Source organism: Parasteatoda tepidariorum, chromosome 12 (assembly GCF_982258835.1).
Source record: "Parasteatoda tepidariorum strain Cologne lab strain chromosome 12, Ptep-v5.0, whole genome shotgun sequence".
Classification (NCBI taxonomy): Eukaryota; Metazoa; Arthropoda; class Arachnida; order Araneae; family Theridiidae; genus Parasteatoda; species Parasteatoda tepidariorum.
The window spans coordinates 37756097-37900275 of NC_141766.1; the positions used below are offsets into that span (position 1 = coordinate 37756097).

At 30.1% G+C, this 144179-nt stretch overlaps 2 protein-coding genes across 2 annotated transcripts; both read left to right on the forward strand.

Moving 5' to 3' along the window:
- The first annotated feature begins 4899 nt into the window (after window positions 1-4899).
- LOC107448352 (neuroligin-4, X-linked) lies at window positions 4900-97779 on the forward strand. Its single transcript, XM_043049834.3, has 9 exons — window positions 4900-5667; window positions 77131-77280; window positions 78924-79109; window positions 80271-81084; window positions 82950-83056; window positions 85432-85919; window positions 89505-89886; window positions 92950-93175; window positions 97541-97779. The coding sequence occupies exons 1-7, from the start codon at window positions 5202-5204 to the stop codon at window positions 89703-89705; spliced, it is 2412 nt and encodes an 803-aa protein (XP_042905768.3). The 5' UTR covers window positions 4900-5201; the 3' UTR covers window positions 89706-89886; window positions 92950-93175; window positions 97541-97779.
- Window positions 97780-138565: 40786 nt separating this feature from the next.
- LOC147801034 (uncharacterized) lies at window positions 138566-139066 on the forward strand. Its single transcript, XM_087155727.1, has one exon. The coding sequence runs from the start codon at window positions 138566-138568 to the stop codon at window positions 139064-139066; it is 501 nt and encodes a 166-aa protein (XP_087011853.1).
- The last annotated feature ends 5113 nt before the right edge of the window (window positions 139067-144179 follow it).

The window sequence follows — 144179 nt, forward strand, 5'->3', positions numbered from 1 at the left end:
AAGTCTATTTGACCAGGTAATCCAAAATACTGCTAGATGACTTCCTATTGTTTGACAGTAAGCTATTGTTACCAATCAATCTAAAAAAAAAACTTTCAAATTCTTATTTTTAATCAATATATATGAAATGTTCCTTCACTGGGTAGTGTTCCTTCACTGGTTGGTTTACCCTATATATGTTTTAAATAAATATAAAATATTTTTTTAATATTTTGAATTATTTAAAAAATAATTTTCATTTACTTATATTATTTAATTATTTATAACTTTCGAATTGTTCAGGACGCTAAATAAATTTCGTTATATTTTATAAAAAATATATTTGTTACAAATAAGTCACATTTTTTTAACTTTTTTACTCAACTTTAATTTTTTTAAATATTAAATTTAACAATACCTGTCAAATTATCGTTTTTATTTTGAGTTTAAAATAATAAGTAAGTGGCGGCTTTGTTTATTCTTAAATGATAAAAAAAATGAAAATCTTATAACCACTAACTACCAAAATACGTCAACAAGTATAGTGCTGTTGTTATGCAAATATGCCGTATTTAAGCAATGTTACAAATAATACTTCGATGAACATGAATTAGAGGCTAATTACTGAGATTCCTTCAAAAAATTCCTTTTTTTAAAAATTTATTCTCAGCACAATAAATGAAATTATTTTCATATAATTGACAATATATTTAAAGAAGTTATGAAATGCGATTTTGGGAAATTAAGCGTATGCATCGTCGAAAGAAATAAAAAAGGAGTTCATGAATATTTTTCTAAGATAAGAACTGATATAACTAGTAAGCTATTTAGTTCAAAACACTTTGAGAATATCTCAAAGAAATAAAAATTTTATGAACTTTTGTCTTTTAGTGAGAAAGACATTATATCTTTAAAGTGTTTTTTAAAATTCCTGCGGGAGTTTCTATCTTTATACCACAAAACAATATCAGGGTTTGTTTAGTGGAATAAATAAAAGCAGTGTTTATAACATATATAATTTTAAATTTAAAACTGTGATATGATATCGCTGATGCAATGTTTAAAGATTTTTCCGTCATTTTGTTTTTGTAAAAACTTCATTTCTTATGCTAAATATAATTCTCACAAAAATGAATAAATAAAATTCTATTTCATTATGAAAAGAAAGACTGCATGATCGTAAAATATTTTCTTATCGATGTTTCTAGAGGTTTAAAAAGAAATAAAACTTTATTGCGCATACTTAAAAAGAATGTGCTTTCTTGAAAGATATTTTTTCATATTGATTCTCACAGCTCTTTTTTTTCTTCGGCAGGCTCTCTAGATTATTTCTCCTTATTTCTTTTTTCTTATGCTTAGTCCTTGAACTGTCCAACCAAAAAAATGTATTAAATAAAATAACTAGTTCAATATTTACATGTTATTAAAGGCAATAGTATTAGCGGTTCACATAATATATTTGTCTAATTAACGTTTTTATCTCTAGTTATGCAATCTTGAGATATTGCATATAATAACTCTATTAAAAAGGAAATAAATACGGAACTAAGTTTTTGCAAGAGTTCCAATTTGCAAAAAAGAATAGATTAAGACTATAATGTAATTGAAGGCACTACATTTTTCCTAGCTTTTAAAATTTCTATAATTGCATAGATTTAATTTTCTCATCGTATTTATAAAAAAAGCAAATATAAATATTTTATTCTTTTATTAACATTCGATGTTATGGATAACTTTTGAATTCAACACAAATGTATAACTCATTAATTCCCTGTTGCGATTATTAGAATATCGAAATCTATTTTTAACTAATTTAGCTGTTTTATTTTTCTAACCATAAAAATGTTTCAGTCATAGGGTTATATTAATTTCTCAGGTTGTTTTTGGTGATTAAGCTTTAGCCAAATTATTTAAAATGTAAACTTAATCACGAGGGGTTGGCTTTGTTTTGGGTTGTCTTAGCTATCGATTTCTCAGGAACTATTCAGCCGATTTCGCTCGCATTTAATATTTTACCATGTAAAATTAGACACTTGAGAATGATGTAAAAAATTGTATACCTTATAATTCAAAAGTTTTTTGACTAGGGCTAACTAAAATAGTAAATATTTACTAAAACTTATTTTTTGCATGGATATATCTTTGAATAAACGAATTTTATACCTGTGTGCAAAAATTTTTCAATTATCTTAAAAAGTTCTTGAGATATGGCGAAATACACAGAAAATAATATTAACATTAGGAGATGAGCTCAAAACTTCGGATCGCTCTGGAGACCAAACTATGCAGACTATATTTCCCAGTTTGCTGCTAGCCCCTATATTTTGGGGTCAAAAATCCGAATCTGTCTAAAAAATTATGTTCATTTAAAGAAAGTATGTTTTTGTGTCTGATTTCGTAACTTAAAATATCGTCTGCACCATCGAATTAGCATATTTGAGGCCACCCCCTCAAACCATTAAGATGGAGTAGTAGAGCGTGAAGATCCGGTCATTAGATTAAAAGTTATTCAGGGTGAACCGTTTTTCATTTTGCGCACTGTACAACAGAGCATCGCCACTACAACGATAAATCTTCTTCCATAAGAAAAAACTGAACCTAATCAGGGTTCCCAGGTCGCGAATTTTTTTATTTTTTATGTGGTAGCAAAAGTGAGATATATCTATATGTTTTAAGCTACCAATAAATTTTTTTATTTAAAGGAAATACGTATAAGCTCAAAAAATACCTCGGAAATAATTCTCCCAGCCTTAACCCCTTGGGGACGGGTGATTCAGAAAAGCATTTGTACAAAATCAGAATCAAGTTGCAATTAAATAAAAAGCGGTAACTTAAATGTAGTCGTTACTAATTTGACAGACTTACTTTGCTTTTATTTTAATTATTGTTAGTTTGATCATATATATAATCAATGTTTATTCAAAGTATAACTAAATAGTTTTATTTCGAACAAAGTAATGGTGAATTAAATAAATCGAAAAATTATAACTCCGCCCACAAATAAACTGCTAAAGAAATACTTTGATTACCAGTTTTATCTTCTTACCCTGATTGATACGGTTTTTTGCTGTCACGTATTTGTGACAGTCGGCGCGAAAGGGTTAAAGACGTAGATGAGGAGCCTCACCATCAAGCCTGCTACATCTTTCATGATGCCTTTCATTATTTTATCGCATTTCAGGTTCTTTTCTGAACAGCCAATACAACTTGCCTATGTATGTCCCTTTGGGATATTTCATGATGAATGGGATAAGGGCCATTTAGGCCTCAGATGCCCAGTTCCAAAACAACGAACGAACGAATCGGGAATAATTCATAGTTTACAAATGAAAGCTAAATATAAGCATTTTTCAGAAGTCTCGAGAAATTTTAGCTACCACTCTTTCATTTTTTGCAGTTTGTGGGAAACCTGCTAATGTTATTATAGACATAAACCAGACTTCAACATTATAACTGTACCTGAACTGATTTAGTTTAGAAACCATACATAATAATAGATTTGGATTTTTCTAAACATAAAAGTTTCAAATTTACTTCATTTTTTTTCGTTTTCGAGCAATTTTTATCATACTTTCTTACAAAATACGTCTCTTTTCAAATTATGGATATTTTGTACTCCTTAAAACTGATAGAGATTTAAACAACTGATTATCAAAATGCTTTAGTTGTATGCGTGTACCCTCTAACTACTATGGAATTTCCGTAATTTAGGAAAATATGTTTATTAGATAGATTGGATAGTTAGACAGATGTTTAGACAGTTAGTAAAAGATAGTTAGATAGCTTATTAAAATTTATGCATCAATTTTTCCCAAGATAACTCTAAATTCAATTTAATTTCTTCACCATATTTGAAGTATTTATACTTCAAATCAAAATATTACTAATAGCTACTCAATAAAAGATATTTTACATTTTAATAGTTTAATTTATAATATGATAGCTTCAATTAAAGCTTGAAAGTTAATTTTTCCTAACATATCTTTAAAATCAATTTATTCTCTTCGTAATGTTTGAAGCAATTATACTTCGAATCAAAATACCACTAATAACTAGCCCACAAAAATTTTTCGTCATTTTTATCCTTATTTTTATAGGGAGATTGCGTATATAAAGATTTACATTAGTTTCCCTAAGATATCTTTAAAATATATTTATTTTCTTTACCATTTTTGAAGTATTTATACTTTAGATAAAAATATCACAAATAACTGGCCCACAAAAGATCTCTATTTTTATCACTTAAATTACAGTAATATTTCCGATAGATGAATTTTGCTTTGTTTTGGCCTAAGATAACTTTAAAATCAATTTATTCTTTTCAACATATTTCAAGTATTTAAACTTTAAATCAAAATATTACAAATAAATAGCACATACAAGTTTTTTATTTTTATCCTTCAATTACGATAATAATGCTTATATTAAAATTATACATTTACTTGCTCTAAGATATCCTTAAAATTTATTTATTTTCTATTTTTATATATTTGAAGTATTTATACTTTAAATCAAAATATCCCAAATAACTAGCTCGCATAAGAAATTTTATATTTTTATCATTTCAATTATAGTAATATTGCTTTCATAAAAATTATACACTTATTTTCCCTAATATATCTTTAAAATTTATTTATTTTCTTCACCATATTTGAAGTATTCATACTTCAAATCAAAATATCACAAATGACTAGTCCACAAAAGATCTTCTTTATACTTGACAAAACGTGAAATTGAGCCATTTAGAGGTTTAGTAGCTAATTGACTCATAAATTTATCCCGCGAAAATTACCATTTAGAAACTAAGTATCCTATCTATGGTTGTAAGGGCGCAATGAAGTCCTTCCATGCTTTGAATAAACTAGCCAATGGGCACGGCCATTGCACATGCGCACATTTATTGGAGGGCGCTCCGATTTCATTCTATCTCAAAATCCTGTCGAAGAGAAGTACTTGCGAAATTCTCTTTTTGAATAGCTCATCTTCTTCTCAAGGAGTAACAGTGCTTTCGCTAAATCGGTTACGGTTTCAGTAGTGATTTTAATAGTTTGTCAAACCGTTTTGTTAAATAAAACTGTATTTTTTTTTATCTAGTATGATATTTTAAAGGACAAAACGAATATTGACGACGTTTTTCTTATTTTTCTATTGACATAAAGGATTTTAAATACTTTTTAAAGTTTAAATTTTTTTTCTAAAATCTAAGTTGTTTTTTCACAATTATGTCAGCAATTAAATTTTTATATAAGATCGTAGTTCTTTTGAGTTTTAGTCTCATTTTTGAGACAGAAACTTTTCAGTATATCGGACTAGATCATTTAAACTCAGCTGGAAAACCTTTAACAAAGACAGTTAATACAAAGTATGGAGAACTTCGTGGATTTATGACAAGTTTGCCAAACGAGACATTATCACCAGTTGAAGTATACTTAGGTGTGCCGTACGCTAGTCCACCTATATCAGCATTAAGGTTTATGCCTCCTGTAACACCCCCTAGCTGGAGGGGTGTTATTAATTGTGCTCATTTTAAACCTGTTTGTCCTCAAAAATTACCAGAAATTAAAAATGAAACTGAAGCTCTGAAAACAATGACAATTAACAGATTGGGATATTTGAAGAAGTTATTGCCGTTTCTGGAGAACCAAAGCGAGGATTGCTTGCATTTGAATATCTACGCTCCTGTCAGAGGTAAGATTGTAACTAATTAAAAATTAAAAACTACTAATAAAATATTCCAATTTGAAAAATTTAAAAGTAGTCAATCTAAGTTCATTGGTTTTATGTCAAAATATTAACAGGTATTTTGAAAAATAGCATATTTTATATATTTATCCAATTCCAGATTTTATTGAAAATATAAGTATATATATAAAGTGAAATATAAATATACATAAATAATAATATTTAAAGTGGTAGAAAATTCATACTTCTTCTATTTTAGTTACTTTTCATAATTAAAAACTTTACTTGAGCTAACTTTGTTCAAAACTACACATTAAACCTGCCAATTCTTAAGCTGGTCAAAAATGATTTCTTCTAGTGGTAGAGATGCCAACTTGCTCCGGACAGCAAATACATAATTTAAAGTGGTAGTTTATCAATTGTTATTCTTGGTTTAATAAATTCAATTTAGTAGATTTTTATCCACCACTCTTTCTAAATAATTCGTAGACTTATATAATATTCCAAGCTTTACAGTACTTAAGTCCTGCTATACATTTTAAAAAGCAAGCAAAAATAGTCAATTATTTGCAAAATTTACGTTGTAGATATTTACCGTTTTTTTAATTATTTTGGCGTGTCCGGAGCAGTTGGCATCTCTGTAGTGGTTTAAAAAAAGCCAATTAGAAGGATAATGAAACTAGTATTTCATTGAAATATGGCTATTGTTTGATCACTTTATCCGATAGGCAGCATGTCTACCATATATATGTTTAAATTATTTAAGTTTTATGGTAATATAAATAACTTTAAATAAAAATGATAACTTTAAATAATAAAAGTAAAGTGTGAATTTATAAATTTTGCCATCCCATAAGATATAAAAATTAAATCTTCAAAAATATTCTGGAAAAGTTAGCAAGTATGATAGATGAATAAATTAAATATATATGTTCATGCAATTAAGCTTGCTGTGGGAGATTTTTTCAAAAATGTATATAGAGGTGTGAAAAATTGTACTTCTTAAAATTATTTTATTTAATAATTATGATTCGTAATAATGTTGACTATCATTACATATAAAGTGGTTGTAAAAAGATCTAAGATCTGATAATCATGTAATAAAAATTTTAAATGCAAAATTAAACAAATATTTATTTAAGGTAATTTAGTAACCATTTATATATTATAGGGTAACAATTCATATATAGGGAGCTATAACTACCAAGTTGGCAAGTATGTGAATATGATCTTGTGTTTAAGTTATGCCTCGATAAGTTATGGTTAAGCTATCTTGTGTTAAGTTATGGTAGATATAGTTGTTATTTTATTGTCATTTCTTGACTCTTTGGGAAATAAGAAACTAAACGTGGGGACTAAAAATTTCAAAATTTTATTGAAAGAAATTAAAATTATTTACTTCTTCCTAGCAAACTTTTTTTCAGTTTACTATTGAAAGTCAATGCATGTAATGTTTTTGCTTCAAATATGAATAATTTGAAATGTAATTCATAGTGTTGATTAAGATCGAAGTATAAAATAAATTATAAATAAAAATGAATTAAGTCTCAAACACTGCTTGCAATTTTAGTAGCCAGGAGCATCTCTTCTTATAAGAAGAAAAATGCTTTAAATTCTGTAATACCTTCTAAATATAAAATTGGACTGAAATATTTTAATCAATTGAGCTCAAAAGTTTTGAAGATTCTGCTTGATATGTTTAAATATATTTACGAACCTTTGACAGAGCGACATTGAGTTTTTTAAAAAAATAATTTTTTTTTAGTTATTTTACATTCATGCTTGTAAAAACTTTTATAACTTTATAAGCGTAAAGGTCTATCTTCTCGTGATTTTAAATTTATCATTTTTAAGGTCAAGTCGACCTTTTATAATGATAGATTCTCGTTCGATATTTTCTTTACTCTTCGTGATAGTCAACAGTGTATTATCGAAATGTATATCTTTTTTTACCAACGCGCATCTTCGGTATATCTTTTTTCTTACAAATATGCATACTCGATATATCTTTTTTCTTACCACTATGCATACTCGGTATATCTTTTCTCGTACCACTATGCAAATTCAGTATATCCTTTTCCATAAAAGAAGGCATTCCATCGGTATATCTTTTTTTTACCAACATACATACTCGGTATCTTTCTTCTGGCCAACATGGCCTACTCGGTATAGCATTTTTCTTGGCACGATGAATATTCGGTATATTTTAAAAATAAATAATCGACAGAGACGTTTTAAAGCCCACCCAACTTTAGATCAATCAGTACCAGCTTGTCTGGGTAGAAAATTCAGCCTGCTATGTAATACTGACTGTATCGCAGCAATAATGTCGTTGGTCTCGAAATCGTGGTGCTTTAAGCTTCATGACTCCCTGGCCTACGGCGGCATGCGGCTTAACCGTTTTGCTTTATCATAAGTTTAGGAGTTAAAGCATATATTAATAACAAGATTTAAAGGGGTAATGAAGTAGCAATTCAGCTGGCAAATATTCTTAAAATTTTACCAGGACTTAACTTTATTTAAGCATGGGATTATAACTTAGATGATAAACTTATGATAGAAAATGTTAGTAAGATGATAAAATAGCTTAGATGATAAAAAATGGTAAAAAATGTTAATTGATTTTGACAGTAATTATAGTTGGATTTCACTCTGTATTTATTGTTACACTTACATATCTAGACTTCTGTGCTTAATAGAAAGAATGGTCTATATATCCTTGTCAAGCAAAACAATTCGAGAGTAAAAGTTAGAGAAGGATATAACATATAGAGAAGGATAACCTCCGGGCAACAAATCTTTAACCCTTTCGCGCCGACTGTCACAAATACGTGAAAAGCTTAAAACCGTATCAATCAGGGAAAGAAGATAAAACTGGTAATCAAAATAATTCTTTAGCGGTTTATTTGTGGGCGGGGAAATAATAGTTTGCTTTATTTAATTCACTACTACTTAGTTCGAATTAAAAATTGTATAGTTACACTTTTAACACACATGGATTAGATGTGTTGGATTTAAAGTGAAAGTAAATATAAATCTGTCAAATTAGCTAAGCCTTTTCTTTCCTGATACTGTTTCCTTACGAATGCATTTATGACTCGCCTGTCCCGAAAGGGTTAAAGGAAACCATTTGGAAAGGAAGATGCCACTTCACTTTCATAAATGCATGTAGTTCTTTTTATATTTTTGATTTATTTATAAGAAATGGTGCAGGGTATCCTTTTACAATGAATTTTTCGATTCAGAAAATCAAATATATACCGTTAAACTAAGTTAATCAGCATTCTGGGAAAACTAAAAAAAACTAGCAGCAAATTCTCTTAAAAAATTCGAGAACTCACTAATTTATCCATTCAATTACTAACAAAAAATAGTTTATTAGAGAATCTCTTGCAAGGGTTTCTATTCTCAGAATATTTAATTGAAAATGTAAGGCAACGTGATAAGAATATCGTTTTAAAGATTTTACTAACAGTTTAATACTTTTTCTCACGCGTTATTCAGCATATTTAAGCGCAGTAGTAAATCTAGTTAGTAGCTAAATTAATAAAATATTTTTCTTTACAAATGTCTTACCCCATACCTGCCAACTTTCACTCTTTCCGAGAATGGATTTTCAGAGTGGTTGTAAAACAATAAACGAAAAACAATCTGACTCAAAAATATATTTATATTTTGATCCCGTTGAAATTCGCTTGCACTGGGATTATTATGCTTTCATATATTTATTTATATGTAGTGGTGGTCAAACTCATTTATAATTATAATTCAAAAAGTTAATTGGAATAACCAGAGTATTGCTACCACTTTAAATATGAAAATAAAATCTTCCGGAAAATCCGGAATAGTTGGCATGTGTGTTACCCCATTTCCAAAAAGGAGCTGGAGTACTACAAAATGGGATACCGGCAAGTAAAATGTGGAAGCATCGGCAATTTTTATTATTAAAAGCATGTATACATATATATACATATATATACGTATTTAAACCAAATAGCTTATATTCAGTCAATGGCAAATGATGAATTTGCTTTGAATATGAATAATTTGAAATGTGAGTCATAGTGGTAGTTACGATTGGTCTATCAGTTTCATAGCTGCCAACTTGTACAGCGGTTGTGAGAAAATTATCTTAGTGGTAACAACATAAAAGCGTTTTAACGTAACTGGAGGTAAATTCTCTTAAGAAAAGTTTGAGAGTTGACTAAGTTACCTATTCAATTACTAACGAAAAGTAGTTTTTTAGAGAATCTCTTGCAAGGGTTTCTGTTCTCAGAATATTTAATTGGAAATGTTAAGCAATTTAATATGGATATAGCATAATCCTTGCGCAAGTGAATTTCAACGGGATCAAAATATAAATATATTTTTTAGTCAGATTGTTTTTCGTTTATTGTTTTACAACCACTCTGAAAATCCATTCTCGGAAAAAGTGAAATTTGGCAGGTATGCGTATATAAAGCAAAAAGCTATAAATTATTCAATGGCTAATGATCTGCTTTGAATATGAATAATTTGAAATGTGAGTCATAGTGGTCGTTACGATTTGTCTACCAGTTTCATAGCTGCCAACTTGTACAGCGGTTGAGAGAAAATTATCTTAGTGGTAGCTGCATAAAAGCGCTTTAACGTAATAAATCTTCAATTTAGAGTTTCTAAAAAGAAAAATGCTCAACCTACCACAACAAATCAATAATTATAAATAAGTGGATAGGATATAATTGTTAGTTTACAGCAGAGATGCCAACTTGCTCCGGGCAGCAAATAAAAATTTTAAAGTGGTAGTTTATCAATTGTGATTCTTCGTTTAATAAATTCAATTTAGTAGATTTTTATCCACCGTTATTTCTAAATAATTCGTAGTCTTATATTTTTCACCACTTTAAAGAAGTTATGTCATGCTATACCTTTTAAAAAGGAAGCAAAAACAGTCAAATCTTTGCAAAATTTAGTTTGTAGTTATTTACCGTTTTTTTTATAATTATTTTGGCGTGTTCGGAGCAGTTGGCATCTCTGTTACAGGGATTCCAACTGATGTGCTTTCCTCAAAAGTTTTAATAAATTGGTATCGAATTATATAGCAAAACTTTTATGATAAGGATAATTACTCCCAATCTTTAAAAGTTACACCACGAGACAACTGCAATAATGTTGCATTTCATATGATACTTCAAATTTTCGACTTCGTAGTGGTTAAATGAAAAATGAAATGATACTTCAAATGAAAACTACCAAACTAAAAATAATTTTAATTTCGTTACCACTGGAAAAAAGTTTTTTTACTAAGCGGGGCGAGTTGGCATCTCTGAGTTTATTTAGGTCTTAAATGTTTAATTAGTTACATTTTTGGAAAATATTTCCAGATTTAATTGTTGTTTTACTACCACATTGTAAAATCTGTGGGGGAAGGTGTTATCGACAATGTCAACCTTCAGCTATGAAAAGGTACCCCGACATAAAGTCCAGATAACATGTCTTCTATACTAGTGAATTGTAGTTGTAATTTTGTAGTGGTAGATACGCTGCAGTACTCCTCCACCAGTATTATATCTGTGATAGAATTCGATGAATGGATACCACTAGTTGAATCATTGCTGTTTTTGTGTGAAGCCGGCAGAGCTGTATTAAGATCACCGTACTTTTTAAGTGCTGAATGTGAGAGGTGCATTAACTTCACGGTCATAGTCGCTCCTGTGTTGCCTTTAGCATTCGAGTGTATGCGCAGAGATGCCAACTGCTCCGGACAAGCCAAAATAATTTAAAAAACGGAAAATAACTACAAAGTAAATTTTGCAAATATTTGACTATTTTTGCATGCTTTTTAAAAGGTATAGCATGACATAAGTACTATAAAGTGGTGAATGATACAAGTGTACAAATTATTTAGAAATAGTAGTGGATAAAAATCTACTAAATTGAATTTATTAAACCAGTTATCACAATTGATAAACTACCACTTTAAAGTACATATTTCCTGTCCGGAACAAGTTGGTATCTCTGTATGCGTTGTACGTTGTGTGTGATTGAAACTGAGCAGCAACTTCGCTAAGAGGTGGATGATGTTGCAGTCACAAGTAGCAAGTCAACTGTTCAATCTGGACCATCCAACGAAGTAGGCGTATTCAGATCGAAGTGGACGTTACTGCCCAGGTAGGCGTGTTCACATCAAGACCGAAGGTAACCAATGTGGCGGAAGGTGTTATCGACAATGTCAACCGCATCTATGAAAAGGTACCCCGACATACCCCGATGTTCTTGTTGTTTGGTCGGGGTGCCCGAGGCCGGAACTGCCCCTTACCCCTTCATCGTGAGATGGAATCCTTGAGATGTTTCCTTGAGGTCCTCTTTATCTAAAATTGAATATAGAGTCGAGTTAACATGCCTTATATACTAGTGAATTGTAGTTGTAATTTTGTAGTTGTAGATAAGCTACAAATCTTTTTTAGCGACCGTACTAGATAACAGGTATGCGTTTCATATCTCTCGAAAAATTTTCATGGCCACATGACCATATTATATCAGTTACATATTGAGCACATAAGCGCCAGCCTTCCCTACTTATTTTTTAAAACTGAAAATTGCTTAATTTACTGCATTAAAATTCAAAGAATAACTTAGTGCTGCTTCTAGTATGCTCTCTGACTTTGTTGCCTATTTATAACTTTACAAATAGTGGTAACACATTAACACCTAAATTATAGCATAATCTTTTTCATAGAGATTCCAAGTATTGCGGATTCTTCGCAGTTTCGGAAAATATTGTTCCTATTGTTAGCAAAGTTAACGTTTTTATGTTTATTACGTATTATTTATATAATTTAGAATTAAAAGAACTATATCTATCACTAAAGATAAGTAATTTAAACAGATGCACACAAGGTCCTAAGTTCTCCTAATTTTTAATAAAAAAAATGCTGTTTCCAAAATAGTTGCCTTAGTTCACTACACTGAAAAAAAATACTTTGCTACAGGCTTCCGTAATTAGATAGTCTCTGTTTTCATACAGTTTAAACATACCAGTTTTTTTTTTATTTAAGCTTCTATAAGTTATGCCAGATCTGCAAACGATACCTTCTTCCCTCTGGTCTTGCTAGTTCGTATAAAACAGTATGGTCGAAAAGAATGTGCTGTGGATATAGTTAAATTAGGATTCTGTTAACCCATACTTGCCAACTCTTCCGGATTTTCCGGAAGATTTTATTTTCATATTTAAAGTGGTAGCAATACTCATGTTATTCCAATTAACTTTATGAATTGTTATGACAATTATAAATGAGTTTGACCACCACTACATATAAATAATTATAAAAAATATCTAAAAGCATACTAATCCTTGCGCAAGCGAATTTCATCGGGATCAAAATATAAATATATTTTTGAGTCAGATTGTTTTTCGTTAATTGTATTACAACCACTCAGAAAATCCATTCTCGGAAAGAGTGAAAGTTGGCAGGTATGTTAACCCCATTAGAGCCAACTTTCCCGTTTTGGGAAATGATCTTTTTTTTTCTCCAAAATAAAGACCTTAAATGATAAAATAACTTTATATTTTCCACATTTCTATTAATAATATGAATACACAATACCAAGTTGCGCAGCTTTGTCGAAATATATTTTACAGTAGTAATGAAATAAGTTAGTTTTAGTTTAGTAGACTGTATGCATAGAAATTTTTCCACTACAACATATGAAAAATTCAAAGTATTGTAAGAAATGCAACTAGTATGTTATATCTTAATATGTTATGCAGATCAGGGGTGAAAGCGAGACGGAAAAGAGGAAAGGCTGGTAGTAAAACCATTTCAGTTATAGCTAGTTTTGGGGAGGAGTTTACTTATTCTTTTTTTTAATTTTTCAACAATATATACTTTATGTTGGAAAAGAAGCAGTTTTATATATATGCCAGAATTATAAAAGAAATCTTGATAGTTACAGATATTTAATTTTTTTCGAAAAAAATGCTGGAATGAAATGTTTTACGTACCAGGTTTTTCTCTTTTCCGTCTTGCTATATAAGGGCTTTCACCCATGATGCAGATTGGTACATGTTAAATATATATATCTATATGTTATTCAAATTAATATATTATATGTTAAAATTTTATACGACATGCAATTTAATGCAACATCTCATGGTGACTCTTTTAAAAAGTCTGCTACTACCAATTTATTTAGACTTTTGCAGTTGTTTACAAGCTGGCATACTGGAATATATATATTTTTTTATAGTTTGCAATGATATGATTCAAAAACTTAAAAAAACTAAAGTTGTAGTTTTTAAGAACTAAAGTCATAGGTAGCACTGCAACTTACATACTTTATTTAACCACAAATATTTTACCTCTTTATTTATTAACCGGTTAACGCCCAGCGTCATATATATAGGACAGTTTCCTTTTTCAAAGACATTCATTGTAGTGGGAAACTTTTTTCACCATTTTTATTTATCTGGGTGAATTGAAAGATTCTTAGATACACAATGATTTAGTTATTTCTGATTAGATCTAGAATTATAAGGAGCAAGTACTTTATTTGTGGGCTGAGTTATAATTGTTTGATTTATTTAATTCACCATTACTTTGTTCAAAATAAAACTATTTAGTTATACTTTGATCTAACATTGATTAAATATATGATTAAACTAACAATAATTAAAGTAAAAGCAAAGTAAGCTGTCAAATTAGCAACGACTCCATTTAAGTTACCGTTTTTTATTTAATTACGTCCTGATTCTGATTTTGTACGAATGCTTTTCTGAATCACCCGTCCCCAAGGAGTTAAGGCAAAAGGGGTGCTATTGCTCTTATTTTCTAGTGGAGCCATCTATGAGCAAGAATTCGACTTCTGCCACACTCATACGTCATACCCGTTTATAGGGCGGACCCATTCATACATCCATTCATTCGTCTACAAATCGTAATTTTTACTGGAAAAAATATCCACTTGGTATTAATAAGTATTCCTCTAACGTTTGAGTTTTGTGCTAGATGCATTTACCAGTAGTAGCGAACTGTAGCCTAAATTTTTAAAGCAATTGGAGTGTGTAGAAATATTTTATATAGACTTCAGGGCATGACTATTCCTTTGCTCCGAGACTTCAACTATTTGAGGTTGTTGCGTATTCAGACCTGTGAACTTTTACCCTTTCGGAGGACGTATTTCCCAAGTGGTAGTAAAAGATGCAGTGGTAGTTGAAATGCAATTTTAGATAAAATTAACTTTGACAATTGCTATGGCTTACACTCATTTTCGTTTATTTAACTTACTTTTATATATAAGCTTGATTTGTTTGCATTTAGTGTTAGTCTAAATCATCTTAAATTATAAATTTATAAATCCAAGAATAAAAAAGAAATGTATAAGATTCATTACTACTTTAAATATAAAAATGAATTCTATAGACAATCCATAGTTGTTCGCAACTGTGCGATTTCTTTAGTGGTAGTGAACTGGAGTAGAATGTTTGAAAATAAATGGAAATTTTTTAATTAGCATACATCTAAATTATTTTCTCAAACATAGTATAGCATATTCTCCATTGATTATGGAATTTCCGTAGTTTTAGGAAAATAAAATTTCTAGTAGTTGTAAATGTAATGTATTACTTTAATAAACTAAAGTTGGAGTAATTATCCCCACCACTATATAAAAATAATTTAATCAGGTGCTTGAAAGGTTAATTTTAAGGTATTAAATTCTGATTGCTTTTAAACTTATATTTCATTCATTTTACTACCAGTGGAAATATTGTAGCGTACAAACTTGAAATAATGGATGGATTTTTTGCATATTTTTCTCAGTCTACTGTTGAAAGTGAAAGCAACAAATCTTTGTTGCTTTAATTATGAATAATTTCAAATGTAAGACATAGAGATTACAAATAAATAAAAATAAGTACAGTTCTTATATCCTTTTACATTTTTAGTCGCCTGTTGCATCCTTGTATGATGTCAAATTTAAATTTTGTTAGAACAGAATTTTAGTAAAATGCTATGATTTTTAAGATTTAATTTATAAATTATCTAGTAAAAATTCTGAATTTTTGTGTATTACCCATCTGGTAACAATGCTAAGAAACATTTCAATTTTGAAGAATCACTTTTAAAAATGTGCCATACTCTTACGCTACCTTATACTCTCCATTTAATCACCCATAGCCATTCAGAGTTCCCAAGTGTCTTGTAAATTTTAAAAAAGTGGTAACGGAAATTAAACAGACGTCGATAATTTAAATTTTGTACAACTACCACTGAAAAAATTTCCCAACGAAAGTATACATGCAAGAAGATTCCACTTTCCAAACCACTTAACGAGGAAGTGGTACATTAAAATAAGAAATATCTTCTAGCATTAAACTAAATTTTCTACCCCTACTAAAATTTTTCAAGGTCCGCGGGGAATCCTCGCTATTATACTTAGTGTTTTTTGCTATGCATAGATGCCAACTGCTCCGGACAAGCCAAAACAATTAACCCTTTCGCGCCGACTGTCACAAATACTTGCCAACATGAAACCGTATCAATCAGGGCAAAAAGATAAAACTGGTAACCAAAGTAGTTCTTTAGTAGTTTATTTGTGGGCGGGGTAATGATAGTTTGCTTTATTTAATACACCACTATTTAGTTCGGATTAAAAATTGTATAGTTACACTTTTATCACACATTGATTGGATGTGTTGGATTTAAAGAGAAAGCAAAAATAAATCTGTCAAATTAGCTATGCCGAAATTTAAGCTACCGCTTTTTATTTTTTACCATCCTAAAACTTATTCCTTACGAATACATTTATGACTCGCCAGTCCCGAAAGGGTTAAAAAACGGTAAATAACTACAACAGAGATGCAAACTGCTCCGGACACGCTAAAATAATTGAAAAAAACGGTAAATAACTACATAGAAAATTTTGCAAATATTTGACTATGTTTGCTTGTTTTTCAAAAAGTATAGCATGACATAAGTACTACAAAGTGGTGAATAATATAAGCCTAACGAATTATTTAGAAATAGTGGTGGATAAACATCTTCTAAATTGAATTTATTAAATCACGAATCACAATTGATAAACTACCTCTTTGAAATGTAATTTGCTGTCCAGAGCAAGTTGGCATCTCTGCTACAAGCTAAAGTTTGACATAAATACTATAAAGCTGTGAATTATATAAGTCATCGAATTATTTAGAAATAGTGGTGGATAAAAATCTACTAAATTGAATTTATTAAACCGAGAATCACAACTGTTAAACCACCACTTTGTTTATTAATATGCTGTAATTTATTTATTTGCTGCCCGGAGCAAGCTGGCATCTCTGGCTATTTGAAAATCACTAAAATAATGTGGTCAAAATCGTAGAAATTTGTTTAACTTTGCAAACACTATAAACCATTATTACAAAGTAGGCATGCTTTTATATTTTATTTTTATAATTATTATTCATTGACTTTTATCGTCTAAATATTCTTGAACCACTTTCTTAACAAATACGTAAAAATTTTTTTTGACAAATTAGTACTTAATATAGTAAAAAAAGAGATAAACTATGTTAAAATGTTTTTTTTTCTTGTGATTGATCATGATGTATCGATAACATAAACCAAGATATAATTAAAATCAATTGAGCACAATAATAGCATACCTGCCAACTTTTACGCATTTGGCGTAAAATTTTATTTTTACATTTAAAGTGGTAGTAAATATATACTATTTTTTCTTTTATAAACTTAATTTTTAAATGATTTTGATCACCACTATTTTTAAAAAACTTACGTATATATATTATTATGCGTTTCTTTCAACTATTTAAGCTCAAGTTTTTTCTATTACAACGTATTTCGTTGCTTAAAATTGAAATTTTTATTCCGTTAGAATACCACTGGGAAAAATCATAATTGAAGGAATTAAAAGTTGGCAGGTATGTACTAGCATGATAAGTTAAACTTTTAAGTGATATTTTATCTGCTTTAACATATTTTACCTTCATAAATTTCGTATATTTTTTTTCTGAAAATATAATTTTGCTTTTATTTATTTATTAACTGGCATTTTTCATTTCAGACAATTTTCATAAAATATTAAGCATTATTCTTACATAAAACACTTTAATATTTTTCCCTTTGGAAATTAAGCAAATGATTTGAAATCAAAACACCCTTCCTGAACCCTTTCTAAAAAATATTTCTATTTAATTTAGATTTTACATATTAAATAAATTTTTAACGCAGAGTGCAATTTATTTTAATTAACTTTCGACACATGTTTATTTATTTATAGTTTGGGAGGATGAAAAAATGCGGCAAGGAAAAAACTCATTTGAATTCGAAAGTCAGAAAAGCTCATAACTGTTTTTAATTAGAGAAAAAACCATGTTTTTCCTGATATGAAGTATAAAAATCGAATAGCGCTTGATTCTGTGGCAAAAATTAAGTTTTAAAAGTTTATGTGTCTTGGAACTCATTAAAAAACTTGTATTAGTACCTGAACCTCGAAATATTACAAATCTGACACAATGTTCTGTAGTTTATCGTTAGTCATAAAAATTCTTTCGTATATAAGGAATGGTACATTGCGGAATTAGAGTCATAAAACTTGCTGCTCCAGAGTAATAACCAGTTGAGTTATTATAAGAGCTCCTGTAATAAGCACAGGTGTATACTATCTCTCTAACACAATCCAAACAACGTATTATTATGAAACATCATAAACTTAAGATAAACGCAATTTTGAAATTAACCACCGATTTCTGTCGTTATAATTCCACAAATCAGCATATAATACGCAGCAGAGCATAATGTTCGATTTCTTTTATTGAGAAATATTTTTACGTTGTGGTTTAATGATTGAGTACATGTTTTTTTTTCTTTTTTTTTTGACGAAGGAAAGCATGCGGTTGAAAGCCGGTACTGACACAGGGATGACAAACTGTTCCTGACTGCGGATAAATATTTTCTAGTGGTAGTACTTAAATGTAATAATCTTGGTTTAGTAAGTTCGATTTTTAGGGATTTTATTCACCACTATTTCTGAATAATTTAAAATAATAAAACGAATGGTACATTGCAAAGATGCCAACTTGCTCCGGACATCAACTATATATTTTAAAGTGGTAGTTTATCAATTGTGATTCTTGGTTTAATAAATTCAATTTAGCAGATTTTTATCCACCACTATTTCTAAATAATTCGCAGGCTTATATAATTCACCACTTTTTAGTACCTTTGTCATGCTATATCTTTTAAAAAGCAAGTAGACATAGTCAAATATTTGCAAAATTTACCTAGTAGTTATTTACCGTTTTTCTTAATTATTTTGGCGTGTCCGGAGCAGTTGGCAACTCTGACATTGCCATAACTGCCAACTCTTCCGGATTTTCCGGAAGATTTTATTTTCATATTTAAAGTGGTAGCAATACTCAGGTTATTCCAATTAACTTTTTGAATTATAATGATAGTTATTAATGAGTCTGACCACCACTACAAATAAATAATTACAATAAATATATAAAAGCATAAGAATCCTTGCGCAAGCAAATTTCAACGGGATTAAAATATAAATATATTTTTGAATCTGATTGATTTTCGTTTATTGCTTTACAACTACTCTGAAGATCCATTCTCGAAAGGAGTGAAAGTTGGTAGGTATGCATTGCAATTCAGAGTTATATCATCAATTATGTCTTTCATTTTTCAGAAATCAATTATGATACTTATCAAATTAAGTTTAATCTTTATTCTTAATTTAAGTCTACAATCAATATTTCTAATGTTATGTAAAAACGTCAATTTGTCATATTGAGTTTTTTCATTGTTTTATTATTTCACAAGTAAACGGCTTGATTTTTTATGGCTACTACAATGTTTGCGAAATCAATGTAGTTTACCTTACTGTACATAATTTAATGATGGATGGAATAGGGGGCGCTTCGCGGCCCATGTGCCCAGTTTATTTAAATGAAGAAGATTTAGAGTTATAGGGCCGTAAGGCCTCAGACGCCCACTTCCACTACAACGAGCGAACTAAATTAGAGTTATAAAACTTGCTGTGCCGAAGTAATAACCGGTTGAATTATTATAAGAGCTCCCGTAATATACACAGGTGTATAGTATTTCTTTAACACAATTCAAATAACGTGTCATAATGAAACGTCATAAACTTGAGATAAATGCAATGTTGTAATTATCCAGTGTTTTCTATCTCTTTAATACTTCCAATTAGGTTATAATGCAAAGTCGAGCATTCTGTTCGATTTCTTTTATTATGAAATATTTAAATTATTATATTAGAAGTGGTAAGCAGAGATCTAAATTATTTTCTTAAATATACACACGAAGGTTTTGAATTCAGAGATGTCAACTTGCTCCGCTTTGAAAATAATATTTTTCTAGTGGTGACGAAATGTAAGTAATTTTCAGTTTTGCATTTTAAATAATATTTCAACCACTACATATTGAATATTTAAAGTATCATATGAAATGCTACTTTATTGCAATAATCTGGTGGTGACTATTTTAAGAAATGGGCGTAATTATCCTTACTTTGCAAGTTTTACTATTTAATTCGCTACCAATTTATTAAAACATTCGCAGAAAGTGGAGCAATTGGCAACCCTGTGAATTAGTATACAGAGATGCCAACTGTTCCGGACACGCCAAAATAATAAAAAAGACGGTAAATAAGTACGAAGTAAATTTTGCAAATATATGACAATTTTTGCTTGTTTTTTTAAAGGTATAACATAAGTACTTACTTTATTTAAACAAAACTGGGTGCCTAGGCCACGCAGCGGTCCCTACCCTATTCATCATGAAAATTATATACAGTGAATAAAACACTTTGAACTATGTAACAATGTGGTATGACATAAGTACTGTAAAGTGATGAATTATATAAGCCTACGAATTATTTAGAAACAGTGGTGAATAAAAATCTACTAAATTGAATTTATTAAACCAAAAATTCTAATTAATAAATTACGACTTTAAAATATATATTTGCTGTCCGGAGCAAGCTGGCATCTCTGAGCATATCATATCCTTCATTATCTACGGAATTTCCGTAGTTTCAAGAAATATTTTTTCTAGTAATTGTAAATACAATGTATTTATATTTTAAGAGATAATATTTGGACGGAATTTCCACAGTTTCAGAAAATATTTTTTTGTGTATAAACTGTTTGTACCCGAGGAATTCTTCCTTTAAAATGAAATTTATAATAAATGAAAATAAACAATGAAGAGAGGAAATCATTGTCCTTATTTATTTTTGTTCAAAAAACCACTTGAAAAATTTTTTTTAAATCAGAGGCAATTCATTCTTCTTATTCAGAAATAAATGCTGAGATCAATACTAGTTAACCTAATTCTTAAGACTTATCTTTTCTTTGTATTGTTCCTTTAACTATTACATCGGCGTTTAATTAAATCTTTTGAGATTCTTACATGATAGCAAAATAAAATATGTTCAAAGTTATCATTAATAGAAATAGTAACCAAATTTAAATACTTACTTTTTTAATATCTTTATAATATCTAGTTAATCATTTATTTGATGTTCTTGAATATTCATTTCAATTTATTGTAAGATTGAATGGTCCTATATATTTACTTCCAATTATTTTATCGATATAATAGTTGCTTGAATGACGTAATCAAATACTTAAAATATTATCAAACATATTATAATACAAGTAAGTTCAATAAATTTTATTTAGATAACAATAGAAAACCTTATTTTTGTCTTCTGTTGCATGCGAGTTTTGACATTGCGTCCTACATCAGAAAGCCTCTACACGGTTTTTTATAAGAAGTCCGCGCAGACTATTTAAAAAGTGAACCAGTTGTGCGCATGAATCCAAATTCTTTTTTGAAAGTAATTGAGAGAAATTTATCACATATATTTGAGAATTGAATCCGTGGTAGTGGTTGACAAGTAAATAAGACAAATCTATCATATTCCAAAATTAAAAAAATGTTTAGACACATATTTGCTACCACTATCTTATTTTTACTAAATTTTACATAAATACTTCGTTCGTAAACTTGTTTACCTTCTTAGTGGTCTGATCCGACTACCTGTAAAAATCCGTGTGGAGGCTTTCAGTTATAGGAGGCGTTGTTTTTGAACTGATGTTATATTTTTGAATCGTCAATTTTAAAGCTGCAATCGGTTTCTCTGTTCAAGCTACTAGTTTATGCAATTAAATAATATATTCCTAACCAAACTTTTCTTAAATTAACTCCAGAGAATGCTAAGTTTCCCCACTTCTCTGCTACGTTGGGAGTGGTAGGAAGTTGGCAATGATACATTTCAGTAAATTATGCAATACGTAAAGGTCATGTATTTAGCTTTTTTGTCTTAAGTTTTATTTTTAAAGTGCTATAAGCTCTTATACGTTCTTTTTAAACTTGTACATTAAAACAATATATGAAAAAAAAATTAAAATATCCTTTTGAAAGTATTTGTAGCTTTCCGAACAAAACTTATTTCACACTTGAAATCCCCACACCAAAATAAGGCAAAAACAAGTACTTACATAAATACAACAAAAAATTTGTTGTCTTAAATTCGAATAGCATTGTGGAATTTTTTTTTTCCTGTTGCAAGAGATTTTAGGATGGATTTATATATTTCCACTTAGCTGATTTCAAATCTACAATCGGTATATCGGTCTATTTTTTATAAAATTCAATAATATATTCTTAACCAGGTTTTTTTTAAAACTCACTAAAGTGAATACTTAATTTCCCCACTTTTCTGCTACGTAGGGAGTGGTATAAAGAATTGACAATACATTTTAGTTCATGAATATCATCGTATGCTTTTGATCTTAAGTATTATTTTCAAATGAGTAGACGTATATGAAGCAGTGCGTTCTTTTTAAACTTGTACAGTTAGACAACAAGTAAACTAAAAATAATATTTAAAAAAAATGATTAGCTTTCCAAACAAAACTTATTTAAGATTTGAAATTCCTTCATCTAAATTAGGTATGTATAAATGCAGCAAAAAATTGTTCCCCAGAGTAATTTTTGAAATATGCACATGGATCAGCCAACTTGTTTATGTTGTAAATAAATTTCTTCGAGTAGACTGAAATGTATGTTATTATATTGATTCTTGGTTAAGTAAATTTGATTTAACGGAATTTTTCCTTCGAAATATATAAATTATTCAATAATATTTATAAAATTCCACGTTGTTATAAAATTTTAAAGCGTTTTTAGAATAACTGTATTATGCTGAATGTTCTCCACTACAGGGATGCTAACTGCTCCACTTTCTGGAATAGTTTTAGTAAAGTGGTATATTTTATATAGTAAAATTCGTTAAAGAAGGATAGTTACGCCTACTTTTTAATGGAGTAAATAGTAGATTAATGTTTTAACGTTGCATTTTATATGATACTTAAAATGTTTGATAGTTAGTGGTGAAAAAATTACTTAAAATGAAAAATACTAAACTAAAAGAAACTTAAATTTCGCTGCCATTAGAAAATACTATTTCACAAAGGAGAGCAAGTTGCCATCTCTTCAACTATTTTATAAAATATTATACAGTAATTGGGATATTTGGTCCCTGTAGATCGAGAATTCAATCCGACAATAAATGACGTAGGTCTCGTGTGCGTAGTACTGGGTTGGTGTGCGTAGTAAGTAGTTGCAATACTGGGCGGACAACTTTTTCGCTTTTTTGCAAAATATGTTATAAAGAGGAGGACAATTAAAAACTAAATGTTTCAAAATTTTGTGTACTTCTGGAAACGCTTTAAAAGCCTCATCAAGAGGGAGCATGAACAAAGTGAAGAGTCATATGAAGTTTTAAATCATTATCATGCAGTGGTGTAACTTCTACTCACATTTACAAAACTAATTACATTCACTAAAATTCCTCAACGAATCTGCTAAACTAACTACTTTTTAACAAATGAGTAGCAGACAGCCATGCCTCGTTTCCTTAAAATATAATTTCCTAACTGTGCGCTTTACATGTTCGTCTGCTAAAACATCTCCTCCTACATCAGAAGGCCTCCACACGGTTATCTAGTAGTAGTAAAAATACGAAATTTAGTAAAAATACGATAGTGGTAGCAAATATATATCTGAAAATTTGTTAATTTTTTGAAAATGATTGGTTTGTCTCATTTAATTGTCTACAGCTACCGATTCAATTCTCAAATATATATGATATATTTCTCTCAATTACTTTTAAGAAAGAATTTGGATTCATGCGAACAATCGGTTCACTTTTTAAATAGTTTGAGCAGACTACTTATAAAAAGCAGTGTGGAGGCTTTCTGATGTAGAATGTGCATCCTGAAATGACCAATGGTTAAACAATTAAAGAAAAAAGAAGCAATAATAATATACCGTTGTCTAACGTACTTAGTTGGCGGGTGACGAACTTTTCTCAAGACTACTTATAATTTTATGAAGTTAACATCAACTTTAATTTAATCAATTAAATTTTGAAGTTTTCGCACCAAAACAACTTTTTAGCTGATAACTGTGCTACTTAGTATGTATGTTTTTCGAAGTTCAGCTACCACTTTAGAATAATTTCCAGGCCGTGCTGCGTCAAAATATATCAAGTCGGCAGTAGTCGTTGGGTAGATGTTGTCAAACTTGCTTGGAAAACTATATGTATATGTGTGTGTGGGTGTGCGTCTGCTATATTAAAAGTAACATCTAAGAGAAAAACAAAATAATACATGATCTTAAAGCAACGCCTCGCAAAATGAAATTAATTATTATATTTTTCCTACCTCTCCCTACGTAGCAGAGAAGTAGGGGCACTTAGTATTCACTTGAGTGAATTGTAATCAATCCTGGTTAGAAATATACTAATTTAATGCATAAAAAATGCAACTTTTATAAAGAAACTGACTACAATTTATAAATCAGAGACATGGAAATTGTATCTAAAATCCGGTCCAAAATCTCATGCAGAAAACGAAAGTTAATCTCTTGTGTTATTTAAATAGATGATAAAGGAGATTAGCAAAAACAAGCACGTTGCAAAAAATATTTATTCATATTGAAAAGCTGAAAAAATATTTTTTTGAGGTATCATAGTTTAAAAGACACAACTTGGGCCATTAAATAAATAATTTTCTTTGAATATTTTTTAAAGCTTAAATAAATGTTATGGTTCATATGAAACTTATTTTAATAGTAAAAATAGAATAAAAGTAGCGCCAACAACATGATGGAAAAGAAAATATTTTTGAAACAGTTCCAAAATCTTTCTAAACAAAATTTATTCATTTGATAAATGAGAACTTTTTATGTCATACAAATAAGCATCTGTTTTTCCTTTAAGCTTTTTTTCCCCTTTTTATTACTAAAACTTCCATTACACGCAAGATCCTCATGGCATACTAATGCAAAACGATCATAAAACATAAAAACTGAAACTTAATTAGTAATTTAATGTTGTAATCAATTTAGTGTATAAAATTACTCAAATATAATTTTAATAATTCTTTTCACTGGAAGTTTAATATATCATTCATAAAAATGAAACTTGATAGCGATATTTCTTCTTGCAACTCCTAACATCAGTTGGAAATATTTTTCTCGTTTTTCCATGCTCAAATAAAAGACGGAATGATTCTGTTTTATTTTTTTCAACTTTCGAGGTTCTCATAAAAAGAAATGTTGCCAGATCACATGAAGTAAAATAAAAAGAAATTACTTTTGTCTAAAAGATTTTTTTTCTGAAACTAAATAAAAACTAAAAAGCTTTCTAAGAATTCTTGAAGCACAAAGGTACCATCGATATTTCATGTCTGTCAACCTTACAATCTAGATGATGGCTCATGGAATGTTTAGGTTTAAGTAGCAAAAGGAAAAATTATGTTTTTCCCAAATAACTTATCTTGATAGTTTATTTTTTCATCAATTGTTTAAGTTTGTGTTGTTTAAGGCAATCTTTTCCAATTTTGTTAGTAAAAATTATTAGGCAAGCCCAATTCAATAATAAAGAAGAGCAATAAAAGGAAAAGTCCATTATAGTAACGGCATTAGTTAATATTATTGTGTACGTTTTATTATCAATTTAGTTTTAATAAAATAATGTGACATTAAAAAGAAATGCATGATTCTATATAGAAATTAGATTCAGGATAATAAATGAAGGACTGAGTAGATGAAACAGGTAAGTGACATTTTCAGACCGGTTTCAATCAGGATAAGAAGAAAATGGAGTATCTTAACTATTTTATTACATAATTTATTACATATTTAGAAGGCGAGGGTATTCTTCGCCTTATTTTATTTATAGCTACATATTTTGAAATAAAAATCAAGTAAATATACTTAAAAATTATAATTAGCTTGTCAGTTTCATTAAAATTAAAGTGAAATCAAAAGCAATTCTATTACAATAATTTTACTCATATTGATACTACCATTTAATGTCATGTTCCCTGATTAATTAATATACCTGAAAATTTCGCTTTCTTGCTTCCTCCACTAACGTTTTCAAAAGTTATAAAATTCTTCAAAGGGATGGAGTCATCGTATTAGAAAATTTGGAAAGTTTTACGGAGATAATATGTTTCGTCGAAAACACTTACGTCATAGATACACTCATAAATCACAAATAATCAAACAAATTAACAGCATGCTAAATAGATTCTTAACCCTTTCGCGCCGACTGTCACAAATACGTGACAGCAAAAAACCGTATCAATCAGGGTAAGAAGATAAAACTGGTAATCAAAGTATTTCTTTAGCAGTTTATTTGTGGGCGGAGTTATAATTTTTTGATTTATTTAATTCACCATTACTTTGTTCAAAATAAAACTATTTAGTTATACTTTGAATTAACATTGATTATATATATGATTAAACTAACAATAATTAAAATAAAAGCAAAGTAAGTCTGTCAAATTAGTAACGATTACATTTAAGTTACCGTTTTTTATTTAATTGCAACTTGATTCTGATTTTGTACGAATGCTTTTCTGAATCACCCGTCCCCAAGGGGTTAATGAAATAAAGATTTTGTAATCAGGAAACATTGAAAAACAAGGTGTATTTATCTAAACTATTAAACCTGAAGCTGGTTGCTCCTTGAATTAAAATTTTGATATTAGCAAACAATGAGTATTTACTTTAACTAACAGCACAAAATGTCGATTGATTCTGGAATTATTATTTTGAAGTTAACAAAGGTTGAAAAACAGTGGACATTAATCTGTAACAAGAACGGTAAATGAATTTGATTCTCTAATAACAAAATTCGTCAATTAGTCACTGAAATGTAAAATTTGGAAAGTATCCCGTGAATAATAAAATAATAATAATATCATAAAAAAATGCAGAATAGATACACGCATAAATCACGAATTTTAAAACATATCTAAGCTAGCACAATAAAATTTAAATTGCTGCTAAAATATACATTTTGAAATTAGCAAACATTGAAAAACAATGGGCGTTTCTCTAGACTGTTAAACCAATAGCGTACCACGTTGGTTGTTTCTTGAATTATAATTTTGATATTTGCGAATAATGGTTATGTATCTAGGCATGTTGAACGCGAATGAGAAAAAAAATCATCTATTGCTGCACAGTGTTGGAATCTTGGGCATAAATTCAATTTTGACAAAAAACTAAAACTTTTTCTACCTAGTCATATCAGCTCATCTTGACGCCTTGGAATCTTGTTTTATTCATATGAATGCTGATTCAATTATTAACAGCCTTAGTTTACCACCTCTCCATAACGCCTGGAAATTTATTTTACCTTGATGTGTCCCTCTCACCCACTGTTTTTTATTTTCTTTTGTTCTGTTTTGTAATTTTTTTCTAGTCGGGCCATTGCAGTTTCTCTAGTTTTTTCTAGTTTCTTCATTTTTTCCATTTATTGTTGCTAACTTAAAATTTTATTTTCTAAATGGTTATTTATCTTAACTATTAGCTAAAATGTCGCTTGATTCTGGAATTATTATATCGAAATTAACCAAATTTGAAAAATAATGGACATTAAACTATAATAACAACGGTAAGTATAGTTTGATTCTGGAAAAAAAATATTTAAAAAAATTGCAATAAAAGTTAAAATGCAACTAACTCATTCTAATAGCAAGTCTTTCCATTGCTAAATGCATGAGATTTCCACAGATGTTCAACGAAAAATGATTTGAGGTCAGTCAGAAAGAGTAATTTCTTCATCAATCCAGTTTTAAGAAAAATTTTGACTGGGTACAATGATTAGATACTCAGTCGAGTGGAATAAGAATTAGTAAAGTAGATTTGATCCTAGAAAACAATGGGTACTTATTTTAAGTAACAGAATCGTGAAATGTCGATTCATTCTTGAATAACTATTTTGAAATTAAAGAAGTTAGATGGACATTAATCTGTAATAACAGCGGTAACTGTAATTTGATTTTAAAATAAAAAAAAATATTTAAAAAAAATTAAAAAAAAAATTAAAAAACAAATTCTCAATAAAGGTAAAAGTGGAGCTAACTTCTTCTAGTAGCAAGTCTTTCCATTGCCAAATACATGAGATTTTCACAGATGTTCAACGAAAAATGATTTGAGGTCAGTCAGAAAGAGTAATTTCTTCATCAATCCAGTTTTAAGAAAAATTTTGACTGGGTACAATGATTAGATACTCAGTCGAGTGGAATAAGAATTAGTAAAGTAGATTTGATCCTAGAAAACAATGGGTACTTATTTTAAGTAACAGAATCGTGAAATGTCGATTCATTCTTGAATAACTATTTTGAAATTAAAGAAGTTAGATGGACATTAATCTGTAATAACAGCGGTAACTGTAATTTGATTTTAAAATAAAAAAAAATATTTAAAAAAAATTAAAAAACAAATTAAAAAACAAATTCTCAATAAAGGTAAAAGTGGAGCTAACTTCTTCTAGTAGCAAGTCTTTCCATTGCCAAATACATGAGATTTTCACAGATGTTCAACGAAAAATGATTTGAGGTCAGTAAAAAGGAGTATTTTCTCAATCAATCCAGTTTTAAGAAAAATTTTGACTGGGTACAATAATTAGATACTCAGTCGAGTTGAATAAGAATTAGTAAAATAGATTTGATCTTAGAAAACAATGGGTATTTATTTTAACTAACAGAATCGTGAGATGTCGATTCATTCTGGAATAACTATTTTGAAATTAAAAACGTTAGAAACAATGAACATTAATGTATAATAACAGTGGTAATTGTAATTTGATTCTAGAATTAAAAAAATATTTAAAAACATGCAAAAAAAATTTAAAAAAAAAGCAAATTCACAATAAAGGTAAAAGTGGAGCTAACTTCTTCTAGTAGCAAGTCTTTCCATTGCTAAATACATGAGATTTTCAACATCACAGATGTTCAACGAAACATGATTTGATGTCAGTCAAAGAGAGTAATTTCTCCATCAATCCAGTTTTAAGAGAAATTTCGACTGAGTACAATGATTAGATACTCAGTCGAGTGGAATAAGAAATGGGTTGAATGAATTCTTCCATGAAATGGAAATGTTTGAAGGGAAAAGGGGATTACTAGGAAACTCAAGTTGAAAGAATTTTTGAGTTTAGTGTTGAGGAAATCTAAGCTTCCAAAGGTAGGCAAATGCGATGGATTTTATTCCTCTTAGAAAGTGAACGTTTTACGTACAATGCTTTTGAACATCTGAACATAAAAATGCAAGAAATGTTACTAACAACAATACTTTTAGTAAATTTTCTATTTTTTAACAGTTACATATTTTTTCTTGTAATATATTTAGAAGGAGTATCTTTTATAAAAATATCTTTAATTGGAAAAGAGGTCACACGCATTTTTTAAACACAGATCCGTTCGGTTTTATTTTCCCCGACATTTCTAAAAATACTACAAATAACTATTAATATGGACTTCCATTCATTTAGAAGAAATAAATTATCCGAATAATTATCTATAACTTAGTTTTCATTAATAGTAATTTTCTTTCATTTTATATTTATTATTGAACAACTGTCCCAATTTTAAGTCAACTCCGTAGCCTTGTAATTTTAAGCCCAATTCAGAAGACAGGAGAGCTCCTTGTTCAAGTATTGAGAGAAATTTGAGGAGAACTTTTGATGGACCTGACCTGCATTTGCCTTACATGGAGATGAAAACCTTCTACGGTTAGGTGGACGGCAAAGGGATTCAAATCCTTGATCCATCTATCACTGAGGATATTTTATGCCAGCACTGTGGTCGGTGTGGATTTCGTTTTTAACAGCCATCGCTGAGATTCGAACTCGGGTTGCCTCATTAGGAGGCAATAGCTCTATCATCTAAGCCAGCACCTTCTATAACTGAAAACCTCCACACGGCCTCTTCTAGTCAATCCGATCAAACCACTGTGAAGGTAAACCAGCCTAAGAAAGAGCCATTTAATGGAAAATCTATTGTCGCAATGAAAAGTGGTCGCACTAATATACGTCTAAAAATTTGTTTAATTTACGGATATGATTGGTTTGACTTTTTTACTTGTCAACCACTGCAGATTCAATTCTCAAAAATTTCTCTCAATGACTTTTAAAATGGAATTTGTGTTCATGCCCAAAACTGGTTCACTTTTCAAATAGTCTACGCAGACTACTGCTAAAAAACCATGTGGAGGCTTTCTGATGTCGGAGGTTATGTCAAAGCACCGAAACTTAAAGAATTTTTGAAGGTTTTGAGAACACTTTAAAACGCTCATGATAAAATCACTTTAATAAAGTGGTGTTAAGCTTGAATTTTTAAATTATTTCTAATAAGTGGTGAACAAAATAACTTCATATCTACTTTATTCAAACAAAAATCATATACTGAAACAGAAATTGCACTTGGTTTCAATGAATTGGCTTGAGTCTCTGCACTTGGTTTCAATGAAATGAAGAATTTTCATTATGAGGACAGAAAGTGATTTTATCAATGGTTTCAATAAAATGAAGAATTTTCATCATGAGGACAGACATTTATTATTATTATACATGATACACATTATTACACATGACTGACCTTGATTATTATTATACATTATTATAAATTTCATGAGTTGGACAAAAATATGGAAATAATTGAATACTCGCTCTATGTAAACAATCTTCCTTCAAGCAGCAAATGTTTTTGGTAGATATCAATTGGCACAACTGTTGGCATAATTTGAAAGATCCTAATAGGAGCTTTTAGAATTAGTAATTGTGTAGACTAATTGTGTCATTTATACAGATACAAAATTTTAATAAACCAAAAAGACGAGTGGAAATTAATACCTTCTTTTTAGCTTTAATTCCAGCAATTTTGAAATCTTTCTATAGGATTACAATATTTACTGTAAAATTTTGAAAAAAGAAACTGTTAAATTCTTATGCTCATTTCAACCGATGCAAATTTTGCATAGCAAAAGAGGCACCATTTTTAAAAATTTCAAGCATATACTTTCGAATTGTGCCAAGAATTTTGCCAGTCAAATCTGTTTCCATATTTTTGTCCAATCCCTGTGTATTTACTTTGGATTTATTAAAATGTTCCTATTATTTGAATCATAATGAATTGTAATTTTTTCAGCTTAATATTACTACCACTATTTAAATTTTTTTAAGATGCTATGAACCATCACTTCCTACATCAGAAAGCCTTCACACGTCTTTTAATAAGTAGTCTAAGCAGACCATTTAAAAAAAGAACTGATTGTCGGCATCAAACGAAACTCAATTTTAAAAGTAATTGAGAGAAATTTATCGTATATGTTTGAAAGACAAACTAATCATGTTCATAAATTAAGCAAATTATTAGACATATATTTGCAACCACTTTATTATTTTTACTAAATTTTCTTTTAAATGGCTCTTGCGTAGACTGGTTTACCTTCATAGTGGTCTGATCTGACAACCTATTAGAAACCGTGTGGAGGCTTTCAGTTATAGGAGGCGTTGCATGAGCCTTATCAATAGGTAGTTGTATCACCCCTAATAAATGTTTTCCAATTTTTCCTGTTTGAATTTAACGGTAAAAATACAAAATTTTAGGATTAAAATTTTAAGCGAAAAACATAACTACACTTATTAAATTTTTAAATAAAAATGTCGTAATTTCTAATTTAAAATTTTGCATACACATCAATCGTGTTTTTTTTTAAATAGTTTCTTTTTTGTTTAACTTTTTAACTATTTCAAGAAATTTGATAAAGAAGTGAAAGGTTTTTTAAAACTAATATCGGATAGCATAGCTTAAAGTTTAGTAATATGATTGATTTCACTTTTCTTGGTTGAGATTTAAAATAGTAAAGAAATAAATTTGATCTTGGCGTGCATAATAAGCGCAAACAGAACTTAAAATAATTTATGACAGTGAACGAATGGGAAATATAAATAGAAAAAGCATTTATAAAAAGTATGAAGCTATTTTAATGTTTTGAAATTGTAACTTTCTTCGCTTGCGATTTGACAGTAAGTTATTCTCAAAATTCCGTGATTCGAATACTAATAAGAATATAGATTTATTTTGACGGAAAAAGTAAAGTATTTCTTACTTTTGCTTTATGCCTCTGCATAAATCTTAAATGCAAAATTTGGCTCTCTTCAATTCTAAAAAAAGGAAATAGATTGATATACATTATTATTAAAAACAGAAATAAAATGTACTAAAAATAGCCCAAAAACTAAATAAAAAATATGAAAATACTTTTCAAATTGCGAAAGAACCATATATATTATATCTAGATACCAGATATATTTTTTTCGTTATAATAAAAGCTAAAAAAATTAAACCATTTTACGAACAAAATATTTTTGACATTTTTAATAATTGAAGAACTTAATGGATGGAATAAGTAAGGACATTTTTAGCAGTATTTATTTATCAGGGAAAATGGCATGAAGCGGTAGCATCAGTATAGGTATTGTTAATGTAAAAGAATTGTTTTTGTTTTTACTGTAATCAAATAAAAGCTAAAAATTAATATAAAAAATTGCTATTGGAGACTTTAATAATTGAAAATCTTAGTGCATAAAGCAAGTGAGGACATTTTTAGCAGTATTTATTTATCAGGGAAAATGACATGAAGCGGTAGCATCAGTATAGGCATTTTTTATGTAAAATAATTGTTTTTACTATAATCAAATAAAAGCTAAAATTTAATATGAAATAAAATGTTATTGGAGACTTCAATAATTGAAGACCTTAGTGCATAAAGCAAGTAAGTTATTGATAAGGGAAAATTACTTGAAGTGGTCACATCAATATGGGTATGATTAGTGTAAAAGAGTTGGTTGCATGATTTTTATTTCAAATTTGGTGTTGGTAAATAAAATAAGGCGAAAAATTATTACTTCGCCAACTAATAAACTGTATTAAAATATTACGGATAATTTTTTTTCTTTGTACTTTGATTAAATCTATTCTTAAAATGTCACTTACCTATTTCATTGTACATATCTCTTCAATTATATAAGAATTTGCGAAAAAAATTTAATATTTCGATTTCCAAGATTTTTTTGTTTTTATTTAGTAGCCATTTATTAATTTCAAAACATTCATTGTTTTCATTTTCAGTTTTAATAATTTTACTTTCCTTAAGTACATAGAATTATTAACTCTTGTCTTAATACAATCGTTCAGACAATCATACCATCGTATTTTTATTTATCAAAATAAGCATATACGAGGAAATTTTTCTTTTTAATTTATATTTTTTAAAAGCAATTATTGTCCTAATTACGTACGAAATATTATTGCTTAGGTTGCTCGAATATTTCGAGTTCAATGTTGTTCTAATGGAATTGCTAATCGGTTGCTAATATTTGTATAGGAATTCTCTGATTGATTTATCTAAGATCTGCATAATATATTATTAGTGTTTTTCGGGATTTGGATTACATACTGAAAAAGTATTTTTTTTTTAATTTTTATGACAAATTTCTCATACAATTTCACAAAAAAAGAGCCATGTTAATTTTTCATATTGCAAGTTTATTTTCTATTTTGTCTGAATGTAAATTTATAGTTTTACATACATATAAATGGGGTCACTGATATTCAATCGAGTATTCAATCGATAGAATTTCAAAAAAATATTGGTTAAGAATATATTAAATTACATAAAAACTGTAACTTTCACAAAAAAATTGAGTGCATATTTAAAATCAGTAACTCGATAAATATCTAATATCAGCTAAAAAAATTCTTACAACAGGAAAAAAAAAATGATTCTTTAAATCAAGTCTAGAAAATTGAAATCAGAAAAGTATATTTTTTGTAGTATTTAATTCGCATACAACAGGAATTTTGTTTTTAAATCAAATTAATAAATATAACAAGAAAATTGGAAAATACGAAACGTTCATTTTTTTACTTTCAATCAAAGTTGTTTATTAAAAAATATTTTATGAATTTCGTTCACATAATCATTAATATTTTTACCTATCAGGTTCGGTTTAAATTTAGAATTTGTAATAAAATTTTGAATTAAAATTTTTCAATTTCATGATATGAAATAAAACAAAAATAAAAGAAAATTTCATCGTTGCCATTTTAAAACATATAAGAATTGCTTTTTTCAGTTGAGAATAGGGTTTAAGAAATTTAATCAAAAATAAATTTAATTTAGTGAAATTTCTATATTTTTAAGTTTTTTTCTCATTTTAATAATTTATTCTCGTCTTATTAAACGATTTTAATAAAAGCAAATTTATTTTCTCTAAAAATTGAATCTAAATTCATTTTGTAGAATATATTTTTACACCTTTCTTACATAAAAGTTCAAAATATTTACATCAAAATAACTTCTATGAAATAATATAATTCAATTGTAATAATAATGCATCGCATTTGTTCCTCTTTTAAATACAGAAAAATACATTTCCGTAGAACTTATCAAACACGTTTTTAAATAAAAATACGTTTTGATAATTTAATCTACACTGATAAATGCATTCATTAGATAACAGGGTTAATAAATTGAAACTAGAAATTTAAAAGGTACACAATCTTTACAACGTAAAAGAAATTTGCCTGGAAATGGGTTTTTTCTTGTTTTACACAACGTTAAGTTTATGAATGAGATAAAATTTCTATCTAGATATAATTTTTTGTTTTAGTATTATTTAACCATCAAGAGATCTCTGCTGTGACGTGTGAATCATGTGGTACGGGTAGAGTTTATTTCGGATTTTGGGGGGAAAGAAGGTTAAACAGTAAGAGAAATGGGAGGTGAGAGAGAAGCGAATTATTATCATCTTATTCAAAATATCACAAAAATTCATATGCATAAAGCGTGCAAATAAGCAATAAATTTGAGACTAAAATAAGATGTGATAAAATGATATTTTTCCTAGAATTACACTTCTTTTATTTCTTCTTCTGTGTGTCGAAAGTAGCAAACAAAAATAGCACACAGAATAAGTGTGGAAATGCAGCATAAACGCAATAATATTTCTTTTTCTTTCCTTTATTTACCTTTTACATAGCTTGATGATGAAACTGTAGTAAATTGCCCCATAGAGATACGCCTTGAAAAGAACTCTCCTGAGAAATATAAGAACTGGCTTCCTTTCTTTCTTTGTATCTATTTTTTGACAAAAGAAGCAGTTAGAAAATGTTCGTTATGGAACTATTCTATTGTACTCTATCTATTGAGTAGGAATATGAGACAATAAAGAAGTTAATTTCAAAGACTTTTCAGGAACATAAGGTATTTTAGGAATTATTGAGTATTTGTGAACTGTATTTAATTTATCTTACGATGAGACAAAAAACATCGAAGTGGTTATTCTTCGTATTTATTGTTGTTGTTTATAATGCAACTTGCCAATCCAGCAAACCTGCTTGGTGAGATCAAAAGTATTTAACCCCTTGGCGACGGGTGATTCAGAAAAGCATTCGTACAAAATCAGAATCAAGTTGCAATTAAATAAAAAACGGTAACTTAAATGTAGTTGTTACTAATTTTACAGACTTACTTTGCTTTTATTTTAATTATTGTTAGTTTAATTATATATATAATCAATGATAATTCAAAGTATAACTAAATAGTTTTATTTTGAACAAAGTAATGGTGAATTAAATAAATCAAAAAATTATAACTCCGCCCACAAATAAACTGCTAAAGAAATACTTTGATTACCAGTTTTATCTTCTTACCCTGATTGATACGGTTTTTTGCTGTCACGTATTTGTGACAGTCGGCGCGAAAGGGTTAAGGCAGAGGATGGGTCTCTTGTTTTCCAGTGGCTCCATCTATGGCCAAAAATACAACTTCAGCCCCCCACACGTCACAATCCGTTGATAACCAGGATCCATTTATTCATCCACAGATCGTAATTTTAACCTGGACCAAAGAATGATCCAATTCAGTACACCCAGATTTATGATTTGTTATCATAACATAGAAGGCAGATTTAGCGTGCACCAGTCACCATTTATTACACGGATAGTCTTCGGCCTGCGGGGATTGAACTCACGACCTCTTGGACATGGGTCCATTGTATTTAGTAATAATATATAAGATAGTCGTTCAACAATAATATAGTATTAATATTAATAACATAATTCCACTCTGAAATACATAAATAGTGAAATAGTGATTATTTTACATTAATAATGGTAGTTAATCATAGAAAATATACACTTTGTTTAAAGAAAAATGTTCTACGTTTTTTTTTTCCTACCTTTTCATGTTTTTCACTGCAAAGTACTGCATTTTAACCTCTTTTTCAAACAAAGTGTAGACTTCTTTCATTGCAGCATGTCCAGTCAGACTACACTAATTTGAGAAATTTAGCAAGTTTTGGCAACCACTATTCCTTAAACTATATCGAATTCGAGTATATTTCTTTGCACAGAATTCGTGATTTTTTTATAGCTACCCCAATGTTGCTAAATTCAAAATTTTTTACCTCAATGTATTTAATTTCATGATGTATGGAAGCAGGGATGCCAACTGCCCGCTCTCTGGAAAAGTTTTAATAAAGTGGTAGCGAATTAAATAGTATAACTTGTAAAATAAGCGTAGTTGCGCCTACTTTAAAAATCAGTAGCCAAATAATTAATGCTTTCAGGTAGCATGTTACATGATTCTTATAATTTTTGATGTTTAGTGGTGGAAAAATTAATTAAAATTAAAAATACTAAACTAAAAATAATTTAAATTTCCATACAGCTAGAAAATACTATTTTGCAAAGCGGAGCAAGTTGGCATCTCTGTGGAAGTCATAGCAGCAATTACAATTGAATAAACAAAGAGATAATAAGCAAAAAGTGACTTGAGTTTCTGTCACTTTTTACATAAATAAGCATCCTGTAATGCTAAGATCATTCAGTTGTTTTAAACCCATATTCCTTGCCTAGGAGGCGTATATAAACCCTCTTTGCATAGTTGCAAATAGTGCCTTTATGAAAAAGTGATAAGATACTTATACTCAAATTATTTGTATACTTAGTTTAAAAGTTTGCAATCATATAATTTCATTTTAAAACATAATATTTATCACACTAACATAATATGGTGAACTTAAATATTTTATTTCACCGAAATAATTGAGGCGTTAAACATTATTTTTACCAATCTTCACTGGTTTGAAAAAAAGAGTTGGTCTCGTCTCCCAAATTGTATTCACGGTGTGTAATCAGTTTTGAATGGGTTAAAAGAAATCAAAAATGAAGTGCTGAGAAAAAAACTTTGCTGCCACTATAAAATAATCTCCTCGAAAAGCGTACTGACACTCGAAAAGTGATAACTTTTATTCTTACAAATCAATTTCTACCTACCAGGAGAAATTTTTATTAATTTGTATTATAAGCGTGTCTGTGTGTACTGTGTTGAGGTACGCTCACATACCTGCCAACTTTTACGCATTTGGCATAAAAATGTATTTCTGTATCTAAAGTGGTTGTAAAATGTGGGCTTCCTATAAATTTCTTGCATTTATAAACTTAATTTATACTTTTATTGATTCCCACTATTTTTTAAAAAATTTAGCATATATATTAATATGCAACACTGACATGATACTCTGTTATAGCTTATTCAAAACACAACGAATGTTTCTGCCTAAAATTGCAATTTAAATTCCATTTTACTACCACTTGGAAAAATCATTCTCGAAAGGAGTAAAAGTTGGCAGGTATGCGCTCAAAATTTTCGATAATCGATTTTTGTGAAATCTACCGCACAAGGTAGATAACGTTCATAAATAGAGAGTAAATTACTGGGTGGCAACTTTCACGAAATTTTTTTTAAAACTTAGACGAACTAGAATTATTTTAGACGAACGTTTTATGGGTTGGTAGTAAGTTCAACTTGATTTAACACGTTCACGCGGGGGTGACCCACCGGTGGGTCACGCTAGATTTTCTCGTTTTGGCGGCGCACCGGAGTAAAAACTGGTAACAAATAAATTTCATTTTTTAGTTTTTTTTCCGGGAATAATAGAAATCCATAACTACCAATTGTTTTTACTGAATGCAATTTTTATATTGAATTGCTTCTTTGCCGTGATAAATTTCTTTACAGTGAATTGTTATTGTTGAGAATAGATTAACTCCTCCCGAATATTATCTAATATTGAAATACTTCTTCTACCAGTATTTTCTCTTCTACCAGTATTTTCTCTTTTCCCGTACCAGTATTTTCACTTTTCCCGGCGTGAACGTGTTAATTTTAGGTATTAACCATTTACCTGCCGTTACCGTTGTCCATGAGGAAAAAGTGCCTCTACAGGGATGCCATAGGTGACTATAATTGTTAAAAGTGGTAGATACTCAATTTTTGCTTATTTATTATATCGTTAATTATTCAATAGTAATTAATTCTACATGTATTTACATTTCAAATTATTCATATTTAAAACAAAACATTCTTTCCATTCACTTTCAATAGCAAACTGAAAAAAAAATATATGCTAGAAAAAGGTTTTAATTTTTATATCTTTTAATAAAATTTTGAATTTCATTAGTGATTACCTTTTCCATTTACAGCCGCTCGTGGTAAAAATACTTTACGAAAAACGTATTAGATGGTTCGAATTTAATTTAAATGGACATTTTATACATCAGTCTGATAATTTTCTTAGAAAGACTATTGTTTGCTTTTATAACCAGATATATGCCACTAGATATATATTTTTATATAGCTAATAAAGTTAATTAAATTAAAATATTCAGTTTCTCGAATTGCAAGTGCGAAGAATCAAATATTTATTTTGTCAGTCTTGTCAACATTTAAAAAAAGGGACATGTTCTAAAAGTGGAGCATTGGCCTCTAAACCAGGCCCCAGATCAGCGCCTCCTATAGCTGAAAACCTCCACACAGCTTTGTGTAGGTAGTCCGATCACTATGAAGGTAAACTAGTTACTCATACTCATATGTGATGGTTATCTTAGTTTCAGCCCCGCTAGGGGCTCTAACTAATTCATCTGAGTGGGAATAAATAATATATCGACGAACCGCAAATGAATGGTGAAAGTTGGGGTTCAGTAACATTTACTGAGTGAAAATTAAAATAAAGTAGCTGGATTAAACAAACAAATTTAAGAGAGAGAAGAGATTTTTCTGGCAGACTGCCTCGCCTCCCCCGAGGTATTACCCTCGAGCTTCTCAGGTGCACAGTTAAATGCGCAAAAATATATATACAGGCATTTACAATTATTTACAAAATTTACGGGACAAAACTTCATCAGATAGGAAAAAGGCGGTTGTCGGGCTATATTTTATATTGTCTTTGATGAGCTCAAAGTCAAAGTTTTTAAAGTAGTTGCACGTATCACAAGAGAGTGCATCTCCATACCTGCCAACTCTTCCGGTTCTTCCGGAAGATTTTAATTTTGTATTTAAAGTGGAACCGAAACTCATGTCATGTCATTAAAAGTTTTGAATTATAATAATAATTATAAATGAGTTTGACCACCACTACGTTTAAATAATTGCAACAAATATATAAAAGCATACTAATCTAAACGAAAGCGAAATTTAATCTAGTCAAAATATAAATACATTTTTGAGTAAAGTTGTTTTTCGGTAATTGTTTTACTACCACTAGAAAAATTCATTCTCAGAAAGAGTGAAAGTTGGCAGGTATGCATCTCTGAAGAAACTTGCACATAGTTCAGCTATATGCTCATCTATTTTGTTGGTTTTAAAATCTCTTAAGGTAAACTAGTTTACGAAAGAAGCCTTTAATAGAAAATCTAGTATAAATAATATAGTGGCAGTGAGTATATGTCTAAAAAGTTGTTTAATTTTTTAATGTGATTGGTTTGTCTTATTTACTTGTCAACAACTACAGATTCAATTCTCAAATATACTCGTATATGATAAATTTCTCGCAATCACTTTCAAAAAAGAATTTGGTTTCATGCTCTCAACTGGTTCACTTTTTAAATCGTCTGCGCAGACAACTCATTAAAAACCGTGTGGAGGCTTTCTGATGTAGGAGGTATAGTTCGTTCACCAGGAGTTGGCACTTGGCTCCGCCTTCATCACATGCTATCCGATGATACTATATCGCTATTTTTGGGAGAAGGATGTGAACAAGGCTGTTATTTGGCGATCGTATGACAAAATTATTTATTTCGCAATCTTCATGTGCATATTTTGAACATTTGCATTTTATTTCATAAACTTGTTGATATTTCTCTCTTTTTATTGAATAATTTGTTCTTCTTGAGATATTTTGCTGGGAAGAAGTTTTTAAATATAAATTAGGAAGAATAACGAAAGGTATAATGGCTGATGATAAAGCGAAGTAAGTGACTGAAAAAGAATATACTGTTCGTATTTGGCCATCACCTTCTACATTAGAAAACCTCCACACGGTTTCTTATAAGTAGTCAGCGCAGACTATTTAAAAAGTGAACAGTTTGAGTGCATGAAATCAAATTCTATTTTAAAAGTGACTGAGAGGAATTTGTCATATATATTTGAGAATTGAATCTGTGGTGGTAGACAAACTAATCATATTCAAAAATTAAAAAAATTTTTAGACATATATTTGCTACCACTCTTTTATTTTTACTAGATTTTCTATTAAAGGGCTCTTTTGTAAACTGGTTTGCCTTCATAGTGGTTTGATTGGACTGCCTATAAAAAACCGTGAGGAGGCTTTGCGCGCTTCAGAGGTTATCTCGATTTCAAGCGGGGAAATGTTTTTCCCCTTACTACCCCGCTCTGAAATGAACCCTGCGTCCGAGGAGGTGGAGTCAAGTGCCAACTCCTGGTGAACGAACTATAATGCCCTAGCTCTCTTATTTACTACTGTTGCAATCTTAACAGACAAATTTAATTAATTCTACACTAGTTTAATCAAATGTCGGTACACATTATTTTATTTTAATTTATAATACTGCAAGTCATTGGCTCTGCAGTTGATCTTTTATCATAAATAGTAGACCGAGGCATCCTGTAGTGCTATGGTAGAATGGTAGAAATCACATATATCGCGGTGCACTGCCACGAAGCGGCATTAGCCGATTCATCTGTAGTAATAAATCGATGATGAGGAGTAGTGAGGAGGAATGGAGATGAGAATCCTGTAGGGCTGAAATCATTCAATTGTTTTTAAGCCATTCCTCGCCGATAAAGGGTAAATTAAACCCTCTTTGCATAGATATAAATAGTGCCTTTATGAAAAAATGATAAGATACTTTCACTGAAATTAATTGTATCCTTAGTTTTAAAGTTTGCAATCATATAATTTCATTTTAACACGTTGAGTGCCATGGGAGTTACCGGTGACCGACCCTGAGTTTATTCCTAGCGCCACGGAGGTCACCGGTGACAGGTGAAGCCAAGATCATTAGAAACACATAAACAGGGTAAAATTTTAATTTTTTTATATTATTATCGTTACTAACATGGTTTGAAGAAATTAATGCAATATAGAACACACAAAAATAGTTTTATTTACATGCACAGAGAGGCCAACTTGTTCCGGAAAGCGAATAAATATTTTCAAATGGTAGTTTATTAATTGTGATTCTTGGTTTAATAAATTCAATTTAGTAGATTTTTGTCCACCACTATTTCTAAACAATTCGTGGGCTAATATAATTCACCACTCTTTTCAGATTTAAGAAATTCAGATTTTCTTAAAAAGTCTTTTCAGAGACTTTTTAAGAAACTAGCGAAATCTGTCTGATAATTGCAAATTTATTTTGTAGTTTATTACCATTTGGCCAGATGGGCAAGGCATGTTAAATTATCTTGGCATTCAACGCGTTGAAATATAATATTTATCGCACGCTAACATGATATAGTGGTCTTAAATTTTTTATCTCATTAAAATAATTAAGGCATTAAACATTATTTTTACCACTCTTCTCTGGTTTGAAAAGAAGAGTTGGTCTCGTCTCCCAAATTGCATTATTGGTGTGTAACCAGTTTCGAATGGGTCAATAAATCAAAACTGAAGTGCTAAGAGAAAAAAATTTGCTGCCACTATAAAATAATCTCTCCAAAAAACAAAAAGCAATAACTTTTATTTATGCAAATCAATCAATATCTACCAGGAGAAATGTTTATTAATTTGTATTATAAGCCTGTCTGTATGTAATGTTTGTTTTCCGTAAGAACTCCTGCTTTTGTGAAATCTACCGCACTTGGTAGATAAAATTCATAATTAATAGACAGTTTATTACTGGTGGTCACTATCAAGAAAATGTTTTAAAACTTAGACGAACTAGAATTATTTTTGACGAACGTTTTATGGGTTGCTGGGAAATTCAACTTGAATTAATTTTAGGAATTAACCGTTTTCCTGCCGTTACCGTTGTCCATATCGAAAAATGTGCCTCTAAAGAGATGCCATAGGTGACTATAAATTTTAAAAGTGGTAGAAACTCAATGCTTGCTCATTTATTATATTGTTAATTATTCAACATGGATTTACTTTTAAAATTATTCATATTTCAAACAAAACATTCTTTCCATTCACTTTCAGGGGCAAACTGAAAAGAAAAAAAAGCAAATATGCTAGAAAAAGGTGCTAATTTTTATATTTTTCAATAAAATCTTGAATTTTATAAGTGATTACCTTTTGCATTTAGAGCTGATCGCGGTAACCCTACTTTACGAAAAACGTAGTAGTAGGGTCACTTTTAATTTAAATGGACATTTTATACAGCTAGTTGATAATTCTCTTAAAAAGACTATTGTTTGCTTTTAGAACCAGATATATGTCCCAAGATATGAAATTATAAAATGTATGGTTTCTATATATTTCTTGCATATATAAACTTAATTTATAATCTTTTTGACCACCACTATTTTTAAGAAAATTAAGCATATATATTAATATGTAAGATTTTTACGGTAGTCCGCATTAGTTCATTTAAAATAACTCCTATGTACTGTCTAAAATTGAAATTTACATTCCATATAACTACCACAGGGGAAAATTATCCTTAAAAGGATTAAAAGTTGGCAGGTATGATGTTCTAAAAGTGGAACATCGGCCTCTAAACCAGGCACCTGGTCAACGCCTCCTGTGTCTGAAAGCCTCCACACAGTTTTGTGTAGGTAGTCCGATCAGACCACTATGAAGGTAAACAAGTTTACGAAAGAAGCATTTAATAGGAAATCTAGTAAAAATAACATAGTGGTAGCGAATGAATATAATGGGTAAAAATTTAATTTTTGAATATGCTTGGTTTGCGTTTTTTACTTGTCAACCACTACAGATTCAATTCTCAAATATATCTCAATCACTTATAAAAAAGAGTTTGGTTTCATGTGCACAACGGGTTCACTTTTTAAATAGTCTGCGCAGACTACTTATTAAGAACTGTGTGGAGGCTTTCTGATGTAGGAGGTAATGTCCTAGTTCACTTATTTACTACTGATGCAATCTTAACAGAAGAATTTAATTAATTCCACACTAGTTTAATCAAATGTCGGTACGAATTATTTTATTTTAATTTATAATGCTGCAAGTGATTGGCGCTGCAGTTGATCTTTTAACTCCGAATTATTTTATTGGCGCAGCAATCGCGCAAATATTTCAACTTCATTCTACCTCGTGTTAATTTATCTCCTTTTAAATTTTCTCTATTTTTCTTGCCCCTTTCAAAATTTATGATGAAAAGTACAGCATGGTTAATCAATTTAAGAAGAAAAGGTTTTTATTCCTTTGGTTCCTATAAAACTTGAGCAATCACATGACGCTAAACATAGCCTCTAAACTGGTTATGTTTGTCAGTTTTACACATATACTGCAACTTACAATTATACTTTGGTAGATAAGAATTAGCATTAAAAATATTTCAGAACCACCCTTTAAGTTTTCCCAGTTCTGTTTACAATATATTGATTTCACTGTTTTCTCACTGGCCTCACACTTTGTACTTGTACAGGGATGTCAAAGGCGGTTTTTATTTGTTTATTGTTTATTTATTATCTCGTTAAATTTTCAAACGTAATTACCACTATGACTTACATTTTAAATTATTCATATTTAAATTTAAAACATTCTGCTTTCATTAGTAAACTGAAAAAATTATGCCAGAAAAATCAGATAATTTTATTCTCTTTTGATAAAATTTTGAATTTTATTATTTACCATTGCAACCCTGAAATAGAAAAAGTGCATTTTTGAAAAACAATAACACGCTTTTGATTAAAATGAAGAAATATTTTTTATATACCCTAAAACTTTGTTAGAAAGATAAAAACTTTAAGTTTTAGTAAAAGAAAAACATGGAATTTAATATTAAGTATAGTAGCGTAACCAATCTTTATAATTTGCTAAAATATACGTGTTCCAGAAGCGGAACATCAGCGTTGAAGCAGTCAACACAAAGAGTTTTATCCAGAAAAGAGAAAAACTGGTTGCAGAACGATTTCATTTTTGCCTTTCTAGGAAGGGGACCAATATTTGTGACTGTAATAAATAATTGATTTGATTTTTATGCATGGTGGTAGTTTTTTTTATAAAGTTATGCTTTGAAAGGAAGTACATATGCGAATCACCTCTTTTAGGAACTTAGACGCGCCATATATTTAAGCAGCATATACAAAAAGCAGTTTTAAAATATGCTGCGATCGATTTATTACAGAAACAGATAATGCATTGCTAACTATTACGTCATATACACTGAAGAGCCAAAAAAACTGGTATACCTGCCTAATATAGTGTTCGGACCCCGTGCGCACGCAGAAGTGCCGAAACACGACGTGGCATAGATTCAATCAATATGTGAAGTAGTGCTGGATATTATTGATACCATGAATCCTTCAGGGCTGTCCATAAACCAGTGGGAGTAAGAGCGGGTGGGGATATCTTCTGAACTTCACGTTGTAAGGCATCCCAAATATGTTCAATAATGTTCATGTCTGGGGATTTTGGTGGATTTCCGATACTCACGGTATACTCGTGAAATGGTCGTACGTGAAAATCCAAATTTCATTGCTATCTCGGAGATGCTATGTTCCATCTCCCGCACGCCGACTATAACACCGCGTTCAAACTCACTTAAATCTGTATAATCTGGCATTGTAGCAGCAGTAACCGATCTAAGAACTGCGTCTTGTTTTGTCGGTCGGACGGGGTGCCCGAGGCCGGAACGGCACTTTACCCCTTCATCGTGAGATGGGATCCTTGAGGTGTTTCCTAGAGTTCCAAGAACTGCGCTAGACACTCGTTGTCTTATCTACGCGTTGCCGATCGCAGCGCTGTACTTTGATCGCTGTATTTGCATACTCATGCCTGCACCAGTTTTTTTTTTGGCTCTTCAGTGTAAGTGAAACCAATTTTAGTAAAGGCACCAAGTTAGATTTTACAAGGTGTCAGCTTAAAAGTTTCCCGCTTATCAAATAGCAGTTTCAAATTGGCTTTTCTCTTTTTTTCATGCACACGAGTCACGGAGTGTGCACATCATGTCGCTAAAATGATTTTCTTATTTGGGATTTATATAACATTTCCTTTAGAGATTTCGCAGATTGTTATAAATAAAATGCAATTGAGGATAATCCAAAGAACATATAAGTAATTTAATTTAGCATTATAAAACACGGGTCGACAAACTAACCCACATTACACTTTTTACTCCATACTTGGATTCTCGATTTTTGTCACTTGCACTTCAAATGACGCACTTTCTATTTTAGTTTTTCCTACCGATTTATAAACCGAAAGAAAATAACGTTCTTACTTACAGAGCATATAACGCCAACTCAAAATATACTTTAGCTTTATTAACACGTTGAATGCCATGGGGGTCACTGGTAACCGGCGAAGTCAAGATAAATTGAAACATATAATTTGAGTAAATTTCTAAATTTTTTACATTATTATCGTTACTGAAATATTTTGTAGAAATTAATGCAATATAGAACACACAAAAATAGTCTTATTTATATACATAGAGATGCCAACTTGCTCTGGACAACAAATAAATATTTTCGAGTGGTAGTTTATTAATGCGTGATTTTTAGTTCATTATCCCTTTTGAAGGCCGTGGTAAGTATACTTACCACCACGTTTTACCACTTTTAATTTAGGTTTCCATTTTTCAATAACTTCAGCTTTCTTGAAGTGAGTTTGAATAAAATTTGTAACCATTTGTCACTTTTAAAAAACGTATAAAAGTTATAAAATACATAATTCCTTTTGAAGTTTATAGCATTTAAGGAATTTATTTTAAAAATAAAGAAAAATATAAGTCAGTGAGTTCCTAAAAGGTCATGTTAAATATATTTACCACCAAAAAAATGGCATTTTTATAAACTAATTGGAGTTTTTCTTTTAATATATATTATTGTTCTAAAAACAATTTCAATTCCAAAAATACTTTAAGTTACCTTACTAGAAATAAAGGGCCCATTAAGGGGTTAAATTCAATTTATTAAGTTTTTCTCCATCACAACTGCTAAATAATTCGAAGGCTTATATAATTCGGCAATTTGTTACCGATCAGTTGTGCTCAAAATCGTGCACATTTTAGTATGCAGTTATTTACCGTTTTTAAAACTAATATGGCCCTTACGGAGCAGTTAGCATCTTTGTATATATGCAGAAATGCCAACGTGGTCCGGACAAGGAATAAATATTTTCGAGTGGTAGTTTATTACTGTGGGATTCTTGGTTTAATTAATTAAATTTATTAGATTTTTATCGATCACCATTTCTAACTAATCCGTAGGCTTAGAGATTCACCACTTTATAATAATATAGTTATGTCATGTTAAACATTTTAAAAAGTTTGCCGAATCAGTCTAATATTTGCAAATTTCAGTTTCCACTTATTTACTGTTTTTTAAATTATTTTGACGTGTCCGGAGCAGTTGCAGGGATGCCAACTGCTCCGCTCTCTGAAAACGTTTTAATAAAGTTGTAGCGAATTAAGTAGTATAACTTGCAAAATAAGTCTACTTTAAAAAACAGTAACCAAATAATTAATTCATACCCTCCAACTGCTACGGAATTTCCGTAGTTTCAGAAATCTTCTTTTCAGACGGTAGCAAAATTAATGTCTTAATATTTAAAAAAAATTAATTTTAGCGTAACTTGTCCACTATTACTTATAAAAGTGCAGGCCATATGGCTAGATTCTTAAGTTCTGATAAAAGTTTTATGAGAGATCCATTTGCTTCAAAAATTTCTACTTTGGTTCGCTACCACTAGAAAGAATAATTTTCAAAATCCTCATAAGTTGGAGGGTATGTTAATTCTTTAAGGTTGCATCTTATAATTTTTTCATATTTAGTCGTGGAAAAATTACTTAAAATTGAAAATACTGAACCAAAAATAACTTTAATTTCGCGATCGCTAGAAAATACTATTTTGCAAAGCAGAGCAAGTTGGCATCTCTGTATATGTGTGTGTTTGTAATTAAAATCATTCTTAATTAAATTCCTAAATCTGAGAATAAAATAAAATAGCAAAATTTTCACTATCACCTTTAATGTACATTTTTCCCAAGAAAAACCTGAAAGCAGATGCTGAAAGATATAGTTGTGTTTTGAAACATTTATTGTAAGTCATGCCAGTCGCACATGTTTCGTGTTAATTAGTGCAAATCAATTACGTACACATGTCAACAAATTCATAAATTTTATTTATTATTTGCATATTTCTCAGAAATAAAATATTTAATACTTAAAATGCATTTATTTTAAAACCACTCTATTTTGATATCCGTTTTGTTTAAATCATCTAGATTTGTTATCTAAAATGCAGAAACCAGCTATACTAATAAATTGTGCTTACATTTTCTATCCTTCTATTATTCCTATGCAATCAAGTGGATTGATCCGAAATTGCTGCACACAACATATCTATTATCAATTTCAACCTAAACTCTGGAAGTGGTAAACGATATGAAGGCTCTGAAGCAAATATATTATTCCCCGAAGACGAATTACCTATCGATAAACACAATACAGTAACCCTAACATTTGTGTAGTGTTATTATGCAAGTAATCTAAAACTAGATTCAATCTTAAAACGTTTTTGCGATGTTTAAAATTTTTAATCTACTTTTGAAAACGATTGCACGTTAAGAATCGTACGTAGGTCAGACAATTAAAGATGAAAAAAATACATTATTTAAAGTTTCGTACTATTATTTGTTTAGTCATAAATATTGTGGTTCAAATTTCGCTGTAATAAACACTCTGGTGTTCAATATTAAGAAAATTTTAAGATTACGTTAAAAATTTCTAGAACAACCGAACAGAATTAAACGAAATTAAGTTTGAACCTAATAATAACAAAGTAATCATTCGATTGTTACCGTAATCTACCGTTCAATTACCGTAATCATTGTTACCGTAATCTCGCATGATGGTAGATTAGAGTCATAAGATTTGAATGGGTATATAACAGGAATTAAATAATCAAACAAATCGTAATTAAATAGCCGAAGGGTCATGGTTTCTTTTAAGTCTATTTTAAGTTAATTCCTGTACTCCAAGCATCCTAAAAATTCTTTACTATTGTTTGTACTCCTATTATTTACAAAATCATAGCAGTATTTGTGCAAGGTTACAACAGTTGATAAACTAATGAGTTTGAAAGTTTTACATTTTACCCCATCTTAAAAACGATATATCATATTGTTTTACGCAAAGTATTTTAATGAAATAACACTTCAATAATTATTTTACTGCCACTAGAAAAAACCTTTTTAGAAGCGCTCAAAAATTTGCAGATAAACATAGTCATGATTATAAAATTATATATATTAAAACAAGAATCAAGTTTAAATGTATAAATGTGGTTACCATATTAATTGCAGTCCTGCCAATTTTTACTCTGTCCGAGAAAGTACTTCATAAATGGTAGTGAAAGACTAAGTGAAATGTAATTGCAGATAAATCAACTTTTTTGGAATTGATTATCACTTTAAATCGAAAAATAAATAATAAGGGCAATCCGTAATTGTTGGTAGCTATTTAATTGTAAAAGTAAAATCTTTAAGTAAGTCTGGAAGATTTGGCTGGAATGCATAGTGGACTAATAAGTGGAATTCGTTAAGCCCACTCTCCGGACTAAACTCTCGAGGCCATATTTCCACATTGCGGCTACTTCCTATATTTTGGGGATCAAAAATACAAATCAGTTGAAAAAAGTTATTCAGAAACAGTGCATTTTATTCAGAGAAAGTACATTTTTGTGTCTGATATTGTAACTTGGAATATCGTCAGCTCTAATTAGCAGCAAGTTTAAGGTCACTCTCTCGAACCCTTAAGATTGAGTCCTAGAACGTGAAGATCCGATCATTAGATCAAAAGTTATTCGAAGTGGTCAAATAATTTTTGTATTATGTGTAAATATTTTTTTAAAAAATTGATTATTGAAGAATATAATGCAAATAATACCTATTTAAAGTTAAAAGAAGATAAAAAAGTTATTGAAAAAAGAATTATTGCATTTAGTAAAAAATTAAAATTTAAATTAAATAGGATTACATTTCCATATTTATTTCCAATAGTTAAATTTCATAAAAATCCAATTAAATTTAGGTTTATAGCATGTGGTACTAATAGTTATAATTCTGTTATTAGTAAAAGGTTTTTTTGTTTTTTAAAAATTATTTTGCTTAAAATTAAAAAGGAGAAAAATATTATTATTGAAAGTAATGTTGAAGTTTTGGATTTTATTAAAAGTAATGATATTTCCAGCATTAACACTTTTGATTTTGAAAATTTGTATACCAGCATACCACATGAAAAAATTATTGAGATTTGTGAAGGTATTTATGACAAGTATTTATTTGATGAAAAAATTGATAGGTTTAACTGGTTAGATTTATGCAAGTTTAATCTTTTTGAGAATGTTCTTTTTAATGGTTTAGATTTTTATAAACAAATTATTGGAATTCCACAAGGTAATTCCTTTTCTGGGGCTTTTGCCAACATTTTTTTGCACTTTTTTGAGGCTAAATTTCTTGAACATAAAGTACTTAATGCTTTCCGATATATTGATGATTTGATTTTGTTTAATTGTGACGATTTTAATTTTATTTATACAATTTATCCTGGTGATTTGGTCCTGAAAAAAACTAATGAAAATTGCTTTAATATTGAATATTTAGATTTTAAAATTGATATTGTTAACAATTTTATTAAAATTGGTGTGTTTGATAAAAGAAAAGCCTTTAATTTTAATGTTATTTTTTTCTGCAACTTTAAAACTAATTTGTGTAGTAAAATATTCAAAAATCTTGTTTTTTCGCAATTAGTTAGGATCAAGAAAATTTGTAATAATGTTGAAAGTTTTCGAGAAGCTGTGGATAATTTTTTAAATAATTTGAGTAAAAATGATTTTCCTTTTAATTTTTGTAATGTTAATTTTTTAATTAAAAAAATGATTGATGGTTTTTAGGTTTTTTTATATTTTTTCTTTTAACAGGGCGCAATTCTAGTCTTAACTGAGCAGCCCCAGTTAAGCATTCTATTAATTTATCTACGTATCTCCTTCTCCTGACCTTTTCATATCATTTTTAAACTTTTACTGCGCATTATTATAGGGGGCGTTGTTTTTCAGTTTTTAGTGTTTTCTTTTCCTCCGCTTTTGAAGTTGATTCTTGACCTGTGACTGTGAGTTTTTAATTTTCTGATGATTTTTATTGATTTTCTTTTCGTAATTTGTTTATTCTTTTGAATGTATCTTGTTTTTCCTGGACCTCTATACAAAACCATCGGGGTACTGAGGGAGATATTTTAAGCTTTTGCTTCTCCCTCAAATAGAAATGGTTTTGTTTTTAATGGCTACCGGGGCCGGTACCCCCTGAAGACGTCGGCTTCGGTGGTCGTATTTTTGTTTTATTTCATTTGTTTTGTATTGATACTTTTTTCTGAAATTTCTGCTGCTTTTTAGTGCGTTTTTTTCAAAGAAGTTTTTTCCTTTTGATCTTAATTATTTGTGTTTTCTTTCAGTATCGAAGTGGTCCGTTTATTTTCTTTTATCACATGTATTACCATTTTTTTAACTACCAGGGTTTTCTTAGATAGTTCACATTTCCTACCCGCCATGACTCACAAAGATCTGTAGAAAAATATTAAAGCGGTAGCAAGCTAATTATCAAACGGAGGGGAAAACTTTCTAATTTTGCGACCATTTCAATTTTACTAATTTGAATTGTATATCGGACCTCCAAGTATGAAATAGATTTATAAATTATTGTTGTTTGATGTCAAATGTTTCTAAAGAGAAGAAAACTATTTTGAAATTAAAATTTTGTAATTCATTTATAAAGTTTCGGTAAAGCTTTGGAAGCGCTAGACTGAGCATTAACAAGATAGGAAATTCGAATTAATGGCTCGTCATTCGTCATTTATCTTTGCGCTTAAAATAACCTAACTTAGAACAAAAATTTAAAAACAGCTCATTTATCTGCATAACTGAATCTTTTCTGCATAAATATCAATAGAGTTAGATTAAAAACTTCTAATTATGGATATCCTTGCATATATTCTGCGTTTTGTTTAAAAAAGATAATCCTTTATAACTACAATAAATGTTTTGAACAAAAGAGCTTACAGTGGCAATATTCAAATTACTAGATGCCTTTGAGTTAACCTCGTGCTATTGAAAACGCTGGAGGAAATGCTTAATATGAAAAGGACACTAGAGACAAATGCACTAGAGGAAATGTTAACGAATATTAAAAGAAAAAAAAGAGAGATACAATCACTTGCTGGATATTGATTTTCATAATTACTTAAGGCTCTTTGTACTTCGAAGGCTCTGCCAACATATTAAATTACTCTTCTAAGAGAATGATATACTATGTTTATAACAACTGTTGCTCGTATATAGCGCTTATATAAAGCTTATATAGTGACTGCTTGGCTTAAGCTCTGTTATCTTTAGTTCGTCTTATTTTTTGTTCATCTTGTCCACCTAGCATCTTCAATGTTGTATAGAAAATGGTACAAAATGTAAAACAAAGAAAAGCCATCACAGTTTTAAAGAAAGAAAGTGTTTTTTACAAAATTTTTATAATATTTAAAAAGTTACTACAATGCTGCAATATGTGGGCAAATCAATGCTAAGTTATGTTATTATTCAGATTTTTTTTTATCTAGTTAGATATGTGTCATTAATTTGTCTATTCTTACAATTCCTCAATTTTTCAATTATTTATTTCGTTTGTTTTAAAGTCCAGACATGTATCTTTACATGATAGTGATTACAATTTTTTAAGTTTAAAGATTCTCTTGACTTAAGATTTGAGATTTAAAGATTCTCTTGACCTTAACCTTTTGACACAAATAGGACACGAGTTTCCTTTTTTAAATTTTTTTTCTGACACTCTAATAAACTTAATTGTTATTAGCTTAATAGTTATTACCTTAATAGTTATTAAAAAATCTTTTATATAATGGGAATTATATTTGTACTAAAATATGAAATCCTGACAAATATAACTAATTTGAATTTTTTTCATTCATATTCAAAAATGTATAAATAATTGATTTTTTTTTAAATTAAGGAACTTGCAAATATGAATAACTCTTTCTCTTTGATCTACATGACTGCAAATAAAAGCAAATTTAAGAAATTATTGTTTGAGCCGAGGTTAGAACGTTTTACCTTTAACACAGAGAAACACACCGACATTTCATGCTGTATTTCATAACCATAAATTATTAAAATGCTAAATTATATAACTTATTTTGACCCAAACTAATATAAAACAATAAAAAAAGACAAAAAATATGTATTTAATAGAATTTCTGCTTCAAAGGGTTAAACGCAACATTTAACGAAAGATAAAATTATAACATTTGATTTAGTAAAATCAGAAAGTCAAGATTAAGTAACTCTACATCATACTAAACAATATATATATAACTTTAAGGAATAACTCAGTTGTTCTTTACTTAACCTTATCTTTATAAGGAGCTTATAATGCTTATGATAAGAGCATTTCTTATATTTTCGCTCTTTTTATTCTTCGTTATTCATCTCTATCAAGGACTTCATCAAATATTTTACACCTCCAATCTCTCGACACTGAGAATTTACGACTAAAGATTAAGTATCTCTTGCAAGATTCCTCAGATTCATTGTGCTCTTAACACAGACAGGAATTCTTTCCAAGAACAATTTTGTCTTTTATAGGTGCAGAGAGCACATTATTCCAGGCTGAAGAAAAAGAATTTTTATGGAATATAAGATACCACACTTGTTTATCTTACCTAAATATATCATTTAAATTGATAAAACTGTATGAAACAATATTTAGGAATAAAAACTTCAGTTCTTGTCTGCTTGCTAGAACTTATTTTTTATAAGTAATGCTACTTTATTTCCACCTTACTAGCGTACACAGTTAAAAACTTGTAGGAAATACTGTTAAATTACAATATATTTCACTATTATTTTACCATAATCAAACAAAATAGTCAAATAACCATACATGAGACATGGTGGCTCAGAAGATAGAGCGTTCGCCATCCAATGAGGCGAACCGGGTTCGAATCCCAACAATGGCTGGTCGATGTGAATTCTACATCCAGCTTGCACCCGCCACAGTGCTGAAGTGAAATATCCTCAGTGGTAGACGGATCACGGATTTGAGTCCCCTTGCGGTCAGGCTCACCGTGGGAGGCTCTCGTGGTCTTCCTTTCCGTGTAACGCAAATGCGGATTAGTTCCCACAAAAAGTCTTCTACGAAGGCAAATTTCTCCCAATACCTGATCCAGGAGTTCCCTTGTCTTCCGGATTGTGTTCAAAATTACATGTCTACGTAGTTGAAGATTAGTAGTCGTAAACCCAAAAATTTGGTCGGCTGTTCAACGACGGTTATAAAATAAAATAAAATAACCATACATAAGATGGTATTCAAACTATTAACTGTGAGAAAAACCGTTTATTACTGCTTTCAGAGGGCTAATCTGTCAAACTCTTGACCAATAGTAAGGGAGTTCGAGACCCAACGTTGAAATCACGATATTTTCTCTATTTCCTTCAACACATGAAGAGTTTTCAGTGTCCCACACTCTTCATTTTGTGACCCTGGACTATTATAATAGGATATTATCATTCACACAGAGATGCAACACCATAAAGCTGATAACACGAAAAAGTCTAGTATTTCCATGCTAGTTGTCAATGGTTGAAAAAGATACCGTATAGTTTTGTATTCATTGTTTTCAACCATACTATTTGTAAACAATTTAAAACCATAAAGTTAAAAAATAATCTTTACCTTAAACTTTATGGTTAATTGGATGGACCGACTGCTGCCGGTTATTTTACCGTAATTTTAGAATAAAAATTCAGACAGTGTACAGTTTGTAACTGATTTCTACAATACAAGGAGTAGAACTGAAATGTATAGTGCTTAAAAAAATAAATAGCCTAAACTGAATAACTTTTGATCTAATGATCTGACCATTCTTCACGGCTCAATCTTAACAGTTCGAGAGGCTGACTTCTAATTAATTTGTGCAGACGATATTTTAAATTATGAAATCAGACACAAAAACTTACTTTCATAGATACTTTTTCTTGACGAATTTGGATTTTTGGACTAGAGAATTCAGGGGGTAGCCTCTCTCTGGGGTTTATGGTGGCTCAGTAGAGGGATCCAGAATTTTGACCTCTTAATGTTAATTTTACTTTTTTGCTTATTTCGCCATATCTTGTTAAGCGAACTGAAAAAATTTTCCATACATTTATAAAACTCATTAATCTAAAGATAATTTTTAATAAATATTTATTATTTTCTATTGCTTTATATAATACAAAAAAATTCAAACTGTAATGTATGTATTTTTTTTTCCTTTGCATTATTTTAAGGATTTTAACTTTACATGGCAAAATACAAATTTGAGCAAAATCGGTCAAATAATTCATGAGAAACCAAAAGTTCTCGAACGAATTATTAATTCAATCGGATTGGACATAAAATATCGCCTGCAGTATTTAATAAGCATATTTGAGATCACCCCTTGAAATGTTAAGATTCAATCCTAGAACGAAAATAGTTACTCAAGGTGGCTCATTCATTTTTTTCCCCACTGTACTTCAAGTGCTTTTTTTGTAACTGTTTTAGTTTGCGCAAACTACTGAACTGCTATAAGAGTATGGTAATAATTTCTTTCCGTTCGTGTGAATTATTAAAATCAATTTATTCTTCAAATCCAAATAAAATATTGGATTAAATTTTCCTCATTTCAACTCTTTATGCCTTTATCACAATTTTAATTTTCAAAAGAGCCTTCAGGAAATTTCAACAATCTTCACGAAATTACACTGGACAAACTGCATCGATTTCTAGAAGAATATGTCACATTCATTTATAAAACTCAAGTTTTCACTAACCTATTCCAAGCGCTCTTTTGTTTATTTATTTATTTACTCAATATATAAATGTATTTACTCGTCTATTATTTCACCTTAAATCTAAGAAATAGGCAAATAATTTAGTTATTTATCTCTTTACCATTCTCTTAGTGATGCGCAATTTTTCCCGCAGCTATTTCCGAGAAACCATTTCCTTTCAGGCTTTGATACTTTAATCAGCGGCGTTAAATATTTGATTTAGTTGTTTGATTTAAATCCCTTATTGGATATATAAATTTATATCTGGCATTATGCTTTGTGAAATGGGCTTTTGTTTACGTGAGTTATCTGTTTGAAGTATGAATTCTTAAACTTTACTTTTCAAAGCGTGCGTAAAAAAAGATTGAAAAATATTGAATAAATTATTACTGAAGAAAATTTTCATTATTTATAAGCAATCCTGCTGCTGCGCTTTTTATAAAAACATTTTCTTATATTAGACAGATAAACTATAAATTATGCTAATTTGTTTAGCTCTAAGATCTGAATGAAAAATTAAAAGCATATGAAAGCATACCAGGATTTTTTTAAGTAATTGCGACATTGAAAAGATATAAATGTCTTTAGTTACTTGCATCAACCATTTTTTTTCTCAAAATAAGGGAAATATTTATTTCGATGTAAACGTAAGGGTAGGTACCTTAGTTACGTCACACTAGATCTGCACAATGGGCTATTGGCGACTGTATGGGAAACATCCCTGAGGATAATCCGGAGACATGTCATCGCAATTTTTATCCTCCGCTGAGGGTACGTGCTAAGACAAATATTTTTCATAAGCTTTGAGAAAAAATAGCGCATATTTTTCAATTTTCTCTGGCTGTAGCAAGCCTGTATACTTAATTATACCTCTACAAAAGCATCTATAAAATGTACGCTAATAGCTTTGCGAATATCTAAGAAATTATATTAACTTATACGCATTAACTTATACTATTATATTATTATAACTTATACTACCCGCATTAACTTGTATTAAGATCTACGCTACTAACCGAAAAAGAAGAAAAATCATATAAAAGCAAGCCCCTATTAAAATATACAATATTGCCTTTCAAATTGCTACTCTAATATCTAAATGATTATTAAATTTTCATAGTTAATTATATTTCGATGTACAATTATCTTCTGTTCATGAAAATACGAAAAATCCCATCTACGAATAATTTCCTACTTAACATTTCCAAATTATTTTATTATCACCACTTCACAACTGTAGAAAAATATGAAGAAGCAAGCATGTGATTAGAAATAACCAAATAAAATCTAGTTGGCGAGAAGTTTCAACATAGTTGCCTCCTACCACAAAGACACACATTGCATGGCGGAAAATATACAAAGCGTGCTTAGAATATGAAAAGAGATAAGTTGGTTTAATTAAAAGGTTGTTTCCTAACAGCATTTGGCACTTTGTTGGTTACAAGAAAAGAGTTATTCAACTAACGAGATGAATGGAAGTGTGTGGTTTAGACTAAGAGGAAGAGAACTTTAGTCAGAAAGTTTTAATCAGTTTGGTATGCTGGAGTCGTAGTCTTATGCAATTTGCTAAAAGTCTTTAGCCTTTATAATTTACTTGCAACTTCTCGAATAATCATCAAACTGGAGACAGGGTTGACATAAGCCTTCGAAAAGGAATAATTATATCGAGATTCATTAATAGTAAAGAACTAAAAATGTGAATCTGGCGATCGTCTGCCTTCATTCAATTAAATCTTCTCTGATAATAGTTGTTCCATTCGTGAATACCAAATACTCTAGTAATAATAATAGAAATGTTCAAGTGGATGTTAAAATTTCAGTTTTCTGATTAAGTAAAGTGAATAGTTTCTTATTTAAACTATCATTTTAATCATTTTAATGTGAGATAGTTATGCTAATTGAAATTGAAATTTAAATTATACATTTCTTAGAGATATAGTTCTTGAAATAACTATTATTGTATGCGTCTCCCTTTCTCCCAGACATTCTATTATATTTTTTTTTACTTCCCTCAGAGGCTGATAAAAAAAAGGAAATATTAGTTGCAGGTTTTTGTAATTCTAAAAAAAAAGAAGAAAAGAGCCTTATTTTTCTTTTCCTACAATCAGATTTCAGTTTTGCACTTAATTCGTAGCAAGGAAAGAATATTTCAAGTGACAATATGAATAGAACTAAATGGCATACCCTGAAAGGAAGAGTCTGTAAATTTGACAAGAGAGAACATTCGGCAAACATCTGAAATTTCCAGAAAATTGTCATAGACATGAGCTGCAAATAGTCGCACTTTGTAGTACGTAAAAAAAAAAAAGTTTCAGTTGTGCAAATTAAAAGAAGAAAATAGAGTTCCGGGAATTTTATCCTATACTCAAACCAAAAAGCTGCCTCTTTAAAGAGGGATGATTGCGTGGCCATCCATCATGGTGCCTTTCCAAACCGTCAAACCTCCACTTCCATAACTGTTAATTTCATGAACTTTCAAGCTCTGTTAGTGTACCCGTGGGTCATAATTTTACGCAGGGAAGTCCAAGGACCTACGACCTAGCATCCGATATTAAGAAAAATCGTATTTTGTGACTGAGGCGAAGCGAGAATTTGGACAAACTTCATTTTAAGTAGCCGCACACCTCTCCAGTTTTTTTTTTTTAAAGTGTTGTGACGCATGGGAATGGTGTCTTGGAGAGAGCCCTATGCATGATTCTTCAGTGCTTTTTTCGCACGCTGTAGTACGTAAAAAAGAAATCAGTTTCAGTTGTACTGATATAAAAGAGGAATACAGGGTTCCGGGATCTCTATCCCACACTCAGACCAAAAAGCTGCCTCTTTCAAGAGAGTTGATTGCGTGGCCATCCATCATGGTGCCTTTCCAAACCGTTAAACCTCCACTTCCATAATTGTTAATTTTTTAGTTCTGTTATTGTAACCTTCCGTTATTCAAAAATTTGTATTTTGTGACAAAGGCAGAATAAGAATCCGGACGAACTTCATAGACGAAGTAACCTCATACCTCTTTTTTTATTTATTTTTCATTTTTTATTTTTTTTAAGTGATGCGACGCATGGAAATGATGTCGTAGAGTCCTATGCATGACTTTTAAGTGCGCTGCTCGATCCTGTTTCAATTTTAATAGATGATAATAAGAGGCTACAAGTTGTTCATTTTGCCAATATGCATCTTCAGTATTATTTATTTATTTTTAAAGTAAAGACATTTAAATGAAGAAGGATTAGCAAGCCAAATCTTCAGGCCTTAATTCTGCAGAGCGCGTGTAGGATACAACAGTAACTAGCAATCATATTCCCAGCAATTCCCAGCAATCATATGAAAATAGTATTGCCGAACAAATGGGACTAATTACCAAAGAATAATTTAAACAGCCTAAAATCTCTAATGAAATTTTAGTATAAGACATGTACAGTGCACTATGACTCAATCTCAACGATTTAACCCAGGGGTGTCAAACTCAAAAGCTAACTTGGGCCAAATAAACAATGCTTAACTTTAGGTGGGCCTCAAAAAAAAAAAATTCAATGTTCATAGAAACAAATATTTTTATTTTGAATAGTACATTGTAATAAACATATAAAAAGTTAAATTATTGTCTGATACTTGACATTTCTTCTCTGCTACTATCTCTCCGATGTCGGAAGAAATTTTATTGGCCGAGACTACTTTCAAAATTGACCCAACGTGAGCGTTATTAATACGGTTTCGGACAGGAGATTTATTTCCATTCATAACAGAAAATAATTGCTCCCACTGATAAGTACTTCCAAACAAGGAAATAATTTCATATGCGAATTTTCGAGCATTTTCAAACCTTGCCGGTAAATATTTGTAAAATTTAGGCACACTCACTTCAATGAATTTTGCCTTCAAATTTGAGTCGCACTGAATCTCAATCACTTCCATTTGCATATAACTGGGTAGTGAGTCTATATTTATTGAGAAAATCGAATAAAATAAACAAAATTTGACTTCCAAAGAATTAAAATCTTTAAACCTTGTTTCAAATTCTGTTCTAAGATTTGAAATTTTTTCTGCGTATTTTTGATACGATACAGTATCCCTGGAAGGGCAGGTACCGCAAGCCAATCAGAATGTTACATTTTCGCGTGTACAATTTAAAATGATCCAAATAGTTTACAAATAAAGTATATTAAATTTTTATATGCTAGTTTCCTTTCTAATTCACATTTTTATTTTATTTTTACTTTGTGTTGGATATATTGACTGGGCCGCATAAATGTTCATCTCGGGCCGCGAGTTTGACTCCCCGGATTTAACCCCTTCAGGGCCACTGGGTTAAAGTCAGTCCCACTTATTTTTGACAACCACTTTAGATTTTGAAAAATGTTCAGACAAAGTAAATTGCTTCATTACGGATATGCATACGTTGGCTGCACTTCTCTTGACTTGTCACGGTAAAACATTTTAATTAGAATTATCTGACTTGTAGATAATTGAAAAGAGTACATCAAATATGCTAAATAATTTGTGAGGACTATAATTTAAGTTACGAAATAAGACAAAAGAACAAAATTTCTCTGTATAGGCATAATTGTTTTTCGACAGATTTGGATTCTTGATTCTCAAACCATGGGGGAAGGGCTGCCAGAATCCAGAAATATGGTGCTCATAATTTGGTCAAAAAACATTCAAAAAACTCCTTCATTGCGACAGACGAGATAACTCGTCTTATAAATATTCGTTGTACTCTATTTTTGCATTAGGGAATATGGTTATTAATGGAAATTGATTATTAGTTTTTAAAGTGAAATAAACAAGTTTTAAAGTAAAATAAACAAGTTTTAAAGTAAAATAAACAAGTTTTAGAGTAAAATAAACAAGTTTTAAAGTAAATTAAACAAGTTTTGTAAAGTAAATTTAACAAGATCGGATCACTAGATTAAGAGTTATTTAAGGTGCCCGTTTCTTTTCTTCTCTCACATTGTATCTCACTTAAGGTATCCGACTAGTTTCAAAAACTTTTTTTTTAATACCAATATAAAATTTTGAAGAACTAGTCAATTTGTTTTATTAAGCGTAAAAAATTTACAAAACTAGCAAAAAAAGTTTTATTGTTTCACTTTTTAAATGGCCATTTTTAGTTACAAAATAAGGTATTTTCTCTTTTGCATATCCACCAAGCACTGTAAAAAAATTCGACAGCCCGAAACAAGAATTCCTTTTAAGAATTTTATTTATAAGACTACCAACTAGGTTTTGAATCATTATCTTAAAAGCATGTGCGCAAGCTACTGATTAAAGGAATCAGCGTAGTTAAAAAAAAAAAAAGCAAATTTTTAAAACTTTCCGCACTTCTTTTTGCGAAAAAGAAAACATAAAAAAATGAAATTCCACTTCCTTCTCTAAGTCTGTAGTTCAAAACATGTCTGCTATTATTATAAATGCTCATGAAAAAATTTAAGCAAATACATAACTCATCTTCGCCATAGCTTAAAACATATAAGATGTTTAGCTGACTTTATAAATGTATGTTTAAACTATTTAAATATAGAAATATATAAAAGTACACTAAATCACATTTGTTAAAACAGGAATAAAGCAAAAATTAAAAAATTTTGCTTCCAAATTAAATGCAAAAATAAAATCTTCCGGAAAATCTGGAAGAGTTGACAAGTATGACATGCACAAGAAAATACAGTAATCTACTTTGCTTCGCTCTTGTATAAGTTTATTTCTAATTTTCAGAAATTGCCAGGTAAATATTTTTCAAATTAATAATGAAGATTTGATTTAATATTTTCATGAAAAAAGTTTTTATTTGTGTTGATTCTTTTTTCGTAGCTGGAAAACTTTAATTTTCTGTTTGTTTCATTAAATGAAGCAATAAAAATAAAGTTTATATTTAATGCAAGTTTTATTTTTTTTCCTAACTACATCTCTGATTATGCTTTCTAGAACAAATCGCATTACGTGATCTTAAATACACTACTGGCTTAAAGTTCGTAACATTTTCTTCATTTTAGTGTTTCTAACTTTCTTTTAGTCATCCATCAATCTTAAATAGAAAAAAAAGTTTCCCTTAACTCCGGAATGAAACGATGTTTCGCTAGAAGCGTATGTGTTGGAGTAATTTTTCGACTCAGGATCATTAGTGCCGCATTACGGGAGTGGGTAATCATGTCGTTTGTCTTTTTTTATAATCACAGATAATGGATAACCTTTAGTAAAGGATAAGATGGCCCGGAAGCAGGTGATATCCAATGAAATATTTCCAGTAAATTACAGTTTTGGTCACTTTAAGGAAGCTATTGCCAAGAAAATTGTTACGTTGTAAAATCTAAAGCAAAAAATATTGTTCTACTTTCTAAAAACTATCGTTTGGTAATTACGGAGCGTGTTGGAGTATAGCACTTAAATTAGCGGAAATTTCAATGTGGTGTCAACTTGAAGTATGTTATCCTGAAAATTAATCTGCATTAAAATTTATTTTACTATATATTTTTCACCTTGACGTTAAGCATGATTTTATTTATTGCTTTATCAAAGTTGCAGCTCATACGGGAATGCAATTTTTTCATTTTCTTTATATTCACAGATTATGGATAACCTTTTGTAAAAAAAAAATATGGTCTAAAAGCTTACATAGTATAAGTGATGTAATATTTGCAGTAAATTACAGTTTTGGTCAATTTAAGGCAGCTATTGCCAAGAAAATTGTTACGTTGTAAAATCTACAACAAAATATATTGTTCTACTTTCTAAAAACTATTGTTTGTTAATTGCGGAGCTCGTTGGTCTTTTTTTATAATCACAGATAATGGATAACCTTTAGTAAAGGATGAAATGGCCCAGAAGCAGGTGATATCCAATGAAATATTTCCAGTAAATTGCAGTTTTGGTCACTTTAAGGAAGCTATTGCCAAGAAAATTGTCTCGTTGTAAAATCTGCAACAAAATACATTGTTCTACTTTCTAAAAACTATTGTTTGTTAATTACGGACCGCGTTGGAGAATGCAATTCAAATTTGCGGAAATTTCAACGTGGTGTCAAGTTGAACTATGTTATCATGAAATTTAATTCGTATTCAAATTTATTATTCTATAACATTGTTCAATTTGAAGTTAAATATGATTCAATTTAATGTCTTAAAAATGCGGTGCATAAGGGAATGTTATTTGTTCTTTTTTGTATAATCAGACGCAATGAGAAATGCTTATTAGAGAAAAAGATGGCTAAAAACAGATACAATATTTTCAGTAATTGCTGTTTCGTTACTTTAATAAGGCTATAAGAAATTCGGTAGATTGTGAAATCTGAAACAAAAATATTATTTCAATTTCCAAGAATAAACTGTACACTTTTGGAAATTTCAGAGCTCATTGAGCTATCATACAAGTATAAATTTGATATATATTTAATTTGGCGCAAAGTTAAACAATATAATCATTAAAAAGAAATTATTGATCATGAATAAATGATAGCTTTGCTATGAACCATAGTTAAACTTAAATTGAAACAAGGTTTATATTAACACTTTATTAACTCATTTACATGGCATTTTGGATAAAGGTGCGGATATAACTTCAATATTTCTCTCATTTAAGGGTCACAAAGTTACATAACTCTATAAATTTAGTTCATACGTTTTTTTTTCTCTCGGAAAATAGTAATGCAATGGAGAAATCAATGTAAGTGCTTCATGACAGATTTCGAGAAACGTCGCTTGACAACCATTTTCTCCTTTCCCTTTTTTAATGCTCAACGCGAAAGAAGAATTTCCGAAAACTAGTAAAAAATTTTGAAAAAATATTTTTTTTTGTCAATATGCTTATTACAAATACAAACAAAATATTTAAGAACCACAATTTTGAATTTTTGTCTCTTACGTTCATTTCATATTCCATGGTAGATGTGACGCCACAATTGGCATTACATATTTATTTCGTATCTTTTAAAATATTTTTAATTACTTAAGCTTATTTCTTAATCGAATTGTATTTAAAATAAGCCAAAGACTTAATCTTTTAAAGCGAACGTAAAATATTTATTCTTTTTTACAGATCAATGCAACGGGTACTTTTTCTTTTTATTCATTACTAATGCAGACTTATTAATTCAATGCCATGCCTAATCGAAAACAAAAATCTATTTATAACTTTGTAATTCTAAATTTCTAACCGAAAATATGTTTCAGTTGCATGGTTGTAATAATTCCCATAAACTTGTTGGCAACTCGTGATCGCCAAGGTAGGTTTTCAAACCCAATATTGATAATGCTGGGTTGGCTTTGTTTTGGCTGCGTTATATTTTAATAAATTGCCAACTTTCGATCTCCTACCCATGGTTCTCCTGTGACCGTTGGGAACAAATTACGCATTTTTAATTTGGCTTCTGATTAGGAAGGTTATGGGAGATTTGTCTCCCATGGCCTGTCCTTATTAATATTATTATGCAAAATTTATTCAACTGAAACTTTTATGGATAATATTTATATTTTGTATCTCGAGCTCTACAAATATATTTAATAAAAGCTTTTTATTAGTTATGATCCGGTTTTCATTTTCAACTGTTATTTTCATCATCTTCTGTTTTCATCACTAGTCCACTATACCATACAAACTCCAACCACACCGAATATACCATCTCAACAGTAGAACAGACATGGATTTTCTCTGGATTTCACGTCGACATAGACAATTATTGTTACTCTCAAGATGAAGTAATAGCATATTATTATTGGCATTAAGTAGCTTAAAAGATAAGATTACCCTTTTTTGTAATTACTTGGTATATATATATGTCACGGCGTAAGAACGAAACCGGTGGTCGTTGACTTTCACCGGTGAATGTTGACAAACACCAAATGCGTCGGTGAAAGATCGAATATTTCATTCCATTCTTGTACATTCGGACCCTCACCGGTGTATGTCGACAATCACAGATATGCTTTGGTGAATGTCCGAAATATTTATTACATTCGATTTGATATGAATTTATTCGTGGATATAGATACATTTATTCGATATTTTAACCCTACACTGATGTCTTTTAAGGTTAAGTGCCACTGCCCGGTATACCCTACACTGATGTTCTTTTCAGGTTAAGTGCTACTGCCCGGTATACATTTGCCCGGTATATCCTACACTAATGTTTTTTTAAGGTTAAGTGCCACTGCCCAGTATACATTTGCCCGGTATACCCTACACTGATGATTTTTTAAGGTTAAGTGCCCCTGCCCGGTATACATTTGCCCGGTATACCCTACAATGATGTTTTTTTAAGGTCAAGAGCCATTGCCCGATATATATTTGCCCAATACTCCAAACACTGATGTTTCTTCTAATCTATCGTCAGTAAGTATTGAAATATAGAATAAATATAAATATATCAAATAAATATGATAATATTAACGAATAAATTAATATAAAATTGGATGTAACAAATATTTCGGACATTCACCAAAGCGACTATGTGATTGTTGACATTCACCGGTGAGAGTCAGAAATAAGAGTATTTAGCAAATATTTCGGACATACACCAAGCTACTACGTGAATGTTGACATTCACTTGTGAATGTCGATATTCTCCAGATTTCGGTAAATAAAAGGGACCTACATCTGAAAAAAACTACATGAAAAGTTGGCTGTATCTATGAGTTCATATGAAGTAGATAATTTTGTTAACTATCTCTTCCTTCAATTTTATAAAGTCACTGTGCTCTGAGTTTAACTCCAAATAATTATATTTATTCTATTAATAAGTTATGCTAGAAAGAATAATCTTGTTTCCGTATAGTAAATCCTTATAATTAAACACTTGTGCTACAGATTTTTTTTTTTTTTTTTTTTTTTTTTTGTTGATTAAAGAAACTGCCCTTCTGAAAGAACGCTGGGCACAAATATGTTTAAATTAATAAATGAAATTATAAAAGGTATCTAATTTTTAATAAATTTTTCTTTTTCTTAAAAGCGAATAAAAAAATTCAACTCAATGGACGCGTTATTTTTCAATAAATAACATGGAAAATGCTAAATAACCGATTTCGTACAAAAATAAGCAATTTTTGTTGGTTTGCTAGAAAATGGATTTTTTTAAACATTGCAAGAATTTTGAAGTGTTTAGTTTTCAAAAGAATATACAAAGAGATTGCCAGAGCTTTCTTATATTTCATAAAGTCAATTTACTGTATCGTGCTCTGGTTCAGGTCAAAATTCGATCAGTGGATTGATTGATAGTTCGTGAATGTGACCTCATTGTAAAACGGGATGTGACGTATGTATGCTGTCTCCGGAACATCCTCAGGGATGTCTCCTAGCCGTCGCCAATAGCCCTTTTTGCAACTCTAGTATGTTGTAAATAAAAATACCAGTACCAATTTCTTGTAATGCCACGAAAATTTGTCATTAAATATAATATAAAAGTAAAGGAAAATAGCATTTTTCTAAAACGTTTAATTTGAAATAAACCAAATAAATATGTTAAGTTTAATAAATTAAAAACACTGCACAAACCTGCTACTAGCGAGTATAAGGATTATAATAAGCTTAATTTAAATTTAAGAAAAAATAATTTATTTAATTTCGTGCGAAAAATAAACTAGTTCTTAATATTGGAACTTAAATTCTTAATGATTTTCCCCTACTATCTTTTAGAACTGTTCCGAATATGTATTAATAGTATTTTTCTAATAAGAATTGAAATAGCGTTTTTATAATAAGTTCAGCATAAATTAAAACAAATAAAGTTATCTCATTTTCTTACTCTCTACAGTTAAAAAAACTGCAATTTTCAAGCATTTATAAGAGTTAAACAGTATTCTGCAAATAATAAGAATATAGTTGGTAGTTTTTAATTATAAGAATAAAATTAGTATAGTCCTAATAAGTATAATTTGAATTAAAACAAAGAAATTAAAAAATAAGCAAATTATTAATCTGAGATTTTTTTTTACTTTTAATTTTACTTTCTTGCTGTTTAAGTACTGTACAGAACTGTTTCTAAAATGTACAAAGATGAAATAGTATTTTTCTATTAAAAATAGTATTTTTCAAATATTTATTTTTAAAATTAAATCAAATAAATTGATTTAATTTACTAAGAAAAAAAAGTTCTCGATTTTAAAACATTTTTTGAATTTTCTAAAAATACTGAGGAAAACTTTTCCTAAGATGTGTAAGGATTAAATAAATTACTTTAAAGAAAATACAAACTTTTAAAGTCATGGTCTTGTTTAGAAAAGTCATTTACACAGCATTATCTAAAATTCGATACGAAGCTAAAGATATTTGAAAGATTCTCTTTTGAAATTGAATTTATACACCGTCTTGCCCTTTATTTTGTATTTCTTTCGGATTCTATTAAAGTCTTTCTAAAACTTTTAATTACTCCCATTTAAGTTTTGAAACAAAGTTGAAGTTTCGAATACTTTTTAAAATTAGTTAAAGTAAACAGCAAATTATTTTGTTATAACTATAACTTTGTAGTAGTTTACTTTTAAATTGTATTTCTTCTTGATTCGTCTTAACGGTTCGAATTTTATCATCACTTTTTATCAAAATGGATGTATTTCATTTTTAAATTTTCAAGAAAGAAAAAAAAAATTAGGAATTTACTTTATTTTGTTTGTTTTGATAGCCAGTTAAGCTATCGACTGCGGGCTCGCACCATTGTCAATTAAAGTTAAATTGAATATAAAGATAACACACTTCTATACCGTAAAATCCAAATCTCACTCCGTAAAACCCAATTTTCACATCTTTGAATAAACTACACTACTCGCCGTTAAAATTGCTACACCAGGAAGGAATGCAAAATGCAGAATGATACTTATTGGTCAGTTGTATATATAGATGGAAGAACAATTGATTAAGTTTTCAGGATATTTGGATGTATAGATCCTAAAGAATCAATACTCAGAACAGCCTCAACTGGCAGCAATAACAGCAGTTATTCTCCTGGGCATCTAGTTGAACAGAGATTGGATAGCATGGACTGGTACAGCATTCCATGCAGCTTCAACATTATGCCACAATTCATTGACCTTAGTGTCTGGCCAGTAGAGGCGAGCCAGTCGTTCGGCAACCATTGACCAGACGTTTTCAGTTGGTGAAAGATCAGGAGAACATGCTGGTCAGGGCAACAGTTGAACACGTTCTTTGTCAAGGAAGGTCAGGACTGTGAGTGCAACATGCGGTCATGTATATTTCTGCTAAAACGTAGCGTTATAGAGGCCTCGAGGATAAGGCTGAGCAATTGGCTCTAACACATCTGAAATGTAACGGCTGATCTGAAATGCTCAAAGAGCCGACAATGCGAGCAAGAGGTGATCGAGACGTATGACGATATCGAATGCAAGCTGCCAATGGGCGTTCTCCACGATGTCGCCAAACACGGATGCGGCCATCGTGGTGCTGTATACAGAGCCTGGATTCGTCTGAAAAGACGACGTCTTGCCATTCCTGCTTCCGGGTTCATTGTTGATCTCACCATTGGAGGCGCTCCTGCCAGCGATGCAGTGTCAATGGTCGTCGTGATGACAATCCATGCTGCTGCAAAAGTTGTCGAACTGTTCGTGCAGACTCTCGTCTTGCAACAAATGGCCTTATTTGTTGACTCAGGGTTCGTGACGTAGCTGAACGATCCCTTAAGGCATACCTGCCAACTTTCACTCTTTCCGAGAATAGATTTTCAGAGTGGTTGTAAAACAATAAACGAAAAAGAATCTGACTCAGAAATATATTTATACTTTGATCCCGTTGAAACTCACTTGCGAAAAGATTATTATTCTTTAATATATTTATTGTAATTATTTATATGTAGTGGTGGTCAAACTCATTTATAATTATTATTATAATTCAAAAAGTTAATCAAAATTGTCGACTTAAACGTAGCAACTTATTTGGTAATGGGAGAAAATAGTTAAGGCGAAACTATTTTGTTTCTTTGAAGTAAATCTTAATTAATGAACATTAGTGTTACCACTTTTTATTTCTTAGCGTTTTTAAGTAAATATAGCGTCATTTTGGAAAAAGATTTATTTACACAGATTTAGACTACTGTAATTTATCAGCACCTTGATATACGATCATGGGTGAAAGCCCTTATATAGCAAGACGGAAAAGAGAAAAACCTGGTACGTAAAACATTTCATTCCAGCATTTTTTTCGAAAAAATGAAATACATACCTGCCAACTTTTAACCCCTTCCATTATCATTTTTCCCAGTGGTATTAAAATGGAATTTTAGTACTTCAATTTTAAGCAAACAAATACGTTGTATTTGAGAAAACTTAAGTTGACTACCATGATAGTAACGCATATTAATATATGTGCTTAATTTTTGTAAGAATAGTGGAGATCAATATCATTTAAAAATTAAGATTATAAAAGAAAAAATAGTGTATAATTACTACCACTTTAAATATGAAAATAAAATCTTCCGGAAAATCCGGAAGAGTCAGAAGGTATGGAAATATCTGTAACTATCAAGATTTCTTTTATAATTCTGGCATATATATAAAACTGCTACTTTTCCAAGATAAAGTAGATATTGTTGAAAAATTTAAAAAAAGAATAAGTAAACTCCTCCCCAAAACTAGCTATAACTGGAAAGGTTTTACTACCAGCCTTTCCTCGTTTCCGTCTCGCTTTCACCCCTGTGTGAATAACATGTCTGTCTTCCCGCCTGTTAGTGAAGGAGGGCAGTTGAGATCCTGCACGGCATTCCATATGACCGTCATGAACCCATCAATTCCATATTCTGCTAACAGTCATGGGGTGTCGGCCAACGTGAGCAGCAATACTTCAGTATGAAAACCGCAATTCTGGTAGGCCACAAGTCGACCTTGATCAACGCCTCCTGTAACTGAAAGCCTACACACGGTTTTTTATAGGTGATCCGATCAGCCCACTGTGAAGGATTTTCACTTTCCGAAATAGTCATTTAATACAAAATTTAGTTAAAATAAGAAAGTGGTAGCAAATATCTGACTAAAAATTAGTTTTATTTTTGAATATTATTGGTCTGCCTTATTCACTTGTCATCCACTACATATTCAATTCTCAAATATATATCATAAATTTCTCGCAATTACTTTTACAAAAGGTTTTGGGTTCATGCGCACATCTGGTTCACTTTTTAAACAGTCTGCGCGGACTACTTTTAAAAGACCGTGTGGAGGCTTTTTGATGTAGGAGGTGATGCCTTGATCAAACTCAGGCGCGTGTTGGTAGGCATTTCTCCTTCTTACACGAGGGAAAACAAAAGCTTTTTCACCAAGTCTGACGAGTCTTGAGTAGGTGCACCTATTTTTGAGCGTTCGAAGCATGTCGACTTTTATTACTATCTTCATATACTTTGAAGCAAAGGAAGTTTTTATTTAAACTATTATTTCTGGGCTGTATCCCACTTTCTGCTTTCGCAGCAAATAATTAAGATTCAAAATATTATTCTACTTTTTAAATTCCATAGAATTTTACTTAGAAAAGACATTTTAAAGAGATTTGAATTAATTTATAAAATGTTTCATTACTTAAGGTATAGATATTTATATTTGATAAATCGTACCATTCTATTTATGTTCAAAAAATATCTGATAACATCTATGAAACTTTTAATGTAAATGTCTTATAAGCCAGTTTCTTAAAGAGATTTAAGTTATAATGGAATAAGGAAAGAATTTAAGTCCTCTCAAATTTATACTCAAAATGAAACATTTCAAAACTAAGTTACTTGAGTCTTTTATGTTTTCAATAGGAAACAGAGTAAAGATTATATCGTGAAAGTAAAGAGATTTTAAGAGATTAGCCAGATACTGGAAACGAATTTTTAATCTTTTCCATGATCTTACTTTCTAAAATATAATAAGATGAAGATATTTGAGATTTAATGTAAATGGTTAACGAAAATTGTAAGTGATGTCTAAGATTTTAAGTTAATTGATTTTTTGTGGGAAGTAATTATTTTCAGCGTATTTAACTTATGATATAAAATACATTGAATATTTTCATTGAAAAAACGCTTATCAAATAATTTAGTGATTTAATTTATGAATGTTAGCTAGAATCCTTTCAATTAATAAATAAAAAAAATGAACGAGGCGATTGTAATTTTTCTTTTTTTGTGTTGATTAATCCAACTATTTAAATTTGTTTACGAATTGCAATGAATTTAATGATGTTTATTTTTAATTATTTCCTTTTCTGTAAATTTCTTTTTAAATTTATTATTTTAAACGAAATGCTCTTCCTCGCACTTTAATATTCACATCCTGTCTATTAATCTGTTTTTAGTTCAAGTATGCATTAATTAACATTTCAACGTTAATCCCTGTAACTAATTTCCCAGAACATATTTTACAGACCAATTATAATTATTGATGTTTCCCTTTTTCCTTGAAACCTATATCAATAGAGAAAAAAACTCGTTCTACTTACCCTAGGATAAAAAATCAAGCACACAGTTTTCGGTGAGCGATTTGAACCTCGCCAATTCTTAAAAATACATTAAATAAAAGATTAATTCAATTCACTTATGTTTTGCTTGTGCTTAGCGCTATATAAGTGCATTATATATATAATGCACTTATTTGCAGTTGTTTAGATCCTAGAGAAACAATTATTTATCACTAAAATGTTTTTTAATTTACAATTTCAATTATTGATAAATTTTTTAATCTAAATTATTTGTTTTTAAAACTGTTTTCTTTGGGGGAAATTTTATATTTAAATACAAATATAATTCCGATTATCTAACAAATTTTTCTATAAATGTCAGACTGTTTTTATACTTAAAATTTTCAAAATTAGCTTTTGCTTGTAATCAGAGTGTCAGAAAAAAAAATATATAAAATGGACACCGGTGTCTCATCTGCATTAAAGGATTAAATGCATAAATTCATAATTTTTTCCTTTCATCAAAAAAATATTTAGTGTGGTAGGAAATATTACTCTTTGCCATAGTTGCCAATAACTAAGAACTCTCCGTACTATTCCATTTTTAGATATAAAGTGGTAATGAATCTTATAAATTTCATTTTAGTACTAGGAATTATAAATTTAATTTAATATAATTTTGCCAACTACTAAACGCAAACAAATCAATCTTGTATATGTCAAGGAGTTATAGAAACGAAAACAAGCAATTTTGTAAAGATAAGTTTATCTGCAGTTGCATTTCAATAAATCTTTCACTTCCATGAGGGAAAATACTTTCTCTGTCAGAATAAAATTTGGCAGATCTGCTCTTTGCATTTTCATCACAATGAAGTTAACTTATAATGATTTAGCAACCACGATGTATAATAAATGTTTAAAACAAATTTATGAGACATGATAATAGAGCAATAAAGTTTCAAAGTAATAGCAAAATTAAAACAAACTTTGCTTTACCTTAAATGTTATTACACTACCAGAGCTGCCAACTTGCTAGTTACTGCTTGAAACATTACTTGACGTGGTAGTTAAATAATAATTAAGCAAGAAAAGGTTCTTAAAATTTCGCCATCATCTACAGTTATTAGATTAATTATTAGACGCACAATGAGATTTGATGTAAACTCTTAATTATCAGGTGATACTATACAGCTTCATTGTTTTTACACGACTGAAACCGGTTTGCACTTGTTTAGGTTCGTGTATCAGTTGGTTAACATTGCAATGCATAACGTTAAAAATACATACAAATGGAGAGTATATAAAAAATCTCCTGAATAAAAACCCATTACATGTATGTTTAAATATAAAATTATTGCCTATAAACTCGTGCAAATCATGTAATTATCGAAACACTACAGTGCGCCAAATAAGTTGATCTAATTATTATAATATACTAATATTACATCTGATATATTAAATATTCTAAATTTACACAATATATCGACTAATTTATCGAATCGTTGAATTTATATTATATATCGCTTAATTTAACCAATTGATACACGAACGTAAATAAGTGCCAACCAGTTTCAGTCACGTAAAAAGAGTAAAGCTGCATAGTACACCTAGCACTTTAAATATTGTAGGAATGTACAGCACCTGCTATGTTAAATGTCAAATAGCGAATCTGGTTCCTACAGTTCTTTGAAAACTATAATGGCGGTAACGAGTTTAAATATTTAATAAATTTCAGACCATCACTATATGTTACTTTGCAAAAAAATTTATATTTGTATAAAAATTGTGCCCAACCAGACCTGGAAATGTTAAAGTGGTATTAAAAAAAAGAAATTTCTGCTAATATTAAACTTAATTTACTACCACCAGTAACATTCAACCTAAATTTACTATCACTAATAGACTCTAATAGACTAGTTCTTTGAAATGTCCCGTAGTAATTACATAATGAAAATTACTTTAACTTAACCAAAAATGCAATATTAACTTCTTTTAGGGAAAAAAAATATTATTTTGTAAATAATATATATGAGTGTACAAAATGCAAAGCTAATCTTAAAAAGATGCCTTTTGCATTTTGTTAATTTTGAAGGAGTTTATTTACATAATGTTTATTTATATTTTCGTTTCTTTATAAAAAAAGGTAAAACTAACTTTGCAGCTGAAAGCTCTAAACTTAACTGAAATGTTACGTAAACATTTCTCTGCTTTGAAAGTGAGTAGATTTAACGCTTCATTTATGATCCTTGCCTGATTATGTAGTTTCAAGAAAAAAAGATATTTTTAAAGTAAAAAAGTAAATTTTTTGTTTATTTTTCTTCTTTAAAACTGTTTCGCAATGTTACAAATGGAAAATCGGGAGAGATCTAAGACTTAAAATGTATCTCACTTTTGCATAAAATTTGCATAAGAAGGCTTAGTAAACAAAGGAAGATATTTCAGTGACATGCAGATATTCAAGATTTAAAAAGCTGTTTTTTAAGCAATATTATAAAAAAATAAAGAAAAATATATGTTTGATACGAATTAGAAATACGTATCACATTTAAGTAGATTTCGAAGCGTCTTATCAAAACATTTCTCGCTTTTTTAACGCTTTTTGAAGCTTTGACAGATTTTTAAAATTTAAATAATAATTGTTATTTAATAAAATTTCAATTATGAATGTTTAATCGATAAGTTAATATGAATCAATAAGTGCTCCTTTGAAAAATGCTAAGCTATCGCTTTACTTGTATACAGTTGTTGGACAAAATAATGGAAACTCTTTTATACTAACACATTTTTTTGATCTTTCTCAAAAATACTAAGACAATAATTTTATAAATATAGAAGTGTTCAAGATATGCGATTTCTCATAATTATCAATGACGTTTAATGCTTTTAGAGGTTTGAGGTTAAAATAGATGTTAAAATAGTGTTTTTAAACACCCTATTGCCAAAAATATAGTAACAAATTTGTAACATTTAATAATTGTTTTGGCTATTATATGCAATAACTACACGAACTTTCATAACTCTAGTTTAAATATTTACGGAGATATGGACATTTTTATGAAAAAAAACTTTTTTTTGGTCTTACGTTTTTACGCTATAGCTTTAAAAATTTTCAATAAAATTAAACACAATTTTCTGAGTGATTTAAAATTAATTTCTATAATTAATTGCCTAAATTTGAGAAACATTTGTATAAAACTGTGCAAGATATGAGTAATTAAAGTAGTTTTGGCAGTTAATGAAAAAAAGCCCATTTGAATATCTTGGAAAGTTAAATAGTATCCAGCGATTTTCAAAATAGTTTTCCTTCATTTAAAAAGGAAGCTCAAAATGATGACAGATTTATCGCAAATTTTATTTGTGCTATTAACCCCTTGGGGACGGGTGATTCAGAAAAGCATTCGTACAAAATCAGAATCAAGTTGCAATTAAATAAAAAACGGTAACTTAAATGTAGTCGTTACTAATTTGACAGACTTACTTTGCTTTTATTTTAATTATTGTTAGTTTAATCATATATATAATCAATGTTAATTCAAAGTATAGCTAAATAGTTTTATTTTGAACAAAGTAATGGTGAATTAAATAAATCAAAAAATTATAACTCCGCCCACAAATAAACTGCTAAAGAAATACTTCGATTACCAGTTTTATTTTCTTACCCTGATTGATACGGTTTTTTGCTGTCACGTATTTGTGACAGTCGGCGCGAAAGGGTTAAAAAAGATTTATTATAAATGGCACTGGCATTATTGGAAGTAACCTTCCGTTGAAGAATCTTTTCTTTCTCGTTTTATTTCTTTTAATTTTTTTTATTTCCTTATACAGGTATATTTCGTTGCAGGACAATTATTGTTAGGTATTATCATTTTTATTTAATTTTGTCTTATGATAAAAAATAATATTTGTAGAAAAAGTCTTATCATTAAATTTTTCTATTAAAAAATACAGAAACTACTTAGTAGCATAAGAGAATTTCTTTATTTACTTATATCTTGCACAGTTTTCAACATTTTGCTTTTTAAATTTTAAATCAAAAATTTTGTAATTAAAAAAAAAAGTGCTACAAAATGTTGCTTAATTTTATTGCATACATTTAATTTTATAGCGAAAAACCTTAAGACGAAAAAATTAGCTTTTATAAAAATGCCCATATAAATAAATATTTATAGTAAAGATAAAACTATGTTTATAAAATAAATATTTGAAAAGATAAAGCTATTTTGAAAAAGTTTTGTGCAATTACAGGGTTCCCACGGTCCTTGAGAATTTTAAAAAGTGGTAATAGAAATAAAAGAAATTTCGAAATTTTTATTTCTGTGTAGCCACCACTAAAAGTTGTTTTCTAAAAAATATATATATGCACGAAAATTTCAGCACTTTACGATAAAAAAGTATATTAAAATAAAAAAGTATATTGTAGCTCCACCCTAAATTTGCTACCACTTTTTAAATTTTACAAGGACCGCGGGAACCCTGAATTATTACAGATAATTACTAAATTAATTGTTACATGTTACAAATGTATTGCTACATTTTTCGGCACAAGGTGTCGGAAACACTATTTTTCGTTTGTAATTTACTGTCGGTCCCTAAAACCTCTTAAAGCTTTAAACTTCCTTAGTAACTATAAGAAATAGCATGATATAAACACTTATGAAGCCAGTTCTGGCACAAAACGTCAATATGGAGAAGAGCCACAGTTTTGTGAAAATAAAAAGCGTTTGTGGTTTAATTTTATATTTAAAAACTTACTCCCATGTTGCATTACTTTGGCTCATAAAAACTTGTCAAACTGAGAATAAGGCACTGATTTTGATAATTTTCATTTCCATGGAAAAATATCGCCAAATCAGAGATTTTTACAAAAGTGTAATAACTTTTAAATTATTTAAGTTATTTGCCTGTTCAACTCCCAGAATATTCTTCAAGGATTATATGTAAAGTAGTTTAAAATCATCGGATTTGCTTCAAGTGTAAGGCATTTAAACTATGTCTTTTTTTTATTTTCCTTGGTGACAGAGCTTCAAAAAATAGCGTTCAGGAGTATAAACTTGTCAACCAACACATATCTTAGCCTAATTTTATTAAAAGTGGTGGCAATATTTTTGAAGATATTGATTACGCAAACCTCTTAATTAGCGCTATGAAGTAACTATGACTCAAGATTAATAATATAAATTAAAAATGGTGCTAATAATGTTTTTACTGTAATGAAGACTAGGAAATCAAAATATCTTACTACTCACTTTTTCTGTCTGTTTGAATTCAAATCAGTGGAGTGATTTTACTTTACAATTAATGTAACAATCTATAACCGAGATAATTTTTTTATTCACTTAAATTAAGCGAGTTGAAAACAAAACTTGATGTTTACAATTTTATCTTTGCCATGCGTAATATGCTTTTGAACACAAAATTTAAACTTAATGCCGTTGCTCCCGCATCCGTTGAATTATTAAAAATGATAAAAACTGGTTGTATAATTTTATCATCACAGCTTTTGTCATACAATTATTTTATAAACTGTAGTTGGTATTTCAGCGCTTATTGTTTTTTAGGGTAGTTCATATCCAAAATGATGAGTATAGGATTCAATTATTTAACAATACATGGTATTTTTAAGCATTATTTTTATCTATTTATTGTTATTTCTTATGCATTCGTGTTTGACTTTTCAATAAAACCATAACATCATTATTTATTAGTACATCACACAAAAATAGGGATTCGTAAATATGTATTAATTAAAATCATGTCTTAAAGTGACATACTGAATTTCATGTCAATTAGTTATTTTCCTTACGAGCTATCATTCTTACTTTTGGAAGAAAAAACATATTTAACACGTTCACGCCGGGGTGACCCACCGGTGTGTCTCGCTAGATTGTCTCATTTTGGCAGCGCACCGGACTAAAAACTGGTAACAATAAATTTCATTTTTTATTTTTTTCCGGGAATAATAAAAATTCATAACTACCAATTGTTTTTAACGGATGCAATTTTTATATTGAATTGCTTCTTCTCCGGGATAAATTTTCTTACAGTGAATTGTTATTGTTGAGGATAGATTAACTCCTCCCGATTATTATCTAATATTGAATTAGTTCTTCTACCAGTATTTTCTCTTCTCCCGCACCAGTATTTTCACTTTTCCCGGCGTGAACGCGATAAGAACGAAACAAATCATAAAAAGAAGTAGCAAATAAAAACCTTTTTCTCATTAAAAAGGTGCGTGGAATTTTTCCCGCTGTCAAAGATTCTTATTATATTCATTAAAAGTTTAGTTAAAAAAAAGTATTTATATTATTTCTTAAAACAATAATGTCACATTATTAACAGTTTGTTTTAAACATTTATATTTTTTTTCAGAACATCGAGGGCGAAATCTTATACCGGTTCTGGTTTTTATACATGGAGAGTCTTTTGAATGGAATGCTGGTAACCCTTATGATGGCAGTGTATTGGCCAGTTACGGAAAGGTAGTTGCAATCACAGTTAACTTTCGACTTGGTGTTTTTGGTAAGTAGAAAGCATTTCACAAATACCGAAAAAGGTGTGTTGTTTGAAATCATTTTATCTTATCGTTTCTTTTAAAATTAATATAAAAAATTGCTGCTCCTACTTTTTTTAATCTACAAAACTTATGCTTTCGCCATGCTTTTAAATTAACCATTTTTATTACATTAATGCATGGACATTTAGAAAATAAAAACGAATGAATGCTTCTGCTATTAATGATTATCTTTAAAGAAATATGGCTCCATTTACATTGTAAAAAAACCGCATCAAATTACAGTAAGAAGCACCCGCATCTAGGGTGCCAGTACATTTTACAGTAAAAACCGTTTTTAACGGAGCATGTTACGAAACTAAAAATCACATATTCCGTAATATTTAATGTAGTAATTACAGTAAAATCACTGAATAACTCGAATTAGATAAACAACACTATAAAAAGTACTATGTAATATTTTAGTGGCCAGTTTTAAACCTGTAAATAATAATTTTCGACTCATCTTTAATGAATAGAAAATATTTCTGATCTTAAAGATCTTTAAAAAGCTTTTTTAAAAATTTAGATACGAAGATGTATTTATAATTCTATGAAAGTAACCCTTACATTGAGTTATCAGTACGCGAAAAAATTTCTTTTGTCAAAAATTATTTTAATGATAAATTGTTGCCAAGTATTCTCATCAAGATTCCGCAAAAAATAGTTGAATAAACAAAAATATTTACTTATTTGATTCAAGAGAAAGATTCTCTACTTGTAGGACATAAAAGTTGATAGACATGAGATACAGCGTCCTTTACAATATAGCGGCATTACCTCTGCTGAGTTCTCGTGGTCTCTTAAAACTACGTGATTACTTTCAAAGCTTTTAGCTTGCTGCAACCATGCGGGCAAACTTAGAGCCTTCGTTCAGTACTTCACTAATTATTGCCAAAACCGACTTTAAAAATTTTATTGGTTTGAAGTTTTCTACTTCTCTAGAAATTAAGTGACAATTTATGGCTATTAAATTTTGGTTATTGAAAGTTATTAACGTCAAAAAATATTCAATGCATTTTTACATTACCGTTATGAACTTTACTATGTAGACGATAAATTTAGCTTAAAAATGTCCTCCAATAAGGTGATGAATAAACAATAAACTTCATTCAATTTGGTATATGTTATAGATATGAAAAAATACAAATAAGATGAAGTTTTAAATGGAAAAAGCGTAGTTGCTGTTAAATTTTTTTAGAGGATGTAAATTATTCTTCCCGATATAAAATAGTAGCTCAAAAAGTTGTTCAAATGCTTAAAAACTTTTCTTTTTCTAATGAACAAACCGAAAATATGTAAGTTTCATTATTATTATTATAATTAATAATAATAATATAATATACCAAACCGAGTTTTTTATTGTTTAAAGACAATTTTAACTCATCATCAACAAAATTATTTTTAAATTTTTAATTTTATGTCTTCGATAGAAAAAAGAAAATTTAATTATTGTTTAAAAAAGTGTATATTTTAGTGTTTTATGATGATTGAATTGTTCTTAAAACTTAGTATAGCATGTTGCTTAAAGTCACTTTAATACCTACATTTTGGTAAATATTTAATATCTTTTAGTAGGTCAAAATGCTTTTTTTTTAAATATTATTTTAAGGTTTTCTACCGATAATGGAGGGATCAGCAAGAGGAAATTACGGAATTACAGACCTCATCGCTGCTTTGCATTGGATTCAAGAAAACATTGCACAATTTGGCGGGGATTCTAAAAATGTCACTCTTTTAGGACAAGGACATGGAGCTGCTCTAGTACATTTTCTAGTTCTTTCTCCAATGACTAAGGGTATTTATTTGTTTTAACTTTAAAAATAAAGTTAACTTCCACATGTGCAAAGTTTACTATTTTTAATAAGTTCAGAATTATTAAAATTATTATTTCGAAATATTTCCATGAAATGTCACTCTTAAATATGGACACGTAAAATGTCGATGGTTGTAGAATTAAAACAATTTTGGTGCTTGCTAAATTTTCCATGAATTACGTTAAAAGTAATGCAACATTTAATCAAGGAAATAAATGAATAAAGATGCTCAAATGTATTATAAACAGTTTTTATATTACTCTTGCTATCTTAGTTGCCTTGAATTTTCTTTAACACGTTCACGCCGGGAAAAATGAAAATACTGGTACGGGAATAGAGAAAATACTGGTAGAAGAACTATTTCAATATTAGATAATATTCGGGAGGGGTTAATCTATTCTCAACAATAACAATTCACTGTAAGGAAATTTATCACGGCGAGGAAGCAATTCAATATAAAAATTGCATCCGTTAAAAGCAATTGATAGTAATGGGTTTTTATTATTCCCGGAAAAAAACTAAAAAATTAAATTTATTGTAACCAGTTTTTACTCCGGTGCGCTGCCACGATGAGACAATCTAGCGTGACCCACCGGTGGGTCACCACGGCGTGAACGTGTTAAATGTGCGGAATTTGTGAAAATGCAAGGTTTTACAAATAGATAAATATAAATTATAATCAGACCTCATATTTGTTAGAATTATGGCTTCTAAACATGTGTACCATAACGTAATAATACATTGGACCAAGTAGACGCTCAATATAAATTTCACAAAATAATTTTAACATCTTTTTGTGAGTTAAAATTACATTTTTAACATAAAATATATATGATGCATAATATATATGATGTATGTACTATATTCTAGCATTAATAACCCAATTACAGTATTAAAGCAATTACTGACAATATGCACTTGTTATTTATATTAAGTGTTTAATATTTCACAAATACTTCCCCACGACGTACTATTTATTTTCCCCTTAATTTTAAATATGAAAAAACATAGAATATATATATATATATATATATATATATATATATATATATATATATATATATATATATATATATATATATTATGATATTTTGTGTTAAAATTCGTTTCAGGGTAACTTATTTACACTTATATTTTCACAGGTTCTTCACTTTTTCCCTTAGGCCTTTTTCATCGAGCCATCATGCTGAGTGGGTCTGCTTTAAGTCCATGGGCAATAGCTAGAGAAGCCAATCAATATGCTCAGAAGCTATCTAGCACTCTTGAATGCCCAATTAATGACCCAGCTATAACTTTAGAATGTTTGAGACAAAGATCTGTTTCCGATATACTTGGAGTTGATATTAAAGTACCAACATTTCTTTCGGGTTTTGGACCAACTATTGATGGTATTGTGATTCAAGGTGAACCAGAAACCTTGTTGGAAGTACAGAGTGAGGAATACCCGATTGACTCAATTGAGGTTATGTTTGGGATATCAAAATCCACTTCTTACTTCCAAGTGACCCAACAAGAGGAATCTGAAGGTTTTGGTATTGGACGCAGAGATAAGCTTTTAAGAACGTTAGTCAGAAACATATTTAGCTATCATCTTCAAGAAATATTTCTTACTATTATAAATGAATACACAGACTGGTCTAAGACCCCTCAACACAACGTGAACGTTTTAGAAAGCACATTGGATGCTCTTGGGGATGCATTGTTTGTTGCTCCTGTAATTAGAGCTGCTAATTATCATTCTGAAGGTCAAAGTGTTGTATATTTTTACGTATTTAATTATCAAACAGAAGGTGACAAATATTTAGAAAAGCAACGATGTTTTTGTGAAGCTCTTGAATACATATTTGGAACACCAGTACTTGGATATCCAGGGTATTTGCCAAAAAACTTCAGCGATAATGAAAGGATATTTTCTGAAGCAGTAATGACGTATTTAATTAACTTTGTCAAAAGTGGGTAAGTTTTGATAATGTATGAACACCTCACTTTTAAATCGATTTCCTTGATATTTGAAAATTAAGGTAGTGAACATCTGAAGGAGATTGGCTTCTGAAATAAATTATTCATTATTTAATGAATAAAAAAATCCTTTAATAATGCTATTATTTATTATTAGAGTCTTTTGTTTCTATTGATACAGTTAACCGCCGATTAATTGCTTTAAAATTGAAATCTTAAAAAAGTCAGAAATTTAAGTAAATTAATTTAGTTTATCAAGCATTTATATTTTAAAAGCATCAGCATTTACAAATGGGTGGCAAAATTATACGTTTACTTTAATAGAGGTGGTCAAAAACAACACTCTCATATAGCAGTTTAAGGCCAAAAAATTTAAATACTTTTATACAGTTGGTCAAAACAAACACTTTTATATCGTAAGTCAAAAGCAACACTTTTAAACACATCTATGCAGTAGGTGAATCAAAAACAACACTTTTAAACACTTTTATTTATTAGTTTAGAAACAACACTTTTATACCGTAAGTCAGTAGGAGGCTCTGTGTAAACCATCCTTCCTTTACCAGCAATTGTTACTTTTTAAAACTGTTGGCATAATTTGAAAGATCACGCTTGAAGCTTTTAGAAATGTTGATATTTTAACCATGAAAAATTAGGAAAATATTCTAAATATTGATTTCTTGCGCAAACGTTGTTGACTTATGAGGAGTTTAGTTGAGATTGTAAGTGCAATGACGAATTAATTCCTCAACAATCAACACCATTTGGGCATGTATAAAACAAATAATCTCTTCTTCGGTGTACAATGTGTTAATATTAACATATTTAATTGCAAAAAATAGCTCAATAAGTTTCTTTTAAAAGCTAATTGGCTAAATTAATTCACACCCAAAAGACTAATAAAATAATAGTAAATATACACACATAGATCAGAAATAACTGATAAGAAAAACTATATAATTATATTGGTTCTAATATCTTGAAGGAGCCGACTAGACTGTGTAGTGGATAGAAAGCTGACCTCACATCAGAAAGGTCCTGGGTTCGATTCCCAGACAGGCCATGGATATTCTTTCATTCTCTGCACTATTTGTTCCATGGGATCAATGTTGGCCCACCTTATATAGTACCTACTAATACTTGAATGACGAGTGTCAATTGGGTGGGCGTTAGAAAAAATATTTTGTTGGATAAATAGTTCTGCTGTTTAGCTACTATATACGAATGATAAAAAGGAATGCATGTATATTGAAATAAAATTTATAGTGATAACTCAACAGAACATATCTTAAACGGAAAACAACTTAAAATATTATGTAATAAATCTAAATTCTAGACTTCGGTTTAATTTAATTGTCAATCATAATTTGAATATTCTTCGGTGTTCTTGGAAAATCGGAAAAATTCGAGATCATTTCCATAAAAAAGATAGTTTAAAAAGTAAAAAGAACAAAAAGTATCGGAATCAAACTGCTTTAAGACAAATCATTGAGTAACTATTAAAATAATCCATGACTAGCTATTTATAAAGAAACGAAAACACGACGGTTTTTCAAACGCTAAATATCTTTTCCTTGAAGTAAATTTAAATACTTAGAAGCCATTTGCCGAAAATGTTTTAATAAGAAAAGGAGGAAAATAAAGTTAAAAAATGTATTTTATCAATTTGAATTTTATTCAGAAAATGTGTTAAACCATAAGAAATGGAACTTTCGGGTATATATATATATACATAATTTATTACGAAATATGCTTTATTTTTAATTTGAAGTAAAGAATTTATATAAAAGAAATTTGTTCCTAATTAGTGGTGCAATTTAATGTTTGAGTTTTGAATTATATTTTTAATGCTTTTTTTACAGAAATCCTAATTCATTTAAAGTGGAGAAAACAAAAGAAAAACATAGAAGCAAAATTGATAAGAGCTGGCCCATATATGATAATGTACATCAAAAATATATGATGCTTGGTAAGTGAATATTATAATCAAATATACTTACAATTTTTGGGTCTAACAGTTGTGAATTTTATACTAGTAAAATTGCATTGACTATTTTGTTAACGTACGTGAATTATTTATTTTCTGCAATAATTGAAAATTAGTTATAAGAAATTCATTCGAAAGCTAAACAATGATTTCTGATTTTTATCTGAGAATGACATTTGAAAAAGATCAGTAAGGATTTTAAACGCTTTGATAAATATTATAAATTATGAATTCAAACCCAAAATTGATCCAAACATTATTGAATTACTGACAAACAAATTCTTCAATTTTTTAATAGTGAACTCTTACAGATATATTTATTTAAAAGCAACGAGAAATGTTCTTTTCAATTTGGGAGATACAAGTTTGATCAAATTATAATTCCTCCACGCTTTCTTCTATAAAAGGAATTAAAATTTGGTGGTAAGTTAGACATTTGGATTTTCAAAGAACTCTTACAGTTTTTTTAATCATTACGTTTATCTTTTAAAAGAGGTTTCTTATCTGGCTTGTGACAAAATCAAAGAGTAATAAATAATAAATGAAAAGGATTGATAAACACATGACTAAATTGTTGAACTTAACATATTAGGATCTGGTGTTCCCATTTTGGGAGCAAGTTCACTTTGGGACGGAAAGATATAGAGCGGTAACTTATTTTTTCAGTTCTTTGCCTTTTTTCTGCAAGGTTAAAACATTCGGCATACCAAATATATTGTAAGTATAAAATTTTTTCAGAAATATAAAATCTTTCGACAGCAAACTTTCATATCTTAATTGCATTCATTATCTTATACTGCCAAAAAAATTGAGGGCAATTTACTTTAAAAAGAGATGAAATAAAGGTAAACATATAAATTTTGAAGGAAGTTTAATTTTGTAAAAATTGCAAACACGAGCTCAAATGAGGCTTACATGCTTTTAAGGCAGCATTTTGAAAAAAAGAATATGTTTTCATTGTAGTCTTCAAAGCATTCTGGCCAATATGAAATGTTAAAATAAACGTTACAAATCGACAACAAGCTCTTCTTTGCCATCAAAAAGCTTCCTGTTTATATGAGATTTGATGCAATCTTCTTTTTTGACTCAGATAATTAGATTGTTTCTCTTTCATCTTTTCTCCGAAGCAGTCAAGCATTGACTGCAGAAACGTTGACCATGTGGTAAAAATATTCGCCTTTATCAATCCTCTGAGAATGGCTATAGAGTGTCAGCTGCCATAACTGCATGATAATCACATTTGAGGTTCACAATAAAAATAGCTTTATTTCAGCCAATAAAATCTCATAATTCTTTACTCATTATAATAAAAATGATGCAGAAAAAAGGAAATATTTCCAGTCATTTGATGTTTGCAAATAAGATGCAGAATTCGCGTTCCTAAATCAGTTGCTCTTTGACTTCTAATGATGAAACGAAATGGTTATTCTTAAGTCATCAGAATAAATTATAATTCTAGTATTGCTTTCTTTTGCGGAATTTCACAAACTTTTCTTGTTATCATAGTGGGGTACTAATTATTGAGTACAAGTGAGCATCCAGAAGATTTGAAATAGCATTTATTTCGAGTTTTTATTTCTAGTAATCTCATACGAGGTTTCCATGCATTAGAATGTTGAACCAAATTTGATAGTTATTAATAGAAAAAATCGTCTCATTTAAACATAAATGTCCTACCAATCTTCCTTTTATAAAAGCAACATTCTTGTTACAATGAAGTATCAAGTTTTTGACCTATCGGCTATCAAGAAAAAAATACACTTGCAATGTATACTCAATACCCTAACTTTTCCATTTAGTTTTCTATTTATAAAAATATTTATTTAAACTTTCTTTTATATTTTTTGAAATATTATGGGAGTATAATTCGAACGAAAAAATGCTTTAACCCTTTCTAAGGCCGTTATTAGTATACTTACCACCAATTTTTAATGTCTACGGTGAAATTTTTTACCACTTTTAATTTAGGTTTCCAATTGTTAATAACTTCAGCTTTCTTGAAGTGCGTTTGAATAAAATTGGTAACCATCTTTTAATTAAAGAAAACGTATGAAAGTTATAAAATACATAATTCCTCTTGAAATTTGTAGCATTTATAAAATTTATTTTATATATAACGAAAATTAGAAGACAGTAAGTTCCTAATAGGTCGTGGTAAATATACTTACCACCAAAAAATGGCATTAAAATTTCAATTAATTTTTTTTGAGCTAAATGAGTTTTTTTTCTTATATCAATTACTATTCTTATATCAATTTCAATTCCAAAAATACCTTAATATACCTTTACTAGAAATAAATGGCCCAGTAAAGGGTTAAATGCATCATAAAATAATGTATTTTTTTAAATCTTTTTAGGGGTTAAGCAGAAGGTACGTGATCACTATCACGCTCATCGTCTCTCATACTGGTTAAATCTATTCCCAAAGCTCCATCGAACTAGATCTGAAAACATTAATCTCGAACACAGTTTTCTCATTGATCACGATAATCCATTATCATATGAAGGTCCTGTGAGAGAGGTTCCAGTAATTCTACCAAGAATTGTAACAAATGCTACAGCTAGTCCGAAAATTGTAACCTCAAAAAATGACACCAGTAAGGATACTGCAAAGACCAAGACTGTTACCACGGTGCAGGTCAATTATCAATTACCTACAAAAGATTTAAATGTGACTGAGTCTTCTGGATCAAGTATATTAAGTGAACGTTATTCATTGGTGCTTCATGCAACTGTAGGCGCTGGAATAATTCTTCTTCTTCTTAATATACTTATATTTGCTGGAATTTATTATCAACGTATTGAAAGAAAAGCTAATGCTGCATTGCGTAAGCGAAATTCAATGGTAAGTCTTCTGATATCAGTTTGCTAATTTTGTAATCAAAATATTTTAAGAAAATCCTATCCTTCAATTTAGCTAAGAGAGATCATCTTTTGATGCAAAAAAATTAATAAGAAGCAACAATATTTTTTTTCTTTTAAATTTCTGTATTATCAAGCCAAACAACCGAGCAGAGGAGTTTTCGCACACAAATTCTGCACCTTCGATTCACATGTTAACCAATAGAAGTAAATATGGAATCATAACTTCCAGCTTACTTATTTTTAGATTATTAGGAAAAAAATGTAGTCTTAATATTAAAATTGTTTTAGATTCATTGATTGCAATTTTGTTAAATAATATGTATTCTGAGGAATTAACCTTGCTTCGAAATCATGATGATAATATTAATTTTAATTTTTCGTATTTGAGAATTAAAAGAGAAAAAAATATATTTGCATTGCTGATTTTTTCAATAAAAGGAATGATTTTAAATTCAGCATCACTAAACTAAATACATGGAATTCTAATGTTTCTAAAAACATTTATTTAAGCATTATTTTTAATCAAATGAATAGAGTTTAAAGAATTTGTAGTAACGATTTTTTATCCACAAAACAAATAGACAAATTCTTCTAAAATTTGATGGGAAACAATGGACATCCAACTAATGCTATTAAATATTATGTATAATGAATAATTTTATATAAAATTTTTATAAAATCATCAAGTTAATTGTAGATTATAATTTTTTAATGGATTTATTAAAAATTTCATTGTTAGTAGAAATTATATTTTCATCATGTGCAAATTCTATTCGTGCAAATCCGTGGCTAAAAATCGTTTAATATTCAACAAGGAATTTTTTTTTTCCATATATGTTAATAATTTCACTAAAATTATCAAAATTAAAATTTTATAAACAATTTTATAATTTAAATATTTTATAATAAAATTTTATATTTTTTTTATAAAATCATCAAGTTAATTGCAGATTATAATTTTTCAATGGATTTATTAAAAATTTCATTGCTAGTAAAAATTATATTTTCATCATGTGCAAATTCTATTCGCGCAAATCCGAGGCTAAAAATCGTCTAATATTTAACAAGGAATTTTTTTTTTCAATATATGTTAATAGTTTCTCTAAAATTATCAAAATTAAAATTTTAAAAATAATATTTAACTATTTAATCATTTTAAACTTTAAATTTACCTGTATAATATTATTACCTAATGCATATCCAGTTTTGAACCAATCCAAGGATATTAACAAATTAAATGCGGTTCTGAACATTAGTAAGAACGTGACAGTAAAGTCCCTAATAAAAAATTCCTCCCACTACCCTTTATTTATGCTTTTATTTTCAATTTATATAATATGGCAAACTAATTACGAAACTATTTTAACCCCTTCTCTGTCGGCGTCGCATATTGTACGTTCGGTGTATTAGTGCCCGTATGGTCGGCATCGTATGCCATGTGATGAAGAGAAAAACTCTATTATGGAAATTGAATTTGTTGCTACTTACATATTTCTTTAATACGTTCACGCCGGGGTGACCCACCGGTGGGTCACGAAAGATTGTCTCATCTTGGCAGCGCACCGGAGTAAAAACTGGTAACAATAAATTTAATTTTTTTAGTTTTTTTCCGGAAATAATAAAAATCCATAACTACCAATTGTTTTTGACGGATGCAATTTTTATATTGAATTGCTTCTTCGCCGTGATAAATTTCCTTACAGTGAATTGTTATTGTTGAGAATAGATTAACTCCTCCCGAATATTATCTAATATTGAAATAGTTCTTCTACCAGTATTTTCTCTTTTCCCGTACCAGTATTTTCACTTTTCCCGGCGTGAACGTGTTAAATAACTGGTCCAACTTTCTTCAAAATTTAATCAGTGAGATTTCCCACCATGAATTAAAATCAAAAACATTTTGTATTAACCCTTTGACAGTTATGAACGAGTTCAGCTCGCAATCGAATCGTGCTTCATAATGCACGTAAACGAGTTCCGCTCGGCGGCAATATTTCGACCGTAATGGTTAGTAACGAGCACTACTCGCGTAGTAAAATTTTTCCCCAATGCGAGCTGACGAGCTGAGCTCGTACGCCATTATTATTCTGCATTGGCTATGTTAAAAACGAAAAGTATGCAAAAACTGTTATTTATGTACTACGAATACTGTAAGAAATTTTTAAAACGCGTGAGGCGAGCTATCTACCGCATCCAGAGCTGCCAACTTGCTGCGCTTGGTAAAATAGTATTTCCCAGTGATAGCGAAAGTCAAGTTACTTTCAATTTAGTATTTTTCCTTTTAAGTAATTTTTTCACCACTAAATATCAAAAACTATAAGTATCATATAAAATGCAACGTTAAAGCAATAGTCTTTTGGTTACTCTATTAAAAAGTAGGCGTAACTGCCCTTCTCCAACGAAATTTGCTACCACTTTATTATAACAATTCCAGAAAGCGGAGCAGTTGACATTTAGTCAGAGAAGGGTGACATTTTCGGAAGAACGGCGGTGGAAAACAGCTGCCACTCTCGACTACTGTTTGCTCGTAATACTGCGCGAATTAATAAAACGAAAACTGCTCATTTCCCTGACCGTCAAAGGGTTAAAGTTTCTGCAATTTTTCTTCCCATTGTTTTACCGTAATCTGAAATAAATTATTTCAGTTTTGAAATAAATATGATAGTTACAAGCGGATTCCCAAGACTGATTGTAAAACTGTTTTAACGGTAAGGTTGGAAAAATATTTTCCAAAATAATTTTTTACCTTATTTTAATAATTATTTTAAGCAGATATTTATCTTAAACACCTAAAATCAATAAGCTTAGTTAATATATTATCACAGTGTATTTTTTAAGACGAAACTTGGGTGCATTGCAGAGAAAACTGGAGATCAGTGGACGGGACATAGTATATTTCACCAATCAATAGGTCAAGCAAAGCATTGCCTGCTGACAAAAATATTTTGCATTTTCGAATTTAGGATAAAACATATATTAATTCTCAGCAATAAAAAGGCTTTTTTGTGGTAAGACATTCGAAAAAAAATCCGACAGAGAAAGGGTTAAATATTTTCTGCAGAATACCGTTAAGTGGAAGTAAATTTAAATTCTCTACTCAAATTGCTTTAATGTTGTATTTTGTGTTTTATTCGGTATTTTTCTTACATTCTTATTTTTTTAACTTTGGCTGTTCTATTTTGAATTTTTTGTTTATTTCTTTATTTTTGCTTCAATTTTTTTGGTGCTCCTCACCACACTGTTGTATTGATATATTTTGCGTTGGATATATTAATACAATGTTAGAAAGCACTCTCTTCTGCTGATCTAATCGTGTGAGCTAACGACGAGATTATATCTTTTCCTTGCTTTCTTATTTTGTTTGCAGGCTTTCAATTTTTAAAAAATTATTTAAAAAGCATTTTATTTATTAATAAATCTTCCTCAATATAATTTTTAACTTCCTATTTTTAACTTGAAATTCTTAATTGTTCAATCGTTTCAATTGAACTTTTAATTATTCTATTTAATCTGTGCTCACAATACCAGAAATAGGGGCATTAATTGTGTGTTCCGTTTATTATAGCAAACATCATTTCAAGAGCTTCAAGTGCATCAGTCTGTAATTACTCATAAAAAAGCTGTAACGTTTCGAGATCCTCCATCATCGCTGATGTATCAGACTGGAGACCTTGCGCTTCAACCACCATCCCACTACAAACATCCTCATAAAGTGCACTTGAAACCTTGCACCATTCCAACACCTCCAGAGCTCTCTCAGAAGTGACCTTAACCGCAACTAAAATTCATTTCATAAGTGCTTTGCTGATGTTTCAGCCAACTTATCATTTGGCTGTCAACATTCATAATCCGATCTTACTGATGAACCAAGCAATTTAAGTGGTTAAGCTGCATAAATTGTTTACGAGAAGCTTTTGCTGCAGAAAGGAGAAATGGATTTTAAAATAGTAAGGGCTTTGATGTTTGTCAAAACACGAATTTTGCTTCATGAAATTTCACGATTAAACTAGTTTAGTTCTCGAAATACCACATAGAAGCAAAATATGAATGTTCTGATTTTTATTATTATTTTTGTATCTAGATGCGTAAACCTATAAGTATTTCTACTACAATTTGTACATTGTTTATTGCTCCTCCAACTGCTGACTTAGAGCAATATCTCCTAGAAGAGAGAAGGCCTAAGTACGGGTTACATATAAATCAGAAATTCGATCTTTTAGTAGTCCAAGTGTAATGACATCTTTCGAAATATCCCCCAGTGCGCAACTTATAGCCTGATTGTAGTGGAATATTTCTCATTTCATGTTATGTTGGACAATTAAATTTATCCGTTCTGAGGCCTTCTTTCTTCTAGGAAGTGTTGTAAAAAGCATATATATATATATATATATATATATATATATATATATATATATATATATAAATATTCCGAGTGCTAGTAAGATTAAAAGTAAATTACATTTATAGGTGAAAATTTTCCTTGAATTTAGCGTTAGCTTAAACCATACCTGCCAACTCTTCCGAATTTTCCGGAAGATTTTATTTTCATATTTAAAGTGGTAGTAATTATATACTATTTTTTCTTTTATAATCTTAATTTTTAAATGATATTGATCACCACTATTCTCACAAAAATTAAGCACATATATTAATATGCGTTACTATCATGGTTGTCAACCTAAGTTTTCTCAAATACAACGTATTTGTTTGCTTAAAATTGAAGTTTTAATTCCATTTTAATACCACTGGGAAAAATGATAATGGAAGGGATTAAAAGTTGGCAGGTATGGCTTAAACCTACCAAAGTGAAATTATCATAGATTCATAAATATGTAGAATTTATTTAAATATAGTGGTGGTCAATATCATTTTGAATTAAAGTTATAAACGCAAAGAATAAATAGCAAGCATACATTTCACTACCACTTTAAATGTAAAAGCAAAATTTAACGCTATATGCTTAAAAATTGGCAGGTATGTATATATATATATATATTCAATATATATATTCATTTCCTTAGTACTACATATGCAGGCCTGCCAACTGCTACGCTTTTCGCAAAATATTTGATAGAGTGGTAGCCTTTCAAAATTATTGGTAATTTTGGCAACTTTTCAAGAGCCTCACCAAGAAATAGCCTGAACAAAGCCTCGTCGCATATAAGCTTTCAAATCATTTATATCTAGAAGTGCAAAAAATAAGTTTAAATTAATAAAAAATAATACATTAAAAATCTAAAGATAACTACCAGTTGAGTAAATTTTTACAAAAAATCGTAGAAAGTTCACAGCTTTGTTAATGTATTCCGGGCATAAAACTACTCAAGTTTTTTTAAATTTCATCAGAACTTTTTGTTTTATTTTAATTTTGTAAGTGTTAAGATCATATCTCAAAGAAAAGTACAGGACGCCCATAGGCTCTTTAAAATTATTATAGTGGTATTTAAATTTTCGTCATAAAATGCATTTCAAAAAATTAAACAGGATAACAAGGTTTTTAAAAAGTTTAACATGAAACATTCCTGATCCCTACGATTATTCTATAACTCAAGCGTTTATAGAGTTATGTTATGGATGAAGTGAGAATTTATAGCATTTAAGTGGTTGCTGAACCAGAGAAATATCCCCTGGTTTGTTGATCCACTACTTTGCTGCTTTGTTTTTCCAACTTATACACTCTTCACAGAAAGTTTCAACTAGTGGTTGTAATGAGAAAATTGAATTGACATTTATACCTGCCATTTTGTACGGTCGTTGAAAAAGATTTGCAAAACTTAAAACAATAGTAATTATGTTGAATTTTGTAAGAACAAAACTATTTAGATATGCATACCTGCCAACTTTTAATCCTTTCAAGGATGATATTCCCCAGTGGTAGTAAAATGAAATGTAAATTACAATTTTAGGAAGAAACATTTGCTGTATTATGACCAAGCTTATGCAGTTTACTAGAACAGTTTTACACACTAATGTATATGCTTAATTTTTTTAAAATAGTGGTGAATTAAAAATATTATAAATTAAGTTTATAAATGAAAGGAATATATGGAAAGCATACATTTTACTACCACTTTAAATATAGAAATAAAATTTTACGCCAAATGCGTAAAAATTGGCAGGTATGGATATGTATAAGCGTAAATATCCAAAATGCGAACATTATCAACATATTTTTTTTTAAATTTTGATTCGTCGTGGTAGTTTAAATGTTTTTGTTTTTTTTTAATTTTAAAGATTCAATTCAGATTTAATATTCCAAAAACTGAGAAATTTTTTCTCAACATCAGTACAAGTTGGCAGCTAAAGACACTGCACCAAGACTATGGCAAACAAAGATACTCCCCAAAGGTTATCCTTGATAGTCAACACCAAGACAGTTACTGGGGAGAAATCTGTGAAAGCTTCAAAATGTTGAAGAGGAAGCAGGTCCCACGACATAGGGACATTCCAAACGCTTCTTCCTCTCAATTTCAATTTTGCTTTGGCAATTTTTAATCACTACTCTCATTCAAATGAATGCGCAAAAGCCTGCAATAGGTTTGCAACACAGATATTGATTTTAAATACGTAATACGGACACTGTAAGCAGGATTAATTAGTCCGGTATTCGAAGCATTTAATGATGCGCAGCAAATCTTCAATTTTTAGGCTTAAGTCGTGGTGGCTCAGGGAATAGATCATTGGCCTTCCAATCAGGTTATCCGGGTTTGAATCCCAGCGATTGCTGGTAGATACCAATTCTACCAACCACAATGATAGAAATTAACGTTATTACCACTTTTTAATAATAGATATGCCATGATCACTGGCTGGCACTTAACGTGTTTAGTGTAAATCATACTTCAATTTGAAGTTTCGTAATTTAACATTCTGCATTTTGCTATTAAGTTGTCATTTAATATTCATGTGTGTAAGTGGTCAAAACATTTTGAAAAGAAGCTTTAATAATTTACATGCAAAGTAGTGTTTCTGGAATACTATGTAAAAGGGAGATTTTAATATTCTTTCAGGATACCTCTGTAATATGCTCCTTCTTTGATGTACGCATTATGTTTTTATTCAATGTGCCAAGGGTGGTATTTTCAAGATGATAGATGGCTCTCTGAACTTAAATCTAGAGACGAGAAGTTAGAAGAAATATCGTCTATAATTCATTATGTTACTATGTTTGTACTAGACAAGGATTTAAAACTGAAGGTTAAATACACACATACAAGTTAAATTATTTAAAAACAGGTAAAAAGAAAAATATGCTAATATCTTTCTTTATCTCCTTTGAAATCTTAAGTAAAGAGCCATAGAAAATGTGGGTCGTATTTGCCTCAGATTAAGTAAGTACAATTATGCATTTTAATTCTTAACCACCTGATTAACCAAATGAAAACTGAAGTAAGTATTATTGTATTTATTTCCTTAAATTTTTTTGATGCTAAGAAAGTATTGTGATGTGATAATTATAGCATGAAAAATTCAGTCATTTTTTATTAGAAAAAAGTGACATTTCTGAAGGGGTTGGGGATATAAAATTTTAGGACAATACTTTTTTTTTTTTAATTAAAAGAACGGTCAAGTTGCTTCATGCTTCTATTGCTTTTGAAATGTGATATACTAACAACTACCATAACTAATAAATACCAAAAATTTCTTTTCAATACAAATAAGTTCTTTAGTTCTAGTTCTTCAGTCTAAGTTTAGTTCTAGTAGTTCTCTTTAGTATCTACTGTATTTATTAGAATAATACAATCGCCAATTCTTCCGCAGTATCTACAAGATTTTGTATTTAATATGGTAGCAAAACATAATACATTCATACTTTATTTTTATAAATTAAATGTACTTTATAATGCTGTTTGCTGCAATTAATCATTTCAACCAGAAAATAGTTTGATATAATTTTCAAAATTCTCAAAAAAGATATGGTTACTAATTATTAAGGTAAAAAAATTCTCATTTTAGAGTGCTAATTGAAAATGGCTCCTTAGTAGAGATGGGAACTTGCTCCGGACAGCAAATATATATTTTAAAGTGATAGTTTATCATTTGTGATACTTGGTTAAATAAATTAAATTTAGTAGATTTTTATCCACCACTATTTCTAAATAATTCGTAGGCTTATATAATTCACCACTTTATAGCAAAAAACAAGCAAAAATAATCAAATATTTGCAAAATTTACTTTGTAGTTATTTACCGTTTTTTTAAATTATTTTATCGTGTCTGGAGCAGTTAGCATCTCTGCCTTAGAAGCGACAGAGGAGTGCGAAAGGTTGAAATGGTTTTAATTACCACCGCATTTTAATAATTTAAACGTATTCATATTAGGCCTGCTAGCTTTTTAAAATTAAGTCTAAGTGTTGCCTAAGTTTTAATGCTAGTTTACAACTTCATTTTAAATAGCAATTCAAGTCCACGTAGAAAATCTTTTTTGACATTAATAAAAGTTGGCTGGGTATGGCATAATTACTCATACCTGCCAACTTTTAATCCCTTCCATTATGATTTTTCCCAGTGGTAGTAAAATAGAATAAAAATTTCAATTCCAAGCAAAAAAATACGTTGTATTTGAAAAAACATCAGCTGACAACCATGATAGTAACGCATATTACTATATATGCTGAATTTTTTTGAGAATAGTGGTGATCAAAATCATTTAAAAATTAAGTTTAAAGAAGAAAATATAGTATATATTTACTACCACTTTAAATATAAAAATAAAATTTTACGCCAAATGCGTAAAAGTTGGCAGGTACTGCTACTGCTCGTTAATATATTATTAAGTTAAGTAGCTAATAAGAAAATAAAATTGAAAAATACTAATTACCACTCTTTATTTGTGAAACGTTGTCCTAAGTTATGACGTCAAATCTCCAGCCCCTGGTTTCCAATCATTGGTTTATAGATTTCAGTAAGTTATTTTAGTATTTCGAGTGTGTGTGTGTTATTATTAATTTTGAAAAATTGAATGTTTTTAATTTTTGCATGTATTTGAAAAATTAATGTGATAAAAAAAGTTATTCCCCATCAATAAACGTGAGTTGTTTTAGCTATGTAATTAATGAAAAATCGTCATAGTCATCACAATTACTAACCTTTTGCGATCGGTGCAATTAAAACGAATAAGTAAACCAAGTACGAAAATCAAAACGTTAAAAAATCATCACAATATATTAATTTGCTCCCCATTCAGTAAAATTATAGCATATAAAAGTGAACTCTCAGAAAAATAATGGTGTATTAAATAAAAATTAAAAAATATGGGATGGTAAATATTGCATGTGGATCTTTGGCACTTTTGGGTAATCTTCAAGTGCCTAAGGTAGAGCTACTAAATTCTCCAGCCATGCAGTTTATGTTCCATTTATTTTAAGAAAAGGAAAAGCCTTCTAAACATTCCTGGAGCACTTTAATAATTTATCATGACGCTAGTAAATACTACTTACGAGTGAAATCCACCACAACTCATGATACAAGCGGGCTTTTTAGACAATTTCACCCATTTGTGCGTAGCTTCCCTTGAAAGGTTAGAAATAGGTGAATAACTGATTCATCCGGCATAAAAAGACATATAATAAATATTGGTGGGAAAAGGAAATGAGAAGGGAAAAGTGGCGCCATTCACCAAAAGTTGGTAAGTCATATATTTAAGTAAATTATAAAGTAAAGACATAATAAATAATAACAGTAAACAGTATAAATAAGAAATAATAAAAGTAAAGAATATAATATACATACAAAGAAAATTAATTGCAATATTTACAAGTAAATCCACTATGGTTTAACAAAATAATATCACAATTGAATTAGAATTGAAATTAAATAATAAACAGTTTGCCAAAAGAAATTTAAGTTAAAAATGACTTGATTAAATAATTTAGAATAATGAGTTGACATCAAGTAAGCCAAAGTAAAATAAAGTCTGTATCTCTGTTAATACGACGGCCCAGGTGACCTAGTAATAACCGCTCATTTCTGAGTTCATCAGCACTCTGAAATTAACAATTGATTTGTCCCTCGAACGCTAAGCAGGGGTTGATCGTATATCAAAGTGCTGATAAATTACAGTAGTCTAAATCTGTGTAAATAAATCTTTTTCCGAAATGACGCTATATTTACTTTAAAATGCTAAGAAATAAAAAGTGGTAACACTAATGTTCATTTATTAAGATTTATTTCAAAGAAACAAAATAGTTTCGCCTTAACTATTTTCTCCCACTACCAAATAAGTTGCTACGTTTAAGTCGACAATTTTGTCCCAAATTAGTTGCTACATTTAAAGCAGGGGTAATAATAATTGCCAACTAATGCAAGTTAGTAAATCGACACCAGTAAAATTATACTGCTACTGTGAATGGGAATACTAGGTTTACTATAGAGATAGTTTTATACGATTACTGGTAAAAGAGTGCTTATCAAATAAAGCGTGGCTTAAAAGCGTGCGAACCCTTGATTTTGAAGCTAATTTGGTACTGATTAAAGAAGGGAATGCTTGATAAGTAAATGTTGTCGAATGACAGCATAGCACCCTGAAAATTTAAAAAAATGTGTAAAATCATTAGATTCAATAATTAGTTCAGAGGTACTCGAATGTAGTAACTAATATGGAACAGAGGAGGTAATATATTCTAAACACAAATACTTATGGTCTGAAATCTGTTTTTTTTTCTTTATTTACATTCCGACAAAAACTTTAGAAATCTATGGTGAGTGAGGATAGGCATCACCCATAACCTCCTACATCAGAAAGGCTCCACATAGCTTTTTAGAGCCAGAAGTGTGCACGAACCCAATTTCTATTTTAATTGTAATTAAGAGAAATTTGTCATATATAATTGAGTATTGAATCTGTAGTAGTTGATAAGTAAATAAGACAAACCAATTATATTCATAAATTAAACATATTTTTAGACATATATTTGCTACCACTATTTTATTTTACTAAATTTTCTATTAAATGATTCTTTTGTAAACTTGTTTACCTTCATAGTGGTCTGATCGGACTAGCTACAAAAAACCGTGGGGAGGTTTTCAGTTATAGGAGGTGGTGGAATAGGGCGGCACCCGGGGTCCGGATAAAAGACAAGGATTCGCAAAGATCTTTCAAAGCTTTGTTTTGCAAACAACTTGATTTTTTTCCGTCTACTTATGTTATATCTTTGACAACTAGTATTTTGCCACTCAATCAGATGAAAAAAGAATAATAATTAATAAATAAAGTAAAAATTAAATAGAAGGGTTGCAATATTTCTTAATAATTTATTAGAGCAAGATAGAAACTTAAAAGAACTTCTTTGTATTACAACCATTTCCAGATTAACAAATTTTCCTTTAATTCAGGCTGGACATTGGAGAGTGCGACTATAGATTGCTCAGACTAAGTGAAGCGACATACTTAGGCTCTTTCTTTTTTAAAGAATAGTAGTAGCAAAACATATAAAAGTAATAAGTTTTGTATTTCTAGAGGCTTTTATAATTTGTTTAATAAGTGTTGCTAGATTGGTAACACTGAACCGAAAATGATTGACTCTAAGCACAATTTATAGTGTTATTTGACAATAACTGGTTTTTGTAATTAATTTATTTCTTAATCATTTTGTATTTTAGATAAGGGCAAGTTTGTGTTATGAAAGAAGATGCTTTTATAATCTATACCAGAAACAGCCGAAGGATTTTTAATGACTGATGCAGATATCACATTATGTATATTATTTGATAAGTGCATGCCATAAATTGTAAATGCTCTGTTCTGAACATTATTCTTGTGAATCATACACTGTAAAAAATATTCATAAATTTGAAACATATATTTTTGTGTATTAAAATAAATATTATATTTTTTCCTATGTCGAGTTGTACATTTGCGTCAGAATGTCACTTTTAATTTTTTCTCGAAATTTTTTTTCATAGTTGTTATTTTTATTTATATTGTGATATTGTGCTATATTTCTATCTCAGTATAAACCACTCGCATTAATTAGCAAAAAAATTGCTAAGAAATTGTGAGAATATAAAAAAAAAATGAAAGAAAAAAAGACAGAATTTTACATTAAAAAAAATTGCTAAAAAAGCAAGATATGTTTCTTTTTAATGAAATTTGAATTTATTCTTCATCACTAAAAATGTACAAATTAGCAATTTCTTGTAACAAAATATGCCAATTTCTGATACTTGTATTTGTCAAGAATAATTCTTTGCCGCTAGCAATCTAATATTTTTTTTCGTTCGGTTCACATTTTATTCAGCACTTTAGGATTACGGCACACAGTGTTGCCGTGAAATATCCTCATTGGTAGACGGATCCTGGGTTAGAGTCTCCTTGCTGTCAGGCTAATCGTGGGAGGCTTTCGTGGTATTCCTATCCATGGAACGCGCAAATACGGGTTAGTTCCATCATAAAGTCCTTCATGAAAGGAAATTTCTCTCAATACTTGATGCAGGAGTTCCCTTGTCTTCTAGATTGGGTTCAAAATTACAAGGCTACGGAGTTGAATATTGGTAGTCGTAAGCCCAAAATCGGGCCGGCTGTTCAAGGACGGTTCTAAAATAAGACAATAAACACTGTAGGATGGACAAGGTTGAATTGAATTATGTATTTCGAGTAAGTACATTGTCCTGGGAAAATTATGTATACACTTCCGTACAAACTCTATGTAAATAATCGTTCTTTCGGCGACAAATATGTGTAAAAATGGCAAAACTTTGGGCGCAATTTGCAAAATCTTGCTTGAAGCTTACAGAAATAATATCATTTTTACCAATGTAAATTTCAGATCGACCAAAATGGGGTGAGTGAGTTACTAACTGCTTTTTGCTTGCATATCAGCAATTGTAAAATAATTCTAAAAGTTAGCAATATTTATGTTAGAATGCTGTTTTAAAAAATTATAATGGTAAAGAAATGGAAAAGAGGCTCATTGTGGTCGATGCAATTTTTTCCATGATTAAAAATGACCATATTTCCCAGATTGCAGCTAACCCTTATGTTTTTGGGTTCATAAATCTGTACCCGTCACGAAAAATGAATTTTTATTCAGAGAAAGTAAGTTATTGGGTTTCATTTCATAACTTCAAAGGCAGTCTGCACTAATTAATAAGCATATTTGAGGTCACCCCTTTGAACCACTAAGATTGAGTCCTAGAACGTGAAGAAGATCCAATCATTAGATCAAAAGTTATTCAGGTTGGTCCTTTCTTTGACGCACTGTAAGTCTTGTATATCAGCCCTATAGTATATCACATTTTTTTTCTTTAAAGAAAAATTAGCTTAATGTTCTAGAGCAAAAATTTCTATTTTGTAAAACAATCCTGCCATATTTCTTCTTTATCTAAAGACCATTGATTAATTACTTAAGCCATTCCGAAATAGTAAATTTTGATCAAAAGCTTTAGTCAGCAAGACATTAGCAAGACCAACCTAATACAATACATTTTGACTTCAGTGAAACAATTTAGAACTTTGTTATTTAAAGAATAGTAGTCGCTGAACGTTTAACAGAAATTATTTTTAGAGTTCTAGCGATTTGTAATATTTGTTGAATCATTGATACTGGAATGGTCCATCACCTCCTACATCAAGAAGCCTCCACACGGTCTTTTATAAGTAGTCCGCTCAGACTGTTTAAAAAGTGAACCAGTTTTGCGCATGAACCCAAAACCTTTTATAAAAGTAATTGACAGAAATTTTTTATATATATTTGACAATAGAATCTGCAGTGGTTGACAAATGAATTATGCAAACCAATAATATTCATAAATAAAAAAAAATTTTAATCATATATTTGCTACCACTTTCTTATTTTGACTATATTCTGTATTAAATGACTCGTTCGGTAAGTGGATTTCCTTCACAGTGGTCAGATCGGACTACCTGAAAAAACCGTGTGGAGGCTTTCAGTTATAGGAGGCGTTGACTGGTCACACTGCACCGGAAAGGGATAACTATTTCACTTTCCTGGCATATTGTGACCAAAACTAAACATATTTTTTAAAACAATTTTTTATTGTAATCGGTTATAAGAATTCAAATCAGCAATCGAAGCTTTTGCTTGCCAGCATAAAACCGTATCAATCAGGGTAAAAAGATGAAACTGGTAATCAAAGTAATTCTTAATCAGTTTATTTGTGGGCGGAGTTATAATTGTTTGATTTATTTAATTCACCATTACTTTGTTCAAAATAAAACTATTTAGTTAAACTTTAATTAACATTAATTATATATATGATTAAACTAACAATAATTAAAGTAAAAGCAAAGTAAGTCTGTCAAATTAGCAACGACTACATTTAAGTTACCGTTTTTTATTTAATTACAACCTGATTCTGATTTTGTTCGAATGCTTTTTTGAATCACCCGTCCCCTATGGATTAAATCTCATGAGCCGTATGAATACCAGAGGGTATTGAAAGATGTCGAAGAATCCCAAACTGCGCAAACGCGCATTCTCTAAATGAGTACGAAAAGATCCACGCTGCGCGATAGAGCTTGTTTTATTTTATGTCAAGAAATTACCGATAGCACTTCGTTTATTTTACATCGCTGAATCGTAAAAATACATCCCCTCCTACATCAAGAAGCCTCCACACGATCCTTTATAAGTTGTTTGCGCAGACTGTTTAAAAAGTGAACCAGTTTTGAGCATGAACCCAAACCCATTTATAAAAGTAATTGAGAGAAATTTATCTTATATATTTGAGAAATGAATCTGTAGTGGTTGACAAATGAATAAGGCAAACCAATAATATTCATAAATAAAATAAATTTTTAGTCATATATTTGCCACCACTTTCTTATTTTAACTATATTCTGTATTAAATGACTCGTTCGGTAAGTGGATATTCTTCACAGTGGTCAGATCGGACTTCCTGTAAAAAACCGTGTGGAGGCTTTCAGTTATAGGTGGCATTGAAAAATAGCGCTTCTTGTATTTGTTAGGTAAAGTGTCCTTTTCTCATCACTCCGTCACATTAATTGCAGTTTGCAAAGCGATCGAAAATATTCTTGCGTCACATTAATTGCAGTTTGCAAAGCGATCGGACATATTCTTGCGTCACATTAATTGCAGTTTGCAAAGCGATCGAACATATTCTTGCGTGACATTAATTGCAGTTTGCAAAGTGATCGAAAATATTCTTGCGTCACATTAATTGCTGTTTGCAAAGCGATCGAAAATATTCTTGCGTCACATTAATTGCAGTTTGCAAAGCGATCGAAAATATTCTTGCGTCACATTAATTGCAGTTTGCAAAGCGATCGAACATATTCTTGCGTAAGCGTTTCTCATTGTTTGTAATTGTGTGTTTCAAAATTATTAGACGAAGCAACGCGAAATGTAAGTAAAAAAATTATCTCGATTTACTGTTTAACGTTTTTAAATTTGGTGCATCCCCAAAAAGGTAGAAAGAATCGAAAAGGAAAATCCATGATCATAATCACAAATCCATGTGATCATATTATTGACGACTATGACGACTACACTGTAAAATGTAAAAGACAAAGCAGTTTGAGTACTTCAAAGGATAGTGATAACAATAAAATAAAAACTTTTATTTTGTAATGCATTATTGCATCATTATAGTATTACTCCACCTAATGTAAAATGTACTATTTACATTAAAAGGATCTGTGTGAAATACTTGCTTCAGTAAATCTGAGCGCGACTTCAACAATCGGTAACGCACCGTGAGTTGCCCACAATGTTCGAAATGTGCTGGGTTTTCTCGACATGAAATCTCAACAGCTCGATCACGCTACTTGGATCTCAAATGGTTAAATAAACAAATAATCATACATTATGCAATATATTTTACAAAAATTGAAAAAAAAATTCCACAAAATGGAGTAAGTTGAAAACGCAATTTTTCTCTTAGTTACATATAGAAATAGTTCCTTGTATCAATCCGAGTTAGCTCATCATGAAATATTTTTTAAAGTAAAAATAGATAGGATAATTATTTTGTTAATGTCCATCTAAGAAAAACTCGATACTCATATAATCGATAATACATTAATTATACGAAAACGCAAAATTGTATTTTTCACTTTACATCGTTGTCATTCTTTTTAACAAATTAGTATATAAAACTAATAAATAAAAACATACTTTTAATTTTCTTTCTCTTTATTTTTCAGAAATTTTCTTAAGAAAAAGAAAGATTAAGAAACTTCTAGAAAACACAAAGAAGTTACTATCGACAATAAAGTAATTAAAAATTAATTTCTTTTTTTCTCTTATAAGAAGAATAAATTAGTTGAGAATAATTACGCAAGACTTAATTAGAATGAAAAAAAAAAATTATTAAACAATTAACAAATAATGGTTTTTCGTAAAATTAATTTAATGAATTGTTTTTATATATTTTTTTAGATTCTCATAAACAAATTTTTATTTGTAATGCGATTGTTCCCTTATGATCAAACTTTATTATAGCATTGATTAATTTTATATATTTCTTCTTTCAAATAATCCCTTAAACTCGCCAAAAAAGAAATCCGAATTCACTGCTTTCGGAGATTAAGGACTAGTTAAATTAAAAAAATTCTAATGCAACTATTTCGATTTTAAGAAGTTAAAAAATCAAATTGTTATCTAAATTAGAACAAGACCTAAGAGACTGTTTTTTTTTCTTTCTGATTTTTTACTGACACACTGAACTTTTTATGCTTGATGTTTTTTTATTTCTTGGTCGATATATTTTTTACTACTAAAATTTATAGTACGTGCCCAATTTTTAAGAGCCGCATTACGAGAGAGTTGTTACAAAGTGGGATTTTATACGAATTTATGAATAATTTACAAAAAGTGGTATGAAGAAAAATAAAATTTACAACAAGGAATGGGATAGGGGCTAGGTGCCCAATAAAATCACAACACTAGGACTAGGATCAACGATTTCTTTTTCGAAAAATTCTTCTAGTCATGCTTTTCTTTTTAGTATATTATTTTTGTTTCGTAAATTTAAATTTAAAGTTATTCACCCGACCACTCCACGCAAGTAATTTTAACCCTTTGACGGCCAGGGAAATGAGCAGTTTTCGTTTCATTAATTTGCGCAGTATTACGAGCAAACAGTAGTCGAAAGTGGCAGCTGTTTTCCACCGCCGTTCTTCCGGAAATGTCAACCTTCTCTGGCGATGGCAACTGCTCCGCTTTCTGGAATTGTTATAATAAAGTGGTAGCAAATTATGTAGTAAACTTCGTTGGAGAAGGACAGTCACGCCTACTTTTTAATAGAGTAATCAGTAGAATGTTGTTTTAACGTTGCATTTTATATGATACTTATAGTTTTTGATATTTAGTGGTGAAAATATTACTTAAAAGGAAAAATACTAATCTGAAAGTAACTTGACTTTCGCTATCCATAGGAAATACTATTTTACGAAGAGGAGCAAGTTGGCATCTCTGTATGCGGTAGATAGCTCGCCTCACGCGTTTTAAAAATTTCTTAAAGTATTCGTAGTACATAAATAACAGTTTTTACGTACTTTTCGTTTTTAACATTGGCAATGCAGAATAATAATAGCGAACGAACTCAGCTCGTCAGCTCGCATTGGGGAAAAATTTCACTACGCGAGTAGTGCTCATTACTAACCATTACGGTCGAAATCTTGCTCCCGAGCGGAACTCGTTTGCAAGCATTATGAGGCACGATTTGATTGCGAACTGAACTCGTTCATAACCGTCAAAGGGTTAAATTCGTCAGGAATACCTTTTTGTTCCAGCACCTCCAGCGTGAGGCGTTTAAAATGTTGGCAAAATTATCCAAATATTTCGCGAGCTTTATAGATTTTAATTGCTTTTTACTCTATAATATATTTTGTGAAAATCGAGATAGTTGGAAGGAATGATGCCAACTTTCTCCGCTTTGAAACGAAATTGTCCTTCGGGAACGAAATTTAAGTAAATTTTTAGATTAGTATCTTTGATTTTAGGCAAATTTTCCACCACTACAGATAAAAAATTCGAAGTATTATATAAAATGCAACTTCATTGCATTTATCTCGTAGATACTATTTTAAAGAGTGGGCGTAATTAGACTTATTTTACAACTTAATCTTCTACAAATTTACTAAAACGTCTATAGAAAGTGGAGCAGCTGGAAGCTTTGTTAACCCCTTGGGGACGGGTGATTCAGAAAAGCATTCGTACAAAATCAGAATCAAGTTGCAATTAAATAAAAAACGGTAACTTAAATGCAGTCTTTGCTAATTTGACAGACTTACTTTGCTTTGACTTTAATTATTGTTAGTTTAATCATATATGTAATCAATGTTAATTCAAAGTATAACTAAATAGTTTTATTTTGAACAAAGTAATGGTGAATTAAATAAATCAAACAATTATAACTCCACCCACAAATGAACTGCTAAAGAACTACTTTAATTACCAGTTTTATATTTTTACCCTGATTGATACGGTTTTATGCTGTCACATATTTGTGACAATCGGCGCGAAAGGGTTAAGGCAATATCTATTTTGTAGGAATAACTTTACCACTTTTTTCATATAGTTGTTTATCAATGCAGTGATCACTTTTTGCGACATGGTTACGCAAGCAGAGTAATCACATACCAACCAACTTTTATGTATTTGGCGTAAGCTTTTGCTTCTATATCAAAGTTAATATTTCAACACGTTCACGCCGAGGTGACCCCCCGGTGGGTCACGCTAGACGCTTCACGCTTTTTTCTGGGAATAATAAAAATCCATAACTACCAACCGTTTTTAACGGATGCAGTTTTTATATTGAATTGCTTCTTCGCCGTGATAAATTCCCTTACAGTGAATTGTTATTCAAGAGAATAGATTAACTCCTCCCGAATATTATCTAATATTGAAATAGATCTTCTTCCAGTATTTTCTTTTTTCCCGTACCAGTATTTTCACTTTTCCCGGCGTGAACGTGTAAAAGAGTGTGCGTAACACTTATTTTACAACTTAACCCGTTTCGTCCCGAATTTATAAATTGAAATGATACAAAAAGTGGTTTTATGGAAAAAGTGGTACAATATATTATCGAAATTAATTGTTTTTTCTACTGGTAGGGCATTCAAAAAGTACTTGGATGCTGGATGCTGGATATTGGGGTTATCTCGGTGTTTGGCGCGAAGCGCCACTAACCGATTCATCGATTCTGTTTTGTTGTATTCTGGGAGGTCCTATATATCTTTGAAGTTGTAGTATGTTGTAACAACAAGTCAAGTCCTTAAGGAGTAAATCTTTAGTTTTGAAGGGAAAATCATCTTTGGATTAGGGAGATCCCCTTGAGTAGAGTTGTATGATAAAGTTAATAGTATTTTGATAGTATGCAGTCTGAGCATAAAAAGGCGGTAATTGGGCTGAAATTCGAATTATCACTGATTATATCAATATCGAACAATTTATTGAAATCCGATGTGGTGCATCAAAAAGTACTTGTTCCTTATAATTCTAGATCTAATCAGAAATAACTAAATCATTGTGGTATTTAAGAATCTTTTAATTCACCCAGATAAATGAAAATACTGAAAAAAGTTTCCCACCACAATGGATGTCTTTAAAAAAATGAACTGTCCTAAATATATGACGCTGGGCGTTAACGGGTTAATCTACTACCAATTTACTGAAACTTTTGCTGAAAGTGGAGCAGTTGGCAGCCTTGTTAAAACAATATTTTGTAGGAATAACTATGTTTAACCACTTTTTTCATATAGTTATTTATCGTACAGTGATCACTTTTTGTGACAGGGTATGCAAGCAGAGTAATCACATACCTACCAACTTTTACGCATTTGGCGTAAACTTTTGTTTCTATATTAAAAGTGGTAGTAAAATGTATGTATTAATATGTTATAAATCCTATGCAGAGATGCCAACTTGCTCCGGACAGCAAATATACATTTTAAAGTGGTAGTTTATCAATTGTGATTCTTGCTTTAATAAATTCAATTTAGATGATTTTTATCCACCACTATTTCTAAATAATTCGTAGCCTTATATAACTCGCCACTTTAGAATACTTATGTCATGCCATACCTCTTAAATAGCAAGGAAAAATAGTCGAATATTTGCAAAATTTACTTTATAATTATTTACCGTTTTTTTTAATTATTTTGGCTTGCCCGGAGCAGTTGGCATCTCTGCCTATGACATTTACTATAATTTTTTAATCCAGCTGTTAACACTTCTTTATGACCACCCTGAGATGTGTAAGTAAATAGTACTAGGTGAAAACAATCTGTAGAGCAAAATTCAATAATCTCATGCTTGGTCATTAGTCTAATTGGAGTTCGTTTTGAAATTGCTATATCTCTGTTCACCCTCTTCAACGTTGCTGCGAAGGGTGTAAATTTAATGTCTCTTTTATTTCTATCGGCATAATAAAATATACCGTACTAGAGGTGAAAAATCGGACGTTTACAGCTAATACACAGACGCATTACTTCGACCAATATTTATTGATATTCTTTGAACAAGAAAAAGTGGTAGACTTAAACTTACACCTTTTTTCTGACGATGGTTCTTTCTGATATGCTCAGGGCTGCCAACTTTCGACGCCTTTTGCAAAAATTTATTCTTGTGGTAGCTAAGTTTATATTTTAAGGTATTAATTTTTATTCATTTAACTGTCTCGAGGTAAAAGCCTTTAAAATGCTGATTAATTTACCAAAAACTCAGAAACAGTTGGTTTTAAATGCCTACCATACTATAATTTAAAAAAAAAAGTAGTAATTGGCAGGCTTGGATGCCACTATGCACCACTTTGTGAGAAAGATTTTTTCTATTCTTAACCGAATTCTTGTTTTAATGCATGAGATAGTTTACTAAATGTTATTTAACCCTTTCAGGAGATGTGTTGCTGTTTGGCAACTCTTAATCCAAAAATGCTTCAAAATTCCAAAAATTTAGATCTCCTTCTTTACTTTTAAATGTTCACTAAATTTTAGCTACCACTATTCTACCACTATTGCAATGAAGAAAAAAAGTATGCCCTTATAGTAAAAATCCAATTTAGGAGGCAGAGATGCCAACTTGCTACGGACAGCAAACATATATTAAAGTGGTAGTTTATCAATTGCGATTCTCAGTTTAGTAAATTCACTTTAGTAGATTTTATTCCACCACTTTTTCTAAATAATTCCTAGGCATATTTGATTCCCCACTTTATAGTACGTATGTCATGACATCATAACGCAAAAGATAATTCAGTTTAAGAGAAAAGTGTGCGGGACCTACAGACTCCTCCCACTTTTTCTTACAATTCTCACAGAAACAGATGTTAATCGACAAATTTTTTCTATCACCAATATACAAAGTATCCCGGTCAGTATTGAAAGGTTCCGAGGCGGGCAAAATCCAATCCAGTGTTACAACTGCCAAGAATTTGGCAACAGTCAAAGATCATGTAATTCACCATCAAGATGTGTAAAGTGCGCCGCCAAACACCGATCATACGAGTGCCAAAAAGATAAAAATACACAACCTAAGTGCAGCAACTGCGGAGACTCTCATACAGCCAACTACACGGGGTGCAGAGCCCGTCCCCGCAGGAGGGGAACACGTGCCATACCACCAACAATAACAGGACTTGCTCAAAGGCTGGTTACAATAATTAAAGAATTGCAAGAACTTTTAAAGAATCAAGAAGTGCTTCAACTGTTTCAAAGGATTATGGGGGAAGCCACTCTTGCACAGTAACATCTTTTTTTTAAACTTTTATTTGAACTCTTATTATTATTCAGAACTCTAATTTCCCATACAGATTATAAATAAATACTGCATACTGTCCTTTCAAATTAAAGTTGAGCATACTAGATGGCGCCACTAAGGCTTGTCGAAAATTTATGTTAAATCTTCACGTTCTTGAATCACGACTTTTGTATATACATAATCATCATTTATTAATGCTCATATTCAATTTTCTGTACATATTTATGGCAATTAATGTAAATATCTTTGTTCAAGTTGTAATTTTTTCAAATCAACGTTATATTTTCTGTACATATTTTCATGGCAATCACTGTAAATATCTCTGTTCAAGTTTGTATTTTCTCTAATCATGGTAATATTTTTGTAAAGCTACCACAACGACTGCTTATATTCAAAATGTTTTTACCTCATTGTTGTAATTTCATGATGAATGGGATAGGGGCCGCTGCGCGGCCCAGGTGCCCAATTGTTTTTAAATAAAGTAAAGTAAAGTACGTATGTCATACTTTTGAAAGACGAGAAAATTATCTCATTACTCATCTCCTTGCCCTCAACCCTAAAGACGTAGATGAGGAGCCTCACCATCAAGCCTGCTACATCTTTCATGATGCCTTTCATTATTTTATTGCATTTCAGGTTCTTTTCCGAACCACCAATACAAGTTTCCTATGTATGTCCCTTTGGGATATTTCATGATGAATGGAATAAGGGCCATTCTGCCTCAGATGCCCAGTTCTAAAACAACGAACGAAGTACGTATGTCATGCTATACCTCTTAAAAAGCAAGCGAAAATAGTAAAATATTTGCAGAACTTACTTTGTAGTTACTTCCGTTTTTGTATTTCTTTTGGCGGGTCTGGAGCAGTTGGAATCTCTGATGAGGTTGCAGTTGCTGAAAGGCAGCCTTGCTAAAATTTTCAACTGGGATTCGCTGTATTAATAATTTAAATCTTATACCAGGAAGGATATATCTTTCGTTTACATACCGCTTTGGCAGGGATAAAATGGGTGATTGAGAATGTAGAGAGTGATAAAAACTCAATTCATTTTTATTTATTTAATTAAATTGCCAACGTTAACTTCGTTGCAAATTATCCGTATTGGTTTATTGGATTTGTATACATTTGCAGGCTTGTGTGCTCAATTTTGGCTTGTAAACCTTTATCAAGTAGAAAAACCGATAGAACAATTAAGAGGAGGACATCGCAAAGAATACATACAGCATACCTGCCAACTTTTAATCCTTGCGAGGAGGATTTCTCCCAGTGGTAGTAAAATGGAATTTTAATTGCAATTTTAGGCAGAAACATACGCTGCATTTTGAAGAAACTTACGCGGACAGACACAAGAGTATTGCATATTAATATATATGCTTAATTTTTTTAAATATAGTGGTGATCAAATAGATTATAAATTACGTTTATAAATGCTAGGAATATATTGAAAGCATACATTTTGCTACCACTTTAAATACAGAAATAAAATTTTACACCAAATGCGTAAAAGTTGGCAGGTATGATACAGGGTTACGACGGGATTTGAACCCGCCACCTCCATGATTCACACTGCGCTTACCTGGTGATACCGTTCGTCCAAGGAGACTCCCAAATTATCCGTACTCTTTACCCTTTCGGGTCGACTGTCACAAATACGTGCCAGCATAAAGCCGTATCAACCAGGGTAAAAAGATAAAACTGGTAATCAAAGTAATTCTTTAGCAGTTTATTTGTGGGCGGAGTAATAATTGTTTGATTTATTTAATTCACCATTACTTTGTTCAAAATAAAACTATTTAGCTTTACCTAAAATTAACATAGATTACATCTATGATTAAACCACCAATAATGAAAGTAAGAGCAAAGTAAGTCTGTCAAATTAGCAACGACTACATTTAAGTTACCGTTTTTTATTTAATTACATCCTGATTCTGATTTTGTGCGAATGCTTTTCTGAATCATCCGTCCCCAAGGGGTTAAAGCTAAAACATTCTTTTCGTTCACTTTCATTTATATACTGGAAGAAATATGATAGAAAAAGTTACTGATTTTAATCAATTTTCATGCATTGGTGCTTTTTATTAGTCACTGTTTTTTACACGTTTAGTTACTTGTGCCGTCCCTGCTTTTGCTACGCAAGACACTATTTGCTTCATTTTTAGATTTATTTATATATATAAAATTTATTTATATATATAATTTTATATTTATACACAGTCCAGTCACATTAATGTGACCATCACCTACTTTGGACGTCAACGTGAAATAACCAATCACAGAGTGCATGTGGCAGCACATTACAGTGTAGTGTATATATTGGATGTCCTAGGGCATCGAAAAGCATTTCAGTCGTTGGCGCAATGCAGAAACGTAGCGATTTATCCGACGTCCAAAAGGGCATGATTATTGGCTTTTGGACCAAGGGTGGAAGCATTTCGGAAACGACTGATTTTGTGAACTGTTCGCGTGCCGCCGTGGTAAAAGTATACCGTGCATGGCAAAATGGCACTATACAAAACAAGCGACGTGGCACATGTGGTGCACCACGGGCCAAAGATGGCAGAATCGAACGAAGGCTACGGAGATGCGTTCAGACGAATAGACGGGCTCCTGTTGAGCAACTGACAGCCCAAATGAACCAAGGGGCTACCAAGAGTGTATCCTCAACAACTGTTTAGCAAACGTTGCTGCGCATGGGCCTCCGCAGCAGACGCCTGGTTAATGCACCCATGCTGACTGCTGTTTTTTGGTGACGAAGGCTGGAATTTGCACGCCAGTACCGCAACTGGACGTCCACAGAGTGATAACAGGTGGCTTTTTCCAATTAATCACATTTTAGCTCCATGGGACTGATGGACGTTGGCGTATACGGCGTGAAACGTCTGAAAGCAAACACCCTGCAACAATTGCGGGAAGGCTGCAGGCTGGAAGAGGGAGCGTTATGGTTTGGGGAATGTTTTCCTGGCATTCACTGGGTGCACTCATCATTGTGGAAGGCACTATGGATCAGTACAAGTACATATCTGTCCTTGCTGACCACGTCCACCCCTTCATGCAAATGATTTTTCTTCAGAATGATGGCATCTACCACCAGGACAATGCGAGGTGTCATACAGCTCGCAGTGCATGTGCGTGGTTCGAAGAACACCAGGATGAATTTACCGTACTCCCCTGGCCAGCAAACTCACCGGATTTAAACCCAATCGAGATTCTGTGGAACCACCTCGATCGGGTTGTTCGCGCCATGGATCCTCAACCGCGTAATCTAGCGCAGCTGGCCACGGCACTGGAGTCGGCATGGCTCAACATCCCAGTGAACACCTTCAGAAACCTAATTAACTCTCTTCCTGCACGTCTCGTAGCGGTTCGCTCTGCCTAAGGTGGTTATTCTGGATTTTGACAGGTGGTCACATTAATGTGACTGGACTGTGTATATATTACTTATAGCAATGGACATAGTTAAGTTCTTTTTTGCAAATAAAATAATTATAATTGTTTTCCCTTTCACTTATTCGTTTTGTAGGAATTGAATCACAATAATCAATTTAAAAAGACTCTAAGCAAAAATATTTTGCCTCATTTCATCATAACCAGTAGTCACGGCATTCATTTAAAAGTAAAATAGTGGTAAGAGAATTATGATATTTTTCACATATTTCTAGTTGACAGTTTATCGTTTTAAACAACCACGACATATATTAACCATTTTCAAGGCCGTGGTAAGTATATTACCACCACTTTTAATTTAGGTTTCCATTTTTCAATAACATCAGCTTTCTTGAAGTGAGTTTGAATAAAATTGGTAACCATTTGTCACTTTTAAGGAACGCATAAAAGTTATATATAACATAAATGATAAATCAGCCTGTCTAATTCAGGGGCTCTAAAGCCGTGTGGAGGGTTTCTGATGTAGGAGGTGATGATAAGGGCCTCTGAGCGGCCCAGGTGCCCAATTTTTGAAAGAAAAGTAAAGGTTTATACAAGGTTCTTTAGCACTTATGTAATATATATATACATAACTGCCAATATTCACTCCTTTCGAGAATGGATTTTCCAAGTGGTAGTAAAACAACTACCGAAAAACTACCTTCCTCCAAATTATATTTATATTTTAATTGGGTTGAGATTCGCTATCGCAACGACTAATATGCTTTTATATATTTGTTGTAATTATTTATATGTAGTGTTGGTCAAACTGATTTAAAATTATTATCATAATTCAAAAATTTTAGTGAAATAACGTGAATTTCGCTAGCACTTCACTTTATTTAAAATATGAAAATAAAATCTTCCGGTAAAACCGGAAGAGTTGGCAGCTATGTATGTATGTATGTATGTATGTATGTAATATATATATATATATATATATATATATATATATATATATATATATATATATATATAATTATATATATATATATATATATATATATATATATATATATATATATATATATATATATATATATATATATATATATATATATATATATATATATATATATATATATATATATATATATATATATAATTATATATATATATATATATATATATATATATATATATATATATATATATATATATATATTCAAAGAAGATAATATATATTCAAAGATGCCAATTTGCTCCGGATAGCAAATAAATATTTTGAAGTGGTAGTTTATCAATTGCGATTCTTGATTAAATAAATTCAATTTAGTATATTTTTATCCACCACTATTTTTAAATAATTCGTAGGCTTACATAATTCACCACTTTTTAGTACTAATGTCATGCTATACCTCTTAAAAATAAAGCAAAAATAGTCAAATACGCAAAATTTACTTTGTAGTTATTACCGTTTTTGTAATTATTTTGCCTTGTCCGGAGCAGTTGGCATCTCTGTAAGTATGTAATGCTATACCTCTGAAAAAGCAGGCAATAATAGTCAACTATTTGAAAAATGTAGTTTGTGGTTATATACCGTTTTTTTTAGTAATATTGGCGTGACCGGAGCAGTTGGCATCTCTGTATATTGTTTCTACCTCTCTCTCTCTCTATTTATATATATATATTTATACATAAAGGGCATATAGCGAAAATCAAGTAAAATAAATACCTCTGAACAAAACAAGTATAGGGTCTCGTTGTAGCTACGTGGATAATAGCAAAAGCTCTAAGCCATGCTGCTATTGGTTGGCTGAATCCTTCGTAATAATTACTCAAAGATAAGAAAATACAAAACCGAAAGTTTTGTTTAATCCGTAATCATTGCATAACCAAATCCAATAAGTTTGAGGATGAGAAATCCGATGAATTAAATCAACGCATAACAAAACCTCTTTACCAGAGATGTGATACAAATCATAGCTTTTCACATGAACTTATGAACGTGTTTTCCATAAAATGAAAAATAAACAAAAACCAAATAAAGGAAAAATAATGAATCATACCTTATATCACAAACATAGCTACCACTAGAAGAAATTTTCTCACAACGCATTTAGAAGTAAGATGTTAAGTTATTTTTCCCGCCAGAACACGTAATAGTCTTAAAATTTCATACTAAATTCCTTTTTGTTCAAGGTCTTCTTTATTAATTTTAATTGTTTATCACTGTATAATATGCTTTGCCAAAAAGCATAGTAGTTCGCTGCCCAGTGAAAGTAATAATTAGTTAGAGCCCCTAGCGAGGCAGATGCTAAGATAACCATCACATATGAGTATGAGTGAAAGTAGTAACTACTGTGTGGAAACAAATATGCGCTAAACTTTTTAGTATATGTGTTTATCATATATTGATCAATTTTGTGACTAATTATATATAGGGTAAGGTAACCCGTGAAGGAACACTTAAGCTTCACTTGCCTTTTAAAAAATCATATTAATTTCAAAATTCGTAAATTTAGTTAAATGACAGTGTCAACATATTTGTTACTAATTGCAAATTATGTAAAAAAAGTTTAGAGAACTTACACAATATTGTTTTAAAGTTTTGGAGGTTCAAATAACAAGTTGTAAGAAGACGAAGTGAAGGAACAGCTCTTACCAATGAATGAACATCCAGTAAAGAAGCACTTAATTTTGGTTAATTTTTAATGCTCTTTATGAATTTATAAGCCATACAAATATTTAAAAAGAAGCCTGTTCTTGAAATTATAGCATATAAATACTTGGAAAATTGTAACTTTTTTTGTAATCATGAATTGAAAATTAAAGTTTCAACGTATTAAGGAATACTGTTCATTCACTGGGAAATCTATGCCCAGTAAAGAAACATGCCTGTTCCCTCACTAGTTAGAAGTTGTTTTTCGTATTTTTAACATACTTTTGATGCGGAACATCACGAAAGGTACAAGAAAATTAAAGTTTATCTTTTATTTTCATTCAAAACCCAGTAAAGGAACACTTGTTCCTTCACTGGTTTTTCATCGTTAGGTGATCCAGTGAATAAACACCCCCTTATCTCAGTACTTTATTATGCTATGATGCTTAAAAAAAATAAATCGTAACTTCAATAGCTATATTTTGAATTCTCTTTTTCACAGTGAGAAAAATAAAGCTATTACATGCAATTAATTCCACTTCAAACATATAAATACAAACACTCATCTTATAATTTTTTTCAAAGAAAAAATGTGTTACAGTGATAATAAAAAATTCAAAAATTTTTCCGGAGAAATCTATTTGACCAGGTAATTCAAAACATTGCTAGACGACTTCCTATTGTTTGGCAGTAAGCTATTGTTACCAATCAATCTAAAGAAAAAATTTCAAAATCTTATTTTTAATAAATTTATATGAAATGTTCCTTCACTGGGTAGTGTTCCTTCACTGGGTAGTGTTCCTTCACTGGTTGGTTACCCTAGATATCTTTTTAAAAGAAAAGAGCTGAATTTATCGTTCTTCGCCATATAAGGTTTCGGAATTTTTGGTTATTTTGCATGACCTGATGAGTAACTTGTGATTAATGTCCAGGAGGGGAGGAGCATTATCCACTCCGCACCACACTGCAACAGATTCCGGTTCATAGGGTGCACCACATTTGCATATTCGAGGACAACATACAGAGAGAAATATCCATGAATTGAACGGGATTTGAATCCACAGCCAATGGCTGCGCAGCCAGGCACGAGCACCGCCTGGCGACCCGACCGGCTTGGTATAAATGAAGAGTAACGGTTTTACGATAGAAAAATAATATTTATTTAATATTGCATTACAACTGATCAACTAAATTCCTAAAATTAGTTTGAAATTAAAGGTATAGTTCGTTCACCAGGAGTTGGCACTTGGCTTCACCTCCTCGGACGCAGAGTTCATTTCAACGCGGGGGAGTGAGAGGAAAAACATTTCCCCGCTTGAAATCGAGATAACTTCGAATGCGCGTAAAGCCTTCACACGGTTTTTTTATAGGTAGTCCGATCCACTATGAAGACAAACTATGAAGACTATGAAGTACTATTCGACTCCACTATGAAGACAAACCAGTTTACGAAAGAGCCCTTTAGTAGAAAATTTAGTGAAAATAAGAAAGTTGTAGCAATAATATGTCTAAAAATTTGTTTAATTTTTGAATATGATTAGTTTGTCTTAGTTACTTGTCTACAACAACAGATTCAATTCCCAAATATATATGACAAATTCCTCTCTGTCACTTTTAAAATTGAATTTGGTTTCATGCTCTCAAACTGTTCACTTTTTAAATAGTCTGCGCAGACTACTTATAAGAAACCGTGTAGAGGCTTTCTAATGTAGAAGGTGATGGCCAAACACAAACAGTGATTTTTTTTTTCAGTCACTTACTTCGTTTTAACATCAGCTATTATACCTTTCGTCATTCTAGCTAATTTATATTTAAAAACTTCTTCTCAGCAAAATATCTCAAGAAGAACAAACTGTTGAATAAAAAGAGAGAAATATCATCAAGTTTATGAAATAAAGTGCACATGTTCAAAATATGCGCATGGAGATAGCGAAATAAATATTTTTGTCATACGATCGCCAAATAGCAGCCTTGTTCACATCCTTCTCCCCAAAATAGCGAAATAGTATCATCCGATACCACGTGATGAAGGCGGAGCCTAGTGGCAACTCCTGGTGAACGAACTATAATGATATTTCCGATATTTCTATAAAACAGTTATTATTTATATTTTTTCAGATTGTGACCACTCTGAAATGTATGAAGCTAAGTTGCTGGTATAGTTCGTTCACCAGGAGTTGGCACTTGGCTCCGCCTTCATCACGTGGTAGCGGATGATACTATTTCGCTATTTTGGGGAGATGGATGTGAACAAGGCTGCTATTTGGCGATCGAATGACAAAAATATTTATTTCGCAATCTTCATGTGCGTATTTTGAACATGTGCATTTTATCATAAACTTGTTGATATTTCTCTCTTTTTATTGAATAGTTTGTTCTTTTTGAGATATTTTGCTGAGAAAAAGTTTTTAAGTATAAATTTGCTAGAATAACGAAAATGGTATAATAGCTGATGAGAAAGCGAAGTAAGTGACTGAAAAATAATTCTCTGTTTGTGTTTGGCTTGGTCATCACCTTATACATCAGAAAGCCTCCACACGGTTTTTTATAGGTAGTCTGCACAGACAATTTAAAAAGTGAACAGTTTCAGCGCATGAAACCAAATTCTATTTTAAAAGTGACAGAGAGGAATTTGTCATATATATTTGAGAATTGAATCTGTAGTGGTAGACAAGTAAATAGGACAAACTAATCATATTCAAAAATTAAACAAATTTTTAGACATATATTTGGGACCACTTTTTTATTTATACTTGATTTTCTATTAAAGGGCTCTTTCGTAAACTGGTTTGCCTTCATAGTGGTCTGATCGGACTACCTATAAGAAACCGTGTGGAAGCTTTGCGCGCATTAGAGGTTATCTCGATTTCAAGCGGGAATCCTCTTACTCCCCCGCGCTGAAATGAACTCTGCGTCCGAGGAGGTGGAGCCAAGTGCCAACTCCTGGTGAACGAACTATAGTTAAAGCTCAACTTTCGGAACTTTAGTTCAATTTTTAACCGATTTAACTAATTAGACTACGTTTTATAATGCAAGCATTCTGCAAATTGATACTTCTTTCTTTTTATTTTCTCTAACGACATTAATGATTATGTCGTACTAGAACCACCACGGCATGATCCAGCTGCAACCACATACTTACGTACTTTGACCAATATTTATCGATATTCTTTGAGAAAGAAAAAGTGGTTGATTAAAACTTAGAACTTTTTTCTGAGAATGTTTCTTCTGAGTTACCAATTTCTTCCAGCTTGTAAGAACTATTTTGTTTCCAGTTGTAACAGATTTTTTCTTTCAAGATATGATTATTTTACTAAATGTGATTTTACCCTTTCGGGAGATGTTATGCAAGCCTGGCAGCATTTAATACAAAAATACTTTGAGCGACTAGAAATGTTGAATTATTTGCTTTTAAACTCAGAGCAAATTTTTGTTTCCCCTATTCTTTATGCAGCATAGAGATAAATTAAGCCTCCTTAATGGAATTCAATACGTAAGGTCGCAGCTGCCTTAGTAAAATTTGCTGTTTAGTCTACAGCATACCTGCCAACTCTCCCGTATTTAAACGGAGATTTTATTTTCATATTTAAAGTGGTAGTAAATATATACTATTTTTTCTTTTATAAATTTAATTTTTAAATGATTTTGATCACCACTATTCTTACAAAAATTAAGCTTATATATTAATATGCGTTACTATCATGGTTGTCAGCTAATGTTTCTTCAAACACAACGTATTTTTTTGCTTACAATTGAAATTTTAATTCCATTTTACTACCACTGGGAAAAATCGTAATGGAAGGGATCAAAAGTTGGCAGGTATGCTACAGGGTAAGTTAGTTGATTTGCTCACCGCTACATTCAAATAATTAAAAAGTATACAATTTTATGCAAAATATTTTATAGAATGGTAGACAATTAAAAACTAACATTATCCGAAAATTGGTAATTTTGCCACCATGTTAAAAACCTTATCACGGAGAAGCTAAAGCATAGAGATCCCTACTTGCTCCTGACAGCTGATAAATATTTTTGAGTGGAAGTCGTTTTATATATGATTATTCGATAAGTAAACTTGATTTATAGGGTTTTTATACATTGCAGTTCAAAGGCTCGTGTGATACGAAATTTTTTTTGGAGTTAATTACTTTCTAATTTTTTTAAACGCAAGCTCTGACCTTTCTCGTCCCCGCGAGAAGTTTTCCCTAAAATTATGCGTTTCTTACATAATTTTCCTTAACGACATTTATAATTATGTCGTACTAGGAACACCACATTATGCTTTCATAAAAATGGAATGCCTTTATGCTGGATATAAATAGTATCTCAAATATTCTTCTGTACTGGTTAATCCTATGTTCACAATTCATAAAGTAACTAATATCCAGAGATGCCAACTTGTTCCGGACAGCAAATATATATTTTAAAGTGGTAGTTTATCAATCGGGATTCTTGGTTTAATAAATTTAATTTACTTGATTTTTATCCACCACTAGTTCTAAATCATTCGTAGGCTTATATAATTCACCACTTTATAGTTCTTATGTCATGCTATACGAAACACATAAATTATTCCAAACTTCATATGAATGCCACTTTTGTTCCTGTTCTAGTGGGAATAATTTTAAATTGCTGGCATAATTATCGATTACTTTCCAGCGATGCCAACTGGTCCGGACCAACGCCTCTTATAACAGAAAGCCTCCACACAGTTTTTTGATAGGTAGTCCGATCAGACCGCTGTGAAGGATATCCCCCTTCCTAACGAGTCATTTAATACAAAATCTAGTTAAAATAAGAAAGTGGTAGCAAATATATGACTAAAAATTTGTTTTTTTTATGAATATTATAGGTTTGCCTTATTCACTTGTCAACCATTACAGATTCAATTCTCAAATACGTATATATAATAAACTTCTCGCAATTACTTTTATAAAAGGTTTTGGGTTCATGCGCACAACTGGTTCACTTTTTAAACAGTCTGCGTGGACTACTTATAAAAGACCATGTGGAGGCTTTCTGATGTAGGAGGTGATGTCCGGACAAGCCAAAATAATTAAAAAAACGGTAAATAACTACAAAGTAAATTTTGCAAATATTTGACTATTTTTGCTTGCTTTTTAAAAGGTATAGCATGACGTAAGTACTATAAAGTGGTGAATTATATAAGCCTACGAATTATTTAGAAGTAGTGGTGGATAAAAATCTACTAAATTGAATTTATTAAACCAAGAATCGCAATAGATAAACTACCACTTTAAAATATATATTTGCTGTCCGGAGCAAGTTGGCATCTCTGACTTTCTATATTTTTTGGAACATAGCTTCTAGTAGCAGCTAAGTTTATGTTTCGATGCTAGGTTTATGTTTTAGTTAATTATTTTAAAAATTTAAATGAAAGTTATTTAACCGGTTAACGCCCAGCGTCATATATTTAGGACCGTTCCTTTTTTCAAAGACATTCATTGTGGAGGAAAACTTTTTTCAGCATTTTCATTTATCTGGGTGAATTAAAAGATTCTTAGATTCCAGAATGATTTAGTTATTTCTGATTAGATCTAGAATTATAAGGAGGAAATACTTTTTGATCTATCAAAGACTTTTTGAATGCCCTAACAGTAGAAAAACCAATTAATTTCGATAATATATTATACCACTTTTTCTATAAAACCACTTTTTGTATCATTTTAATATATAAATTCGGGACAAAACGGGTTAATGCAACACAACATGTAAATGATTCACAAGCCTATATGATTGCTCCATTGTTCTAGTTCTCTCGTGGTGACTCTTTTAATATGTTGATACAATTAAATATTAGCACAATTATAGCTGTCTATTTTTTTTTGAGAACATGACTTCTAGTGGTAGCTAAGTTATGTTTTGTTTCCATGATTTAAAAATTTCAAAGCTATTTTCTGCAACACAACATGTAAATGATTAAAAAGTTTACATGAGTTCCACTTTGCTCCAGCTTCTCGTGGTGGCACATTTACAGAGATGTCAACTGCTCCGGACAAGCCAAAGTAATTAAAAAAACGGTAAATATTTGCAAATATTTGATTACTTTTGCTTGCTTTTAAAAAGGCATAGCATGAGATAAGTACTATAAAGTGGGCAATTATATAAGCCCACGAATGATTTAGAAATAGTGGTGGATAAATATCTACTTAACTGAATTTATTAATCCAAGAATCACAATTGGTAAACTACCACTTTAAAATATATATTTGCTATCCGGAGCAAGCTGGCATCTCTGCATTTAAAATGCTGGTTACATTAAATGTTCGCACAAATATTGTCAACTTTCTTTGTTTTCTTTTGGAACATGTTTCTTATAGCCAAAAGTTTCTGCCATGGTATAGCGCTCTTTGATCATATGACAAAACCTCAAGTAGTTTTATTTAGATGCACCGTATGATGTCATTGTTTGATTGTAAATCCTTTAATAGGAAGAAAAATTAACAACAATAAATATTTGAAAAGAAACAATATAAAACAACGCAAGTAATTCATAAAAAATATTGCCAAATCGAAGGAACTAGCGCACATGTCAATTTGATTCAAATCCGAGGGTCCAGATCTCGTTCTAATGTTCCGATAGTACTAAAAATTTATTTAATTACTATAGCAAGTAATCCAGAGACATAAAACAGCTATTAATACCGATGGATATTATCGTTTTTAAGACATCTGTAAACTCATAACTGCCTTTACTGCAATTAGTGTAATAAAAAAGACCGTAATGAAAGTTCCGTTTACTTCATTAAAAAAGTTTCGCTCTGTTGCCTTTCGTTTAGATAAAGAGAAGTAACCGGGGAGGATGAATTTTTAAAAACAGGTTCGTAAAATTTAATTATTTTTACTGAGCTATAAGATGGGTGGGTTGTGGATTTTAATTCTTATCATACCCGATATTTTACTTTTAAGAAATTACCATTAAAAAAGTAATTAGATAAAATTCAGAAAAATTGAATCTATAGCCTAGGAGCAAATCATTACGGTCTGCATTTCCATGCGGAGAGTTTTATTGTTGTTTAAAAAGTAAAAACTATTTAGCTTTTATGGACCAAACAATAAAGTATAAACATTGCTGTTTGCATAAAAAGTTATAAAAGTTGAATTTAGATGTTTCTTGCCATTGTACAATTTTGTTAAAAGAATTATTTAATTGTGAATCATAAATAAAACTACTGAAGTAAAAAAATAACTTTCTTTTTGTTTTCTTTTACAACACCGCCATTTTGGAAATTTTTTAACACTCCGATTAAGATTTCTGATTGTTTACTAATATATTTTTTATCGATAATACTACGCTACATTTTTATAATTTAAAAAACTTTTTTTTCGTATTCTGCAAGGGATAACCAATAATCATTAATTAACTAAGAAAAATCTAATTTGTGGTAAATTTTACTTTATATAATACTGCGATACAATACTACTGGAGATTTCATAATTTCAAAAAATAAATATATTCTGATTCTATAAGAGATTACTAATAATCATAAACACGTTGAGCGCCACGCTAATTTTACATGTCCTGCCTGTCAGGCTACAACGGTAAATAACTACTAATTAAATTTGCAAATATTAGACAGATTTTGCGAGTTTTTAAAAGGTTTAGGATGACATATCTTTACTTTACTTTATTTAAAAACAACTGGGCACCTGGGCCACGCAGCGGCCCCTATCCCATTCATCATGAAATTACAACAATGAGTTAAAAACATTTTGAATATAAGCAGTCGTTGTGGTAGCTTTACAATAATATTACCATGATTAGAGAAAATACAAACTTGAACAGAGATATTTACAGTAATTGCCATGAAAAAATGTACAGAAAATGTAACCTTGATTAGAAAAAATTACAACTTGAACAGAGATATTTACATTAATTGCCATAAATATGAACAGAAAATTGAATTTGAGCATTAATAAATGATGATTATATATATACAAAAGTCGTGATTCATGGACGTGAAGATTTTACATAAACTTTGACAAGCCTTAGTGGCGCCATCTGGTATGATCAACTTTAATTTGAAAGGGCAGTATGCAGTATTTATTTTAATAATCTGTATGGAAAATTCAGAATAATAATAAGAGTTCAAATAGAAGTTCAAATCAAGTCAAAAAAGATGTTACTGGGCAAGAGTGGCTTCCCCCATAATCCTCTGAAGCAGTTGAAGCACTTCTTGATTTTTTAAGAGTTCTTGCAATTCTTTAATTATTGTAACCAAGTTTAGAGCAAGTCCTGTTGTTGGTGGTGGTATGGCACGTGTTCCCCTCCTACGGGGACGGGCTCTGCACCCCGTGTAGTTGGCTGCATGAGAGTCTCCGCAGTTGCTGCACTTAGGTGGTGTATTTTTATCTTTTTGGCACTCGTATGATCGGTGTTTGGCGGCGCACTTAACACATCTTGATGGTGAATTACATGATCTTTGACTGTATCCAAATTCTTGGCAGTTGTAACACTGGATTGGATTTTGCCCGCCACTGAACCTTTCGATACTGACCGGGATACTTTGTATATTGGTGATAGAGAAAATTTCATGACATACCTAGTCCTAGTGTTTAGATTTTACTGGGCCGCGAAGCGGCCCCTATCCCATTCATCTGGAATTTTTGGACAGTTTTGGTTGAACAATGAGGTAAGCAGGCAATGGAGTTGCTTTTATGAATGTTTCAAGCTCTTTGCTTGAATAACTAAAAAGGAATCAAAAATAAATTGAGCAGCTTGCTCTAAACTGTGTTTGTTTGATTTTGGAGTTGTTCAGAATTGTATCAGCATGAGTAAACGTTATTTTCAGAAAGGTTGATGAAATTATTTGTTTTGATAGTTATGATATGAGGCGTCGGAGGTGAAATGTGCAGCTATTGGTCTGTAGTTTTTATCTTTGATATAGTTTTCAAATTTAAAGATTTCATTAAAATTTGCTGTTTTACATTCTATGGCTTTATCGAAAAAATCTGCGTTTTCATGACATACCTGAAAAAGTTGTGAATTACATAAGCCTACGAATTGTTTAGAAATAGTGGTGGATAAAAACCTAGTAAATTGTATTTATTAAACCAAGAATCACAGTAATTAAGTAAATTTTGAATAAATTTTCTGCAATTCCATTAAAAAGTGTAAATTTTATAGTTCCATATCATGTTACACGCTGTCAGCCAGCTATTTTTCTCAGCCTATGTGAAAGGTCAGTGTCAGCCACCGGTGGTTGACGCAGCCAAAATGTAATTTCAGTGTCAGTCACCGGTGGTTGACGCTGCCTAAATGTAATTTCAGTGTCAGCCACCGGTGGCAGACGCTGCGCTCAACGTGTTAGTAAAATATGTAAAATATGTTCCCTTACAGATTTATGGTAAATTTTACTCATTAACTTAATCTACCTAACGTCATTTTATTAAAATGATTCCTTTCGTCAAAAAAGAAGAAAAATATCACACACTTGATTCAATATAAGGATTTATTTTTTTTATAAACAATATAATTTCTATAGTTAAATAAATATTCATAATCGGATCTGAAATTGTCGCATAACGCTTTTAAAAACATAAATAGCTAAGTAATTAAAAAAAATATTCGCTAGGCATAAACAACTGAAGATCTAAATGGAGTAACCGAGTCAAAATTTCCAAGTGGCATTAAATAACGTAAGAAGAAAAAAAAAGTGATAGCTTAACTATTTTACTATAGATTTATTGGCAGGCGGGACTCATAGTCATTTGTCTTATTTTAGCTACCACTTTATTATTCACAATAAAAATCATACAAGCCAACTCAAAACTATTGTGAATTAGTTATTTTAAAATTAAAGTAAAAACAATTATGTTACATTAAACATACCCATATTGGTTCATTCGCTTCGATGTTATCTTCTCTAAATCATAAATACCCCTGAAAATATCACGTACATGCTTCATTCATTAAGCTGTTCAAATACAAGGGTTAGACAAAAATATGAAAACATTTCTATACTGAATCTATGTAAACAACAATTTTTTGCTTCGAAAGTGGCAAATGTGTCTTCACAAATTAAAAGAACATATTTGAAGCTTTTAGAAATGGTGTCCTTTTTACGCATGAAAAGTCTGCATTGATCAGAAATAGCGTAAGAAGATTAAAAGTTTCAATTCCCTTTTTTAATACGACTAAAAGCAATCCCATATAAATCCCATATAATAATTTAAAAGCAATCCCATATAAATATCGCAATCCCATCAAATGATTTCAAAATTGCTGGTTTAAAAGGACACCTTTTCAATAAGTTTCAAACATAATATTTAAAATTGTGGCAACAGTTTGACCATGTAAAATTTTGCATTGTTTAACGCTAGGTTTACGGGACGCGTCATTTTGCCGCATTTCGAATTTTACAAGTAAAATGACAAAACACGTTTGCATTTTTATTTTATCTGTTTAATGACCTTTATCCCTTGATCGAGTTAAGTATATACTGAAGTCTATTTTCTTCAAAAGCGTTGAACTATTGAAATTTTCTTTGTGGTATACCTATCTCTACGGATATGCGTGGATTTGACGCCATCGTAATTTAGACAAAATTTTGAGTAAACATGTAAACATCACATTAATAATAATTAAGAATGTACTGACAATACTTTGATCCGTTATCCGATATCGTTATCTCAAATGAAATAAGCGATAAACAACTGTTTGCCGATAAGCAATAATAGAAAGAACAAACGCAGAATGTCAATTGATGTCAGAGCGTTAGATTTTGAAGGTTTCCGTTAACTAGTTCGAGTTTTGAAAAATAAAATACTAGAATATTTCATAAATATATATCTCATATTTTCATTTTTGTTCTTATAGTTTATTATTACATTGCTTTCTAAGTGCTTTCTAAGTTTTTTTAATCAAATCAAAAATTCTATCAAAATATATTTTCAGGCAAAAAATTGTAATAATTATTTATTATTTTCATTTTTTTGTTGATAGTAGGTAAAAAGAATGAATCGTAAGGTGTACAATTCTTTGCAATAATTTTTAAAAGGATAATTTCATAAGATAAAACACAATATTTGAACAAAATCAATCAAATGTTTTCTTAAAAAACGAAATTTAAGTACACGATCTTTTTGCACAATGTACTCTCAGACGAAATATCAGATCATTCTGACCAGTTGTTCTTTTTTATCAGAAACTTTTGAAAGGGAAACTTTAATTTTGATATAACTTAATGCACGAAAAAAAAAACCAGAAACATATTAAATGAATTTAATAAAAAGCATCGCTATCTGCAAAAAATGAGCTGTTCTCATAATACAATATTATAATAAAAAATACATATTTTAATGTTACATACATATGAAAAAATTAGATGAATCATTAATTAAAATTTATTTATTATTTATTATTTTTATAAATTTTTTTTGATAGTAGTAAAAAAAAAATTGAGTCGTAAGGTATATAATTATTTTGCATATTTTTTTTCTTTAAAAAATAATTTTATATGGCAAAACCCAACATTTTAACGATATCAATCAAATTATTTCTTAAAAAACGAAACTTAGGTATACGATAGCTTTGAACTCTGAACTCTCAGATGAAATATCAGATCATTCTAACCAGATGCTCTTTTTATCAGAAACTTTTGAGAGTGAAACATTAATTATACTCAACCTGTACACACGAAAGAAAAAATAGAAAGTTATGAACTTAATAAAAAACATCTCAATCATCAAAAAATATTCTGTTCTCATAATCTAATATTTTAATAAAAAAATACATGTTTTAATATTACATAAATATGAAAAAATTAGAGGAAATTATTCTCCTCAATTTAAAATCACGTCTGTCGAATGCCTCAGGGAAATAAAATGATTTTAGCACATGTGGCTGCCTGCGTGTTATAAATTCCACAGCATTTAATCTTTTATTTTGCCGAAATTAAGGAGACCACCATCTTTTAATTTGAATTTTAAATTGGTTGGAATTGTGGGGTGACGCAAATAGGATTAGCAACGTCATTTTAAATTTGACTAATTACTGTGACAGAATTTAATTAACTGATTAGGTTAGAAAGTTTTAGGGACAATAAAATGATAATGAATAATTCCCATGAGAAATAACTATGATTATTAAATATTATAATTAAATCAAAGTGTGTTCTTAATGAGATTGCCAGAAATATTTTTATCTTTAAGTATCAAAACTACAGATAATAAAACAAGTTTGTTATTAATCTGGAAACTATAGCTTCGAAAAGCATACAATTTCTTTCTTTAATCAGAAGAAATAAACTAGCCAGAAGTACCATAGTTATTAACTCTTATAATATGTATCTCTTTTATTAAATATGGCAAATAAATATGCATGTTATCATTAGCAAAAAGATGTGGTAAATAGAGACAAACAAAAGAAGAACAAGACGTAACAGACATATGTACAACAACAACAAAAGCTTTTGTTTAATTGTATAGGTTTTGGGTTGTCCGGAAGGATCAGGCGTTTCTTGACAGGTGGCTCTTCCAAAGGACGCCACAAAGCCTTTAAGTGGTACCAAAATTATACTGTTAAATACATTTCTTGATTTAAAAAAGTGATCAATAAATTTTCTTGATTTCTTCAGAGGTTTGGAGACTTATTGTACATATAGAAATCTGATTACATGCTTGATAAACATATATGACAGTTTGCTCCAGACTGTGGATAAATATTTCCAAACAGTAGTCTTTATATTGTATGATTATTAGTTTAAAAATTCAAACTATAGAGTTTTTAATCCCCATAATATTGTTATAATTTTCTTTCTGAAGCCACTATAAAGTAACTGTCAGCAGTCCGTCTATCCAATTAACAGTAAAGGTTACGGCAAAGAACATTTTTTAATCTTTACGGTTTTAAAACCGCTTACAATGACTAAGGTAAAAAGAGCCATAAATACTAACATATATGTTATTTTTAACCATTTAACACTAGAAGGTTTCAAGACAGTAAAATGATCTAGGTTTTACGTTTGATTGAAAGCATTGGAATTTGGTTGGGGTTGAGTTGTGTTTTATCAAATGGACCGTGAAATGTGGTTTAATTAGTTTATTTGGTTGTTTTACTAGTCGTAAGAGATGGGAAATATAAGATTTTTTTGTTTTAAGCAGTTTTATGCGTGAGTGAGAGTATCGTGTTTTAATAGTTCAGAATCTTAAATTTTAGAGTGCAGAACACTGGAAACTCTTCATGTGTAAAGGGAAATAGATTAAATATTGTGAAGTAGTCAACGATAGGATTCGAACCCTAGTTCTTTCGGTCATGAGACTGACAGATTAGCCAAACTCTGCTATAAAATGTACCCAGCTGTAAGTAACTAAGTTGCTTCATTAGAAGGGTGTAGTTGGTGTGATAAAATCCTCAATGTTCAACCGTGTGAGAGCAGTTAATAACCGGTTTTTCTCACAGTTAACAGTTTCAATACCATCTTATTTATGATTAGTTGACTGTTTCGTTTGAATATTTACCATAATAAACAACAATTATATAAATTGTTATTAAACCATTTCCGCCGAGAAATTTTTAACAGTATATCGCTAAATAACTGAAAGGCTTATGTGATGCAGTACTTTGTTACAGCTAAGCTGTATTAAGAATATTAAAAAATTATCAAAATTAACCGCAAATCCCAGAATTATACTTAATAGATCTCAATAGTTTTTTAAAACAATTTTTTGAATCCTGAGCAGTTGGCATCTCTGGATGAATATTCTTAATTAAATCTACAAATGTACTGCCCCATTGTACAAGGATGCTTTTACATATAAAGCTTCCTACACTAAAGTTAAAATTAATTCCTACACTTGTTCATTGGATAGATCTTTTATGATAGATGTTTATATAAAAAAAAATTATGTACTTTAACCCTTTGACGATCAGGGAAATGAGCAGTTTTCGTTTCATTAATTCGCGCAGTATTACGAGCAAACAGTAGTCGAAAGTGGCAGCGGTTTTCCACCGCCGTTCTTCCGAAAATGTCAACCTTCTCAGGCGATGCCAACTGCTCCGCTTTCTGGAATTGTTATAATAAAGTGGTAGCAAATTATGTAGTAAATTTCGTTGGAGAAGGACAGTTATACGCTTACTTTTTAATAGAGTAACCAGTAGATTGTTGCTTTAACGGTGCATTTTATATGTTACTTATAGTTTTTGATATTTAGTGGTGAAAAAATTACTTAAAAGGAGAAATGCTAAACTGAAAGTAACTTGTCCTTCGCCATCACTGGGAAATACTATTTTATAAAGCGGAGCAGGTTGGCATCTCTGGATGCGGTAGATAGCTCGCCACACGTGTTTTAAAAATTTCTTAAAGTATTCGTAGTACATATAAATAACAGTTTTTACGTACTTTTCGTTTTTAACATAGTCAATGGAGAATAATAATGGAGAACGAGTTCAGCTCGTCAGCGCGCATTGGGGAAAAATTTCACTACGCGAGTAGTGCTCGTTACTTACCATTACGGTCAAAATCTTGCTCCCGAGCGGAACTCGTTTGCGCGCATCATGAGGCACGATTCGATTGCGAGCTGAACTCGTTCATAACCGTCAAAGGGTTAATTGTTTACCTAGAAGTATATGATAAATATGAATTGCAAGTCCAAGAAGTAAATATTATTAGCACGTTCACGCCGGGGTAACCCACCGGTGGGTCACGCTAGATTGTCTCATCTTGGCAGTGCACCGGAGTAAAAACTGGTAACAATAAATTTCATTTTTTAGTTTTTTTTCTGGGAATAAAAAAAATCAATAACTACCAATGGTTTTTAACGGACACAATTTTGATGATAATAAACCGTGATAAATTTCCTTTCAGTGAACTGTTATTGTTGAGAATAGATTAACTCCTCCCGAATATTATCTAATATTGAAATAGTTCTTCTACCAGTATTTTCTCTTTTTCCGTACCAGTATTTTCTCTTTTTCCGTACCGGTATTCTCACTTTTCCCGGGGTGAACGTGTTAAATACGTTATGAGACAATAAATAAATAAAAGTGAATTGAGTTTCTACTACTTTTTCCATAGTTAGTCACCAGTAGCATCCCTTCATATATACTATTGAAATGTTGGATTAAATGAAATGCGTAATGCCTATTACAAAGCTCTTCTTATCAAAAATCTTAAAAAGTAAAATAAGTTTATCTGAGCCTTTATTTGGATCCAGACTCACGATTTTGTGCTTATTAAATAAAATAATAGCTAAAGTTTGAGAAATAATCAAATTAATACTCAAATAAATTGACATTAAAAATATGAAGGAAAGTGTTTACAATTGCTTACGTATTTATTTCGTGTAGGTGTCAAGTAAATTTTTTTGTATGACGCACTTGGACTCTTCTTACAGTTCGATAAACCGTCAAGTCTTTAATCCTTTTATATAAATATCACTGCTCTTGAAAGGGTATTAACTGAGATTAGAAAAGCTGGTATTGATTCTTAGCTGGCAAAACTATAAACAAAACAAAAAATAGATATATACGAAGCAAACTAAAGCAAATATCTTTAGTTCATATTTATTTTATAGTTATATAGTTAAAACTTTCCAAAATATATTTTAGTTTGAACAAGACATAGTTAAAAATCAGGAAACTGTCCAATATATCTTTAAGGGTTAAAGTTTCAAGAAACACTTAGTTCTTGATTAAAGAAAACTATTGTTATTTTATTTTAAACAAGTAGAGAGGCATAAAGTTATAGAAGAAGTAAAATATAAAATTCAATAATTCTTTTTCGATATCTGGTGTTTAAAAGTTTCATTTATGTTCGATTTAAATTTAATTAATTTCTGTCAATGATATTATATTTCGCTACACAAAACCTAAAATTAAAAATTTTGTTTTTAAATTTGACTCAAATATAGGATTTATTCCATTTTTCACCACGAAAAATATGGTGAATTTAAATTGTGACGTTTTGTTTAAATGTGAATCTAAAGTAACGTGATCCACGTTTATAATTTTTTTCATTTTTTTATAAATATGCCTGTAAAATTATGATATATTAGTTTATTTATCAATCTATTGAAATCTATAATTCTGATCTGTAATTAGTAAAATCTAGTAAATTGAATTTATTAAACCTAGAATCACAATTGATAAACTACCGCTTATAAATATATGAAAATATATATTTATGAAATATATATTTGGAAATATATATTTACTGTTCGGAGCAAGTTGACATCTCCGAATTTTAGTGCTCTAGTTTGACAAAAAATGATCGAAATTTTGATCAAGGATAAATTCGATTTGATGATAGCATTGCAACGAATCGTATTATTTGTGATCAGGAAACTATTGAAGCTTGTATTGTCATCTATCTAGCATAGATCTTCAGTTGAAGTTTAACACGTTCACGCCGGGGTGACCCACCGGTGGGTCACGCTAGATTGTCTCATCTTGGCAGCGCACCGGAGTAAAAACTGGTAACAATAAATTTCATTTTTCAGTTTTTGTCCGGGAATAATAAAAATCCGTAACTACCAATTGTTTTTAGCGGATGCAATTTTTATATTGAATTACTTCTTCGCCGTGATAAATTTCCTTGCAGTGAATTGTTATTGTTGAGAATAGATTAACTCCTCCCGAATATTATCTAATATTGAAATAGTTCTTCTACCAGTATTTTCCCTTTCCCCACGCCAGTATTTTCACTTTTCCCGGCGTGAACGTGTTAAATCAACGCCTCCTATAACTGAAAGCCTCCACACGGTTTTTTGTAGGTAGTCCGATCAGACCACTATGAAGGTAAACCAAGTAGTGAAAGAACCATTTAATATGATAACTATTAGAAAGTGGTAACAAATATATGTCTAAAAATTTGTTTAATATATGAATCTATTTGGTTTGTTTTATTTGCTTGTCAACCACTACAGATTCAATTCTCATATATATATGATAAATTTCTCTCAAGTACTTTTAAAATATAATTTGGGTTCATGTGCACAAGTGGTTCGCTTTTTAAATGATCTGAGGAGACTACTTATAAGAAACCGTGTGGAGGCTTTCTGATGTAGGAGGTGATGTTTAAATACTCTAACCAGTGGGAAAAAAGTTGAAATTTTTATTGCTAAAGTTTCCGCTCAAGAGCGAAAATAAAACACAAAAATTGTTTTAGTAAACGTGGTGAGCAGTAAAAAAATTAAGCAGGGTGGGGAAGTTGTCCTTGTATATGACAGTTTCTAGATAACAGATTAAATTTTTGTGCCGAGTTTATAATTCTACAAAGGAAAACATAAATATGTATTTGCAAAGCATAAGTCATCTTTTTCTGCTGAGTAAATTTTGTTAAAATTTTATGTACTTCTTATCATTCGTATGTTTGCAGTTTCTATAATTATTTAATTATTTATTTCAAAGAGATTCTCGAAAAAGTACAAATAAAAAAATGATAAGCTTAGACAGAAACTGGAACTGGCTTAAGCGTTCGGAAATCCTTTTAATCCGTTCGAATACTTATCTTTTCAGTTGAAAGAGTATTAACTGAGATTTGAACAGCTGATATTGATTTGTAACTTTCCAAAATAGATATGAAAACACGTAAAAAATTCCTCTAATTAACTTATTTTTTACTCTATAACACTTAAATTTTTAAAAAATTAACTGGAGAAAATCGCAATTTCTAAGATTATTCAAACAAAAGAAAAACGTTCTTTCATTCTCGTTTTACTGAAAAATGTTATCTGTAGCAATTAAACTTAATTTAAATACATAACTGCATTTTTCTTTTAACTGATTTGATTTCCTTGAATTGTTAGACGAAACTCATTATTGTATTTGAAAAACTAGAATCAGAGTTTTCTTTTCTTAGCTTTATTTACTTAATTAATTAATACCACCAATAATGCGCATGTTTAAAATTTTTTTAATGTGGGAAATTAACCCTTTAACGGGCCCTTTATTTCCAGTAAAGGTAAATTAAAGTATTTTTGGAATTGAAATTGTATTAAGAACAGTAATAGATATTAAAAAAAAAACTCATTTAGTTTATAAAAATGCTGTTTTTTTGATGGTAGATATATTTAACATGACCTATTAGGAACTTACTGACTTTTATTTTTCTTTATTTATAAAATAAATTCCTTAAATGCTGTAAACTTCAAAAGGAATTATGTATTTTATAACTTTTATACGTTTTTTAAAAGTGACAAATGGTTACCAATTTTATTCAAACTCACTTCAAGAAAGCTGAAGTTATTGAAAAATGGAAACCTTAATTAAAAGTGGTAAAACGTGGTGGTAAGTATACTTACCACGGCCTTCAAAAGGGTTAATTGCAACCAAAATTAATTTCTCAGCAATAATCCTCTCAATTTGTTTAAACCACATAATTTATATCAATGACTGAAAATATAGTTTAAATCATAATGCATTTTAGTTTTTTAGGTACGCAGTGATAGTGTGATATAGTCATTTTTAACGTTTGCTTCGATTTTGATTTTGATAGTGAGTTATTATAAGTTCGCTTAGACTTAGGGACAAGATTTTTCTCTTAAAATAATGTTTACAGCAATAGATGCAGATTATAACCTCTAATATAAATGATTTTTTATCATCACACAGAAAGAAAAGTTATAAAATAAGAGAAATAATTAAATCCAATACATTATTTTAACAATTATTCTGACGGTATCTTTGCACAAGTTGCTTACAAAAAAATTTCGAGTTAGCATATATTTTTAATTTTTTTTCAGCCTTTAGCTTTTTATGCACAAAATTTAAAGAAAGCTACCCTAATCTTTCAAAAGATGCGAATAAAAAAATATGATGTATTGATAACTTAACACTTTCATGTCCGGTGACACCAACGTGTTGTCACGTGATAACCAAACGTTAGTTGCCGGTGACAACACGTTGGTGCTATACGCAAGCCATACACTAACAGCCGGTGACAACACGTTGATGTCATGTTCAAGCCAAACGTTAGTGGCCGGTGACAACACATAGATGTCGCGCTTTGCAACCTGATATTCATGTGACATTTTGTCAAGGGACAATAGAGTACAGGGATGCCAGCTGCTTTCTGGAATAGTTTTAATAAAGTGTTAGCAAATTATGTAGTAAAATTCGTTAAAGAAAGATAGTTATGCCTACTTTTTAATATAGTAACCAGTAGTTTGATGCTTCACCGTTGCATTTTATATCATACTTATAATTTTTGATATTTAGCGGTGAAAAAATTACTTACAATGAAAAATACTAAACTAAAGGTAACTTAAATTTCGCTACCACTAGAAAATACTATTTTACAAAGCGGAGCAAGTTACACGGAACCGGTTACATGGTAAACTTATCACTAAATATATGCGGATCGCATAGTGTTAATTGGATATAGAGAAGCGATTATTTCCGTTTTATTTCAATATTGTAATAGAAATAAAACAACTATCGGGCGAAATTTGCACGCCACTGTAAGTATTAATCGTAAATTTAGTAGAAATAAACTCATTGATGAAAACGTCACTACGAGATAAAACCAGAGATGCTACAGGGTTCCCACGTCCCCGAAAAAATAAATGAGTGTTAGCTTAGATTTTTCAAGACTACTGAGAAATGATTAAATTACTGAGAAATTCTTAGTGTCATATGAAACGCAAATTTTATCCTGTTTATCTTGTGGTGACACTATTAAAAAGTGGGCGTTATAATCCTTATTCTATAAGATGTACTATTCAATGCACAATGAATTTATTAAAACCTTTGCAGAAAGCGAAGCATCGCTGCAAAAAATTCTAAGATAACTACTGATTAAAAAGCAACAAAAGTATAAATTTTAAAAAAGAAAAGAAGGGTAATAAAATTACGCGTAAGACGAAATCATCACAGAAAAATTTAAAATTTTGAAAATGACTTTCAAAATAATTTTAAAAAAATTTAATTTTAATATTAGAAAAGTTTAAAAAAATTATTTAAATCTGTACTTATATATATATATTATATATATATGTACTAAATTATATATATATGTATATATATATATACATATATATATATGTATATATATATATACATATATATATATATATATATATATATATATATATATATATATATATATATATATATATATATATATATATATATATATATATATATATATATATATATATATATATATATATATATATATATATATATATATATATATATTTATATATATATATATATATATAATTTAGCAATATATTTGGAAATACACGTATTTTAAAAGCAAAATACTAAGCAAATAAATAATAAGTACAATAGCCTTGATATTTTTATTCATAATGCAGCGAAATACTATTTACCAGTATTTATTATTGGCAATTTATCAGATGCAACAGTGCTTACAATTGTTACTAATGTTACATATTACCTGTCCCATTATAATGCTTAGAGTTACAGTAGTAGGAATTGCAATATATAAGTATTTACCATGCAAATAATTCTTCGCTTTAGATGGCCAGAGAATGCAATAAATTCCGTTAACCCAAAACAGTTGTATATGCAAGCATATTAATTATTAATGTGTTAGTTATAATTTCAGGAACCTACAATACGTTATGCTATGTATGTAATATTTATAATGATCAACATTGATATTAGGTAAATTATGCCCTTACTGTAAGTACATCAGAATCTACAAAATTATTATATGCATATATATATATATGATCAGCTAGTAAAGGTAGTTAAACATATGAATTATATTTAAATCTATTATAAATAACAGATACATTTAAATAATATTTAATTAATAACCATTTTCCGTATTAATTTTTTCACTCAGAGAAAATTTTTCCAATTATAGAATTATGTCTTATTTTATTTTTAAGGCAGGAACTAATTACGATAAGCTATTCTTAAAGTCACTAGAATAGCTTATGGAATAGTTAGAATGTACGACTCTTCTTACTGGATTAATAAATTTTTCAAGCAAAGTTTAAAATAAATTGTAGTATTTTATAAACCGTTATTTATGTTACCATAAAGAATGCTGGTAATGTGTGTAAACTTTACTGTTCTGAAAGAATGTACGAATGAAATATAAAATGCATAATCGGTTTTTTATCAATGTATGTAGGCTCTGACTTATAAACCGTAACCCTATGACAAAAGGAAAACCAATGAAGGAAAAACCAATAGAAGGGTTAATTCTTAAACTAAGTCTGCCAGTTAAGTTTTGCAAATGTAACCTATTTGTTTTTTTTAAATGATTTAACAATTTATGTATATTTTTTTATAGTTTCTATAGGTTATTTTTCCTACTATGGGTTTTATTGCTTAAATTATTCGTATTATCATTATTATTAAAAATGTCAGAGTTGAAATAAAATTTGCTTTACTTTTTTAAACCAAATATACATATTTTTTTCAAATTAATTTCTACGATATAAAATAAAAGCACATTTTTATCTCTCAGAAATGTCCAATAATCTCTGAACTGTCCAAAAACAAATACGGATCTCTTAAAATCTCGAGAGCAGTAAAAACCGTAAAATAACCTTAATGCCTTAAAACTACTTTAAAGCAAACCTCAAAAATATAGGTAATTTTTGTGTCTTATTTCAATAAAAAAGTGTTAAAATCGCAAAACGTTGTATTAATTTGAGACAAAATTAATACAACATCTATCAATTGGATTGATCACTCCAAATAAACTACTACTGTTGAAAGTGATAAAACAAACAAAAATTGATAAGACAACAGGAAAAAAAAGAAAAGTATTTTCCTGAAAGGAAAACCTTTTTCCACCGCAAAACTATCTACTTTTTTTAAATCCAAGTAAAGAAAAGACTCTCTGAAATTCCCACAAGAGTCTAATAATTTACTTAAATCAGACACTTCGCGTTGAACCGTACACACTGTTTTCCTTTTACTTCAACTGCTCTGTCTTCATTAGCTTTGCTTTAAAAAGAATTTGTTACGTAATTGAATGGATAAGAACTTACAAAAAAACGGTATTTTCATAATCTATTTTAAGCCTTTGGAAAGTTTTCCTGTGTATGAACTATTATAAATATTAATTATTTCATTACATTGTCGAACTAAATTTAAATAATACATGCTTTTTAAGTTTATTTTTTCTGTAAAAAATATTTTTTTCTAATTTTACAGTTTCAGATTCAGTAAAGAACACATTTAAAGTGCTAAGAAATTGAATACAGTTATTAGCAAAATTTAATCAGATTAGTAAATTTAAATATTTTCAAGTAGAAATTTGAAAATTGAAAAATTCAAGGCTAAATAGTGTATCGGAATTTACCTAGCAGTTTTTCTTACAGTAATTGTATTTGTTTGTGTTAATCTTCAACAAAAACAAATTAAAAAAGTAATTAAATAAAAAAAATTCATATTTAATTAATAATTAAAAAACAATGAATTAATAATTAAATAAATTCATTAACAATTAAAAAGTAATTAACTAATAATTAAAATTTGTTAAAAAAATAATAAATATTTTAAATTAAAGATAATAAATAATTTCAATATAAAATAGTTAAAAAATAATGAATATTTTAAATTAAAAAATATTAAATAGTTTCAATTAAAAATAGTTTAAAAATAATAAATATTTTAAATTAAAAAACAAAAAAATAATTTCAATTAAAATAATTAAAAAATAATAAATAATAAAAAATAATTTCAATTAAAAATAATTAAGAATAAATAACAATTTAAATTAAAAAATAATAAATAATAAAAAATAATTTAAATTAAAAATAATTTAAATTAAAAATAATTAAGAATAAATAACAATTTAAATCAAAAAATAGTTAAAACATAATAAGTAATTTCAATTAAAAATAATTAATAACTTCAATTATAAAATAATAAATAATTTCATTAAAAAAATGATAAATAATTTCAATTAAGAAATAATAAATGATTTCAATTAAAAAATAATAAAAATTAATAAATAATTTCAATTTAAAAGAAGTAAATTCAAAGTGCTTATTTATCCATTTATGTTTTTTTTTTATTCTAATAAGAATGGAAAGAAATGTAAGATAAAAATTTAAGTACAGAACACATAGACATATGCTACAAAACTTGAGATTTGAGTGAAACATACTTATCAGTTATAACAAAAGTAAGACAAAATTTATTAAATAGATATAAGTATAATGAAATGTTCCTCTCGAATTTGGAGCATTACATTTGTTTTTATCTAACTTTAAGGAATCTGTTTAAATTATATGCAGGGCTTCCAACTTTCAACGCTTTCTGAAAAAATTTCTTCAAGTTGTTGCCGAGTTCCAATATATCATTCATTGTGTTATAAAATTTAGAGTTATTTTCAACATCACTAGATGAAAATGATTCATAAAACACGTCACTTTGTTCCAACTCTCGGGTGGTGAGACTTTGTAAAGATTGGAAAAATTACCATAAATTTTGAAAGATTTACTTTTAATTGTCCACCACTCTATTAAATATATTTTACAAAAACAGCAACAGTTTGCAGCCTATTTATACGTAATGATTTGACCATCATTTCAACAGATTAAGCAGAAACTTTTTATTAAAGCAGCGACCACAAATTTTAAGGATATTTTCAACTGCATAAATCTCAAAGAGGATGCAAATATTCGACCCACAGCACACTTCTACATTTCTGATCTCACAATCAAACTTAACAACACAAACACTGAGTTATTCACACGCAGATTCAGCTTATCCCTGTGAAAGAGAAACCCCTCGGGGTCTGATCAGAGGTAAGCTAATCCCTGTAACTTAAGTGTAGAGAGCGACCCGGCACGAGTAGTAATTACCAGGACGGCCAGGTCTCTACTTTAACAGAGCCATACTTACTTACACATATACACGCATCCTCACAATCCCTTAACTCGCCCCCCTTTTGTATGTATTCCCAAACTGTAAATACTGTAAATTTTCATTAGAGTTTATTTTCCATTGTACTTCAATATTAATTTTTATCATGTACTTTTTTATTACTTGTAATTTTGTTAATACCTAATAATGGCTAAGAGCCATTTTTTTTCTCTCAAGAATTCCATTTTACACCTCTAACTTTATTTTTGTCATGTATGTTTCTTAGTCTAATTTCAGGAAGAATGGGAAAAGGACCGTAAGGCCTCAGACGCCTAGTTCCACTACAGCGAACGAACGAAATATACGTAATGATGAGAAAATTATTTTTAATTTTAACTTATTAAAACATTAACATCTTGGGGACGGGTGACTCAGAAAAGCATTTGTACAAAATCAGATTCAAGTTGAAGTTAAATAAAAAAAGGTAACTTATATGTAGTCGTTGCTAATTTGACAGACTTACTTTGCTTTTACTTTAATTATTGTTAGTTTAATCATATATATTATCAATGTCAGTTCAAAGTATAACTGAATAGTTTTATTTTGAGCAAAGTAATGGTGAATTAAATAAATGAAACAATTATTACTTCGCCCACAAATAAACTGCTAAATAATTACTTTGATTACCAGTTTTATCTTTTTACCCTGGTTGATACGGTTTCATGCTGGCACGTATTTGTGACAGTCGGCGTGAAAGGGTTAATGGTTTGAGGAGGAGTCCTCAAGTATGCTAATTAATTAATGCAAAATTCAGCTTAAAACTTTGTCAGAGTTTCTTTTCTTGTTATTGGAATTTATATATATATATATATATATATATATATATATATATATATATATATATATATATATATATATATATATATATACGCTCCTCAAAAGTGAAATTGCAACACCAAGAAATAATGCACGTAGCGTCATGCAAATTTCAGGAGCGATAATAGTGAGATGGATATGCAAATGATTAAATTTGCGCATGCATCTGATCACGTGGTACGCATATTCGGGCTATAAAGGCCAGCAACTATCCCTTCTCATAAATGGCATCTGAGGTTTTGCGTAGCATTTGCGACTTTAGATAAAGCGTAGAAAATGCCTCTGAGACGTCGGCGAGCTCAATACCATCAGTTAACGACCGGGGAACGTGACCGTATTATCGAACTCCATGAACTTGGTTTGTCGCTGCGCGCAATAGCAACTCGTGTTGGGCACAACGTGAGTACCATCCAACGTTGTGTCACACGATGGATTCAAGAAGGTCTACGTGCACACCGAAGAGGAAGTTGTGTGCACAGGTGCACGTCAGAGCGCACAGACCGGCGTATTCGCCAGTTGACTATTCGAGACCCTTTCTCCACGGCACGTGCCATCCGAAGCCGGTTGTCTTCAGGAGCTGGTGGATCTGTGTCCACCCAAACCATACGCAGCAGATTGCATGAAGTACAGTTACGTGCACGGGTACCAGCAACAGGGGTACCGTTGACCGCTTTACACAGGGCTAGACGTCTGGCTTGGTGTCATCGTCATCGTACCTGGACCATCCAATGGCATCGGGTATTGTTCACAGATGAATCTCGTTTCTGTCTGTGGTGAAATGACGGCCGTCGACGGGTATGGCGGCGACCTGGAGGACGCTACGAACCAGCCCATTACGCCGAGCGTCACAACGGTCCTGCACCGGGCATCATGGTTTGGGATGGCATAATATTTGATCGCAGAACGCCCCTGGTACACATTCACGGCAGTTTGACAGCGGACCGCTACGTCACACAAGTTGTGTAGCCCGTTGTTCTGCCCTTGTTGCAGGGCGCACCCAACACGGTGTTCCAGCAAGACAATGCCAGGCCGCATGTCGCACGGCGAACTCTTAACAGCCTGACTGGATTTGACATCCTTCCCTGACCGGCAGCCTCTTCAGATCTGAATCCCATAGAACACCTATGTGATCTCATTGGACGTGGCATGAACAGAGGACCAATGGCGCAAACCATCGATGATCTGCGCACAGCAGTGGATGTGGCTTGGCAAAGGTTACCTCAGGCAACCATCAATGGAGTCATTGATAGCATGTCTCGCCGGATTGTGGCCTGTATAGCTGCCCGAGGTGGCCACATTGGATATTGAATATATTGCTTTGTAATGATTTTATTAGTCTGTTCTTTTTAATCATTTGCATGTCCATCTCACTACTATCGCTCCTGAAATTTGCATGACGCTACGTGCATTATTTCTTGGTGCTGCAATTTCACTTTTGAGGAGTGTATATATATATATATATATATATATATATATTACAAAGCAACGTTATGACTAATAAATACATTTTCTTAATTTCGAGTGCTCTTTTTTTATATTATATCCATTTTAAATTTGGACTGAATGCAAAACGTGTGCAGATCTATTTATTTTATTTCTTTAATTTTTCGAGAAAAAAATTTCGACAGAAATCCTTTTCAAAAGACTTTGATCATATCGAAAAGACATAGTCTAACATCAGCATAATGAAGTATCGACTAAATAAGTAATACATTAGTTGGATTATAATTTAATTTCCATTGCTCTTAAGTAATCAGGAATATTAGATTATTAAAAATAGTATAAGAAATATTAGGGTAGTATAATTTAAAGCTATTAGGATGTTTTAAATCAGAAAAATTAAATAAATGTTCAGGTAAAGTGAAAAATCAGTTAATTTAAATAAATATTCATATTAGAACATTTATAAGTAAATATTTAGAACTGAACGCGTTTTGAGTCAATGATTTAAAAAAGGAAAAAAAAATGAAACTTCCATGATGCAATCTGTTTTTCAGAACATTCTCTATTGCCAATCTATAAGTGAGAGAGTAATACTCATAGATCTTGAGAAACAGTTTTTGCATCAAATTACTAAAGAATATTTTTTTCCGACTCCAATTCAAATTAGCAGCTATGCATTTCATTTAAAGTTTCACTAAAATATTCATTCTTAACTTTTATTTAAGTGTGCTTTTAATCGTAGTTATTTAAAATTTAAATTTAAATGTATAAAAGCATGCTTATATTGAACGATATTCAGAGATACCACATTTCTGAACAAACAAAATTCTGAGAAAAGTGAGAATTTTAAAAAGCACCTTCTTCGAAAAAATATTTTTGTAAGGGCGGAGGCTTATATCATTCGAAATAAATTCGAAGCAATGGAGAAAAAGAATGATCCTTCAGAACTGGGTTATAAACGAAGAGTGAATGATAAATGAGTTTCGATTCAAATTCTTGTTTAAAAAGATCCCATCCGAAAACTGGCTTCTATGCATAAGAGCAATTTCATTACTAAGGTCGATAATTTATTTTTGATAAATACGAGCAATTATGTTCTCACAAGTACTCATTTTTAAATGCTACGAACTGACAAAATATTTAATTGTTTAATATATCGTTACCAAATTTCAAATTCCACCGTTAAAAAAATGCAGAAAAATAAAAAAACTTTCTTAAACATAGTTTAATAATTTTGTATACGAAATTGCGTCATAAATTTTCTTCATGCGATTTAAGAATCATTTAGTTAACAGTTGTACAGCAGAACTGTTGACTGTTGCACTTATTGGGTAATGTATTTGATGATCTTAAGATTTTCAAACAAAAATCTTTGATTCTCATTTGAATTTTATTTCGGAAACATATTCAAATGATTTTAAGGATTGTGGTATATAAATAGTTAAAAGGGATCTTAGAGCCCTGATAACTATCATGAGATGCTATGTATTGCAGGCGAAACTTTCGATATAGAGATTCTAGCTTTGATCTGATAAATCAAGATAGTACTTTAATTTTGGTGTTGTTGTTTCTAATGCAACTTGCCACACGGGCAAGCCTGCTTGGTGAAACCGAGCAAATTTAAGGTTGAGTGTGCATTTCTTGTTTTTAAGTAGAGCCATCTATGGCCTAGAATTCGACTTCTGCCACACCATACGTCGCACCCGTTTATAGGGCGGACCCATTCATACATCCATTCATTCATCCACAGATAGTAATTTTGACCTGAATCAGAGAAAGATCAATCTTCTATCCAGAACCCCCAGAGGTATTGATTTGTTATGGGAACATGGAGGACTTTTGCGACTCGACAGATTTAACGTGCATCAGTCACTTTACCACACGGGGAATCATCAACCGGCGGGGTACGGTCCCACGAACTCTCGGACATGGGCCCAAAGCCCTACCGACCAGGCTATCCCGGCCTACTTTAAACTTAAAAGCAATAACTACTTCTTAAAGAGCCTTTTTAGGAAACATTGATAATCGTTTATCACTTTAATACCAGTTTTAACAGTAAGATAAGTGCTATTATACCAATCGTAAGATGGTTGAAGTAGAAAAAAAAAATATATACCATAATGTTGCAAAATCAAAATGTTTTCACACAATGTTTTTAATTCATGATGTATGCGATAGGGGCCACTGCGTGGCCCAGGTACCCAATTTTTTGTTAATAAATGAAATGAAATGATGAAGTAGAAAAATTGAAAAATAATTGCAACAATTTATGCAAGAAAACATAGCTGCCAACTTGTACGGTTTTTGAGGAATAATTTTCTTAGCGGAAGCAACTTACACGTTTTAACGTAATAAATATATCAAGTTGTTAAAGCTGTTCAACATAGTTTAAGCGAAATTAAAACCTTAAAAATTTCAAATGACCTTGTGATACATTTGTCATTACTTTATAATTATTTTCTTCTGGATTACAGCCCTATTTATGTATTATGACAATTAAAATTGTTTCAAATAAAATTTATTAAATTGGAAATTCATAAAAGCACACATTTTATTACAACTTAAAATATAAAAACAAAATCCTCCCGGAATACTAGGAGTGTTAACGGTTTCATATATTTCTAAAAACTTTTCTTAATTTTCATGCAACTAAACACTGAAACATCTTTATTTAAAAACTTCCACGAAGACCTCCTGATTCTAAAACCCATCATTATACTTAAAAAGAGATACTTTAAAGTAGTCAATGATCATAACATTTATTTTATAACATGAATATTATCTGAAGACATAAGTAATTTTATCCCATTTTAACTCAGCTTTTAAAGCTTGCACGACAAAATGTGAACACAAGAGTGCGAAAATCAGCAATGATCATCCATTTTACGTCGAAAATTGACGCTTTCTGAGATGAGTTTGCAGTGAAGTGGCAATTACTTCGAAATTAGCATATCCGCACGTAAGTGTTGTGTGTCAGGTGATTTATTGTAAGGTTTTACGCAAAGTTCATGGTTGGTAAATTGGAGCTGAGCTAACTGGGTTTGGGGAGGACATATTTGTTTAATGATAGATTTGTTGAGATGTAGGTGAGTCTCTAATTCGATTTTCACTCGTAAAGCCATTCAAATCTCTAACCGTGACAACATTCAGAACATGCAATGCTAATGAATAATGTAAAGGGACCTGCATCAGATAAATATATTAGAAGGATGAAGTTTTAAAAAAAAACGAATGTGCAATATATATATATATATATATATATATATATATATATATATATATATATATATATATATATATATATATATATATATATATATATATATATATATATATATATATATATATATATATATATATATATATATATATATATATATATATATATATATATATATATATATATATATCCGGTTTATCTCATAAAGATATAAAAATTTAAAACCGTTACAACATGCTATCTGGTCATGAAATGCTAATGAGTATTAGATAGACCTTTAGCAGGGATGCCACAATCAACTAAAAATGTTAAAAAAAGTATTAAGCTCAATTCATTTCAAGTTATTTATTATCTCTTTAATTATTCAATGTCAACTACTACCATGGCTTACATTTCAAATTTTTCATATTTAATGTGAAAAGTTCTTTTTTTTTAACTTCAAATAGTAAATTGAAAAAATACGCTAGATAAAGTAGCTAAGTTTATTCTTAGTCACCGCTTTTTTTGCATTTTCAGTCACCTGTGGCAACCCTGGCTTTGCTAAGTAAATATTTCAAAATTATGAAGTTATAAGAAAACATTAAACGTGTAAAAATGTATGTAAATTATATATGTAAATGCATTTATATGTATTATACATGCATATTACATGCATAGTTTATATACGTATTGAATTATGAACGTATTTCATTAAATAAGGGTGTAGAATATATATTTTGAGTTTGAATTAAATAAGTCGAAATTAAAATAGCATATAGAGTTATTTATTTTTTAAATTGATAAATAACATTACTTTTTTGTTTCGATAAAAAAAGTAAACATAGTTTATTGTATTCAGTAATTGAATAAATTTAAAATGAATACGTTTTTTGAGTTTCCTAAACTATTTGAGAACAATTTAAACATATCATTGAATGTGATTTATGTATAGCTTTAAGATTCTATCATTAAAATAATATGTCCTTTCTATATTTATTGTTCCAACCCACATGAATGGAAACAATGATAAATAATAACCTTAACATATGTATCGATTGTTTCAGAAAAGTGAAAGAACAACTAACAAAATCAATTGTATCTCTATGCGGCTCACTGTTTGAATGTTACAAAAGTTTAAGCGATATTCAATTTTTTTGAATCAAGTGGTCTAGAGGTTACTTTTTTTAAGAAAAATGCATGCGTTATTTTGATAGAAATTCTTGCTACTTTGGTTTTACAGAAATATTT

Bases quoted from the DNA above. Each gene is read 5' to 3' on its own strand.
- LOC107448352 (XM_043049834.3), top strand. From the start codon at position 5,202: ATGTCAGCAATTAAATTTTTATATAAGATCGTAGTTCTTTTGAGTTTT. The intron at 5,668-77,130 runs GTAAGATTGTAA...ATTTTTTTTCAG, and splicing joins TATCTACGCTCCTGTCAGAG to AACATCGAGGGCGAAATCTT. The intron at 83,057-85,431 runs GTAAGTGAATAT...AAATCTTTTTAG, and splicing joins TCAAAAATATATGATGCTTG to GGGTTAAGCAGAAGGTACGT.
- LOC147801034 (XM_087155727.1), top strand. From the start codon at position 138,566: ATGCCTCTGAGACGTCGGCGAGCTCAATACCATCAGTTAACGACCGGG.